At 46.2% G+C, this 140428-nt stretch overlaps 2 protein-coding genes and 1 long non-coding RNA gene across 5 annotated transcripts; 1 reads left to right on the top strand and 2 right to left on the bottom strand.

The window, feature by feature from the left end:
• Positions 1-86496: 86496 nt before the first annotated feature.
• Positions 86497-88163, bottom strand: LOC146202985 (histone deacetylase 8-like). Its single transcript, XM_084588478.1, has one exon. It carries the CDS (start codon positions 88019-88021, stop codon positions 86753-86755), a length of 1269 nt encoding a protein of 422 aa, XP_084444604.1. The 5' UTR covers positions 88022-88163; the 3' UTR covers positions 86497-86752.
• Positions 88164-89688: 1525 nt separating this feature from the next.
• On the top strand, positions 89689-139718 carry SPARC (secreted protein, acidic, cysteine-rich). Of its 3 annotated transcripts, none has more exons than XM_084588475.1 (8): positions 89689-89808; positions 117362-117432; positions 122118-122241; positions 123700-123827; positions 128006-128144; positions 130956-131166; positions 132848-132996; positions 139434-139718. In XM_084588475.1, exons 2-8 carry the CDS (start codon positions 117373-117375, stop codon positions 139469-139471), a joined length of 849 nt encoding a protein of 282 aa, XP_084444601.1. In that variant the 5' UTR covers positions 89689-89808; positions 117362-117372; the 3' UTR covers positions 139472-139718. The 3 variants fall into 3 exon arrangements, with proteins under 3 accessions (XP_084444601.1, XP_084444603.1, XP_084444602.1); XM_084588477.1 differs by having other exon boundaries at positions 89745-89814; XM_084588476.1 differs by lacking the exon at positions 89689-89808 and adding an exon at positions 116638-116792.
• On the bottom strand, positions 118944-119904 carry LOC146202984 (uncharacterized). Its single transcript, XR_014702326.1, has 2 exons — positions 119557-119904; positions 118944-119068 (listed from the first exon to the last, which is right to left on the bottom strand). It is a non-coding gene; the product is annotated as an uncharacterized LOC146202984 (long non-coding RNA).
• Positions 139719-140428: the final 710 nt, after the last annotated feature.

Here is a 140428-nt window from a genome sequence, read left to right as displayed (position 1 = left end):
CCCTCTCCTCCTATCTTCGGAGATAAGACCCTGGGCCGCAGCCTCCTTAGCCCACATCTTAATTCAGCGCTGCTTGGCCACCAGCTCATTAATGGCCAGAGATTAAGACCCGCAGTAGCAAGAAGTCCCTTTTAAATGAAAAAATATTGGGAAAGATGGTCAGCTTGATGAATGTAGCTCAGTTTGACATTATCAATATTTAAAACCATGCAAAAGTTGGAAAAAAAGTGTGTTCCAGAATGAGTAAAAAGCCCGACCTGCTCGGTCTCACTTTGTGCAAGAACTTTTTGGCAGTTTCTTGGAACAGGAGCTTGTGGGTAAATGCAACATTGAATGGAAGGAAGGAACAGCTCAAACGGACCGGACGTAGGAAGGCGAGACAGGCGCATGAGCAGCTCATGTGTCTGTCTCGCCTTCCTACACGTCCCGTCCGTTTGAGCTTTTCCTTCCTTCCATTCAACATGAACCAGCCAGCCCGACAAAGCTCTCTTCTTGAAATGCAACATTATGTATTTTGCTTGTCACCATACAGTGCAATAGCGCCTATGTGTGTGTCAATTTTTCTACTGGATTAAAATTTCAGAAATTGTTGAGCACTCTTTCTGTGAATGTAGCTTTGTTGCATATGTAAAAAATATATCTTTCATTACCTTTGAAATAATCCACAGAAGGAATTAAGGGTTGAGCAATGAATATGGGTTCTGCACACTATTCGAAGCACTGTTTTATGTGTTTAAAAAAGCTCGCGCGGTAATAGGTAGTGTAATGTCTGTGATATTGTTAGTGGCCCCGGGTCCACCAGGAGCCAGAGACAGCTTGAACACACATGGCAATGTAGTGGACCCACGGACGGCAACGAAAATGACAGGAAAACAATAAAACAAAAAGAGCATCCTACATGAATGGCATTGTTTAATGCCAATGGCTGGCAGCGAGGTGTGGGACAGCAGCGTGCGTTGCCTGCATGTGGCTTGGAGCGCTGAGTGCTTGCGTCAGATAACATACGGGCTGGCGGCTGGCAGGGTACCATGATGCATTGCCGAATGCCAGTCTCACGCGGCCACGTTACCTGACCGTTCCAGCTAACAACGGCATCACTGTTCGGATGCGCACGTGTGGCCAGTCCGCACGAGCTGTCATCCACATCTACATCATTACAATGCATTTTTATTTGCACAAGGTTTAATGATCATTAAATTTAGTCCCCAGTGTCCGTTTATTAAAATTGTACTTTTGACAAATTAAATACACATTTGCAGAAATACATTTTTAGTTCATTGCCAATATGCTACCCCAAATATGATTTTGAGCACTGATCTTTGAAGGCAGCTTGAAGTGTGCTTGAAATATATTTTCAAGGAATATCCATTTTCATAATTGAGGTATACTTTAGGCACATTGCTTTCACATTTACAAAAGTACATTTTAAATTCATTTTCAAGATGCTGCCCCAAATATAATTTTAAGCATGGTTTTTCTAAGGATGCTTGAAGGGTGCTGCAAATATATCTTCAAGGGCCACCCATTTACTATACCTGAAGTGTACTTCAGACAAATTTATTTCATATTTGCAAAAGTACATATTTAATTCATTTTAAGTATGTAAAAAATGCCTACATATTTTTTCACCTATTTGATCTATACTCGAAATGTACTTTCAGATACGATATTTTTGACACATTTTAAAAATACATTTTGAATATTCAGCAAGGAATTTGATGAACATATTTCAGACATATTTTGAGCACATTCGTGAATACGAATTACATTTAAAATGCATAAAAAATATGCCGCTGTGTATTCCAAACGTACTTCTTTTTGCTAAACCAGATGTATGCGATAAGGGACAAGGCGGGCAACGTCATCACTAATATGGACAAGGTAGTCAAAGTAGCCGAGGAGTTCTATACAGATCTCTACAGTAGCCAAAGTAGTCAGGACCGTAATGAGATTGGCGGTAGGGAAAAACAGTCCGACGTTCCACCAGTGACGAAGGACGAGGTCAAGAAAGCACTAGAAACTATGAAAAGGGGGAAATCAACCGGAGAGGATCAGATAACTACAGATTTGCTGAAGGACACGGGGGATATCGTGCTAGAAAAACTGTCCACCCTGTATACGCAGTGCTTGGTGCCATCGACGGTACCGGAACCATGGAAGAACGCAAACATTATCCTCATTCACAAGAAAGGGAACTCTAAGGACCTTAAAATTTACAGACCAATCAGCTTACTGTCTGTCACGTATAAGGTATTTACTAAGGTAATCACTAATAGAATCAGGACAACCTTAGACTGCAATCAAGCAAAGGATCAAGCAGGGATTCGGAAACGGTACTCTAGTATCGATCATATCCATACCATCAACCAGGTGATAGAAAAATGCTTGGAATATAACCAGCCCTTATACATAGCATTCATTGATTACGAAAAAGCATTTGACTCAGTTGAAACCTCGGCGGTGATGCAGGCATTGCGAAATCAGGGGGTAGACGAGCCGTACGTGAAAGTGCTGGAAGATATATATATAGTGGCTGTACAGCAACTATAGTTCTGCATAAAGAAAGTAACAAAATTCCCATAAAGAAAGGTGTTAGACAAGGAGACACAATCTCCCCAGTACTATTCACAGCTTGTTTAGAGGAAGTATTCAGAGACTTGGAATGGGAGCAGTTAGGGATAAGGGTAGATGGAGAATACCTCAGTAACCTGCGATTTGCTGATGACATTGCCTTGCTAAGCAACTCGGGGGATGAACTGCAAATAATGATTGATGACCTAGACAGAAAAAGTAGAAAGGTAGGCTTGAAAATCAATACGCAGAAGACTAAGGTAATGTTCAACAGCCTCGGGAAGGAACAGCAGTTTACATTAGGTAGCGAAATACTGGAAGTAGTAGGCGAATATGTCTACTTAGGACAGATAGTAACCGCAGATCCGGACCATGAAAAGGAAATAACAAGAAGAATAAGATTGGGATGGAGCGCATTTGGCAAGCACCGCAGATTATGACTAGCAGCTTACCGGTATCGCTCAAGAGGAAAGTATACAACAGTTGCATCTTGCCTGTACTCACCTATGGGGCTGAAACGTGGAGGCTAACCAAGAGAGTTCTACTTAAGTTGAGGACAACCCAGAGGGCTATGGAACGAAAAATGGTAGGGGTAACATTAAGAGATAGAAAGCGTGCAGAGTGGGTCAGAGAAATTACTCAAGTTACCGACATTCTAGTGGAAATTAAGAAGAAGAAATGGACATGGGCAGGACATGTAGTGCGGAGAGAGGATAACCGATGGTCGCTGAGGGTAACAAACTGGATTCCAAGGGAAGGAAAGCGCAGCAGGGGGCGGCAGAAAGTTAGGTTGGCGGATGAGATTAAGAAGTTCGCAGGGGTGAAGTGGAGACAGCTAGCACAGAACCGGGTTAAGTGGAGAAATATGGGAGAGGCCTTCGCCCTGCAGTGGGTATAGTCAGGCAGATGATGATGATGATGTTTCTGCTTCACCGCTTTCCAGTCTATCCTTATTTAATTCGCCTATGAACGTTTTATGTAAGCCAGATAGACTTAGTACCAATGACAGACTCACGAATACGATGCCCATTTCACTTCCTCCGCCGTAGTAGCCACGCACGCCGGGCAGGCCGTGCCTCCTGTAAGTCCTCCGCGCCAACGATACGGTGGATCTAAGAGCGTGCTAAAATCTTTTCGTCACTTAAGCAATAAGCCGACAGCAAAGAAAAATGTCTTTCTTGCGGATTTCTGACTCCTTACCGTGTTATTGATAATTGCAATACAAATAAGTTACGCAACACATTGCCGCTGGTGCGCCCCTCGGTTCATCGTCTGCACGCTGGCTCCGCTGCAAAGGCAGTAAGCAGTTCCATGAGAGACCATTTACTCTAGCGCTGAGAAATTAAAGCGTCGTCGGATGTGCCTTCGATGCGAAACAATTTAGGCCTAGCGACGACTAGGGAGTAGCGCTCGATGAGTCCACCGCGCCAGCAGGCGGTGCCGCTTTCGTAAGCGCTGCTGTATGTGCTGCGAATTTGTCGTCTTCTTTCATGGTGCAGCTGAGAGCGCACGTTTTTTGACGTTTTGCTCAACAATACGTCGTGCAAATGATGCTCGTTCGGGACGGGGGTATACGATGTTGTTGCGCCGCAGGGTGAACCACCAAGGCTTTATAAAAACTTCGACGGATGGTGCTTAAGACAATACTTCTTTTACGTGCTGGTCTTCAACCGTGGTTTTTAAAAGTATACATTGTTGAAGCCGGACAGCTCGATCCTATATCGAAATGTGTCGCACTTTATGTTAAATCAATGCGGCGATAACTGGAGAGCATCTTTCGTAGTATCTTCATTCCGCGTTCGGTAGCTGCCCGTACGGTTCATTCGCTGTGTGTTTGTGTGTACAGTTACCATTGCGATTATAAAATATAATTGAAAATACATGTATCGTGAAAGATATAACAGATACATTCTCACTGCGGAAGTGGAACGCAGTCCTTCGCAGTCACCCCGGCCGCTAGAGCTGTTTCCAACAGCTGCCGCTATGTCAAACGGATGGCATACGGTTTGCTGGCGCGCTCAAACAAAGAACAAGTAGCACCAAGGTGTCGAATAGCTTTCACGAGCACCGCGGAACAGCACTTTTACATTGCCGCACTGCAGCATCAACACGTATAGCACAGCCCAAGATGGCGTCAAGAGGAGCCAGAGCGTACGTTCCCAGTTGGGCTCATACGGGGCGCCGCCGTCAAACTAAGATGGCTGCACCCAGGCATCGAAACTGAAAAGGTCTATATAGACGGCGGCCAGGCGAACGGCCGCTCCTAGTAAGTAAGTAAGTAAGTGATAAGTCCTGATCCCTTTTGACCCAGGGCAGGCGTTTGTCAACGCCACGGGCGCGACCACCGTGAGATGGCAGCACTTGCTGCCGCTCCGCGCCGGCTGCAGCTCCGAGTAGTGCGCATCGACGATACGCAAAACTTTAGAAAAGTGTGCTAAAGTTTGTTGTTCCCGTAAATAATAAGCTGGCTGATATAGAAGCGACAGCTGCGATTCAAGCCAGGCACTGCTCACAACCAGCTGCCGCCGTTGTGGCACGGCTGCTCCGGTCCGCTTGCACGCCGCCTCCACTAAGTGAAGCCGAAGTTAATCATATTTTGCTTTTATTGTTAGAGAATGGGATTGAGAGTTAGGCAGTTCTATGAATAGACCATTTACTATAGCACGAAGAAATTTTATAGCTCCGTTTCATGTAGTACTGTACCAGCGATGCGAAACAAAATAGGCCTAGCGACGACTAGGGAGCAGCGCACGGCAGAGCACTGTCGGCCGCCGCGCGAGCGGGCGGCACTGCTTTGGTAAGGTCCTTCCATAAGGTGCTGTAAGCGTTGCGATTTTACCTACTCTGATGATACAGCTGAAGCGGGAGCTTTTTCGACGTTCCGCTCAACACTGGCCAAAACCCTGCTTCAGAGAGACGCGCTTGCAGTACGCTGTTGCTACGGCGTAGGACGTACACTCGGAGGCAGTATAAAAGCGCTGTCGGGCGCAGTTTGAGACGCTGCCTAGTTTATGTGTTGCTCTTGAAATGTCATTTAGTGTGAAAAGTGCGTTGTTGAATCGATTCCAGGTCGCGCGTTTTCTCACTCGGGCGCCGACGCTGCCGACGCCGTCAGTTTTTCGCTGCATGTAGTTCGGCACGGCGAGTGTGCGTCGGCGTTCCGTCGCGCCGCATGAAGTTCGCGAAGAAAGGTCGCTCCATGTGGTTGGCCCTTAAAGATACTGTTCTTCATACGAACCACCCTGTGAGCACTTGGTTACATACAATTAAATCTGAAACTTCTTTTACTGCTTTTCATTTCATATAGTGAGTGAAAAACGTTTATTTACTTATATACTACATGTTACTTACCCGATGGTCCTCTTCGTTTTCTTTGCTATAAAGCTAAGTGCTGCATGCGCTTGGGGACCTGAGCACGTATTCTGATATTAGTGTGATAGCAGACTTTTGAAGCTCGCATTCTGTGTTAAAAGCTAGAGGATAACAAAAATAAAATAGCTGAACGTTTTTATTAGTTTCGAAATAGCCCCGCGATGTGGGCGTTCTGTAAGCGAGGCAAATAAGAAAAGCCTCTATATATAATTCGACGAGCACGCCGCACTGTTACATTTGATAAAGGGGCCCTTTACCAGAAGGTAAAAGTGAAGTTTAGCCGCGTCGGCTCGAGGATCTTGAAGGTAATTAATTAAGTTGAGATTCACTAGAGTCTCTTGAGAACTTAGTCTTGTTTAGATAAAAGGAAGAATTGTTCTTTTTAAGAGAAAGTGGCTAATATGACGCAAATCAATTCGCATATTTCGAAAACATTTTAAAAGTTTTTGATTTATGAAACAAGGGTATCTTCACAAGTTTTATTCAAGTTTCGCTGTAATGTTTTTGGCAAAAAAAAATTCTTTGACCATGCATTTGGTATTCAAATTTATGTGCTGGAAAAGTGCAGCTACACATAATTTACGTCATGTATTTCTTAATATTTTAGACCTAATAGTTTTTACTGAAATAGCCTAGTGGAAGCCTCTTCCCGGCGCAATTACAAAAAAAGGTGTTCGTTTCGAATCAAACGCTGTAAACTAAGAGAACGGCGGTTACCCGACTGCATCGTTGCCGACTGAGGCTCTTGTTCTAGCCACCAAGCAAAGCCGACATGCGAAGCTCAAGGGTCTAGAGAGCTAGGGTCGTGCATAAGTTACTGCGTTCGTCAGCACACTGAGCATGTACGTTTTCTACATTTAGCACAGTGGCATTGGAATGAGCTCTTTCGCGATTTTAACACAAAGGACAGCGTCGGTTATTTCCGCTCGCTGGTCCAACTGCTTTCGCATCGAGGGATCTGCGGCGGCGCTCGCACCGCTTCGTCGTTCCATGCATTTTTATTCCTCCATGGTTCCATGTATCTCGAACTGAGCGTCGCGACGGCGCAGCAATTTTCCACGCCTGCCTGGCGTCGAGTGCGCGCATTCGAGCGAAAAACGCCGGCCTGACGCTGCAAAAACGTTCTATGTATTCCGGCCTTTCAGCGCGCGTAACTCGCGTGGTAATTACGCTCTGCCGTTATAATGGGAGCAGGGGATTCGTGTGAATCCCCACAATAAACAAGTGTAAACATACACACTCTCTCCTCGCGTGCAAAAAGAAATCAGCGCTCACTCAAGCAATAGCACAACAGGAAGCATGAGTTTATAGTACACTTCACACACTCTCATCCCCTTGCCAGTTCACTGAGAGGTGGAGGCCAAGGTGAAGGTCGGCCACCCAACGGCACTGTTGGCCGCACGTGATTGTCCACGCGGGTAGTCCGTGGGGGATCACCTGACAGCCTTGGGTAGGGCTGTAAAGTTTAATTCTGCGATTCTGGAGTTGATGCTGACGTGACCCTTGGTCCAGTGGTTGGCTGGGAGTCCATCCCTGTACACTGCACTCACCGCTGATTCTAGGGAAGACAAGGCACTGAGCACATGAAAAAAAAAAAAATGACACTTTGCATGCAGCACATCACTGCGCCTTGGCGAGAGTGTTGCACTTTCTGTCTGATCATCGGAAATGAAGGTTGGAGAGGACTGTTCCTGAGTAATGTAATTAGATAGTCATAAGGGAGTGCAAAAAAAAAAAAGCAGAACTGGGTGGATTTTCTTGCCTGAGAATATAGCTGGTTTCCTCGACATGCTGAGCAGTGTTCCGAGTTTCCAACGCTACCGATGCGTGCTGGGTAGATGCTTGGCATTGCCTCGCTTGCGTTTCAGACTGACTTAATAGCTGGGCGTTGGTCTCCTCCGTGCCCATCAGGAGTTTCCTGTCATTAAAAGGGGTAGGAAATGGCTAGAAAGGTCACTGATAAACGTTTTGAATGTGTAGAATGAATGCTTCTGAGTGTTCCCCCAAAGTACAACTCCTTGCAACAAAGGCAGTGATTTATTATTAATTTTTAAAAACTGCGTTGTTGTTTTTTTTTTTAATTTGCGGGCTGTTAGATTTTCGCGTGGCGATGAGATTTGGAACTATTCTGCCTTGAGTACCTACGTCACGAGTACCAAGAATAACAAGTCACGACAGGCTGCCATTGGCTGCAGCCGCGATGACCACTACGTCACGGACACACTTCCGGTAACTGCGAAAGTCGTCTGCTCGAGTGCTGCATGCATGCACTGCATGCGTGAACCCGAGCTTGGCGCTTCGGTTCGCGATGTTAACCGAGTTGGTGGTGGCGTCCGACTGAAAGTGCGCGTCGGTGATGGAGTGCGAAAAGAGCACCAGTTGGTCCGATTCAACACCGTACCGATTAAATAGGCATCATCAACCTTCATGTACCGACCGACGGCGCAGCAGCGTACTGTGTACTCCCGTGGCCCGTCTCGTCTTTGCAGCATCGACCATTTGTGCAGCGTGTTGATAATTAAAAGTGCGTCAAAAAATGTCTGCCCTCAGCTACATCGCGAAAGTACACAAATTCGCACCGCTCGCTTCGCTGTGTCTCTAGAGTAGCCGCTCGCATGCTTCTGTGCGCGATTCTTGCGTGTAGCTGCAGAAATTGCCGACAACCTGCGCGGTCGAACTGTGTGTGCCGAGCTGCTTTGCTGATGTTTTGCACCATCGATTCTGGCTCGGCTGATTCACATTAGATAAAACACGCGTGCACGTTACGCATTGGCACTTCCTAAACGATGTGCGTCCGACAGAAAGTGCGCGTCGGTGCAGGAGTGCGAAAAGAGCCCGAGCTGGTCCGATTCAACACCGTACCGATTAAATAGGCAGTATCAACCTTCATACCGACTGACGGCGCAGCAGCGTACTGTACTGCCGTCTCGTCTTTGCAGCATCGACCATTTGTGCAGCGTGTTGATAATTAAAAGTGCGTCAAAAAATGTCTGCCCTCAGCTACATCGCGAAAGTACACAAATTCGCACCGCTCGCTTCGCTGTGTCTCTAGAGTAGCCGCTCGCATGCTTCTGTGCGCGATTCTTGCGTGTAGCTGCAGAAATTGCCGACAACCTGCGCGGTCGAACTGTGTGTGCCGAGCTGCTTTGCTGATGTTTTGCACCATCGATTCTGGCTCGGCTGATTCACATTAGATAAAACACGCGTGCACGTTACGCATTGGCACTTCCTAAACGATGTGCGTCCGACAGAAAGTGCGCGTCGGTGCAGGAGTGCGAAAAGAGCCCGAGCTGGTCCGATTCAACACCGTACCGATTAAATAGGCAGTATCAACCTTCATACCGACTGACGGCGCAGCAGCGTACTGTACTGCCGTCTCGTCTTTGCAGCATCGACCATTGGTGCGGCGTGTTGATAATTAAATGGAAAGTGCGTCAAAAAAGGTCTACCCTCAGCTTCATCGCGAAAGTCCACAAATTCGCACCGCTTAAGTGCAGCACCGGATGCCGCCAGGTTACCGAAGAGATGCCGTCCGCGGGCGCTGCGGCCGACGGTACTCCGATCGTGCGCTGCTCCCTGGTTGTCCATGGGCCTTGTTTCTCTTGCATCGCAGCCACGGCGGACGGCGTTTTGGAATCGCCCGCTTCGCTGCGTCTCTAGCGTAGCCGCTCGCATGCTCCTGTGGGCGATTCTTGCGTGTAGCTGTGAAAAACGGTGACAACCTGTGCTGCCGAACTGAACTGCATGTGCCGAGCTGCTTTGCTGATGTTTTGCGCCGTCGATTCTGGCTCGGACGATGCTTACACATGGGATAAAACACGCGTGAACGTTCGAATTGGCATTTCCTAAACGATGTGCGAAAGGACTTAAAAAAAAAAAAAAGAAAAACACTACACTACTTTTTGTTAATCTCAACTCTTAAGATTCGCGGTTGAATAATTCGTGCTCATCTGTTATCCGATATCCAAACTCTGTAGCGATCATCAGTCCGTGCTCTTGCTGGTGATACGCGTATACATTCCATTCGTTATGCACAAGAGATGTCTCTCACCGACCATAATGAAATCAGCTACGGACTAAAAGCGACGACGACATATGTTCGCACGCATGCCACTCGCACGCTCGATCGTCTGCCAGCATCCACGCAGAGTCGATTTTTTTTTCCAGTAGCAAAAAAAAAACTTTATTTACATATATATTTACACACACACACACACACACACACACACACACACACACACACACACACACACACACACACACACACACACACACACACACACACACACACACACACACACACACACACACACACACACACACACACACACACACACACACACACACACACACACACACACACACACACACACACACACACACACACACACACACACACACACACACACGCACGCACGCACGCACGCACGCACGCACGCACGCACACACACACACACACACACACACACACACACACACACACACACACACACACACACATATATATATATATATATATATATATATATATATATATATATATATATATATATATATATATATATATATATATATTGTGAAAGAAGGCTAGGTTGAGACGGCAAGGTCGTGACGGCACGGCCAGCGATGCCTTGTCTAGCGTTTTTTAATCCGGTGACAAAAACCCAGGCGCGTGCCGGAGCCGGCGCCGCGGGACGATGATGATGGTATGTACAAATGAAAGAGGAAGATCATGGGCATGTACAAATTAAAGAACGTCCACGGAAGGCTCACACAATCTGCCCGGGGGGTCGGAAGCGGCCAGCCTGGCCGCTCCTACCTAACCGATGCATCGCGGCGCACGAACGGTTTCAGGCGAGACACATGAACAATTTCAGTTCCACGGTGGCGTCGATCAGCTGGGGGATCAACAGGCGTCACTTTGTAGTTCACTGGAGAAGTTTGGCTTATGACCTCATAGGGACCTACGTAGCGGTGGTGGAATTTGTCACTAAGGCCAGGGCTGCGCAATGGTGTGTAAAGCAGTACTTCGTCACCAGGACGAAAAGAGACCACTCGATGTGTAGAATCATAGCGAGTTTTGCGGACTTCCTGGCACGCTGCCGTGTTGAGGCGGGCAAGATGACGGCATCTGGCCACACGAGATAAAAAATGGGTAGGTACTGATGAGGAGTAGTCGGGCGTAGAGAAGAAGGAAGCGTCGAGAATTGTAGTGGGAGGACGGCCGTAAACAAGGAAAAATGGAGAGTAACCGGTAGTTCGCTGTACTGCTGTATTATAGGCGAATGTGACGAATGGTAGAATAGCGTCCCAATTTCGATGATCTGGTGTGATGTACATTGGTATCATGTCCGACAAGGTGCGATGAAATCGCTCAGTCAGACCGTTAGTCTGGGGATGGTAGCTTGAGGTTGTCTTATGAAGTGTGGATGAGGCGTGAAGAACTTCGGCAACGACTTTCGATAAGAAGGCTGTACCGCGGTCACTTAGGAGCACCCGAGGAGCGCCATGACGCAATACAATTGATCGCAAAAAGAAATTTGCTACTTCTTCAGCGGAACCAGTCGGTACAGGTGCTGTCTCAGCGTAGCGTGCGAGGTGGTCGACAGCTGTTATAATCCAATGGTTACCCCCATAGGAGAGAGGTAGGGGACCATATAAGTCGATGCCGACTACGTCGAATGGCGTGGTGGGACAAGGAAGAGGTTGTAGAAGGCCAGCGGGCGAAGAAGTCAGCCGTTTGCGACGTTGGCACAGAGGGCAGGATGCGACGTATTTGGCAACGGTGGAAGATAAGCCAGGCCAAAAGAATCGTTTTCTCACGCGGTCGTAGGTTTTGTCAAAACCAAGGTGACCTGCAGTAGCGTCATCGTGGAGAGCCGCCAGTATACGTGGGCGAAGCACACGCGGCGCGACTGGGATCCAGCGAGTTCCATCAGAGCAATACACGTAGCGGAGTAAGATGCCATCTTCGAGCTTGAAATTGCGAAGTTGTCGGCGAAGCCTAGCATTGGGAGGGTCCGAAGCGCCGATAAGGCGGTCGATGATAGGACGGCAGTAGGCATCGGCTAATTGCTGTGAGCGGAGAGCGTGCTTGTTCTCAGAGTCGTCAAAACAAACGGTTGTGATATAAGTCGGGCAAAGAGATGGTCGGCTCTGGTCAGAGGTGGAAATGAATTGGGAAGAAAAGCAGCAAGTGGATTCCGAAAGGGGACAACGAGAGAGAGCGTCGGCGTCTTGGTGTTGGCGACCAGATTTATAAGTGACGTCGAAATGGTATTCTTGCAGGCGTAGAATCCAGCGGCCAAGTCGGCCTGTCAAATTTTTGAGTGAAGACAACCAGCATGCAAAGAGCATGGTGGTCGGTCACAACTGTGAAGTGCCGACCGTATAGGTAAGGGCGAAATTTTTGGACAGCCCAGACGACAGCAAAACACTCCTGCTCGGTAATGGTGCAGTTTTTCTCAGCTGGAGTGAGAGTCCGACTGGCAAAGGCAATCACTTTCTCACGTGATGTTGCATCACGCTGCAGAAGTACAGCGCCAAGACCGTGACCACTGGCATCGGAGTGCAGGATAGTTGGAGCGCTGTCACTGAAGTGGCCAAGAACAGGATCTGATGTGAGGGCGTGCTTGAGGTCATTAAAAGCAGTTTCGCACTGCTCAGTTCACACGAAAGGGCTGCGTGCTTTTAGTAGCTCATGAAGTGGTGCAGCAATAGTTGCAAAATGCCTTATAAAACGCCGGAAATAGGACGCGAGGCCGAGGAAACTGCGCAAATCTGTAGTCCGTTGTGGACGAGCAAAGTTCAAGACCGCGATTATTTTTTCAGGATCTGGGCGAATGCCGTCATGACTGACCAGATGTCCCAATATTCTAATTTCCTTCTGTGCAAAGTGGCACTTCTTGGTGTTGAGCTGAAGGCCTGCCGAAGCGAGACAGGTGAGGACTTCATTCAGGCGCGTGAGATGGTCATTAAAGGTTGCCGAAAAGATAACAATATCATCCAAGTAACATAAACAGGTTCTCCATTTTAGGCCACGAAGCACAGTGTCGATCATTCTTTCAAATGTCGCTAGTGCGTTACAAAGTCCGAAAGGCATAACATTAAATTCATAAAGGCCATCGGGTGTTGCGAAAGCGGTTTTTTCTTTGTCGTCCTCGTGCATAGGTATTTGCCAATAACCTGAGCGAAGGTCCAAGGTCGAGAAATATTCGGAGCCTTGGAGGGAGTCAAGGGCGTCATCAATTCGCGGCATCGGATATACATCTTTGCGGGTAATTTTGTTGAGTGCGCGGTAATCAACACAAAAGCGTACCGAGCCGTCCTTTTTTTTAACTAGCACTACTGGGGAGGACCATGGGCTTGTTGAAGGACGAATTATATTGCGATGGAGCATGTCATTTACATTTTCTTCAATTACTTTTCGTTCAGAGACGGAAACCCGATAAGGCCGTCGGCGAATGATAGAGTTACCTTCAGTAATGATGCGATGGTGCGCAACACTAGTCCGTCCCAGAGGTGTGGAAGTGGCATCAAAAATGGCTTGGTGGTGTCGAAGCAATGTCAGCAGTTCTTGGCGTTGGTTCGGTGGGAGTTTAGGATTAATAGTCTTTGCGAGAACAGAAAGAGAGACGTCTGACGAAACACGTTGCTGAGGCGGAGGGGCGGTGAGCACCATCAGGGAAAAAGGTTGAACATCCACCATACAATTCAGAGAAGTTCCTTTTGGGAGCACGAGGGATTCACGTGAAGTGTTAGTGACCACTACTGTCGCTGAGCTGTTGTGAAACCGGACAAGACTTGACGGGAAGGCGATGCCGCGTGGAAGATGACCATATGATGGTGCAATGAGTACGTCCCCGTCAGTGATGTGGTCAGAAACAACAGTAAGCAGTTTTTCACACTGAGGCGGCAAAACAGTATCAGCGGCGGCAACGAGGGGATGATGTCGTTCAGAAAAGTCAGATGAGAAATCGCTGTCTGTCATATGGGTAACACGGTCACCACAAGACAATAACGCTGAAGCGGTTGACAAAAAATCCCATCCGAAAATCATGAGATGCGCACAAGGTGAGAGCACAGCAAACTGCACATGATGGCGGATACCGTCGATAACAACTCGTACGGTGCACTTCGCTGAAGGGCGCAAAGGGACGTCATTGGCTCCACGGAGTTCAGGCCCATCATATGGGGTTGTCACTTTTCGCAAACGGTAGCACAAATCAGCATGAATGACAGAAACTGCAGCCCCTGTATCAATCAAAGCTTCAACCGGTAAACCTTCAGCGATAACAGCAATCACGTTATACGGGCGATCAGGAGGACTTTTAGTAAGTTCGCAGAGTGCAGTTTGACCTCCGGAAACTACAACACTTAGTATTCCGGATGGCGGACAGGGAGAACGGTTGCGGGGCGGAGAGGGGAAACTGAGCGGCGGTATGGGGATGTGGACCGGCGTCGGGATACATGGTTCCCACGAGGCTCAGAGGAAGATACTGGAGGTGGGGAGGATCGTCGAGGTGGGCTTGGAATAGACCGGCGTTGATAATATGAGGTTGAAGGCATGTCGCATTCGAAGGTGTCGTAACCACGGCGCTCGTTCTGGAGGCGGCGACGACAGAAGCGGGATATATGTCCTCTAATACCACAGTAATAGCAGACTGGTCGGGGGGGGGGGGGGGGGGACGCCAAGGTGCGTAATTGGGTTGTGTAGGTTGAGCCATCGCCATTGCATTGACGTGATTGTATGTTGGTGCTGGTTGGGGCGGGGGAACCAAAGAAGGGGGGATGCAGCGACGTGCGCGTAGGTCGACGCTGGGCGGATTGCAGGAGGTTCGGATGTCATAGTGCGGCTTATGGTAGATAACTCTTCTTTAATCATGTTGCGGAGAACGGCGTCATTAGGAGGTGCGGAAGAATGATCGCAGCTATGTCGACAGAAAGGATTGAGGGCTTGAAGCTCCTCGCGGATGATTGCTCGAATCATTGCCCGCAGATCAAGGTCAGCAGAGGTCGGACCAGTTGCGAAGCCGGGCTGTTATCGAGAGGACTGCAGCTGGTCGAGGCGTTGACAGGTCGTAATAATTGAATCAACACTTGAAGGATTCTGGGCAACTAAGGTGTGATATGCCATAGCATTGATCCCTTTTAAGACGTGGTGCACACGTTCAGGTTCCGTCATGGTGGGACTAATGCGCCGACAAAGTGCAAGAACAGCCTCTATGTAAGACGCATATGATTCATCGGGACCTTGAAGGCGGGAAGCGAGCTTGTTTCTCGCGATTTCAGTCCGAACTGCCGGGTCGGCGAAGTATTGGCGGAATTGCTGTTTGAAGCGCTCGTGTGTGTTTCCTTCTCTTTTTGTCCTTGTCTTCTTTGCGCTACGTTTTCCTAAAATGCGAATGCACCAACTCGCCCAATTTAGCATTCTTGTGCAGACCTCAATTAGATAGAACGAAACGTTGAGGAATTTTAAAGCTTCGTCCCACCGGTTATAGGCACTGCAGCGTTCATATGTGTCAAGCCAGTCATCCACGTCTTCGTCCCGACGACCAGCGAACAGCGGTGGGTCGCGTTGACGTGTGGGCAGAGTCGGAGGCATCGGTGCAGCTGAGGTAGAGGGTCCGGCCGGGTCGGGATTGCTCTCGGTAGACATGATTATGGTGGTAGTTGCCAAACAGCGACCAGAACGTAGCTCCAGCGAGAGGCAGCAAGGGGGTCGAATTCGACCTCCACCACTTGTGAAAGAAGGCTAGGTTGAGACGGCAAGGTCGTGACGGCAAGGCCAGCGATGCCTTGTCTAGCGTTTTTTAATCCGGTGACAAAAACCCAGGCGCGTGCCGGAGCCTGCGCCGCGGGACGATGATGATGGTATTTAAAGAACGTCCACGGAAGGCTCACAATATATATATATATATATATATATATATAGCCGAGTGCATTGCTTGCTTCTCACGTTAGCGTTGGCCATAAGAAACATGAGGGGAGATTAATGCACAATAGAGAATTATATCGAGGGATCTGAAGAAGGGGTCAGAAAAAATGTAACATATAAGCCTGAAATGCGCCACTAAAAGACAAAGGGGTAAAACCAGAGGAGAAAAAAAAACACTTGGGCAACGCTGCGTGCAGCATCAGCGGCACCCAAACCGTTTGTACTGGCGTGTACTGGCGTGTTTGTACTGGCGAGGAACTACAGCGCGGCAGCCCCGCTGTAGTTCCTCCTGCAGGCTTTCGTTGGAGCCAGAGGACTCTAGTGCGCTCACTGTCGACTCTGTTTTGTCCACCAAGTGCCGCCACGCTGGTTTCGGCCAACGCACACACTCCACCACATCCACGCGCGCACGCCAGAGGGCATGCAACGCAAGCACTATCACAATGTCTCGAAGCTCTGTACAATCACAAGGCGCGTCGAGACACAAAAGCCCTGGCCATGTGACTTCCAAATCCGTGGCGAAAAATCCCCGTACTTCGAAGATGTGCGCCGTGTTGCATTTCATAAAGACAGGTTGGGCGGTCTCCCGCCGGCCACACAGAAGACAGTTTGCTCCCCATGGCAGGAAGAAACCCCGCTCTTACTGACGGGCTTTCACGGGCAAAACTCCTGTATGGAAACGGAAGAAGAAATCCTTGGAGCCTGTTGGAACGGGCAGCCTCCTGACTCGCTTGAGGACATCAGTCTTGCCCACCCCTATGAGTTGTTGCCTATATACTGGAGGTTGTAGAAATTGTGCCCGCAAGTCCCAGTAAAGCTTTCTCGGTTTTACTGCGAGCAGGTACTCCCAGGTAAAAAGCCCTTGCAGCAGCGCCAGGGACTGCGCTACCTCCTTGTAGAAAGCTGTGGCTCTCATGCTGTGACATATTGGCTTAGTTGTGGCCAACCATGGGGCCAAGTGCGCAGAGCCTAGATACTGAGTGGCCGCGCGAAGAAAATTATCATTTTGGTTTCGAAAGAATACGAGCCTTTGGACTACAAGTTTAAGTTCTATGTTCACTAAGCCCAGTCCGCCTCGCTCCATGCTCCAGAAGAGATTGCTTCGGCGCATGGGCTCTGCCGTAGAGCGCCAAATGAAGACTGCCCATGATCTGTGTAGCCTGCCCACGGAGCCCCTGTCGATTGTGGTCACTCTGGCTGAGTATAGTACCGCCGGGTAAACCACCTCGTTGCATACATAGGCTCTCGTGAACGTGGCTATGTGTCTCGGCCGCCATAGGTCTAGCTTCCTTTCAGCGGCAGCTAGTTTGGGTTGCCACCTGTTCATGATCGCTTTGCCAATGTCTAGATTAACGCCTAGGTATTTGTCAACTTTTTCGGTCCATTCTACTCCAAAGAGTTGGCGGGGCTTCCCTCTCCAATCGAATCACCTCCCCCACTTGTTGCTGGGATGTCCGCGTATGCGAGGACGCGCAGTTTTTGGCCGCCGAGATCTAGACCCTTGATGGTTTTAGACGCAAGTACCATGCGACATAGAGGTCCAGATACAAGGTGAAGAGCGCAGGCGATATCGGACACCCTTGTCGTACTGATCTATTCACCTGTATCGGCGCGCCTGGTATGCCGTTAAGGACGATTGAAGTACTAATTTCAGTGTAACAAATTTTGAGCCGATCTATTATGTCGTCACCTACTTCACACTGCTGAGGGAGAGAAAAGAGGAAAGCCCGGTCAACCTGGTCAAACGCCTTCCTCAAATCGATCTGGAGAACGGCCAAAGGAAGGAGCCCTACATCCGCCGCCTCGCGGACCGTCCTCATGCGGTGTAAGTTGGTGTTTATGGAGCGCCCTTTGAAGCCGCATGTTTGATGTTCTCCCACCACGGTGTTGAGGGCGGTCCCGAGTAGACGAGCGAGAGCTCTAGCCAGAATCTTATAGTCCATGGAAAGAAGACCGATTGGCCTGAAATTGGCTACGTCGGGGGTCGATTCAGGGGAAGGTTTCTTAGGAATTAGGACTAAATTGCTGCGCCGCATAGAAGGAGGAAGAAGTTTTCGTTTCCTTATATCATCGAACGCCTCAGCTAGTATTGGGCTGAGTTCATTTCTAAAGCATTGGTAAAATTTGGTTATTATGCCGTCCAGTCCGGGTGCTTTATTCTTAGGGAGTTTTGCAATTACGCGCTCTATTTCTTCAGCAGCCAATGAGGAGTTTGTTGCCTCCCTAATCTCCTGCGGAACTTCCTCCTCAGGACTTCGGATGGCACGGGATCCAGCGGTTTTTTGGCCTGGAAAAGCTTGCGGTAGTATTCATCGAAGGCCTGCGCCACTTCGCCGTGTCCTCGCGCAACGGTGCCGCTGTGAATAACCTCCCGTATACTAACCCGTGCAGCCTGCTCCCGTTCGAAGGCACAAAAGAGTTTTGATGGCTGCGCCTCGTACTGCAATCTTTGCTCCCGACTGTGGACGAGTGCGCGCCCCAATAACGCCGTTCCAGTTCCGATCGAAGTTCCTCTTTAACTTTCCTAATGTTATCACAAAATTCTCCCGGTATCTCTTCGTTGGCCTCGACAAGGCCCTGAAGGGTGCCTGTGAGGTGCCGGATTTTAGCTTTAGCGGACGCGGCAATTTTTGTTCCAATCTCTGTGGCAATGGTTTTGATTTTTGTTTTAAATAACTCCCACTCTACTGCATTAGCCGATCCAGACTTAAGCCTAGCAATCTCCTTATTTACTTTATCTAAGAACTCGTCGTTGCAAAGGATAGTCGAGTTCATTATCCACCGTCTTTCCACTGTTTTTCCTGTTCGACATGTTCCGGCACCCAGTACGCACGAGACCAGACCAGGTCGACCCCGTTCGTCCGAGCGCCACGTCCACCAGGTCAGAATCGCGCAGGACCTCTCTTAACACCCGCGCCGACGCATCCACACTGCCTCCCACGCCCGCTCTATCACTCGTGCTGAGTACGCAGTTAAAATCACCTCCGAAGTATACGATTCCGGGGACAAGAAGAAAAGGACGGAGAGATCGAAAGAGCTCGGACCGTGCCGTTGTCTCATTTGGGGCGTTGACACACACAAAGCGAGTCAGCTCCCTCCCCACAAGGGCATCAACGAGACAAAAGCGCCGGTCCGCTCGCAGCTCGCAGTCAACAATGGCGACGTTATCTTTTTTCCTAATGAGAATGGCGGTGCCTCCTGCTCTTGAAGTCGTGATTGTATGGAAACACCAGATTTGAGCTCCAAAGTAACGAACGAAGAATTTAGCATCATCCGCACTTGAAATTTTGGTCTCTTGTAAAAGAGCAACGTCGACGCTGTTTTCATTAATTAAATCGAGGAGCCATCTTTTTCTTTTTGTTTTGATAAGGCTCACCACGTTAATGGTGGCCACTTTAAGCCACAGCTGGGAGGGATCCATTGTATAGGGAAAGCTTACCGGACTGGTGGCATGCGACCCCCGCTCCCACCTACCAAAGTTCCCTTCTCCACCTCGCAAGGGTGGCTGGCGGCTGCAAGGGCTTTCCTCGTCACGCGGCGGCCTTCTCTCTTCCCCTCCTAGACATTGGCTGGGGCGCTGGGGCACGGCCGGTCTCGAGGGAGAGTGCGCTTCTCTTCTCTTACGGCCTCTCCAATGGGGTCTGTTTCCACCGCCCGCCGCGCCTCGGTGGGGTCGCCACCGCCCCACTGCTGCAACTGCTGCTACTGCTGCTCCTCCGCTACAGCCGTTCACGCGCAAGGGAAACGCGCGCTCGCTCTTAGCTCCGCCCGCGTACGTTGCAACCGGCAAGTCCTGACATTTCGCCCCTTATGGTTTATACAAAGGCCGTAATCAGCATCGAACATTTATCGTGTACGAGGAATAATATACAGTCAACAATCCACTCAGGCGCGCGCGAGCCTTTGTCAGTGCGGCCGTGCACGGTCAAATGAAGCTTCGGACCAAAAATAAATTTACCAGGCTATGCAACGTGCCTTTGAATGTTGTAAGCAGGTGTAGCGCGACCTGACGCGAGTGCATGGTGAACTGCTGGGTGGAGATTCTGTCAACCGCTACCGTTTTCGTTTAGATCAAAAGAGGCACCGGCGAAAATTCATGGTGCGTCTCAGATTCAGAGCAAAGAACAAAAATTTAGTCATATAGTTAAAATTTCACTTGTCTAGTGGAGTGGGCTGTTCTAGCTTCGTTCAAAACATATCAGTCGGTTGAAAGACCGAATATGTATATGTAGTCTCGCGACTACTTTTAATCGAGGAAATGGGCATAAACAGTAAAGCAGAATCGAAAAGAGCGGCAAACAATAAAAAATTATCCTTCGAAGTTACAAATTGCACTGCATATTCATCAATTCATCAAAATGCGACCTGTGTCTAGAAAATTCAGTCTCAAAATCTTCCTGCACGACTTATGCCCATAAGGAGTTGGCCTCTCGTTCTTCTCTGTCACTTTCCTGGTATAATTAATTGTTAAGAAGAATTCTGAGAAAATTTTAAAATATCAAAGAAGCGGACCTAATAACATGGCTGTTGTCAATTCCTTTCGGGCAACTCAGTGTTGAATTCTCAAGTGCTGATTGAATCAGGATCTTAAGTATTTAGACAACATTTGTGTGTAGTAGGTGCACGACAGCTTTTTCAAAAAAAAAGAAAAAGAGCTTGTCAAATAGGGCAACAAGCTCTGGTTTCGGATAATGCAGTCCACTAGAATATTGTCCTCGTAGAAGAGTGTACTAGTGCCCCCAAAAATAAAACGGCGCAGACATACTACCAAAATTTCATATCGTGGCGCGCCCTGCAAGCGGATGCGCATGTTTATGGTATATGGCTATGGATGCGTGTGGGTCACCCGGATGTTCAGCTTAGCGCATTTGGTGTTCGCCTTATCAGCAGCCCGGACGAAGGAGACCGCTTTTTCCCCAAACTGGCGCTTTGCTTTCTTTTCTGGCCACTAGTACATGGTGCTGCTTCTTTCGCTAGATTCAAGAAGAATAGGGTATGCGTCACACCCGAAGTTGATTAACTTAACAATATATCCATCGATCGAATCTGGGTCAATAATCAAGTATTTTCCGGGGTGGTGCAGTGATAAGACGCCCGACTACTGTGCCGGAGCTCCCGGGTTCGAACCCGACTTTGGCGGCTGCATTTCGATGGAGGCGAAACGAAGTGGCGTCCGTGTGCTGTGCAATGTCAGCGCACATTAAAGATCCCAAGGTGGTTGAAATTACTCCGTAGCCCTCCCCTACGGGCTCCCCTTTCTCTCTTTCCACTTTCACTCCCACCTTCCCTCACGGCGCGGTTCAGGTGTCCACAGAGCAAGTGTGACAAATACTGCGCCTTTCCCTTCCCGTGAACCAATTATTATTATCATTACTATCAATCCCGCATAGTATGTTCTTGTATTCCTGGCTGATTGGAATAATGACGGCACAATTTTTTTCAACACCTGATTCTCCTCAAGCCATTGCTGTGAGAGAGGCCCCGACTACGGCCGCTTTTATAGGGAACTAGTTCACTTATTCCTGCCCAGAATCAGTTTAATACATTTAGACAAGCGTGTGGGAGCTAAAGCGAAACAATTTATTGTTGTGCGCCTCCTCTTACAGTCACAGCGCCCTCTCTCCTGGCATCGCTGAAACGACCACCAGCTCGCTGGCGGCAGGCAGCTTCTGATAGTGGCTGCTGATAATGGGACGCCTCAGCCATCGATTACCGAGGACTTTAACCGAGGTAACACACTTTAAGTTTACCTCAGCCATCTGCCGCTACCGCGCACCGTCAGCACAGCACGCGTTGATTGGTCCCTGCGTGCAGAGTCCATCGGAATTTGAATGGAACGTGGTGCCATCTATCGCCCGCAGGGTGATCTGCGCATGCGTACTGGCGCTCGCGCGGTAGCGGTAGACAGTAGCGGTAGCGTTAAAACTAAAAGTCTCTTTGTACCGAGGCTACCACCGCACCCGACTTCCCACTCGCCGCATCAATGTATGCAACTGCTTGCTGTCCAGTGGCTCGAAGCGCTTTTTGTTACTTGCTTGTGACGAAATTTGTGTTTTGTGAAGAGTGACGGTGACGGTTCACGCTTCATTCTGACATGCCCCAAGTGTCCCAGGGACTATTAGACCGAAGTTCAGGCGCCGGCGTCGCTGGAGGTCAAGAAATCGTGATCAGCTGACGGACGTGTTAACGAAATCTACCGTGGAGAAAAGCGACGTGTTACTGTGTCGCCGATGCTTCTGAGAAACGGAAGCACGTTGGCACTGCACTGTGTTTGCATATTACTATAGATAAGGACTTCAACGATTTCGCAATTATTCAGCGTGAATGGAAAAGCGCCGCGTCCATCGTACGGGGCTCCTGTCGTCTCGTTTGTTGCCGCTGTTTGATAGCGATCAGCAGTATAACGTACTTTTTTGTCTGCGGTATGTTTTTGTTTCCGAGATTATGAAACTTTTCGTGAATATTATAAAGCTTTTGACGGAGACTTCCAACCCAATTACAGGGTTAAAAAAAAGACGCTAAGAAAATTGCTGAAAAGGCAGACAGGAAAGTAAACGATAAAGATGCGCTTTGTGTTGGCCTGCATAGTTCGTTAGTCTCAATTTCGTCTTGCTCCTTTGACGCTTGCACCAGCAACTGAAGTGAAAGTGAAATTCTGGCACCTCTGGATCCCCTACTGTGAACTCTACACAGTATAGCTATCAGTTGTGGCAAGGCACACGCCATGGATGTGTGTGCCTATCTCATTCGGATGCATAAATCGGCGTGCCCAAATCATTCGGACCATAACACGTGTTACATGATATCTCACCTATTACTTCGCCACTGGCCTGGTTTCAAGTTAAGAGAGCATGGTACCACTGGTATAGGATGGGCGGCAAGAAAGATTTTTTTTTTTTTTTTTTGCACCAGCTTCTGAGTTCGGAACTTTTCAGGTTAACCTCTCTGGGCGCCGCCATAATATACTCGCTGGACTGCATTTTGCGCAGAAAAACCGGTTCCGCTGCAGCAACAAGCGCAAAATGCAGTCCAGCGAGTACTATGGCGGCGCCCAGCAACCACTTGTTCGTTTTACCGAGAGCAAGCAGGAGAGGAGGAAAATACTCTCTTATCAGATTCCTTGCGCCGGCCCATTGTTGCCAATACCGAGTGGGCTGTGCATTCGCACGCTTCATGCATAGCAGAGCGGCCTTGCACCTCGGTATATTGTCGTTTGAGAGACTTAAATTGATTTATTAGCGCCCGTTTTAGTGGTATGTCATCGGGACAGCGTTGCGTGATCGTGGACTGCACAAACAATCAAAGAAATCGCAAGATGATTGCCGAGTGCGCATGCGGGAAGCATGCATCAACAGCCCGAGTTCGGCTGTGATATGTTTCTGCTTCACCGCTTTCCAGTCTATCCTAATTTAATTCGCCCATAAATGTTTTATGTAAGCCAGATAGACTTACTGCCAATTACGGACTCACGAATATGATGCCCATTTCATTTCCTCCGCCGTAGTAACCTCGCGCGCCGGGCAGGCCGTGCCTCCCGCAAGCCCTCCGCGCCAACGATATACGGTGGATCTCTTCCGCCTACGCAAGAAGAGTGTGCTAAAATCTGTTCTTCACTTAAAAGCTGAAGAAAAAAAAAATCTTTCTTGCGGATTTCTGACCCCTACCGTGTTATTGATAATCGCAATACGAATAAGTTACGCAACACATTGCCGCATGGTGCGGCGCGCGGCTCATCGTCTGCACGCTGAATCCGCTGCTAATGCGTCACCGAAATTTGCATCTTTCTTTTACTAATACAATGGGATCGGCAGTCAAAGAGACCATTTACTTTAGCGCTGAGCAATCACAAATTGCGCCTTCGGATGTGCCTTTAATGCGAAACAATTTGGGCCTAGCAACGACTAGGGAGTAGCGTTCGACGAGAGTGCCGTCGTCCGCGGCGCCGCTTTCGTAAGCGTTGCTGTATGTGCAGCTAATTTGTCGTCTTCGTTCATGGTGCAGCTGAGAGCGCACGTTTTTTGACGTTTTGCTCAACAATACGTCGTGCAAACGATGCTGCTACGACGTACGGGACGGGGGTATACGATGTTGCGCCGCGGGACGAACACCAAGGCTGCATAAAAACGTCGATGGATGGTACTTTAGACACTACTTCTTGAACCGTGGTTTAACTTGAAAGTATACATTGTTCAAGCAGGACAGCTCGATCGTATATCGAAATGGGTCGCACTTCACGTTAAATCAATGCGGAGATAACTGGAATTCATCTTTCGTAGTATCTGCATTCCGCGTTCGGTAGCTGCCCGTGCGGTTCATTCACGTTTGTGTGTACAGTTACCATTGCGATTATAAAATATAATTGAAAATAAATGTATCGTGAAAGATCCAACAGACACATCCTAACTGCGGAAGTGGAACGCAGTCCTTCGCAGTCACCCCGGCCACTAGTGCTGTTTCCAACAGCTGCCGCCATGTCAAACGGATGGTATACGGTTTGCTGGCGCGCTCAAACAAAGAACAAGTAGCACCAAGGTGTTGGATAGCTTTCACGAGCACCGCAAAACAGCATTTTTACACTGCCGCACTGTAGCATCAACACGCACAGCACAGCCCAAGATGGCTTCAAGAGGAGCCACAGCGGACTTTTCCAGTGTGGCTCATACGGGGCGCCACCATCAAACTAAGATGGCTGCGCCCAGGCATCGAAACTAAAAAGGTCTATAGACCAACACTGTAGGTCTACTCGATTTAGCTGCACTTTCTGCACCAGTTCTGGCAGGATCCACGGGGGGTGCCAAGAGCGTGCAGCGCTAGTTCAGGTTTGTTCAGGTGCAGCCAGGTGCAGCACGACGTGCCGCTGGCGCTGCGCATTTGCTGCACTTGCCAACCGGCCAGTTCAGAGGTTCGGTGAACTCGCGTTGAACTAGGCCTGCACCTTTTCAAAAGAAATAGCAAGGTGCAGGGGTCACGCGCTGCACTCAAAAACGATTACGAAGGTGCTGCACTCAATGAACTAGAGCAGCTAGTTCAGCCAATTCGAGTAAACTTCGTGTTTACAAACAAAGGGGCGCTCGCGACGCCGCAGCCGAAGCGTGACCTTGTGGTAGAGCACCCGCCTCGTGTTCGGGAGGTACTAGGTTCGATCCCTGGTGCCGCCCGGTACCCAACGGCTTTTCAATGGGTACTTAAGCTTTCCCTCGGCCTGGTGCTCAGCTCTTTGGGGTGAAATTTTTGGGAAAGGGGTCATAGGTCTCAAGTAGTTGCTCCGATGTGGGAGTGATCAGTTCCGCCATCGGACAATAAGTCCGCCTTGTGCGGCAAAAGTCCATTATGTGGCCCCTTTTTTTTTTCTGTCAACCCGACCTTTGCAGGTCATTAGTTTGTTGTCAGATGTCGAAGTATGAAAAGGATTAAGACAAGACTGTCCTCTATCACCGCTGCTGTCCATGCTTTATATGGTAAACCTGGAACGGAGGATACAAGAAAGTAATCTAGGTTTTAACCTGTCATATACATTAGGTGGAAAGGCGGTCTAGCAGCCACTCCCCGGTTTGATGTATGCAGACGATATTGTGCTGCTAGCTGAGAGTCTGGAAGAATTGCAAACTATAGTTAAGTATTGCGGAGACGAAGGGGACGCTCTAGGCTTCAGCCTTAGCGCAATTAAGTTGGGTCTGATGATTTCAACAGCTCCACTGATCAGGGTCTTAAAATACAAGGCCATGAAATACCCAGAGTGGCAGAATATAAATATCTCAGGGTATGGGTAAACGAAGGATTGGCATACATTGGAAAGCATGAGCAATCACTTAAGGCCAAAGGGCGAAGAAATGCCGGGATAATGAAGCATAGGGCATTGTGGGGATACAACAAGTATGAGGTTTTGAGGGGTATTTGAAAGGAATTATGGTGCCCGGACTTACTTCCGGAAATGCGGTTTTGTGCCTAAAATCGAAGGTACAGTCGTCATTAGAAATAAATCACAGAGCCGTTGGACGATTAGCACTAAGTACCCACGACAAAACCACAAATGAGGTGGTACAGGGAGATATGGGCTGGGCATCTTTCGAAGTAGGGGAACACGGGAAGCTCAGAGTAAAATATTATATGATAAACGCCTGAGGAAATTGGACAGTAACAGATGGGCAGCTAAAGTATTTAAATACCTATACCTAAAAAGCGTTGACTCACAGTGGATGAAAAGACCTAGGAAACTAACTAGTAAGTATGCTAGTCACAAGGACAGAGAAATAAAGAGCATTAAGCAACAGGTGAAAAACACAGAAGGTAAAAATTGGATAAATTCGATGGAGAAGAAACAGAGTGTGGAACTATACCGAAAGTGGAAAATGCAGATCAGGAAGGAAGATTTCTTTATCTCAAGAGGCAGTGCCCTACTTTTTGAAGCTTGATCAGGGTGCCTTAGAACACGCAGCTACAAAAAGAAATTTAACAATGAAAATGATGCAGGTGCTGTATGTGGTAACTCCACTGAAACAATTGACCATATTATACTCGAATGATGTCGAAACAAAAATTAAATGATAGAATGATGATAGTTAACCAATCTAAAACAATAATTAAGATATAGGAAAAAAATGAGCATGATAAGTACTGCTACCACCCCGTTTCAAAGGGGACGCTCCTACATCCCACCCAACCGTCCGTCCGTCCGTCCGTCCGTCCATCCGTCCATCCGACTGGGGGTGAAAAGTAGGGTTAGCACCCTTAGAAATACAAGGAACCCAAACATTCCAAAGCAGTTTTCTCATTTCACGGAGCGCCTATGATGTCGTTATTCGGTACAAAGCAACTAAGAGCACCCTAGAACTGATCGTGAAAATATGAAATCTCGTTACCTAGGCGAAGTATTTTTAAAACACCCCGAAACGTATGGGGGTGCGAATTGGGAGAGCGACCCGTAGAAACCCATGCAAACAAAACTTACCGTAACATTTTTCTCGTTTCGTGCAGAACACCAGAAGTGGTGGCCGGTCGTTAAACGTTGGCTAGCGCTTTGAATAAATTTGTGACAAAATATGCTTCGTCAATGCGGAGGCAATCTACTTCTAAATATACCCGAATAATCTGTGTTGTGAATCCGGACACCCCCAAAAAGCTCAATGCAAGCTGGGTGTAGCGAATCGCAGTTTTGTTTACAGTACTGATATGCTGCCGCAGTGGGTATGATTATACTGTCGCTCAAGTGATACATCCTAGACAGACTTACATTTAAAAAGCAGTTGTCAAACGCCATACGACGATATGGACCAAACGAGAATCGCTAATCGCAGCAGACGAAGGCGCAGCTGGCGATACCCACCGCGGCCGCCTCCAGCTCCGGATCGTCTCCTAGCGACGGCGCCGGTGATGCATGGTCGTCTGCAAGTATGCGCGGTCAGTTTATCGTGCTGTGAACAGTTCCGCAAATCGTCAGACTTGCATTACTTACAGGGGGCTGTAGTGTGCACTGTAACAACGTCGGACAACGTGAAAAGCTTGTCAGAATCGGATAAACAACACTACAAAGAAAAGCTGTTCATGGACAGCATTGTGCACCTGGACCGACACCTCAAACACATTAGTCCTCCGGACAAAACATTGTAGTGTATTTGATTTTTTCTCCAAGTCGCTTTACTGCAGATACCGTCCAGGCATACAAGTCCCTCGAGGCATACAATTATTTTGAATCAGGTGGCTGCACGCAAGCTCATCAACGGGAATAAATGCTAGTTAGCTATTTTTTTCGTTTATCTTCTTTTTCCCAGTGATATCGCTGTGCCTTGCATATATCGTTCTGCGCTTTCTGTGCGGTTTCCTTGTCTTTTTTTTTTCTTCTTTACGCATGGCGCAGATCATGCAGGGCGTCCACGGACGTTGGAATATAAAGCCTGTCAAAATCTTTGCTTACGACTTGCTCACCGCATGCATGTATCACGACGCAACTACATATTCTATTCATTTTAATATACCGCCTCTACTTAGCCACGATCGATGTTTTCAGAACGCAATGAGATCATGCCCGTTATGTTGCGTTTTATTCCTCTCAATTTACAAAATGAACTGTGTCTCGACGGCATCATTACAGCCTTACGCGGCTCGTGCGTGTCGCCAGCCCTTGCAATGTTTTTTTTTTTTCTCTTTTTTTTTTTTTTTTTTTTTTTAGCCAAGCAACATGTTGGGACGTGGTACATGACGTTCACCAAAAGAAGAAAAAAAAAGAAAGCCGCCTGGGCGACTCGCCTCCTAGACGTATGGGTTCGTCTGGAAACGCGCCGCACATATATTAATTGATAAATATGCTTTACAGAGATGTCAGACGCGAAATGTTGTTGCATGCACATATTCATGGTCTTGAAATAATGCACCAGCTCTTAACAAACGACTGCTTTCATAGGCGCAAATTCAGCTTCTTTGCGAACCGTTAATTAGAATTATTTTGTTTGTTCCGCTCTACCGCATATGCATTTCTAACTCATTATTCTAGGCAACGAGGGGTTTCAAATGTAAATTGCCTCCGCAATGACGCAGTACACTTTGTCACGCGTTTCTTCAAAGCGCTGGACAACGTTTAACGACCGGCCACCACTTTCTGGTGCTCTGCGAAACGAGAAAAACGTTGCGGTAAGCTGATGACTTTCTATGGGTCGCCCTGCCAATTCGCACCCTCATATATACATTTCGCGGTGTTTTAAAGATACTTCGCCTCGGTAATGAGATTTCATACCCTCAGGATCTGTGCTAGAATTTTCATGGTTGCTCTGTCCCGAATAAAAACATCCTAAGTGTCCCGTGAAATTAGAAAACTGCTTTGAAATCTTTCGGTTCCATGTATTCGTATGGGCGCTAAGCCTACTTTTCACTCCTAGTCAGTCCAGCTTGGCGACAGAAGCGCCATCACATCATGCTTACGTCACAGATCAGTGTTGGTCTATAGCACGGTGTAAGAATAATTTAGGTGAGAGGACGCCGCCGGTCTCCGCTCCGCAAGAAAGCTCTGCTTCTCAAGTTCTCCAACAGATGGTGACCGGGCCCGGTCGCTGTGTGGGCGAAGTCACGGTGCAAGAATAGGTGGGTCAAGTAAACAAGAAGCAAACTTGGTCTCGCAACGTCATCGTTGTGAGGCCAAAGTAAATCGTCCGGTAAAATAAATAGCATGACCTTACCGCCTTCATGTTAGCCCCTAACGTTCGGTTTTATCTGCAGCGAAGGCGAAACAGCTAGTTGAGGGCTAAGTCCCGATAGTCCGGTCGATGCCAGAGAATGCGTTAGATAGTTTCTCTGATACCGGTTATCGCACGAATAAACGTCTGCAATGTTTACGCTTACCCCAGTCACCCGTCGTAAGCGGTCAAGCGTACCTACAGTTATACACCGAGTTTATATTCCACCACTCACGAGCAGCACGTTGTAGCAATAACGCCGGAAATTGGTGATAAGCGTGAAAGGAAAGGGAATTCACAGGAAGCAGTCACAACATCCTAGCTCAGAAAACGGCTAATAAACTGTGATAACACTTGCAGCCTTATTCTTCTGTGTCTAACAAGTGTCGGCGTGTCATTGGCAACTACAGATTCGATACTGTCTGTATAAGTTTGTATTTCTACCTTAAGATACATACAGTTTATAGTCTTGTTCATGAGAAGAATGCATGCATTTGTATAGATGGCAATAAGGCATTGACCTCATAAATTTCATTTATTTACAAAAGAGAAAAACTACATTGGTAAGTATGACAGTGTACATCGCACCACACACACACAAAACAAAGTTTAGACATATATGCAGTACACATAAGCACACATTGCGCTCGTCCTGGACAAAGAAAATCATACAAGTTTAGACAATTTACGCAAGTCTTGGCTTTTCTTTACATGCTTGTTCTTCAACTGTCGGCAATACTGTCACATTCGCAGGCACACATAATAGTGTAAGAGCTTAGCAAGCATTTCTTCTTTATGAGCAACACATGGAAATGTGAAGTTGAAGTTTTCTAGCACAGCGTCAGTCGTGCGATCATATACATCCCTTTCGCCGGCATGTTTTGCGAAGTGCTCCTCGGCCTCTTTAAAAAGAAGAAACAGGTGCACATTCGGATGCATGAGCCCTCCTTTCGTTTTACAATTTACCAAGTCAGCTTCAGGTAACTTTGAAATACCCTTCTGTCCGACCAGAGCCTCCTTACAAACTGTACAGGATGTATGAGTATCAAGCTTTCGTGACACAAATCCTGTGACATAGTACACAATGCAGTCAATAACTGCAGCATTTGAATAGTCATGTTCAAACACATCATCGCACTCCCAGGTTTCCTCGCTGATAAGGCCATCCAGCTTCTGCTTGAGGTCATGCATTTTATCGGTGTGCTGAATAGCTCCGGATTTAAACACCTCTCTAAAGTCACTGAGCGTGAGAAAAGCAGATTGCTCTTTCTCGGAAGCTACACAGTTGCCGAACTGTGGTGGCCTCAATAATGAATAAAGAGAAAGCATGCGGTAAAGGTGTAGGAATGTCGGGAATGTGGGATGCTCATTTTGGCCACCCGCTTGTCCTATAATACCAGAAAAACACTCCAAGGGGTCCTGATTCATTTTCGCTGTCAGGACATACTTGAAGTCGCACTCCTTCAGAAGAAACACTGACAGTTCCTGAACACTTAACTGAACTGACTTAAGGGTAACACGTAAACCTTCGGCTGTAGATTGTGTTAGGAAAATATCTTTGTGAATATCATCCCTCACAACTTCCTGCTCCCAGCTATCTAGCCACTTAGACGCAGACTCGAGAACATGGAAATCTTTGCATCCAAGTGTGAGGCCTTCTGCGGGAAAGCGACGATTGAGGGCGTCAAAAAGGTCATTCATCAAGAGAGTAAACTCCACAGTTGGCGCGACATTTTCAAGCCGAGGTGCACCTCTCCGTGCATAGAAAGATATTCCCTTAGCAACTGAGTAGCTGAAAATTTGTGTGGCTAGCTTCACCCGCATTTTGAGCATATGTGAAGGATTGACATGACAATACGTCAGCTTTGGACACACCCTAAGTTCAGCGGCATTTTTGGTATCTGCACAAAAAGTACATCGTAGCACGACCATTTCACTAGCCGCCCATTTACTTTCAAAATCTTTTTGTCATAGAGACGATTCCTGATGCATTTGAATAAATGCGGTGTGTCTGCCACGACATAGACTTTCCTTGAGGCATCTAGTGGATGTTCAAAACAATTAACATGTCCTAGAGTGCCACTTACTCCGAGCTGCTTCCACATGGCCCTGTTAGTAGATGCACCATCGCAGACTACACCGTCAACAAATATTCCTGCCTGCTCTAAGTGCACAATGCACTGCAGCAACAGCTGGGCAAGGACTGTCCCCTTTTTGCTCCTTTCGAAGCAAATACTGCTACAAGTTGTAAATAACTGTCAGAAAAAGGTGCAAAGGCAAACACTAGACCATGGTCTGCCAGCTCATTGCTTTGCCCTCCTTGGTCTCCATAGTCAACAAGTCCAGAATAGGTCATGGTCTTCGAGTTTACAGCCATCTCTTTCCTGACCTGTATCTCGTCTAAAATCACCATCCCTCTGCGCTGAAAGGGCGTCTGCCTTGCCAGTTTGATTTTGAGAGCTTGTGAGAAGCTCAGTCACAACTTTAAATAGTTCTGAGATAAACATACGGGACGATGCGCCCACCAAGGAACAAAGAGCCCAAAATGATTGTGAGTCGCTGCCATGACTGGACCACTGCTGTGACCGAGAGTAATGCCGTTCCACGAGAGCCTGCAGTGCAAATAATTTTACACTTAAATTAACAGGTTTTAAAACAAAACTCCAGAAATATATTTTTTTAATTTCCCTGTGTGTAGAATATATTGTCGGATTACTTGTTTCTGCTGCATATCTGGTGTCAAGAGTACAGATTCGATTCACGATCGAATGCGAATGAGTTTATAGCGCCCGCCGACGCTATAAAGCGGAGGCGCTGAGATCAGTGTTAGAGGAAAATAAGGATGTACAGCACGTGCTCGGAGCGCAGGTACGGCCTAGGCTGTTCAGAATGAGAAGCCTGCCACGCTGGTCATCTTGCTCTGGTGCTCCATCGCAACAGTGGTGACTCCGGCCTAAGAAATGACAGACCCCAGCAACCTACTACCCTCAGGCGACCTTCCGCCTGACGCTACATTGCGCCAACGGGACGTCGCAGCTCTCCAGCTCCGCTTACCAGCATTCTGGCCCAAAAGTCCGCAGATCTGGTTCACCCAAGTGGAAGCCATCTTCCATCTGCACCACATCACCTCGGAGGCATCTCGGTTTCGTCATTTACTTTCCAGCCTGCCTCCTGAAGTGGCTCAAGAGGTGGCGGACATTATCACTGGACCCTTGGGCGATGCCCCGTATCAGCGACTAAAGCAGGGTCTTCTGGACCACACCACGGCGTCCGAGAGTGTGCACCTCCAGCAGCTGCTCACCTACGAAGAGCTTGGAGACCGCCGCCCCTCCCAGCTACTCACTAGCATGTGGCAGCTCCTGGGCGAAAGCAACGCCGACTTGAATGGCGCACTGTTGAGGCAGCTCTTCCTTCAATGCTTGCCGCAGTCCACCCGCCTCATCTTGGCTGCTGCGGGGGACTTGACCCTTGACCACCTCGCCCAGCTCGCTGATCGAGTCCACGACGTGACTTCTTCCGTCGCTGCCCTCTCTTCTCCACTGGAGACCTCCGTCATTTCACGGTTAGAGGCCCGGAGCTAGCCGAACATTAACACCGATGTTCGCCAGTGGGCCCGCTCGTGCCTTGCTTGCCAGTCCTCCAAAATGACACGCCATACCAAGACTCCCCCTCAATCTTTCCTGCCGCCTGGATCGCGCTTTGACCATATTCATCTTGACCTGGTTGGACCGCTTCCCCCTCTCAGGGCTACAAGTATATTCTGACAATGGTTGACCGCTTCACCCGTTGGCCCGAAACCGTGCCAATTCCGGACATTACTGCGCAAACAGTTGCCAGAGCTTTCGTTTCAGCGTGGGTTTCCCGCTTCGGCTGCCCCGGCATTGTTACCACGGATCGCGGCCGCCAGTTCGGATGTGCCCTCTTCACTTCCCTCACACGACTACTCGGTACTAAATACTGTCGGGAGGTACGGGGTTCGATCCCCAGTGCCGCCGGGTACCCACCGGTTTCCAATGGGTACATGATTTCCCCCGGCCTGTTGCTCGGCTGTTCTGGGGTGAAATGCTTGGGAAAAAGGGGCCACGAACCAAAATGTTGGTTTCAAGAAGAAAAAAGAATGGCCACATAATGGGCTTTTGCCGCGCGAGGCGGACTTATTGTCGTCCGATGCGGAACGGATCACTGCCACATCGGAGCAACTATTTGGGACCTATGACCCTTTTCCCAAACATTTCACCCCAAAGAGCCGAGCACCAGGCCGGGGGAAAGCTTGTACCCATTGAAAACCCGGTGGGTTCCTGGCGGCACCAGGGATCGAGTCTGTTACCTCCCGAACACGAGGCGGATGCGCTACCACAAGGCCACGCTTTTTTTTTCTCTCTATTGCATGAATTGGTACAAATACATCAGTAAAAGATCGTGGTTGCCATGCCCCTTGGCTGACAACCGTGTCTAATGGACTTTCATTACCACAAGTTCGCCCATCAGACTCAAGACCTCCTCCGCAGCGTCTTGCTGCTTCAAAATTTCTTTTAGTTTATACACTTGTTCAACAAAATAATCACATACAGATCGTGCATCGACATCGCAGTGTCTAAAGCCATCCTACTCCTCCAAATACTGTGAAGGCCCAATAGCATGATGAGGTCATACTGAAAATCATCAACAGTTGTCAAGTACCGAATTCCACGTGGCGTCAATTGCAGGTCTTTTTTAAGTGTCCTTTGTAACACATCCCAGTAAAACACCGCATCCCAACAATCCAGGAACACGTGCTCAACTGTTTCAGGTTTCCTACATAGTAGACAGTTTGAGCCCCAAGGTACAAAAAGGCCCTTTTCTTCCATCCATGTTTTGACTGGGAGGCTTCCTGTATGCAATTTAAAAAAGAATGTTTTTACTCCCGGTGCAACAGTCATGTTTTTAACTCGTTTGAGCACATCTTTCCCTGGGCCTTCACAGTATAAGGTTCTGTACAATGGAGCTGGGAACAATTGTGAAATAAGATCCTTGTACAGTCGCTTAGGTGGTACCGTCGCTAAATACTCTACAGAGTACCTTACGCGCAAAAACTTGAACGACCACACCACTTCTCGCAAGAAGCGTGACACAGTGTATCCCCGAGCAGAGCATGAAGAGACTATAAACTCTGGAATTGCACTGGATAGCATGATTTGCATAAAGGTTCTCAGGAATGCATCTTTTTGGTCACGTAGGAAACAAAGCCTTAAAACCATCTGCCGCACATATAGATGCATTAGAGACAACCCTCCGTATTTAACTCGCCGAAAGAGATTATCTCTGCTAATTCGTTCCCAGTTGGACGACCAAATGAAGACCGCAAATACACGATGGAACCTTTGTATATTGCTTCGAGCACAATACAATACTTGAAGTAAATACATTATTCTTGCCACCAAAAAGGTATTGCATACAGTCGCACGGGCGAAAATAGAGAGGTTGCCTCCCATCCATCCTTTCGTCCTTTCCCGTATTCCGCTTTTTCATTCCAATAATTCATATTTTCCCCGTATTTGTCCAATGGGACTCCCAAATAAACTCCGGGCTTTGTAGCCCATCTTACTCCACAGAAAATTTCCGGTTCCTGTTCCCATTCCCCGTGCCAGACTCCGAGACTTTTCTTTAAATTAACAGCACTACCAGTCTGCCTGCAATACCTTTGTGTTACTTTCAAAGCTTCCGAAACGCTTTCGCGATCTTCACAAAAAAGCGCCACATCATCAGCGTATGCCAATATTTTCACTTCACATACTCCCAGCTTAAAACCACGGATGTATTCGTTAGCAAATACCATTCTACACAATGGTTCCAAATATATAGCAAAGAGGAGAGGAGACAGTGGACATCCCTGCCGCACAGATGCTCTTACATCAATTCTTTCAGATAACACTTTGTTAATCATAATGCGTGTAGAACAACATGCATAAGCCATTTTAACTCCTTTCAATACAACGGCACCAACACCAATATGTTCCAACAAACAGTACAATATTTCATGAGACACACGAGCATTGAGAATGCCGAAAGTAAAGTTTATGAATTGATTGGTTTCTTCTTGGAACTGTTTGAATGGGGAATACTGATGAACAAAGCTTTCAGGCGAGTTCTGTGCTGCAGACACTTTTTAAGTCACATGATAAGGTGTTTTACTTTGTGCACCTAATCTAGTACTGCCTCTGACTTTGTGTTTGTTTTTTTAGAACGTGAAATCTGTCACCGCGGTAAAACGTCGGAAAACGATCCAGGCTGGTGCTTTGAACTTCAAGATCAGAGAAGGTCAAAGCAGGACTTAGTCTATTTCGCTACTGTCAAGCTATCTCTCTAAGCATAGTATATGTCACGTGATCAACCATGAGATTGGATTATTGGTTAATTGTACATGTATTTTGACCAATTACAGGGCCAAATTAATTGATATTGTAAATTGCAATTACAATCTAAATTTTAGCTGCAACATCGAACCGTATACCGATGGAAAGCTTAGGCCAAGTGTAATGGCACTGTGCTAGTTAGCGATCCGCGATAATCTGCGTTAATTAGTTAATTTTGTGTAAAACCAAATTTTGAGCTGTTCCTTGCCGCTTCGAGGCAAGGAACAGGTTTGCCACGGCAGTCTTGATATGATGCTGGTGGAGGAATTAAATAATTTTATGAGTACGCGGCCACTCACTGACTTCGCGTGTCGTTAAAAAACAGCAGGGTACACTGGGAGAAGTGGTGGGCCCTATTGCCGACACACTGAAGTTCTGGGGCAAGGCTGCTGTGGTCTCATGCGCTATGTAAAAGAGCGTGATTTCATTGAACGCAACAATAAAAAAAATTACAGGGTGCACATAGGTTTTCAACGTGCGGAAATGAGAAAGCATATAATTGCCAATTCATTAACTATCGCTATCCTATCTATCACTATATCTGCTAATGCCAGAGACCTATCGTAACTGTTACTATCCGCAACGAACACTATCACCTCACTATCCGGGCCTATTACTATCATTTACTATTATTATCCGTAATAGTCACCATCATTACCTATCACTATTCATAACCATCACTATTTAATCTGATGTCGTCCCATGACCCATTGATATACTTCAATTTTCATTGGCTTACGTTGTCAGTCATATCTCTATTATCTCATAACATCTGACGAGACAACTATACATTGACTTTTAATTCTTATACTTTCTTGTTTTCTCATAAATGGAGGTGGGAAAAGAGCAAGCCACAGAAATAACTTACTACTATCAGCGCGAGGTTCATGTCTCTGCCGAAGAGGCTTCCTTTCCTTCAGGACAGGTCGGTGAGAGAAAATTGATGGAACTGCGTTGGGCCTGTTTTTTTTCGAGCTCGTGTAACATTGGCGGCTCAAACTGGTCTTCAGTGAAATGTAGCTAGAACATAGAGCGATGATTTAATCACTCAGGCTAGGTGAAAAAAAAATCTTCTTGCATACAATTGAAATGAGTAATATGTTACAGTGCTAAGAATTGTTGCTCGCAAAATGTTCCCCTATTTTTACATCATAACTATAATCATTATTGATTGTTTAAGTTTCGTAAATACAGAAAATTGATGCAATGATTCCGGCTGATTTGACATCGATGTGAAAACTTTTCTCGCAGTAAATGAATACGCGGAATCGCGGTTTTAGAGCTCCAGCTTTCAAAGCGAAGGTAACCTGCCAACGCCTAGTAGTCATGGTCAAAGTGAAGCGTGTGTGATCATATGAACACCTCCTGCACATTGGCCGTATCCCTGATAAAACGAACGCATACTTTTTAACCCACGCGTGCGTCGAAGCATGGCAAGACACATTCAAGAATTGAAAAAAAAAAATGCCGTACGACCTAACTAGTGCAGATTACCCGCAATACCTAGGGTTTACTTGCCAAAGAGTTTTTCAGGGCCAGCATTCATTGCTCCCGAGTAACCGACGCACACTACAAGTACAAGCTGGAAAGGCTAGCTCCTCTACAATTCCGAATTTTAATTTTTAGTGAAGGAGGCCAGGGATTCTAGCATAATCGCGACAAATGCAAACGAGAGACTAATTTTCCAGTTATCTCTGACAGCAAAAAGTAGATAATAGCGCCCTATTTCTGACTGTACAAAAGTCGAAGCGTGTTAAATGATGGAGCCTTGGAGCCTCGCAGAATATTCAGCAGGCTGCAGAGGACAACCTTATTTTTATACAATGAACATGTTGCCGCCGAAAAAATATTGAGGAGCAAGCAGGAATAAAAATACCCAGCGTCAGGTGACGCGTTATTACGGGGAGTGAAAAAGGCACCTTACGTCGCAAACAACTCTGTTGTTTCTAGGAATAAACTTCTTTCGACTAATCTTGTGAATCCATGGACTCGTGCGCAAGCCGTCACGCTTTCCTTGAGATATCATGAATACCGCATAACCATCTTCAGGCCGCTTGCTGCAGTTGTACGCGTAACAGCACGGCATGGAGCTTGCACGCTGCAATAAAAGCACAGAGCGCAATATTCGCTCGCCGAGACTAGGAGAAAAATTGCGCGAAAGAAAAAGAAAACACAAGGAAAACGCCGGAAGCGCGTCGGTTTCCAAGGGCAACGGCAGGGAGACCAATCGTCGCTCAGGAAATCGGGCGGAGAGCCGGCCTTCAGCGAAGGGGCGCGCAAGGGGCGAGGAGGAGGCGAGGAGGTAGCGCGGCGGCGGCAAAGTTCAATCGTTGGCGTAACTTTCAAAGTATCAAGGGGTTTTAGTTGGGTCTAAAACCCCTTGATACTTTGAAAGTTACGCCAACGATTGAACTTTGCCGCCACCGCGCTACCTCCTCGCCCCTTGCGCGCCCCTTCGCTGAAGGCCGGCTCTCCGCCCGATTTCCTGAGCGACGATTGGTCTCCCTGCCGTTGCCATTGGAAACCGACGCGCGTCCGGCGTTTTCCTTGTGTTTTCTTTTTCCTTCGCGCCATTTTTCTCCTAGTCTCGGCGAGCGAATATTGCGCGCTGTGCTTTTATTGCAGCGTGCAAGCTCTATGCCGTGCTGTTGCGCGTACAACTGCAGCAAGCGGTCATAAGATGGTTATGCGGTATTCATGATATCTCAAGGCAAGCGTGACCGCTTGCGCACGAGTCAATGGATTCACAAGATTAGTCGAAAGACGTTTATTCCTAGAAACAACAGAGTTGTTGGCGACGTCGGGTGCCTTTCTCACTCACCGTAATAACGCGTCACCTGAAGCTGCGTTTTTTATTCCTGCTTGCTGCTCAATATTTTTGCGCCGGCAGCATGTTCATTGTATAAAAATAAGGTTGTCCTCTGCAGCATGCTGAATATTCTGCGAGGCTCCAAGGCTCCATCATTTAACACGCTTCGACTTCTGTACAGTCAGAAACAGGGCGCTATAATCTGCTTTTTCCTGTCAGAAATAACTGGAAAATTACAGTCTCTCGATTGCATTTGTCGCGATTATGCTAGGATCCCTGGCCTCCTTCACTAAAAATCAAAATTCGGGCTTGTAGAGGAGCTAGCCTTTCCAGCTTTTGCTTGTAGTGTGCGTCGGTTACTCGGGAGCAATGAATGCTGGCCCTGAAAAACTCTTTGGCAAGTAAAGCCGAGGTATTGCGGGTAATCTGCACTAGTTAGGTCGTACGGCATTTCTTTTTTCAATTCTTGAATGTGTCTTGCCATGCTTTGACGCACGCGTGGGTTAAAAAATATGCGTTCGTTTTATCAGGGATACGGCCAATGTGCAGGAGGTGTTCATATGATCACACACGCTTCACTTTGACCATGACTACTAGGCGTTGGCAGGTTACCTTCGCTTTGAAAGCTGGAGCTCTAAAAGCGCGATTCCGCGTATTCATTTATTGCGAGAAAAGTTATCCCATCGATGTCAAATCAGCCGGAATCATTGCATCAATTTTCTATATTTACGAAACTTAAACAATCAATAATGATTATAGTTATTATGTAAAAATAGGGGAACATTTTGCGAGCAACAATTCTTAACCCTGTAATATATTACTCATTTCAATTGTATGCAAGATTTTTTTTTTTCACCTAGCCTGAGTAATTATCTCATCGCTCTATGTTCTAGCTACATTTAACTGAAGACCAGTTTGAGCCGCCAATATTACACGAACCCGAAAAAAAAAACAGGCCAAACGCAGTTCCATCAATTTTCTCTCACCGATCTGTCCTGAAGTAAAGGAAGCCTCCTCGACAGAGACATGAACCTCGCGCTGATAGTAGTCAGTTATTTCTGTGGCTTGCTCTTTTCCCACCTTCATTTATGAGAAAACAAGAAAGTATAAGAATTAAAAGTCAATGTATAGTTGTCTCGTCAGATATTATGAGATAATAGAGATATGACTGACAACGTAAGTCAATGAAAATTGAAGTATATCCATGGGTCATGGGACGGCATCAGATTAAATAGTGATGGTTATGAATAGTGATAGGTAATGATGGTGACTGTTACGGATAATAATAGTAAATCATAGTAATAGGGCCGGATAGTGAGGTGATAGTGTTCGTTGCGGATAGTGACAGTTACGATAGGTCTCTAGCATTAGTAGATATAGTGATAGATAGGATAGCGATAGTTAATGAATTGGCAGTTATATGCTTTCTCATTTCCGCACGTTGAAGACCTATGTGCACCTTGTAATTTTTTTATTTGATTGTTGCGTTCAATTAAATCAAGCTCGTTTACACAGCGCATGAGACCACAGCATGCTTGCCCCAGAACTTCAGTGTATCGGCAATAGGGCCCACCACTTCTCCCAGTGTACCCTGCTGTCTTTTAACCACACGCGAAGTCAGTGAGGGACCGCGTACTCATAAAATTATTTAATTCCTCCATCAGCATCATATCAAGACTGCCGTGGCAAACCTGTTCCTTGCCTCGAAGCGGCAAGGAACAGCTCAAAATTTGGTTTTATACAAAATTAACTAATGAACGCAGATTATCGCGGATCGCTAACTAGCACAGTGCCATTACACTTGGCCTAAGCTTTCCAACGGTATACGGTGCGATGTTGCAGCTAAAATTTAGATTTTAATTGCAATTGACCAAATATCAATTAATTTGGCCCAGTAATTGATCGAAATACATGTACAATTAACCAATAATCCAATCTCATGGTTGATCACGTGACATATACTATGCTTAGAGAGATAGCTTGACAGTAGCGAAATAGACTAAGTCCTGCTTTAACCTTCTCTAATCTTGAAGTTCAAAGCACCAGCCTGGATCGTTTTCTGAAGTTTTACCGCGGTGACAGATTTCATGCTCTAAAAAAACAAACACAAAGTCAGAGGTGCACAAAGTAAAACCTTATCATGAGACTTAAAAAGTGTCTGTAGCACAGAACTCGCCTGAAAGCTTTGTTTATCAGTATTCCCCATTCAAACAGTTCTAAGAAGAAACCAATCAATTCATGAACTTTACTTTCGGCATTCTCAATGCTTTTCTCGCAATTTTTCAAAAGTTTTGTGCACTCCTGGAGCGCAGACCTGGCCCAAAAGCTCGCGCTTCACTCACTGCTGCGGCCGGCCGGCGGGCGTCAAGGGGAAAAAGCGTGTCGTGCGCAGCGCTCGCCGCCGCCGCGCGAGGAGAATCGAGGAGGAAAGCGCGGCGCGGAGGAGAGGGACTTTAGTTGGGTCTAGTTGGGTCTAGTGTTCCTGTTACAGGAACACTAGTTGGGTCTAAAGCCCCTTGATACTTTGAAAGTTACGCCAACGATTGAACTTTGCCGCCGCCGCGCCACCTCCTCGCATCCTCCTCGCCCCTTGCGCGCCCCTTCGCTGAAGGCCGGCTCTCCGCCCGATTTCCTGAGCGACGATTGGTCTCCCTGCCGTTGCCCTTGGAAACCGACGCGCGTCCGGCGTTTTCCTTGTGTTTTCTTTTTCCTTTGAACCATTTTTCTCCTAGTCTCGGCGAGCAAATATTGCGCGCTGTGCTTTTGTTGCAGCGTACAAGCTCCATGCCGTGCTGTTGCGCGTACAACTGCAGCAAGCAGCCTGAAGATGGTTATGCGGTATTCATGATATCTCAAGGAAAGCGTGACGGCTTGCGCACGAGTCAATGGGTTCACAAGATTAGTCGAAAGAAAATTATTCCTAGAAAGAACAGAGTTGTTTGCGACGTAAGGTGCCTTTTTCACTCCCCGTAATAACGCGTCACCTGACGCTGGGTTTTTTATTCCTGCTTGCTCCTCAATATTTTTGCGGCGGCAACATGTTCATTGTATAAAAATAAGGTTGTCCTCTGCAGCCTGCTGAATATTCTGCGAGGCTCCAAGGCTCCATCATTTAACACGCTTCGACTTTTGTACAGTCAGAAATAGGGCGCTATAATCTACTTTTTGCTGTCAGAGATAACTGGAAAATTACAGTCTCTCGATTGCATTTGTCGCGATTATGCTAGGATCCCTGGCCTCCTTCACTAAAAATCAAAATTCGGGCTTGTAGAGGAGCTAGCCTTTCCAGCTTGTACTTGTAGTGTGCGTCGGTTACTCGGGAGCAATGAATGCTGGCCCTGAAAAACTCTTTGGCAAGTAAACCCGAGGTATTGCGGGTAATCTGCACTAGTTAGGTCGTACGGCATTTCTTTTTCAATTCTTGAATGTGTCTTGCCATGCTTTGACGCACGCGTGGGTTAAGAAGTATGCGTTCGTTTTATCAGGGATACGGCCAATGTGCAGGAGGTGTTCATATGATCACACACGCTTCACTTTGACCATGACTACTAGGCGTTGGCAGGTTACCTTCGCTTTGAAAGCTGGAGCTCTAAAACCGCGATTCCGCGTATTCATTTACTGCGAGAAAAGTTTTCACATCGATGTCAAATCAGCCGGAATCATTGCATCAATTTTCTGTATTTACGAAACTTAAACAATCAATAATGACTATAGTTATGATGTAAAAATAGGGGAACATTTTGCGAGCAACAATTCTTAGCACTGTAACATATTACTCATTTCAATTGTATGCAAGAAGATTTTTTTTTCACCTATCCTGAGTGATTAACTCATCGCTCTATGTTCTAGCTACATTTCACTGAAGACCAGTTTGAGCCGCCAATGTTACACGAGCTCGAAAAAAAAAACAGGTCCAACGCAGTTCCATCAATTTTCTCTCACCGACCTGTACTGAAGTAAAGGAAGCCTCTTCGACAGAGACATGAACCTCGCGCTGATAGTAGTCAGTTTTTTCTGTGGCTTGCTCTTTTTCCCCCTCCCATTAAGAGAAAACAAGAAAGTATAACAATTAAAAGTCAATGTATAGTTGTCTCGTCAGATATTATGAGATAATTGAGATATGACTGACAACGCAAGTCAATGCAAATTGAAGTATATCAATGGGTCATGGGACGGCATCAGATTAAATAGTGATGGTTATGAATAGTAATAGGTAATGATGGTGACTGTTACGGATAATAATAGTAAATTATAGTAATAGGCCCGGATAGTGAGGTGATAGTGTTCGTTGCGGATAGTAACAGTTGCGATAGGTCTGTAGCATTAGTAGATATAGTGATAGACAGGATAGCGATAGTTAATGAATTGGCAGTTATATGCTTTCTCATTTCCGCACGTTCAAGACCTATGTGCACCCTGTAATTTTTTTTATTGTTGCGTTCAATGAAATCACGCTCTTTTACATAGCGCATGAGACCACAGCGTGCTTGCCCCAGACCTTCAGTGTGTCGGCAATAGGGCCCACCACTTCTCCCAGTGTACCCTGCTGTCTTTTAACGACACGCGAAGTCAGTGAGTGGCCGCGTACTCATAAAATTATTTAATTCCTCCATCAGCATCATATCAAGACTGCCGTGGCAAACCTGTTCCTTGCCTCGAAGCGGCAAGGAACAGCTGAAAATTTGGTTTTATACAAAATTAAGTAATTAACGCAGATTATCGCGGATTGCTAACTAGCATAGTGCCATTACACTTGGCCTAAGCTTTCCATCGGAATACGGTTCGATGTTGCAGCTAAAATTTAGATTTTAATTGCAATTTACTAAATATTAATTAATTTGGCCCAGTAATTGGTCAAAATACATGTACAATTAAACAATAATCCAATCTCATGGTTGATCACGTGACATATACTATGCTTAGAGAGATAGCTTGACAGTAGCGAAATAGACGAAGTCCTGCTTTGACCTTCTCTGATCTTGAAGTTCAAAGCATCAGCCTGAATCGTTTTCCGAAGTTTTACCGCGGTGACAGATTTCAAGCTCTAAAAAAAACAAACACAAAGTCAGATCTTGAAGTTCAAAGCATCAGCCTGAATCGTTTTCCGAAGTTTTACCGCGGTGACAGATTTCACGCTCTAAAAAAAACAAACACAAAGTCAGAGGCAGTACTAGATTAGGTGCACAAAGTAAAACTTAAAAAGTGTCTGCAGCACAGAACTCGCCTGAAAGCTTTGTTTTTCAGTATTCCCCATTCAAACAGTTGTAAGAAGAAACCAATCAATTCATGAACTTTACTTTCGGCATTCTCAATGCTTTTCTCGCAATTTTTCAAAAAATTTGTGCACTCCTGGAGCGCAGACCTGGCCCAAAAGCTCGCGCTTCACTCACTGCTGCGGCCGGCCGGCGGGCGTCAAGGAGAAAAAGCGTGTCGTGCGCAGAGCTCGCCGCCGCCGCGCGAGGAGAATCGAGGAGGAAAGCGCGGCGCGGAGGAGAGTGTCGCTACTTTCAAATTATCAAGGGACTTTAGTTGGGTCTAGGGTGCCTCGATGTAACGCGCCGCCGTACAGGGTGGAGACACCGCCTTCGACGGCGCCATGTTGGGGCAAGCTCAGATACGGCGGGATATGGAGCGTCGGCCCGATTTCTTGTTCAGCACGCGCTTGCGCTAGCAGGCTCAACTGTGTACCGTTTTTACACACATACTCGCAATCCTGGGCGCTTTTTTGCTCGAAAAAAAAATGTGAAAGCAACTACTGCTTGCTAGCATGCGTAGTTCTAAGAGGAAATTATCAAAGTGCAGATGGTAAGCATTTACTCTTTCGCCGTCACGGATGTTCAAATGCGGTATTTTGACGACTGGCTGTTTTATAAGGCAATGCATTTTGCACTGCCGGACGTGAATGAGTTTATGAGGTGCATATCATTCAATTGCGTCTATTGCTATAGATCAACAACCATGTGCACGTTTCAGGGAGCCGTATATCGAAAATAGTTTGTATCGCAATGGCCCATCGTAAGCCGTAAAAAAGACACAGCAAAAGACGATGCGTAAATCAACCTTTGACACGTGTCGCATGCTGATGCACACGGCCTTTTATTCCAAAACAATCCTCATTAAGACTTTGAAGCTGATTTTAGATGCACGCCTAGGAGACATCTTTTAATAAAAGTTGACGCCAGCTAGTTTTGCTGCCGTACCCATCATTCGAATTGTCTGGCTGACTTAGCCAACTGAAGTAAATGCGCAAGCGTATCGTCCCAAACCGCTCTAACAGTCTGTTCATAAGCTTTGGGTATTCCGCGCAAAAATTTTTACACGCAATCAAACAATGTCGGGACAGCTGTTGACTTGAGGAGCTACCGTCCATACACTGTGTTTGCCCTCGAACCGGCGCTGAAATGAGATAGGCGATGAAACAGTCATTTTGCGTATTTTGTAGTGTGCACGCAAATGAGTGAAATAATAAAAACATTATGGAAGCAATGCGATATTTACATGTACGATCGCAAAATTTTTCCATGGATGACAAACCAGCGACAGCACTAATTCGGGTGTCCGGCGGTCAAATTTAGCTTCACCTAAATTTGGCTTAACCTGAGACGAGTACATGCGGTGACAACAGGGTGTGAATATCGCCTCGCGATGCGTAATTATAATACAAGGAAGGAAAAGCTGCATCCGGGATGGACTGTTGTACTGCGCAAGAACCTTGCTTCCTCACGACCGCTTTCACAAGATGCTGCCGCTACACCTTCCAGCTCACGAGAGCAGTTTCTTTGAGACTTGTCGAGCTGCCAATCATATGCTTAAAACGACATAATTTTCGTGAGAACCCAACTTTTTATATTATTGCGAATCTCAAAAACCTCGCGTAAAACTGCTTCTGTGTATAATTAAAAAAGAACGGCTTCAGGGGACCTGTTATCTCGGTTTCGCGAAATGTTGTACTAACGATAAGCCCACTTGCCAAATTCCAGCGCGGCCAACTCACTGGGTGTTGTTTTTTTTTGCGACCAAAATAATTGTTACAAACTGCGTCTCACTTCCTACTCTGTCGCGAGATGACATGCCATCCGTCGCTCTCCAATGTATTATTTCCCGAGAAGGACAGAGGAAATGTAATCTGTGTGAATCTGAAGCCTCGGCGGTTGCCACCAGCTTTCAAGATCGAGTGTAAAGGGGAGCGATCGAAAGGGCACAATGGTGCATTCCTTTGACAAATACCAGGCTCGACCTACTCCACATGTTCTTGGTGCGGCTATGAACACAGAAAGGCAGATCCTCAACAACAGATATTATTGTGTGACACTACGCGTATGATACTAAAGTCGAGTGTCACTCACTGAAAGTTACACTAAACTTCCCCGAGAGACTACAACATAAGCAGACGCAATTGTCCATATATTTAGTTTATAAGCCCTCACGTACGCTGAAAATTTAAAATTTACACTTAAAAAAACACTGCGCTACTCCCGATGCCAGGATGCTTCGACCTGCTTCAACGTTGAAGAAGGCAGACCAAAATCTGTTGCGCACAATGCTAGATGGGGAAGCCAAAAAACCGCACAAAGCTCGTGATTACAAGCAGATGGGTGAAGCGGCGTGAGATTATGTCATTCCAAACAGAAATGCGTAACTGCGTTGGACGAGTACAAAAATATCTTTTAAAACTCTTTCGTATAAACAGATACAGGCCGCAAGAAAGACGACACGCGCATATACGCAAGCGCTTGTGTGTGTTTGTCATCTCTTGAGTGGTCTGTGTCTACGCTAGACCTTTTTACACGATTGAAATGCACCTATTCGCTCAAAAAAAATTATGAATGGGTAAAAGAAGCACAGGTATTGTGGCTTACTTCGCAGTCTTCAGGCTTCACTTTCGCGTCCCATACATTACTCAGTCTCTTATCCCATGAAGAACGAAAACATCTGGCTCCTTTTCTTTTCTTTTTTTTTTTTTTTACTGAGCCAGCACACAATGGAACACAACAGCCTGGCATGCTAGTTTTCGCGACTGAACACAGTTCAATCGCCCAGCACCCAGCGCACAGCGCAACCGCTTCGGACACTCCGCAGCTATACCGCAGCAACGGCCCGAAGCGACTTGCCCCAAGATGGCGAGCGCGGCGGCACGAGGCATGCCAAAGGGTGTCACCACCCTGTACGGCAGCGCTGGTATCGAGGCACCCTAGTTGGGTCCTCTGAGCAGCGTCACCTGGCGACAGATAGCGGAAATATTGTAAAAATGAATAAGAGCATATTTAAACCCTGCTGTACTTGTTGCCTCAGTGGCGCAAATGGATTAATGCTACTTTTCTGAGCACCTAGCGAATCAAATATATGTTCGAATCCTGTGTTTGTAACTTTTTTTCTGAATTTGTTTTTTAAATTGCAACATTACATTAAGCTACCAATATCTTTCCTGGAGGGTGTTCCCCTTTAGGTTGCATCATGTCATGTTTTTATTTCTTAATAGCCACCAAACCAACCGTGAACACAGCCGCGAGACGGCAGCATGACAACGCTAACACTATTTATTTTCAAAGTAATTATTTCCTGCATTTAGTGAGTGTATGTTACCTTTAGGTTGCGTTCAAACACATCTCTAGGTAACAATCGCCGCTTAACCCGCTGAGAGGCAACCAGTGACGAGAAAGAAGTTGCGGGACCCTACCGTTGAGGAGACGGAATTACGCGCCCACCGACGCTATAAAGCGGAGGCGCTGAGATCAGTGTTAGAGGAAAATAAAGATGTACAGCGCGTGCTCGGAGCCCAGGCACGGCCCGGGCTGATCAGAATGAGAAGCCTGCCACGCTGGTCATCTTGCTCTGGTGCTCCATCGCAACAAGTTCCCCAAACTCATTAGATGAAGAATGTCATTCGAACCTAACAACATCAAATTTTCTCAAGCAGCAGGGGAATAATGACATTAAATTTGCTCGTTTGACAGGGGTAACAGACATGTCAATAAGCGAGGACTTTAGTCCGGCAACATGCACGCTAGAAATTTAAGCTTCGCTACAATAAACTAGTCATTGTGGGGGTATGAGGGGACGGTCTTCCGCCCCGCTCACACTCCGCTAGTGCAACGTTCTCGCTAGTGACCCGCGGAGGGAACAAAGGGGCAAAGGACGGGGCCGACACATCGTTACTACTCGAATGCTATTTATTGCACTTGCAAATAATACAGAGCATGCCGGCTAGCTATACATCAGCAAGGTTTTCCTTGGAAGGGCGAGGCTACGTAAGAAGGGCTTTTGACTCACCGGCTGGGAAATGGGGGTGCGACTTCGGCGGCGGACATTTGCACGCGCCGTGAATATGGCGGCCGGGATCTCCCGTGCGCGCCGCATTCTTAGGACAAAGCCATACCACGGCGTTTGCCGCGGGAGGCGGCGAGAGCGTGCGGTATTTACCGGTCGCTTCGCCGTTGGGAACCAGAAGATGGGCGGTCGTGCACCACGGGTCCTCTCGTGTGCGCTGCGTACTCCGTGTCCGCTATCCCCCGGCATTTGCCGGGAGAGGCGGCGGGAGACGACCGCTCTCGCTGTCAGCTGGATCCAGAATCTCTCTCTCTTTGTCTCGCGGGAGCCCGCGTAGAATTCTTGGTGGCTCATCCATCCTTGATTCTCCTTCCCCCAAGGGGAGGTACCTCCTCTCCCAGCCGGCGCTGCCACGACGCTTGGCGGAGTGGTGGTGATTGGTCGCAGCGAAGGGGGAGGAAACTGGTTTTCCACATCATCGACGACAAGTGCTATTGCTTCAACACAGAAGATAACAGGGTTTATGAAACTGGCCCCTCAACAAGTGAAAATACAGCAAGAAGTCCTCCTTGATCCTTAAGGTGTGGTCGTACTCGCCAATAGGGCATAAAGAGGGGAAGGGAATCTAAGTGTGATGAAACTTCGCTTTTCATTATTTTCACAAACATTCGTGGCATTGTACCAAAGAGAGATGAATTGTCAAGTCTAGTAACCATCTGTGATGCCAATATAATAGCACTTAACTTGGCTATCATGCAAAATATCAAATTTCGAGCCATTTCACTGCAATAAGAAATACCATATTTTCTGCAATTACCATACTATTACAAGGACTGGTGATGTTTTGCTAGCCAGCCATTCACGAGTGTTTTGATGAGTTTCTGTTCCCAGCACCGCTACTGTATCAGTGTGCTGCTGCCTTATAGTGCATTTAAAAGAAAAGTTATCGTAGGTGTTCGTTACCACTCATCATCACGGCGAGTATCTTTCTGCAACAACTTACACGGCATGCTGAATGAAATAACTGTTCAGTTTCCTTCCACGCCAGTACTATTGATGGGAGATTTCATTTCTTGGTCCAACGCGTTCCCTTCTGCTAACCCTTCTACTAGCGAGTCAAATCTCTTGTATCAACACCTGCGCAGACTTTGGCTTATCCCAAATTGTAACATTGTCCACATGTGTTACAGATCATTCGTCATCCCTCTTAGATCTTATTTTATCTTCATCACCACAAATTGTATCAACAGTAACATATTTGCCTGGGTTGAGCGATCATGATGTATTACAATATAACCTACTGTTCCCGTTTTCTTCATCACATACCTGGTTCAAAACCATTAGGAAGGAATTATAGCAAAGGTAGCTTCATGAGCACCAACAAAACTCTGTCATTATTTATTGACACTTACATCCCAACATTTTATGAAAGAACAGTGCACAAAAACTGGGCCTTCTATAATAAAGTTGCTTACTTGATCAAAAAATATATCCCCATTTGCCGTGTTTTTCATAACCATATAATGCTTCATGGACAACCAGGCACCTGAATAGACTCTCAAACAAAAAGAAACAACTTTTTCAAGTAGCTAAGTGCAATCAAAACTCTGCCCATTGGTTAGCGTACAAAGCCGCATCCTCAAATTACACACCAGCACTCAAAACTGCCAAGTTTTCATTTTTTAACACTACCCTTCCAAATACGCTAAAACTAACCTCAAAAGTTTCTGGAACACAATTAAGCAACAAAAAACACAAATTATATCATTGAAATCAGCATCTGGTGATTCGGTGCACAGGCAGCAATGTGCCTCACTGCTCAATAATGCTTTCATTGAATCGTTTTCACAGAACTCGCCAAGCAATCAGTTTACTGCACACACACAGTATATCATGCAATGAACCCCATTGTATTTTATTCCGCTGGAATCAGATCTGTCATCACCAAACTAAAACTAAGCTCTTCCTGTGGAGTTGATCTTATCTATACGAAATTTAAAAAAAAATACTGTTGAGTACAGCTCCATAATTCTCCAGCATAATTTTACTCAATCTCACAATTCTGCATTATTACCTAAATACTGGAAGAATGGAAAGATAGTCCCCATCTATAAATCTGGTGTACCGCATGATCCATACAACTAAAGACAAATATCACTTGCCTCAGTGCCCGGCAAAATTATGGAGCATGTATTATTTACTCACCTTGTTAGCTTTCTAGAAGGTACGAAATTTTTTTCCCCATTTCAACATGGATTTCAAAAATCATTCTCATGTGATACACAACTTTTCTCATTTACCCATGATGTGCACTTGCTTCTGGATTCAGGTTTCCTAATTGACTGCGTCGTTCTCAATTTTTCTAAAGCATTTGACAGGGTTAACCACGGTCTTTTACTACACAAGCTTTGATGCCTTAACATTGACACAACTGTATATGAGTGGATCCATGCCTTTCTTTCTAACCGCATGCAATTTGTTACTGCTAACGACACTGATTCGCCTCTTGCATCCATCAAATCTGGGGTGCCTCAGGGATCAGTTCTCGGCCCTCTCTTGTTTTTAATCTACATTAACGACTTACTTGATGCAATTTCTTCCCAGTTATGTTTAATCGCAGATGACTGCGCAATATACCACAAAATAACCAACGGTCTTAACACGACAGAAACTGGTCTGCTTCAAACTGACCTGAATAATGATGGACAGTAATGTATAGTGCGCAAAAAGACGAGACAAAGAGAAGTGGACAACGACAACGCAGAACTGACAACTGAATTTATTCGAAGAACGGAAGAGTATATATAAGTACACACACTTGTTATACCCACATGCGCATAGTCAAAAATGTATAAAAATCTATATCAACACATGTAAAACTCCCCCCATCACATGCACGTGGTGAAAACTGCTGACGCACTATCGATTGTGCAGCATGGTCATCTCTTTTTCTGTCAATGCGACGGACGTTTTTACTAACACAAACATTTTGCTTTCGGTTAATATGGAAAGCCTCGGCGATTTCTCGAGTAGTCTGGTCTTTATGAAGAAACAATATATTAGTATCAACAAAGAAAGGTACACACTCACACGCGTTACAATGTTTTGCTAAGTTTGTTTCATTCTTTTTTAAGGACTGCGCATGCTCCATCAGCCTAATGTTGATGCAACGGCCTGTCTGCCCAATATACGTACGGCCACAGGACAATGGTATTTGGTATACTACACCCATCCTACAACTAATGAAACTCTTGGCGTGATTGACCTGGCATCTGTTCTTACTTCTTGTGCCCCCCAGCTTTCTTTGAACCGCTGCACCTACCTTGCCAATCTTATTAGGGGCTGAAAACAACACCTGTACGCCATATTTTGCGCCTACTTTTTTAAACCGATGTGATAATGCATGTATATAAGGCACAACTGCAATTTTATTTCTTTCATTTTTTCTTTCTATCTGTCCGGAACACTTCAGAGAACGCAGAACCTTATCAGCACTAGCTACAAGCACTGAGTCTGGATAACCAGCCTCCCTACATCTATTAGCTTGGATTTCAAGGCTATTATACATCTGATGTGCACAAGACTTATTGACAGCCATCCTAAAACAAGCTGTTACTATTCCAGATTTAACAAGTTTGGAGTGACATGACTTGTAGTTTAAAAGAGGCTTTACACTCCTAGGAGAGTACTGCCAACACACATGATTCATATTAAAAGTCAACTTTAAATCTAAAAATTGCAATACATTTTTCTGAGGAACCTCAAAGGTGAACTTCAGTCCCGTACCATTCCGAGCAAAAATGTCAAGGATTTGAGGCACATTTACAGCATCCAAGGATCTAACTAAAACAAGGAAATCATCTACGTATCGAAATATACGAATGATCTTTCCTGTTAGGTCGCTCTCTATTTTTCAGTCGACATAACTAAGATAAATGTTGCTGAGAACGGGGGCTACTTTAGCGCCTATGCACACGCCAGACTTCTGCATGAATAATTTATCGTCCCACATTACATAGGTGTTCTGAAGATAAAATGACAAAAGTTCCAGGAAGGATCCAACAGTTATACCGCACTCATTTCGAAACAAACACTCATCATTATCCTCTGTGATGCAATTCTTCACACATTGTAGAAGTTGATTATGGGGAAGAGAATAAAACAAGTCAACCACATCTATGCTAAAGCCAGAGCAAGAAGCCATATTCTCGTTCAAAAGATGCTTTACAACGGTCTCTGAGTTAGGCACAAGAAACGGGTCAATAACGGAAAGTGCTGACAAATGATTGTTAAGGTAAGACGATACGACTACTTGCCAAGTCTGGCGCTCAGAAACTATTGCCCGGAAAGGGATGCCAGGCTTATGCGTTTTTGCTGAAAAGAAAATTTCAAGAACTGGAAGTTCAGCTTTCTTTACTTTGCTTGCCAAATTCTCTAGCCCAAATTCACGCAATAACGCCACAGCCTCTTTCTTGCACTCAACCGGATCCTTTCTGCTCACTCTAAAATGCTTCCTTACTGACTCACATGCTTTTTGTGAAAACTGTTTCTCGGACAGTACAACAAAGTAGTCTTCTTTATCAGACTGCACAACGTGCAAACGATTCTCACACAGGTAATTGACCAACGAGCGAAACCTGTTACTACGCCGACCACTAGACTTGCTACTGGCTACCGCATCAACACACTCTGAAATACACCTAGACCTATCATCAAACTGAGCTTTGGACGATACACTGCGAGCAAAAGCCAACTTCTCAACCGTTAACATCCCAGGGTCAAGACAGAACTTTGGTCCGAGGCGTAAAGTCTTTTCATGCTTAGAATCCAAAACGACATCATCTAAGACCAAAAGCTTTCCTTCTGATGCCGGTCTTCTCGTACCTTTTGGGAGGGTTGGACGGACTGCGCTCCAAAGGAATTCCGTCAGCTGGTCGGTAGTCGTACACCACTCACGAAACACACGCTGATTACGGCGAGTGTTCTCAACCAGGCACTTAGTCCGAAGTAAGTCCTTGAACAGCCTCGCCTGCCGCCACCATTCACTCTTGAGAATTCTGCAAATTCTTCTGTAGTGCCCCGTAGAAAGTCGTAACCAGCCACAAAGTGCTTGCACATCCGGAGGGCAGGTATCGTATCGGCAATGCCACGACGCAGTGCGGGCTCGGCAGATACACACGGCGATGATGGGAGACAGTATTGCTGGGTTAGACAAATCGATGTTTCGACACAAAATAGAAGCCCATGTACAAGAAATGAACTGTAGAAGAACGGCTGATTGGGCGAGTTGGTGAACCATGATGGACAGTAATGTATAGTGCGCAAAAAGACGAGACAAAGAGGAGAAGTGGACAACGACAGCGCAGAACTGACAACTGAATTTATTCGAAGAACAGAAGAGTATATATAAGTACACACACTTGTTGCACCCACATGCGCATAGTCAAAAATGTATAAAAATCTATATCAACACATGTAAAACTCCCCCCATCACACGCACGTGGTGAAAACTGCCGACGCACTATTGATTGTGCAGCATGGTCATCTCTTTTTCTGTCAATGCGACGGACGTTTTACTAACACAAACATTTTGCTTTCGGTTAATATGGAAAGCCTCGGCAATTTCTCGAGTAGTCTGGTCTTTATAAAGAAACAATATATTAGTTTCAACAAAGAAAGGTATACACTCACACGCGTTACAATGTTTTGCTAAGTTTGTTTCATTCTTTTTTAAGGACTGCGCATGCTCCATCAGCCTAATGTTGATGCAACGGCCTCTCTGCCCAATATACGTACGGCCACAGGACAATGGTATTTGGTATACTACAACTATCCTACAACTAATGAAACTCTTGGCGTGATTGACCTGGCATCTGTTCTTACTTCTTGTGCCCCCCAGCTTTCTTTGAACCGCTGCACCTACCTTGCCAATCTTATTAGGGGCTGAAAACAACACCTGTACGCCATATTTTGCGCCTACTTTTTTAAACCGATGTGATAATGCATGTATATAAGGCACAACTGCAATTTTATTTCTTTCATTTTTTCTTTCTATCTGTCCGGAACACTTCAGAGAACGCAGAACCATATCAGCACTAGCTACAAGCACTGAGTCTGGATAACCAGCCTCCCTACATCTATTAGCTTGGATTTCAAGGCTATTATACATTTGATGTGCACAAGACTTATTGACAGCCATCCTAAAACAAGCTGTTACTATTCCAGATTTAACAAGTTTGGAGTGACATGACTTGTAGTTTAAAAGAGGCTTTACACTCCTAGGAGAGCACTGCCAACACACATGATTCATATTAAAAGTCAACTTTAAATCTAAAAATTGCAATACATTTTTCTGAGGAACCTCAAAGGTGAACTTCATTCCCGTACCATTCCGAGCAAAAATGTTCAAAGAAAGCTGGGGGGCACAAGAAGTAAGAACAGATGCCAGGTCAATCACGCCAAGAGTTTCATTAGTTGTAGGATGGGTGTAGTATACCAAATACCATTGTCCTGTGGCCGTACGTATATTGGGCAGACAGGCCGTTGCATCAACATTAGGCTGATGGAGCATGCGCAGTCCTTAAAAAAGAATGAAACAAACTTAGCAAACCATTGTAACGCGTGTGAGTGTGTAGTACCTTTCTTTGTTGATACTAATATATTGTTTCTTCATAAAGACCAGACTACTCGAGAAATCGCCGAGGCTTTCCATATTAACCGAAAGCAAAATGTTTGTGTTAGTAAAACGTCCGTCGCATTGACAGAAAAAGAGATGACCATGCTGCACAATCGATAGTGCGTCGGCAGTTTTCACCCCGTGCGTGTGATGGGGGGAGTTTTACATGTGTCGATATAGATTTTTATACATTTTTGACTATGCGCATGTGGGTACAACAAGTGTGTGTACTTATATATACTCTTCCGTTCTTCAAATAAATTCAGTTGTCAGTTCTGCACTGTCGTTGTCCACTTCTCCTCTTTGTCTCGTCTTTTTGCGCACTATACATTACTGTCCATCATGGTTCACCAACTCGCCCAATCAGCCGTTCTTCTACTGACCTGAATAATGTGATTAACTGGAGCTGTACATGGCAAATGGAACATAACATTAAAAAATGTAAATCAATGCATATTTCCCACTCTAACACTCGTGTCCAACATACATACTAAACAATTTAACTTTAGAATTTGTAAAATCATACCGCTACCTTGATGTTCACATAACTAACACAATGTCCTGGAAACCACACATAGAAGCCATCACATCCAAAGCCAATAAAGCTCTAGGGTACCTGAAACAAAATTTTATCCTACCACCATTTTCGCTTAAAATTGAACTTTACAAAACATTTGTTCGACCAATTAGAATATGCTTCATCAATATGGGACCCACATCACACTACATTAACTGAAGAATTAGAAGCTATACAAAATCGATTAGTCCATTTCATACTCGCCAACTATAACCGCACTACCAGTGTCACACAAATGAAAGCAGCTGTAAACATTCAACCTTTTGTAATCCGAAGGAAGATAGCACGCATCTGTCTCTTTCACAAAATTTATTATCGCAATACGACACTCCGATCATCTTGAATTCACCCACCTTAATTTTTCTCTGCTCGCCATGACCACCAACACAAAGTTCTCATTTCGTCTTGCTAAACGATTACTTTTGCCAATTCATTTCTGCCAAAAACTTAATCTGAATGGAATAATTTGCCTGCATCACTAGTTAGTATTAAAGACCCCGCCCTTTTTAAAGATACATTAAATAACTCGGTAAGCTGCTCCTGAATGACGTCATTGCTGTTCACATTCTTGTTGTACTCAGCCCCATTTACCTGCCCTTGTTTTGTTATCATTGTTCCTCTAGGTTTTGCGTTTTCTTTCTATCATTTGTTCATACAATGTTTTAGACTTTTAGTTTGGTACGTTTGCCAAACTCATTCAAATTGTATTTCTGGTATTCTATACCTTTTTGATTTTGTTCTTTCTTCAATGCTTCTGTTCGGCCCTCCCCTTGGTGATGTATTTTTACTCTGAGGATACGGTAAATAAATAAATATCTTGGCATAGCTGAGCTATGCTACTGTCAATTTTTTTTAGCCTTTTATCAGGTGTGGTGTTGGAGTATTTGAATGCGTGCGGTTTTGAAAATCTCTTGCTTTGTGCGGACGATGCCATCAGCTTATATTAGGGACTACCGCCCTACTGCTATGGCAACAGGAGCAACGATGAAAAGGTGTCTCTTTCTTTCCCCGACGCGCGCGAGCTACGATAGAAATGGAGATGTGCCATCCCCTAGAAAGAAGTTGGTGGCTTCGCATTTGATTTCTCTAAAGTAAACATTTTTAAGACACATTTTGACACATTGAACATTGCCGATACGATGTGTTCTAGTCAAGGGGCAATGTGTGTCTGCAGAATGCGAAATGCTCAACTGGAATCGGAACATAATTAGCCGGCAACCACCTTCGTTACTTTGCAACGCGAGCCTGCACGAAGAGTTTTGCATGTATACGTGCATGTAGCTAATTGCTACGCCGTTCATATGTGGCACGGATCCGCTGAAATAAAATTTCGCTGATCGCACAGAAGTGCACATGCAATTGACCAATCAAACTTTCGCTGGCCGTTTCGAGTTAGTGACATAGCTGCTCCCGATTTCTGTCTTCGCCTGAACAAGCGCGCTGTCTTGACAATCACCACCACTGCAGCAATGCTGCTGTAGAGAATTTGCATTAGCTGTGAGGCAGTCGCAGTATTGTAAAACATTTCCGAGATCACTGCAGAATCTGTACTAGAGAAATGCGTAAGCCTGAGTGTTGCTGTGTTGTAAGCGAGATGTGTCAGTGGGAGTCCACAAATGACAGATACTGCACCTTTCCTTTCCTGTACACCAATTATAGAATGACGGTGAATTTTGATATGTTCAACGGAACGCTGGTTGTGTTTGACAAGGGGAGCGTAATGTACTGTGTGCAGCAGCAACATGCCTACACCACCCCCTTGGATGCTGACATTACGTCTCCCGGCTATTTGACCTCTGACGGACTTAACTGGCTGTAATTTTTTAACTAATCAAGTCACATCGACCATATTGTCACTTGCGCAACTTTCCTTGATGCTCTATCCGATGGTACCATTCTTTTCTGTTATACCAACTAGTTCCTCTTTTACAGCGTCATTACGAGTCTTGCGAGCGAGATAAGATCCCGGGATTGAGAGTGTCAAACCATGCTAGATGCAAACAAAAAATTAAAGGTCCACAGAAATGGTCACCAAGAAGGGTAAACAATGCTAAACACTGATAGATATTGAACCACCCATCATTCTCCCACAAAACTTTTCGATCTAGCTTCTCCAACACCTGAGATATCGGCGATAAAAAATGACCCTTCCAATTTTCCCTCTCAACTCGTACGCCAAAAGGATTCATAAAAAAATAAAGAATACAAGCAAGTTCAAAGCTCCACACAGAAATACGTCACTTCGACAAACTTCCAGTTGCCCTGCGCTCGCTCGCTGGTGTACTCGCGTCAACCTGTGGTTAGCCCATGTCAGAAAGGGGATATACGGCTCTAGCCCACGGCGGACCAAGCCATGGTTACACCACTAACCGGGGTTATCGCAAACCGCGCTTGGCAACCTCGGTTTGCGTCGTTAACCAAGGTTATGGCGGCGTCTGTTGACGAAGGCTACTCGTTGGCGCCAGAGTGCGCGAAATGTACGAACGGGTCTGCTTCACAAAGTTATTCATTTGCCCACTGTATCACGTTTAAAGATCGATGTATAGAATATGCAGTGTCTACTGTACCGCCCGATGTCTTCAATTACGGCCGACAGCGCTGCGACTGCATACTGAAGCCTTGTCCTGCCTGCAGTATCATTTGAACAGCTTGTTGCTGAGCAGAATGTAAAAAAAGCGCGGCTTTAGCTGCAATAAAAGTACACGAGTTTGCAACGCTTGCAGCACGGGATGCCACGAGCAGGCTGAGGTACGTTACACTTTACCGCGGGGGTGGGGCGCGCGAGCGCGGCGAACGACAGTGCCGTACGTAACCGATCTAGACCTAAATTGTTTCGCTTCGAAGCCGCAGCGGTCAGCACTTTGGAATTGATCAACGCTGTCGTAAATCGTCTACTTATGAAACTGCCTTATTGTGAATGCTATCCTGCCATAGTAAAAAAAATCATAGGATTAACTCTGGCGACGCATTAATTGCAGAGCTAGTACGAGCAGATCGGATGAGCCGAAATGCACCAGCAGCAGCTGGCTTGAGCAGAAACTTGCTTGTATCACGGCTATCGCTCTTACCAGCAATTTGCTGCTGGTCAGCGATTCTCACGAGGGCTTCATACTTGATACTTGGCTCAGTATTCCAGATGGCAACAAATTTTAGCATGCTTTATTTCGGACATCGACGCTAACGATCCGCTGTCTCGTTCACGTATGGTATACCGTATGAGGGAGGAGAGGCCCCAGCAGCGGTGTTTGCGGCGGTTGAGGAGGTGCTGCCATTGTGCGGTGCTTGACCGTGCTGTTGACGCCTCGTCGGACGACACTCCAGTACTCCTAAAACCACGTTATATAAATAAGATATTTGTAAATGCAGCTTCGTTCTGCCGATCATTGCGTCGCATCGGTTGTATTTGATCGGCAATGGCCGCCTAACCGAGAAGGGCAGCGAGCTGTGTAACAACAGCGAACTGCGATTAGCAGTCAACCGTGGTTAAGTTTGGTAACCTCGATTAAGCGTAACCGTGGTTAAGCCGGCCGTGTAACAGGGGTATTATGTGTGCCTGTACGTGAAGGCACTGACCTTGCTCGCACATGCCTGAGGCACCTGAGGAGTTTGCGCAGCGCACAAGCAGATGACTTTCGCAGCTACCAGAAGTGTGTCCGTGACGTCATGGCTGCAGTGGCCGCAGCAAATGGCAGCTTCTAGCAAGCCTTGCCAGTCAACTCACCCGTGACGTCACGGGTTAAGGAAAAGTTCCATGCGACACCGCCAAGCGACAACCTCTCTGCCCGCGAATTTACGCTGTTTTTTAAAAATTATTAATAAATCGCTGCCTTTGTTCCAAGGAGTTATAATTTGGGTTAATGCTCAAAAGGATTCGTTCTATACACTGAACACGTTTATCAGTGGCTTGGTGACCATTTCTGTGGACTTTTAAATGTATATTTTCTCGCTTTTCCAGTTTTTTTTTTCTACGAAGTTTCGTAAGTTATTGCATTTATTCTTACAAAGAAATTCAATACGTGAATTAAAATCTTTAGTTATCACGTTGCAGCGCCCCAACCTCACTCAATGCACAAGGAAAGACCAATGTTGTAGTGCGTGTCAAATGCCAACAGGTACAAGACTGCATGATACAGTTCCTTACAATGAATGAAACTGACTCCAATAACTGTTGCTCATGCTCATGTCCACACGAAACCCGCCTACATAGCCAATGCTCACGCATTAACAAAAGGAACAATTTGACAGTAACGGCAGGCTGAAGATTTAGCGAGGGCTACGAGCGCACTAGGGCGGTATACGAGTCAAAGCAGTACGGGTGCTCGATTCCCATACTCCCCCCCCCCCAGCTGTAGGTACGAAACCACTTCAGGTGCATATGCTTGGCTTGCATGCATAGTTTTCTATATCACGACTATACCAAGGAACAGTTAAGGGGTGTATTAACTAAGCTGGAGGGTTCTGCCAGTATACACATAGTGTACTTTCCCGCGAATCCATGATCTGTCCAAAACTTTCTAAAAATATTAGGGCTGTGCTTGCATTCTACGGCGAGCATCATCTCAAAGCTCAAGTTGCAGAGGGTTATTGAATAAACATGGCTACTGGAAGAAGAAGGCAAAAGTACTGGGAAGTATTTGAAATATATATGTTATAGTGCTTTATAGTCACGATTCAAATACTGCCATAATGTTTAGAAGGAAATATTGAAACAACCAATCAAATAGAATCAGGGCGACTTTAGACTGCAACCAAGCAAAAAAGATCAAGCAGGTTTTCAGAAAGAATACTCTACCGATCATATCCATGCCATCAACCAGGTGATAGAAAAATGCTCGGAATATAACCAGCCCTTATATATAGCATCCATTGATTACGAAAAAGCATCTGACTCAGTAGAAACCTCGGCAGTCATACAGGCATTGCGAAATCAGGGTGTAGACAAGCCGTTCACGAAAGTGCTGGAAGATATATATAGAGGGTGCACAGCGACCATAGTTCTACATAAAGAAAGTAACAAAATTTTTATAAAGAAAGGTGTTAGGCAAGGAGACATGATCTCCCTAGTACTATTCACAGCTTGCTTAGAAGAAATATTCAGACTTGGAATGGGAGCAGTTAGGGATAAGAGTAGATGGAGAATATCTCAGTAATCTGTGATTTGCTGATGACATTGCCTTGCTAAGTAACGTAGGGGATGAATTGCAAAGAATGATTGACGACCTAGACAGGAAAAGTAAAAAGGTAGGCTTGAAAATCAATATGCAGAAGACTAAGGTGATGCTCAGTAGTCTAGGGAAAGAACAGCAGTTTACGTTAGGTAGCGAAGCACTGAAAGTAGTAGGTGAATATGTCTATTTAGGACAGGTAGTAGCCGCAGATCCGGACCATGAAAGAAAAATAACAAGGAGAATAAGACTGGCATGGAGCGCATTTTGTAAGCACTCCCAGATTATGATTAGCAGCTTACCGGTATCGTTCAAGAGGAAAGTATACAACAGTTGCATCTTACCTGTACTTACCTATGGGGCTGAAACGTGGAAGCTAACAACGAGGGTTCTACTTAAGTTGAGGACAATGCAGAGGACTATGGAAAGAAAAATGGTAGGGATAACGTTAAGAGATGGGAAACATGCAGAGTGGGTCAGAGAAATAACTCAAGTCATTGACATTCTAGTGGAAATCAAGAAGAAATGGGCATGGGCACGACATGTAGCACAGAGAAAGGATAACCGATGGCCGCTTAGGGCAACAAACTGGATTCCAAAGGAAGGAAAGCATAGCAGGGGGTAGCAGAAAATTAGGTGGGCGGATGTGGTTAAGAAGTTCGCAGGGGTCAAGTGGATGCAGCTCGCACAGGACCGGGTTAACTGGTGGAGGAATATAGGAGCGGCCTTAGCCCTGCATTGGGTATAGTCAGGCTGAGGATGACGATGATGATTGAAATAAAATTTGTAACATTAAAATAATGTTTATGGTGCAACATTGAATGTTATATAACATTAAAGTATCATTTCAATGTTAGCACTAGTAAAATGTTTCTTTTGAATATTCTACTAATATTTTTTGTGACAAAATGTTAGGCAACTTACAGGCAACTTACAATTTTATAACATTATCTAAAGCTCAGCGCATCCTTCATTTAAACGGCAAGCAGATTACAGTTGCAGATCTACAGTGGATAGATTACATAGGCTTCAAATTTGCATAAAATATAACAAATCTGAATTTATGCCTGGCGCATGATAGCCACCGGTGCTTATGCGCCATAAAACTCCATATAACTAACTAAATCTGAAATAGTAACACGGGCATGAAAGCACAAGTGCAGCCTTACCATATGCCACAGCAGCGGCCCACCGTTCATGGTCCCTCGATCGGTGGTGGCGACTCTAGCAGCTGTTTTTGTCAAAGTATCAAACTTTGGCAAGAGTTTCAGCGTCTTCAAGACCCTTAGGTGTATTGTGATAGCTTATACCTCGCTTGGTTGAAAGGCTGTTGGCATCACAGTGGTAGTTGTAGTAGTAGCTACGTAAAAAAATCGTATCATGGTAATTTGTGGTTTTAGTGACGGACGGTTGATTGGAGTGTGATAGGTGATAGCGAGGTGATAAAATAATTGTAATTATTGAATGAAAGAAATTTTAAAAATTGGGGAAAGGGGATTCAAAGGTGACAAAATGGTCACATGAAAAGCTTATGCTCGATGATGCCGATCAAAAAATTAGAGTGCATAATTGATGAATTGAAATAATTGAAGAAAGATGAAAATTTGAAAAAAGGGGGCTTTAAAGGTGTCAAATTGCTCAGAATGAAAAGCCACTGCTTGCTTATGCTAATTAAAGAAATGTATGTAATTGATCAATTCATGAATTGAAAAATAAAAAATTGGAAAAAGGGGGATAAAAGAGTCAAAATGCTCAGAATAAAACTCAATGCTTGATAATCCTGATCAATAAATTTTAAAATGTGCAATTCCATGGTGGCCACTTTTCAATGGAGGTGAAAACTAAGATGCCCGTGTGCTGTGCAATGTCAGTGCACTTAAAAAATCCCAGGTGGTCGAAATTTTCGGAGCTCTCCACTACGACGTCTCTCATAACCTGAGTCGCTTTGTGACGTTAAACCTCGTAAACCATAAATAGTGCAATTGGTGAATTAATTGCAATAATTGAGAAAAAAATGAAACATTGGAAAAAGTGGGGTGCAAGTGTCAGAATGCTCAGAACGGAAAGGCAATCTTTTCTGATGCTAAGTATCGGTGTATAAAAAATTAAAGCATAAGGAATGAAAATAAAAACATCGTCACTGTGTCAAGTTTCGGCACATGAAGGTAGAGTCATTGGGAAATTTCAGAGTACCGCATTCTTTTTCCGCGTGCTGCTGGCCCGCCTACTGGCTGATACGGGTCACATGACTTCGCGTTGCAATATCTCATGGAGGAAGGAAAGAACTTAGGAGAGGCCCTGACGTCATTTTTTTTTAAGCCGGCGCGGGTGCGCCATGACCGGACGCTGCAAAATCTCTCCTCCTCCTTTACCCTCCGCATTTTCTTTCTCCGCGACGCTCACATTCTTAGGGCCCTTAGCAATGCTGTTGCTAGTGGCCCGAGTTTTCATAGCAACAGCGTCGCCGTTGCTAATGGCCCGACTTGGCTAACCCTAAATTTTGACGTAACTTCTGCCACAATTTCTCCAATGCATTGGGAATGGCAAGAGCCTCTCCTAAGTTGTTTCCTTCCTCCATGCAATATCTCTTCCAAGCGAGCGCGCCGAAGACGTGTCTTGTGTGGGAGTTCCTCTTTTTCCGATTGTTTGCCCAAGTGGATGGAAATTTTTTGGCATGCATAGGCAAAAGCAGTATGCCTGGCTGCAATGCCTTTGGGTTTGACAACAAAAATAAGCGAGAAAATGCCTTTTCTCTGTTCCAGAAGAAAAACTTTATCTGCAACGGCAGTCACTATGGGTTCACAAAATCGGCCCAGAAAAATTTTATGGTTTTTGTTTGCTTAGCCGCAAAACAAGTGTAGGATCACATGTAAAGTGCACGTGATCGAAACAGGTGTTACATTCTAAAGCAGTGTGCCACGTGCACATATGAATAAGCTGTGCCCATTTTGACTGGAATTTCGCAAAAGCTGCCATCACCTTAGTGAAATATCTAGCCGGCAAGTAAATCATTTGCGCATAAATCTCACTTTGCTCTTGAATGCATCCGGTCGCATGCTCGTGTGTGGATCGATGTGCGTCCACATCTCTCCCACTTATTTTAAGGGAAAGCCTTTCTAGAATCATAGAGCGGAAATCTGCCTGCGGGAGCTGTGCACTGATGCATCATTCGCAAATTGCGGCCGAGTGAGGAAGGAGATTAGAATGAAAACGATTGACGGTGACAGGTAATGAAATAAAGTTGTAAACAGACATTGATAAAGTAGATGACTAATGCTAATGACTAAAATAATGACACAATGACTTGTAATGAACAATATGTCAGACTACGACTTTTAATGGCCACAACTGATTGGAAATTAGTAAAAATGCTTAGCTCCAAGTGGTAATGACTACGACTAGATATGACTCATCATGACTACAAAACGAACAATATGTCAAACGATGAAATAACCAACTGATTGGAAATAATTAAAAATTATTAGCAATGAGTAATAATGACTAGGTATGACTCATCATGACTACGAAATGACCAACATGTCAAATGGCGACTTCAAATGAACACAATTCTGATTGGAAATTAATAACATGACTACACATGACTCATCATGGCTAGTAATGATTACAAAATGACAGTATGTCAAACAATTACTTGTAAGTGACCACAACTGAATAGAAATGAGTAAAATGCTTGGCTATGAGTGGTAATGACCACAATGGCTAGGCATGACTCATCATGACTACAAAACGACAGTATGTCAAACGATGACTTGCAAATGACCACAACTGATTGGAAATTAGTAAAATGCTTGGCTATGAGTGGTAATGACTACAATGGCTAGGCATGACTCATCATGGCTATGAAATGACAGTATGTCAAACGACTTGTAAATGACAACTGATTGGAAACGAGTAACTGCTTGGCTATGAGTGGTAATGACTACAATGACTAGGTATGACTTCATGACTACGAAATGACCAATATGTCAAACGACTTGAAATGACCACAACTGATTGGAAATGAATTAAATGACTATGCATGACTCATCATGACTACTAATGAGTACAAAAGGACAATGTCAAATGATGACTTGTAAATGACCACAACTAGTGGAAATGAGTTAATATGCTTGGCTATGAGTGATAATGATAACAATTGCTAGGCATGGCTCATCATGACTACAAAATGACCATATGTCAAACGACAACTTGAAATGACTGCAATTGATTGGAAATAACTAAAAATACTTAGCTATGAGTGGTAATGAGACAATGACTAGACATGACTCGTTATGGCTACGAAACCATTAATATTCCAAACGACGACTTGGATGACCGCAGCTGACTGGAAACGAGAGAAATAGGTAAACAGTAGGAAAGGAAGGGTAGCCTTTTGCCATTCTCATCAGAGATATCCAAGAGACCCTCTATTTTTGTTGTTAATATGATGTATTTGAAATATATCTGCACAGATTTATCAGCTATTTATTTCTAGTTCAATGCCACTGCGACTCCCAACAGACTGGCAAATTAGTATATAATGTTAAATTGATTACAATAGCTGGTGCAATAAATTTGTTGTGTATTCCCAATTGGTAACTTTGGCCAGTGTGTTTGAACCCCACATGAAAGCAACATATTATATCGTCCCGATTTCTGACTCCAAATAGTGAGCCAGGTTCCAGCAAAAGGCCGGCACAAGGAAAATGACGTAATTACATCAGTGGTACCATCTAGCAAACGAAAAATGCAATATCATTGAAACAGCATGAAGAAAGATGATATAGCGAACCTTTTTTTTTCACAATGAAAATGGGCGAGACCAGCGCGTTACCACCGCTTTCCCTTCACTTAATGACGTAGGTCAGACAAGGCAGCCCACTCGGCGTTCTTGAAGCAGCGAAAGCAACATACCAGATATGTTTAATGACAATACTACTATACATATATATTTATATATATAAATATATATATATATATATATACAGCTTTGTTTATGCTGTCTCGGCGAAGCTGCTGCTTGAGTGTGGTGCTTATACAAAGTGGGTCATCGTTTCAGGACTTATCAAGTAATTAAATTTAGCGCCCCATCCTTGTCTAGCGCAGTGGCATGGATATGCGGCATTCTCCATCACTTAATATACACATGTCCCAGAGATATTCGCAGACACGTTCCTTTGCACACAATCATTTTATAATATAACGTCACTGTGCTGTGTATATAAGATGAGGTAATCTAGGCAGCCGAGGATTTGCGAGTGCAGGCGACTTGCAGTTTTCGCCGATCCACCCACACACTTATTTTTTCCCATCGATTGCTGACTATGGTATTAAAGTAATAACTGTTGACACTGTTCTGTATAAACGCGCCAGAACCTTCCTGTTTTGCTAACCACAAAAACATGTTACAAGCCTATGAAAGCAGTTACTCTCCATACAGACAGCAGCTGCGTACAGCGGTCTGGAAACGAAATGGCGCCCGTTGGCACCTTTGCGGTACTCTGAAAATTTTCCAATGATTCTACACGAAGCCAGCATTGTGCCTCCCCTGGTGACAAGCCGCCGAGGCTGCTGGGGAGAAGCGCGGCAGACGCTGCCAGCCAGACAACGGCGGTAGCACCAGTCCAGTAGCACGCACGCATACACGCTTTGTCTGAGTGGAAAGGGAGCGTTGTGCCGAGCACGTGCGCGCTCAGTGGATGCCTTTGTACGAAAGTATATAAAGACTTGATTCAGTATGTTTTTGTTTAAGAATGCTGTCTCTGCCTGTTATGAAGGATGAGATGAGAGGTTAACAGGCTAACGGTTCCTTTAAAAAGTGGAAGCTGCCCATTAAATTAAAAATTAGTTGCTCGCCAAAAAGCATTTCTCGTGGGTTCAAAATAGATCGATTGATTTTATCGAAGTACTGCATTAGCATGAATGCTTTTCCAAATAGCGGGTGAAGAGGTCGAAACGTTGGCATTGCCCAGTGATGCATGAGTCTACTTCGTAATAATTTACATGAAGGCCACCGCAGCTTCATTTTACAGTGAGTGTAAGTTCCAGCTTTGCAAGCACATCTACCATCTCGAAAGAAAAGAAAAAAAAGTGTTTCATTGGGATGACCAGGATGATCACACCTCCTATGAATAATAAATGTGAGCTAGCGTTAACTTTTACCACTGTACTAAAAGTGATTTTAGCTGTCCAACCTTTCCTCAGCAAATGCTAACCTTGTTACCATCCCTGTACAATAATCGGGAGCAGATACAAAGAAACAATAAATCTGTAAAATTTGCTTTGGGGGTTATTAATACTGTTTCGCATGTGTTTGCGCTCTAGTAATATACACGCCGCATGCACTACTTTGACACCACTGGCACTGAACACATTGTTTGCACAGCCAGTTGAGGCACACGTAAGGCCCGTATTTTCACAAAACTAGAGTCCAAACATGGCGTGAAAATCGAAATACATGAGACAAGCTTCTTCAGGCTAGCTTCTAGCCTAGCCTGCTTTTCAGATCCTAAATGTCCCGCTGCCTCACGAACAATTCATTGGGTTACTTCAATGGATGGACAATGCATGTCCTTTACCTTCCAAGGCTTTTCAGTGGACAGGCACCACTGTCAAAAAAAAAAAAAAAAAAAAAAAAGGATGTTCCTCGCACGCCATTAGCTTTCATCCCTAAAAGACACGGTTACATAGAGAAGAAAGTCACATGAAAACAAATAAAGCATACTCTTCATATTAGACATCGCAGCATATCCATTGAGTGCACCATTGAGAGCTTCAATTCGTAGTTCCATATTCCGAGCATGTACCAAAAATTAAGAGAACTAAGCTCTATTGTTGAGGATATGATGCGGTAACGTTTCACACACACAGATGATGTTTTTCACTCTTTAATTTCTTATTTTATTTTTCGTTTTAGTCTGGTTTATGTGGCTAAATGTCCCAAGCAACTCAGGCTTTGAGAGAGGCCGTATAGTGGATTGCTACGGAGATTTCGACCACCTGGTTGTTTTTTAACGTGCACTGACAACATATAGTACACGGACTGCTTGCTATTTTATTGTAATTTATGTTTATTCTTAATTTTAAAATCTTAAAATTATATTATACACTGATAATTAGCATCATCAAGCATTGGCTTTTCCTTCTCAGCACTTTGACACCTTTAAACACCATTTATCTTTTTTTTTCATCTTTAATTCATCAATTATTCAACTATATTGATTTCACTAACTCGTCATCGCCTGTTACACACTAATCAATAACCAATTATTAGAAACAAAACTACAATGCTACTATTTTTTTTTTACGCAGCCACCGATTATTTCCGACACGCGGTGCCGATTACTACTAATGATGGAGGCTTTTCGGCCGAACGAGCTGTACAAACGAGCCACCTGCTATGGTTTCAACTAGAGAGTGGCAGTATTGCAAATAAGCGATCGCTCAAAATAACTAATACACAGGACTCTGCGTAAGTGGTGGGATCGCTGACTTCCGAAGAGCACTTCGCGTCCAGTAGTGTATCGTAGTTGTCAACCGTCTGCTTCAGAGAGTATACATTATCAAAGAACTTTGCTCAAGTTTTGTATTTCTCTAGCTATTCTTTGCAATTCCGTATCATGTGAATAATGTCAGAGACTTCTCTGCACGCGGTGCATGTGTTGCTTTCAACTATTTCGGTCCAGATTTTGTGGTACTTTGCTAGGTTCAGGAAGGTCTTAGCCTGTGTGTTCCTCTACTGCCTCCTGTTTGCCGAGTTCTTTGTGCGGTTCCGCATATCGTTTCCTTCCTGATTTGAAGTATTCATTAGTTCTTCATACATGGCAGGGGCTGACAGTTCTGGGACAGTTGGCACAATTTGCCCGGAAAGTAGGCCCTCGGGCTATCCTGTCGGCCGCCTCGTTGTCGTCAATTCCCTCGGGTGCTGGTATCCACAAAATTGTGTTTCAAGCTGCCAATATTCTTTTCCTCCTTCATTTTATTTCGTGAGCCTGTTCACTTGCCCGTCCCAGGTGGAGGCTCAACAGGCCTTTTGGGAATCATAGATTATTATTGTTTAGTTGCAAAGGAGATTCTAATTTTCTCAGCATCTTCTACGTAGTTATTGCTCTCGACTGATGAGCTGGTCCCCTTTCTTCCATTGTGGTCAACAGCCAGGAGACCCACGGTTTCGATTCCAACAGTGGCGGCCGCGTTTTGATGGAGGGGAAATGCAAAGTGCCTCACGGGGTCCTTATAATATGACGTTCATCATAGCATGGATTCGCTTTGGAGGTTACACCCCCTAAGCCAAAGGGGGCCAATTTCATGGGCATATACAGCATGCATTTATTTATTGATAACACTGACCTCGGGCAAAGTCATACGAAAGTGCCGAGGCTGTCTTTTCTCCTTGTGTTTCTCGACCATTTGTTTCCTTCTTTTTTTATGATTTAAAAGTTGTAGCATGGCCGCTCAGTGGAAGTGCGCCTCCATTGAGTGGCACTTCCTCCGAGTTTGAGAATCGAAGCCATTTATTGGATCCGAAGAATCGGGCGATCACGAGGGAGCGCTTCGTGCGTTAGTGAGCTTATTCCCCGGGGGCTCTGGCAGCCGCTTGCTCTGCCTGCAAGCAGCAGGTGACAGCTCCAACCAGCGAGTGTGGGCCCTGAGCTGTAGCGGTCGCTGGCATTGTATGACATCACTGTCCTGCGACCGCCCGAGTGAGGTTGTGTGTGTGAGTGTGTGTGTGTGTGTGCGTGCATTGGTGCATGTGTTTGTTCACGCATGCGGTCTCAGCTGGCATTCGCACGCATCGTTTACAAGGTCAATGCCAATGGTCACGTTACTTAGAAGAAAACACTTGCATCTGCCTATTGCAAGTGGCATCAACTCGCTGATGATGATGAACAGTGCAAATGGCCCCTGTGAACTGTGTGGCAAAATATTAAAGCACAAAAATAAGACTACTGCAAAGGACTGGAGAGTAAATATAATAGTCACGCGCAGAAATGAATGTAGTTTTTGTTTCTTGCGTAAGAAAAAAACGTGTCATATGTATGCTGGACGCTGATGAAGAAGAAGCAGTTGTGGAACTGCCATCGTGCAGATCGTATTGGTCTTGATCACACCGCTTCCTTGCCAACCTTGACGCCGTCCTCGACGTCCTTCTTCTACATTTGGTGGAGGTGCGGCCTGATATCCTTGCCTCACGCTGGAGCTTCACACCCGCACGCTCCTGGTAACTTGTATGGCAGACGACAAACACCCACTGGCCACCCCGATGACTTCGCCGGTTGTCTGCTCTGGCTCCTTACGCCAGCGAGACCCTACACTCTTCAACGGGACTGACGACACTGACTGATGACTGGCTTCCAGTAATATGCGTTGTGGGGCTAGTTGGTTCATATTCCTGTCCTGTCTCCCTTGTCTTTTTGTGTCGTCTTTTTGTGCGCATAAAACCTATCTGAGGATGACTGGCTTGCTTCGTACGAGCGAGTTCATACAATAAGTGGGAAGACGCCATGAAATTAACAAACGTCATCTTTCATTTGACCGGTGTTGCCAACTTGTGGTATCGTAACCACGAAGCCGATATCATGACTTGGGACTCATTCAGGCTAATCTTACAACCATCTTTGGTCATCCTGCTGTACGCAAACTCCGCGCGCGCCGAACAACACCTGCACGATCGATCACGGCAGCTTGGGGAAACATTTATAAGTTACATTGAAGATGTGGTCCATCTGTGCAGTCGCGTCAATGCAAAGATGTCTGAGAAAGACAAGATAAAACACATCCTGAAAGGCATCAAACATGACGCCTTTCAAATGTTAACATCCCGCGATTTGACTACTCTTGCCCAAGTTGTCAACCTTTGCCAGAGCTACGATGAGTTGCGCAAGCAGCACCTCATCACTCGACCCCCTCCCGCGCCTGTTGAATCACTTTCTGGTCTCTCCTCTACATCTGGGAGCCCCACGCTACTCATCATCATCATCAGCCTGATTATACCTACTGCAGGGTGAAGGCCTCTCCCATATTTCTCCACTTAACCCGGTTCTGTGCTAGCTGCATCCACTTGACCCCTGCGAACTTCTTAATCTCATCCGCCCACCTAACTTTCTGCCGCCCCCTGCTACGCTTTCCTTCCCTTGGAATCCAGTTTGTTACCCTCAGCGACCATCGGTTATCCTCTCTTCGCACTACATGTCCTGCCCATGTCCATTTCTTCTTCTTAATTTCTACGCTACTGTAGTAGCTCAAAGATTTCATCCAGAAGGAAGTGGCTCGCCAGGTATCACTACTGCCCATGAACTGTAAGCTGTTCGAAATTTGGCGCCCCTTCGACAGGTCATCACCGACCGCGTGGCGGAGGCCCTTCCCTCTGCCCCTCCGCCAGCACCCATGCCTCAGCCCGCACCAGCCATTGAGCCCCTTGCATATGCCGACGTCCCTGTCGCTCCACCAATGACATGCGCCCCCGCTCCTGTCGCACCGCTGACGTATGCTGCCGTCGCTGCCCGACCATGGCCACCTAGCTACCCTGTGGTGTACGCTACGCATCCAGGGCTTGTACAGGAATTTCTTCAGGCACCACAGCCTTTGGTTCCACCTCGTCCGTAATCCATGGCGAACAAGTGATAACCATCCAATCTGTTACTCCTGCGGATTTGCTGGCCATATTGCCCGGCACTGCCAAAATTGCACTCCCGGCGATTTTCTACCGCACCGAGTGTCAGCTTCCTGGCAGCCGCCCCGAAATCAGTATGTGGCCACCGATCCATCTGCAAGTTCCGTCGTGAATGACCGTGCTACCTTTTCTCCTCGACGCGTCGCCGCTCTTTATCTCCTCTGCGACGGCGTCCCAATCTTGCGCAAGAGAAAAACTGAATGCCGCAGTTCCTGAGGCAAGAACTGCGCAACAAGTGAACTGTCAAAGGCCTCACGTATCTCCCGCAAAGCTGCTTGAAGTTTCTGTTGAGGGCGTTGTAGTACTGGCTCTGGTCGACACCAGCGCTGCTGTTTCTGCTATGGCTGCAAGTCATTGCCGTTAATTGTGCAAAGTGACACCTACTTCAGGATTCTTGCTATGCACAGCAAATGCCCAGTCTGTAGAGCCTATAGCGGTGTGCATAGCACGAGTCATCATTCAGGAAGTTGTGTACGCAATAAAGTTCGTCATTTTGCCTTCCTGCTAGCATGATCTTGGGCTGGGATTTTCTGTTGCGTCATAATGCGGTGATAAACTGTGCCCATGCCAAACTGGAGTTTTTTGCGCTTGACGAACCGTCACCAGAAGTCCCTTTTCCCAACGTCGTCATTGCCGAACATATTGACCTCTCTGCGTGCTCTTTCATTCTTGTGCCCACCGGCTAGTGCTTTTTCCCGCAGTACTGATGTCCTTTTCACGCCATAGCCCATCTTCCTAAGCTGCAAAAGGCTTCCCCTGCCTTATGCCGTACTTCCTATATCAGCTGGTCTCACCGCGCTCTGGATTTCTAATTCATTCTCATTTCCCGTGCCCCTGCGTCATAGTGAATGCCTCGGCACCATCCAGCTCATTGGTTCTATTCTCACCAGTCACGCAGCAACCGCTTCGCAACCCACTGTCTTGGCAGCACTCACACCGTCTGTTCTTGCACTGGACCAGTCTTCTATCGACGTCTTCCTCTGCTTCATCGATGCCCCTTGCTGGGCCTCAACGCTCTGAACTTCTCGCACTGCTTCACCAGTTCCATTCATTCGACTCTCATCAGCCTGCTTTGAGCCGCACATCAACTGTCATCCACCATTTGACACCGGTTCCCATGCTCTTCTGCGCCAGCGCCCCTATCTAGCGTCTGCCACCAAGTGCTGAGTTATTGAAGCCCAAGTTCATACTATGCTTCAGAATGCCGTGATTGAGCCTTCTAAAGGCCGACCCACATGGAGCGATTTTTTCGTGCCAAACCTTGCGAACTGCCGCCCGGCAGCTGTTCGCGGCCGCCGGCGGCCGTTCGCTGGCTATCAAGCCGGGCCAGATATTTTCGCCAGCGGCCGGGCGAACGGCCGCTCCTGGGCACGACCACCGTGAGATGGCAGCATTTGCTGCCGCTCCGAGTCGTGCGCACCGACAATATGCAAAACTTTAGAAAAGTGTGCTAAATTTTGTTGTTGCCATAAATAATATGCGAAATGTCAATACTGAATCCTTCCTGAGGATCGCTGAGCCATACCGAGTGGCTGATACAGAAGCAACAGCTGCAATGCAAGCAAGGTTCTGCTCACAACCGGCTGCCGCCGTTGCGGCAAAGCTGCTCTGGTCCGCTTGCACGCCACCTCCGCTAAAACGTGGAGCCGAAGTTAATCATATTTTGCTTTTATTGTTAGAGAATAAGATTGCGATTTAGGCAGTTCTATGAGTAGACCATTTACTATAGGCAACCTGCAGTGGCCAGGCGGCGCTAGTGGAGCGCAGCGTTCAGCGCCGCCAACGGCGGCGCCGAGTAATCTGAGTAGGCCGGCGCGGTCGGGTTGCGTTCGCGTTGCACGGCTGGAGGCATCTCGGCTCTCATTTTTTGCGGTTTTAAGGCAAACGAATGTCTTCAGAGCTACTTCCGAAAACCAATACTGACGAAAGGACACCGCCTCTTCGAGGATGCTCATGTTTAAAACGTGAATGGTGCCGACGTCACCGCGAAGTGCGCGCCGCTCGCGATGGAACACGCGCGCACAGCTTTGAATTTCGCGTGAGTAGACGGAATTTTTTTTTACGAAATTTATTCTCTCAGGGCATTAGTCGGATATGTGATGATGAATTAAGAAATAATTAAATGAATGAAAAATGTTGTAAACGTAGCTTTTCATTTACCTATTGCGTTCACACATCATGCCCAAACATTGAAAGTGCAGAGAGAACCTGAGAAGAGATTGATCGCCGTTTCTTCTTTTTTTTTTTTGTTCTTGCTGTTTGATTACAGCAGCATAATAATTTCCTCGCGGTTTTGCTTTACAGTTTAATACCATGACGAACACTTTTGTTCGTGGTGCACCTCTCGACAGTGCCGCGAAAGTTACAAGAGGCATGGTGCGGTACCCGCTACGGATGTCGTGGCGATTGCAAGCACTGTGCGGTTGTAGCGTGCGTCATCAACGAAAACTGTGCGTGCTGGGGGCGGGGAGTAGGGGGCCTCCTACACCGTTGGAAAAATAAATCTCTTAACAACAACTGGCATGCATTTTATACCTCCGTACCTCAATCTTGGGGAAAGCCGGCGGGTAATGCTGGCACTCAATGGCAAAGCTTTCGTAAAGGAGGTCGTTAAGAGTTAGAATTTTTTACTGTTGCTGCTAATGATGAAATAGTCTATCGTCTGGGACAAGAGACTCTTGAGTAGCTTGAACAGTCGGTGAAAGAAATGTTTGGCGCGGAACGATAGAACGAAGTTCCATTATCAGCGTAAACAGTATCACGGGCCTCTACACTCCGCCACTTCGACTTTTTCAGCACCTTGAGAACTAATTTACAGATAAACATGCTTATTGAAATCTGTAATTGGAAGTTTTGAAGATATTTTGGCTTTGTGGTTCCGAATAGACACCGCATTAGAAATCCGGTTCACAGATCCACGAACATTTTTTTTTTTTTTTTTATTTCGCCTCCGTTAAAATGCGGCTGGAATACGATGCTGAGGCTGCAAGGCTTTGTTGGTTGGTTGGTTCGTCTGTGGGGTTTAAATTCCCAAAGCGACTCAGGCTATGAGAGACGCCGTAATGGAGGACACCGGAAATTTCGACCACCTGGGGTTCTTTAACCTGCACTGACATCGCACAGCACACGGACGCCTTGCTTTTGGCCTCCATCGAAAAGCGCCCGCCGAGGCTTTTCTGGGCGTATGCCACTCGATCTTGCACAGCATATACCAGTACACGGCAAATTTTATAGCGCGTACTGAGTAGTGTGCCCCAACTAGCGTGCGACTCCCCGAGTCAGTAGTTTGTACCGTTTCCTCCGCTCACGTGCAATCATCTTATTTTAGCTTCTTGGCGTCTGTACGCCAATGGCCCCATAACAAAACGAATTTCAGTTACATTACTTTCTCGCAGCCAATATCTCCTCTCATCATTCTCCCCAGGTTCTCCCAGCAAGCGGTACGCTTAGGTTTCCTTCGTGATTGTGGCAGTCTTTCTCGCCGCCCTTGCGCTTATTTTTATTCTTGTTCACATCCGTAGTAGTCGAAGCATCGCACGTGACCACTGAAGTCACTAAATGAGTAAATCACACTCACTGGGATAACAAAACGCGAACGCAAAAGGAACACAGCGGCCGCAACATATACGGCGTCAGCTTCTGCGCCGCCTCAGTATTAGCTCCCGTCGGCCGCCAGGTGGCGCCACATGTCTCAGCAAACTCCATTGCAGGTTGCCTATAACATGAAGGAATTTCACAGTGCCGTTTTATGTACTGTACCATCGATGCGAAACAAAATAGGCCTAGCGACGACTAGGGAGCAGCGCACGGCAGAGCACTGTTGTCCGCCGCGCCAGCGGGCGGTACTGCTTTGGTAGGGTCCCGCCATAAGGTGCTGTAAGCGTTGCAATTTTGCCTACTTTGATAATACAGCTGAAGCGGAAGCTTTTTCGACGTTCCGTTCAGCACTGGCTCAAACCCTGCTTCAGAGACGCGCCTGCAGTATGCTGTTGCTACGGCGTCGGACGTACACTCGGAGGCAGTATACAAGCTCTGTGAGGCGTAATTTGAGACGCTGCCTATTTTATGTGTTGCTCTTGAAATGTCATTTAGTGTGAAAAGTGCGCTGTTGAATCGGACCCAGGTCGTGCGTTTTCTCACTCGGGTGCCGACGCTGCCAGTGTTTCGCTGCATGTGGTTCGGCCCGGTGACGGTGCGTCGGCGTTCCGCTTCGCCGCATGAAGTTGGCAGAGAAAGTTCGCTCCATGTGGTTGGCCGTTAACAGTCTGTGGTCCTCCCGTTGTCCTGGTGAGGAAGAAAGACGGTTCTATTCGCTTCTGCATCGACTACCATCGTCTAAACAAAATCAAAAGCAAAGACGTCTACCCTCTCCCGCGTATAGATAATGCATTGGACTGCTTACACGGTGCTGAACTCTTCACTCAATTTACAATCCGGCTACTGGCAGGTGCCCATGGCTGCGGAAGATCGACCTAAAACTACATTTGCCACCTCGATGGCCTCTCTTAATTTACCGTCATGCCTTTCGGTCTCTGTAATGCCCCTGCTACATTCGAGCGTATGATGGATACAATTCTGCATGGCCTGAAGTGGAAGACTTGCCTCTGTTACCTTGACGACATCTTGGTGTTCTCACCGCTGCTACATTTGAGCATATGATTCTGCATGGACTGAAGTAGAAGACTTGCCTCTGTTACCTTGACGACACCTTGGTATTCTCGCCGGACTTTCTGACCCACCTCTCTCGCCTAAAGCAAGTCTTGACATGTCTTGCGAACGCCGATCTGCACCTCAACTTGAAGAAGTGTCGCTTCGCTGCTTGTGAGCTGACTATTTTAGACTATGTTGTGTCCAAGGAGGGCATCCGTCCTGATCCCGCCAAACTTTAAGTGTGACTGCTTTCCAAAACCTACTACCATTAAGCAACTAAAGAGTTTCTTGGGCCTGTGCTCATACTTTAGACATTTTATGTGGAACTTTGCTTTCATTGTCGCCCCGCTGACTCAGCTTTTCGGCAGTACCTCAGGTATTTCGCTGTGGTCACCAGCATGCGACGACTTCTACAACACACTGCGCCGCCTCCTCACAGCCCTGCCCATCCTGCGCCATTTTGACCCTGAGGCGCCTACCAAAGTGCATGCAGATGCCAGTGGTGTCGGTGTCGATGCCGTGCTTGCTCAGCACCCCTCTGGCTTCGGTGAATATGTAGTCGCTTATGCCAACTGTACTCTCACGAAAGCCGAAGCGAACTACTCTGTAACGAAAAAGGAGTGCTAAGCCATCGTCTGTGCCCTCACAAAGTTTTGCCCTTACCTTTACGGCCGTTCATTTGATGCAGTCACGGACCATCATGCCCTCTGCTGGCTTTCATCGCTCAAGGACCCCTCCGGACGCTTGGCACGGTGGGCTCTTTGTCTACAAGAATACGACATCCGTATTATTTACCGATCTGATCGCAAGCATAAAGACGCCGACGCTCTGTCTCGCTCCCTGCTGCAAGCTGCCTTTCCAGCCTCTCCATCTTGGACTCCATGGCATCTTCGCTTGACATCAATGACATGCCCGCCGAACGACGAAAGGATCCATGAATCGCATCTCTTATTGACTACCTCTCCAAACATTCGGCGATTAGCCCTTCTCGCGCCCTTCGCTGTCAAGCTTCCTACTATGAAATTCGGGATAACCTCCTTTACAGGCGCAACTACAACTCAAGTGGACAGAAAGGGCTCCTCGTGATTCCGTGCCATCTGCGGACTCAAATGTATACAGCTTTTCCCGCCGATCTGCAGTGCAGTCACGCCGGAGTTTTCAAGACATACACTCGAATCCGTCTTCGCTAATATTGGCGCGGTATGTACAACGTGGTACTTAGATACGTTCAATCGTGCCTAGCTTGCCAACATCGCAAACCTGCCTGTCACCATTCGACTGGTGAGTTACAGCCTCTCATATGTCCGTTTAGACCCTTCGACCGCATTGGCATTGACATCTATGGCCCTCTTCCGTACACAGCAGATGGCAATCGCTGGGTCATTGTCGCCGTCGACCACCTGACACGATATGCCGAAACTGCCGCGCTCCCAGCTGCAGCAGTCCGAAATGTGGCCGGTTTCTTATTGAGAACTTCATTCTCCGTCACGGTGCTCCTCATGAATTGCTCAGCGACAGAGGCCGTGCTTTCTTTTCTGATGTCGTTCAAGCACTGCTCGCTCAGTGCAAGATCATTCCCCGGACTTGCACTGCCTACCACCCGCAAACAAATGGCCTTGCTGAACGATTTAATTGCACCCTCCGTGATATGCTCGTGAAGTACATCGAATCCAACCACACAAACTGCGACATTGTCCTTCCTTATATCACCTATGCGTACAACAGTGCTACGCAATCCAGTATGGGTTTCTCTCCATTCTTTTTGAAGCAAAAAGCTTCACTACGATAGTCAACACCGCGCTTCACATGAGCCGGCGTATGTCGGAGCATGAGTGATGTCACGCATGGGGTAATAGGTTCATAACAAAGGAAATGTGCAGTATCTGTCACACTTGCTCTGTGGATACCTGAACCGCGCCGCAAGGGAGTTAAATTGGAAGGAGAAAGAGACGCCCTATTGGAGGTGTTCGGAGTAATTTCGACCACCGGGGGATTTTTAAAGTGCGCTGACCGAGGGGTGGCTGCTCATGGCCCTACCAGGCTGGGACTGGTAGGTCACTGCCGCTTGCGGCGGGGGCTAGCCTGCCACCATATTTTGAAACAAAATCTTCACTATGCTGATCAACACCACACTTTGTTTGCCAGAGAATAACCGCTTGCCAGAGAATAGGCGTGCGCATTCAACATGGAAGGAGAAGAGAGTGATACTACCTATACAGAAGTGCTACCAAGGGAGTAGGCTGAAAGCTCAGCGAGCGTCCTAGACACCCGAACAACGAGAAGAACCTATTGCTGAACGACACAGCAAAGCAGAGTCTGAAACGACAGAAGTATGAGAGGCGCGTCTCGCTAAGCGGCGCGAAAAGGAAGCTGAACAGCGACGTTTGGCCATGATAGCTGAGAGTATCCCAGATGGTGAAAGTTCGGAAGGAATAATAAAAAGACCAGAGCCAAACGAGCTAGTGAAACACCCGAGCAACAAGAGGAGCGTCTCGCTAAACGAAGACAAGATGCTCAAAAGCGGCTTCTAGCCACCAGTGCCAGCAGCATCACCGAAGCTTTTCACTTTGAGATATCCAGGCTTAACCTTAGCTAAGCCCCAGCCAATTTTTTTTTTACGGTCAGCATCCATCTGCTCCCCTTGATAATGTCCTCCCCTACAACTCTAACGGAGTTGCACAGCACGCCGAAGAATGCTGCCAGATTGCACGAACATTCATGACCGATTCTCAGTGGCGCCAAAAAGATGGTCATGGCACCGATCAGAAGAATGCACCACACTTCGAGCACAGCTCACTCGTGTGGCTATGGGTTCCATCCGGCAGCCCTGGCCTTTCAACGAAACTGATCTCCAAGTATCAGTGGCTCTACCGTGTCATCGAGCGCACTTCACCAGTGAACTATATTGTTGAGCCACTTACGCCATCTTCCGATTTGCGATGCCGTGGCCGTGAGACTGTTCATGTGCAGTGCCTTAAGCCGTTCTACGACCCTATAGTATCTTCGTCCCCTTAAGTTGCCAGGATGGCTCCTTTTTCCCTGGGGGGCATTGTGAAGAAGATAGACCCCTTCGCTGGACACTGACGAAGAAGAAGCAGTTATGGAATTGCCATCGCATAGATCGCGTTGGCCTTGATCACACCGCTACCTTGCCGACCTTGACACCGTCCTCGACATCCTTCTACAATAATGATATTTTAGCTGGTTTTACCGACCTCTATCGGCCATTTAATATCTGCTGCATAGTTGCCCAAAGCTCAGATATAGCTCAGACCGAAGCTTTTTCACCTGCGGGGTGGCTGAGTCATTCAACGGTTCAACATTCAACGTTGCGTGCTGCGTGTAAAGTGGGTTATCTGTGTCAAACAGTCAGTACTTTGCTCTACTGGTTGTAGTAGAGCTTTACAGCAAGGCGAAGACTGTGCGTACTCAATGAGAAACTGAATGCCGCTGCATGTGCGCATTTTCAGACGATGGGACAATGCTGCATCACAGCTCGGCGGCTTGGCCAGCTCGGCCTCCCAGGCACGTCGCAAAAGAGGCGGTTGTTTTACAGATACACGTCTGCAAGAGTGGAGTCTCACTGCTTCTATTTTAATTGAATGGTGAAGGTGAGATTTTATTGACCCCAAGACGTGTGTCGCATTGCGCAAAGCCTTCCGTTCCGCTCCATTTGCTGCGTGTTTCGCTTACTGCGTTGCATCACCGCACCAACGTTCGCTGAATGCGCTTTAGCTGATATTAGAGAATTTCCTATTGTTAGTGGGGTCTTTCTCGTGTATATCAATGCTGAAGTTGTAAATTTGTAGCCTCAAAATTGACTCCTCTCAGCAACAGATGAAACGCGAGTAAAAGGATCCCGAACAGGGCGAAATTTTAGTTGTAGGAAGCGAAGCTGTATCGCAGTTATTTTCACTTCTCAGACGCATTAACTTCTAAATAGTAACAATTTGCATTTGAATTTCTTACCTAAGCTCTTACAGCTGGGTGTTCTAACGCTAGCATTACAGTTATCCCGTTAGTTTTTCTTTGTTCTTTGACACTGATATGTACTTTGTTATTCGCAAAATCTCTCACCCTTTTATAATGTCAGCGCGTCTCGTTTAGAGACTTACGCTCAGGTCATTTTGTTATCATGAGGATTTTATGAAAACCATGACAGACGAATGAACGGTGGTCGCTTTCCTACAGTTCAAGATTTTCGTTGTCGTGACGTTTCTATGTAAGTAATCATGAATTAATAAAGCCTGGCTTTCGATACAGCACAGCTTCACTCATTTATGACCTTAGTGAAGTCCCTCAAGCCATGCGATTCTTATCCAATTCACTTGAAAGCCCCTTATGTTCAGAAATGTGGCTGAAGAAATAAGCCCCAGAATGCGTTTACATGACAAGCGACGAAAGACTAGGCTAACGACGACGGAGCCAGAACTATGCTATGATAAGGTGGTTGAAGATGCCGCAACATTTCAGTTAACGTAAAACTTGAGAGTAGAGATCTATGTCAAGTAATGTTGGCTGAACAGTTACGTTGTCCAATTTTCCACCTTATGCAAGCATTGTTCTGCCTCCGTCATCGTTGACCTTGTTTTTCGTCCAAAAGTAAACAAAAAATCCAAGCTCCCCACCAAAGGTACGTCACTGTGACGTCACAACGTCACGTGTTTGCTTTGCCGCACAGTTCGCAGGGGGCACCAAAAGACTAAAGCCTCGCTCAGAGTCGACACGCAGGCTTCTATAAAAGTTACGAGTTCCGCTACCATTTGATCTTTCTACCATGCCGTTTACGTTGGAGCCCTCGAGGAAGCCTCCTCGATGATAAATCGTGCCCCCCCCCCCCCCCCCCTCTTTTCCCGCACAGCCCGTGCTCCCAATGCCGACATGTCCGAAGAGGGACTGTGGCCACAGTGCCATGTTCAAAAAAAGTATTTCTCTCTATCTCTTCCCCTCTCTCTCTCTGCGGAAGCTTTGTGCGGACGAAGTTTGTTCTAGTAACGTTAGTGCTGACAGCGGATGCTTATTGCGGAAGTGCGCAGTGTCGGACCCAACAACCGCGGATGGGCATTGGATTGAGCATTGTCCTTCTTTTACATTTTTTTTACAACTTTAACCTTCCCTTCCTCACTGTCGCTCATTTCTTTGATACCCCCCCCCCCCCCCCCCTTCTTTTCTCTCCCTGTATCCGCCGCCACACTTCAGGTACTTCCGCTGTATGTGATAGCAGATACCGCGGCCGACACAAATCTTTTTACTCCGTTTTTTTTTTTAATAAAACAATATATTATTACACTTACAAAAGTGCCACCTGCATTAAATACTGCTGTGCTCCTATAAGTTTGCAGCTAGTCATCTATGTGAAATATGCTAAATAGGATCGCAAAAAAAAAAAAACAAAACTGGCACCCATCGCTGCCAGCCAGCCCGTAGCAATGACACCAAATCTTCACAACACAACCCAGCGGTGGACACCGCGGTCACCATATGCGTCTGCATCAAAGATTTCATGCTCGGCGGGACTCATAGAGTTCGTAAAGAAAAATTTTTGCGACCATGCCAATTGCCTGACTGGCAGTAATCTTCTCTCGTGTGCCGTCGCCGAAAGCTGTTAGTGTAAAGCACGCGGTGAGGATTTGCATTTGGTTGAAGACTCTGTATGATAAGCAGTTGCTTGCGCGTTCACCCAGCAATGTGTAAAGTGGTCCTCAGCATACCAGGTCGAGACATCTAAATGGCGAACATCGAGCAGCATGTCATTCGGAATTTCTGAAAGGTGGTTCACAGTCCACTGGTTATGCAAAGCTCACTGACGGCAACTATACTTCATGCAGAGGGCTACATGACAGGTCACTAAGGAGGTTCGTAGGGCAAGGCAGCTAGCACAGGAAAGAAGCATTGATAATGGAGGTGACTAACAGGCTGGTGGCTATTAAAAACAATTATCAGAATGTACTTCTAGAGTGCTATATTTTAATAAAGCTATTTCTTTAACTTCAAAGCCATTTATCTCAAAACATTAAATTTTGCTGCGTTTGACTACTTTTTGCCCTCATGTGTAGCCTGTGACGTCAATAAACTCACTTTCAGACCAAATATCAGGGCTTTAGAATTCGGTAATTAGGACTATAGTGAACTAGAATACTCACCTAGTTCACTATAATCAGGACACAAACCATGACAAACGTGTTCCGCAAATGTCCCAATCACCATATCACCTTTGGAAGGAAACCGGGAGCGAGGTGTTCCTTTTCCTAAACCGCGCAACTGTAACATGACTTAGCCTAGCAAATACCAAAGAAACACTCAACGAACAGCATAACAAGACCTTGCCAGGCTAAACCATCATGAAGCTACCGCTTCTCACTTGGTTTCTAAACCACCGTTAATTTTTTACCGAGCAAAGGATCGAATGAACACGTGCTCATCCCATCTGCTTAAAAGATCTTTATAACACGATTACAGCTTTTCGTCGCTAAACGATGAAGACGCAGTAAGCATCGATTGGGCACATGTGATGCAGAATTCGCATATTTTGACCGCAATTAGCGCTAATTAGCACAAAACATCACACTCCCTAGGGAGCCTATGTTGCACCGCGGCGCCTGGCTGGCTCCTGAGCACTGCCGTGCACCACCTGTAGGGGCTAGGCTGGACGGATGGATGTTGTGGCCTTCCCCTTTATAACGGGTGGATATTACATTAGAACAATATCCTGACCTGGCTTAGTTTTACCCTTTTACCTACTGCACACGAACACATACAAGCACATAGATACACGTTAACATTTTCAGCTATTATTTTCGTGTGGATGGGCAATGCCACCCGGTGTCGCCCAGGCAAAGCCTGGACCTGGATGCCTTGTTCACAGGTGGCGGCACACGTCAGACGTAGCCACAGTGACGTAGCGTAGGCGTAGCTGTTCCAGTGATCTGAGTTAAAGCCCCTTGATAATTTGAAAGTAGCGGCACTCTCCTCCGCGCCGCGCTTTCTTCCTCGATTCTCCTCGCGCGGCGGCGGCGAGCGCTGCGCATGACACACTTTTTCTCCCTGGCGCCCGCTGGCCGGCCGCAGCAGTGAGTGAAGCGCGAGCTTTTGGGCCAGGTCTGCGCTCCATGAGTGCACAAAATTTTTGAAAAATTAAGAAAGAAGCATTGAGAATGCCGAAAGTAACGTTCATGAATTGATTGGTTTCTTCTTAGAACTGTTTGAATGGGGAATACTGATAAACAAAGCAGTCAGGCGAGTTCTGTGCTGCAGAAACTTTTTAAATCGCTTGATAACATGTTTTACATTGTGTACTTAATCTAGTACTGCCTCTGACTTTGTCTGTGTTTGTTTTTTTAGAGCGTGAAATCTGTAACCGCGGTAAAACTTCGGTAAACGATCCAGGCTGGTGCTTTGAACTTCAAGATCAGAGAAGGTCAAAGCAGGACTTAGTCTATTTCGCTACTGTCAAGCTATCTGTCTCAGCATAGTATATGTCATGTGATCAACCATGAGATTGGATTATTGGTTAATTGTACATGTATTTTGATCAATTACTGTGCTAAATTAATTAATATTTAGTAAATTGCAATTAAAATCTAAATTTTAGCTGCAGCATCGAACCGTATATCAATGGAAAGCTTAGGCCAAGTGTAATGGCACTGTGCTAGTTCCGCAATAATCTGCGTTAATTAGTTAATTTTGCATAAAACCAAACTTTGAGCTATTCCTTGCTGCTTCGGGGCAATGAACAGGTTTGCCACAGCAGTCTTGATATGATGCTGATGGAGGAATTAAATAATTTTTTCAGTACGTGGCCACTCACTGACTTTGCGTGTGGTTAAAAGACAGCGTGGTGGGCCCTATTGCCGACACACTGAAGTTCTGGGGCAAGCATGCTATGGCCTCATGCGCTATGTAAAAGAGTGTAATTTCATTGAACGCAACAATCAAATGAAAAAATTACAGGGTGCACATAAGTCTTCAACGTGCGGAAATGCGAAAGCATATAACTGCCAATTCATTAACTATCGCTATCCTATCTATCACTATATCTACTAATGCCAGAGACCTATCGTAACTGTCACTATCCGCAACGAACACTATCACCTCACTATCCGGGCCTATTACTATAATTTACTATTAATATCCGTAACAGTCACCATCATTAGCTATCACTATTCATAACCATCACTATTTAATCTGATGCCGTCCCATGACCCATTGATATACCTCAATTTTCATTGACTTACGTTGTCAGTCATATCTCTATTATCTCATAATATCTGACGAGACAACTATACATTGACTTTTAATTCTTATACTTTCTTGAGTTTTCTCATAAATGGAGGTGGGAAAAGAGCAAGCCACAGAAATAACTGACTACTATCAGCGCGAGGTTCATGTCTCTGTCGAAGAGGCTTCCTTTGCTTCAGGACAGGTCGGTGCGAGAACATTGATGGAACTGCGTTGGGCCTCATTTCTTTTTTTTTTCCGAGTTCGTGTAACATTGGCGGCTCTAACTGGTCTTCAGTGAAATGTAGCTAGAACTAGAGCGATGAGTTATTCACTCAGGCTAAGTGAAAAAAGAAATGTTGCATACAATTGAAATGAGTAATATGTTACAGTGCTAAGAATTGTTGCTCGCAAAATGTTCCCCTATTTTTACATCACAACTATAATCATTACTGATTGTTTAAGTTTCATAAATACAGATAATTGATGCAATGATTCCGGTTGATTTGACATCGATGGGAAAACTTTTCTCGCAGTAAATGAATACGCGAAATTGCGGTTTTAGAGCTTCAGCTTTCAAAGCGAAGGTAACCTGCCAACGCCTAGTAGTCATGGTCAAAGTGAAGCGTGTGTGATCATGTGAACACCCCCTGCACATTGGCCGTATCCCCGATAAAACGAAGGCATACTTTTTAACCCACGCATGCGTCGAAGCATGGCAAGACACATTCAAGAATTGAAAAAAAAAGATGCAGTACGACCTAACTAGTGCAGAATGCAATACCGCGGGTTTACTTGCCAAAGTTTTTTAGGGCCAGCATTCATAGCTCCTGAGTAACCGACGCACACTACAAGTACAAGCTGGAAAGACTAGCTCCTCTACAAAAACCAATTTTGATTTTTAGTGAAGGAGGCCAGGGATCCTAGCATAATCACGACAAATGCAATCGAGAGACTGTACTTTTCCAGTTATCACTGACAGCAAAAAGCAGATTATAGTGCTGTATTTCTGACTATACAGAAGTCGACAGCATGTGAAATGATGGAGCCTCGCAGAATATTCAGCATGCTGCAGAGGACAACCTTATTTTTATACAATGAACATGTTGTTGCCGCAAAAATATTGAGGAGCAAGCAGGAATAGAAAACGCAGTCAGGTGACGCGTTATTACGGGGAATGAGAAAGGCACCTTACGTCGCAAACAACTCTGGCCTTTCTAGGAATAAACTTCTTTCGACCAATCTTGTGAATCCATTGACTCTTGCAAGCCGTCACGCTTGCCTTGAGGTATCATGAATATTGCATAACCATCTTCAGGCCGCTTGCTGCAGTTGTACGCGCAAACAGCATGGCATAGAGCTTGCACGTTGCAATAAAAGCACAGTGTGCAATATTCGCTCGCCGAGCCTAGGAGAAAAATGGCGGGAAGGAAAACGAAAAACACAAGGAAAACGCCGGAAGCGCGTTGGTTTCCAAGGGCAACAGCAGGGAGACCAATCGTCACTCAGGGAATCGGGCGGAGAACCGGCATTCAGCAAAGGGGCGCGCAAGGGGCGAGGAGATAACGCGGTGGCGGCAAAGTTCAATCGTTGGCGTAACTTTCAAAGTATCAAGGGGCTTTAATCTGAGTGCAGAGCGTGCGCTCTCTCTCGAGACTGGCCGTGCCGAAACAAGACACCTGGGTAAAGTGAGCTAGCCTGGGATCGGAGCAAGCGGCTAAACCGCGCGCGCCGATGCAGGCATCCGTGGCTTAAAAGTCACAATAAGTGGACAAAAACTAGTACCGGCATATTTTGACGTTATATGAATAACTCATACTTTTGCTTCTCTCTCTCTCCATCTCTATACTGTGTGCGATGCTGCCAAGAAAAGCTCCAGCTCCGCCGGGGTGGTGCAGTGGTAAGACGCCCGACTACTGTGCCGGAGTACCCGGGTTCGAGCCCGACCTCGGCAGCTGCGTTTCGATGGAGGCTAAACGGAGAGGCGTCCGTGTGTTGTGCAATGTCAGCGCACGTTAAAGATCCCCAGGTGGTCGAAATTACTCCGTAGCTCTCCACTACGGCTCCTCTTTCTCTTTCCACTTTCACTCCCACCTTCCTCCCTTCCCTTACGGCGCAGTTGAGGTGTCCACAGAAAACAAGTGAGACAGTTACCGCGCCTTTCCCTTTCTATAAATCAATCAATCAGAAAAGCTCCAAGAATATTTGGCGACTCTTAAGGGCTATCAACATCAAAATATCGAAAGTCGCATGAACGTTTGAAGTCCGGCTCGTCAGCAGTCGCACGAACATTTGTTGTAGACACAGTTCTATCTATTAAGTACAGCTTACGATGGTGTGAAACACATTTTTTTTTTTTTTGTGCATACACCACATCCAAGATTCGCTGTTGACGAGTTGTTTTATGCACCGATGACAGATAACGAATTACTGCATGCGTCACCAATGCGTCACCCCGTCGGGGTGGCGCAGTGGTTACGGCGCTCGACTACTGTTCCCGAGGATGCGGGATGGAATCCCGGCCTCGGCGGCCGCTTTTCGGTGGAGGCGAAAAGCAAGGCGTCCGTGTGCTGTGCGATGTCAGCGCACGTTAAAGAACCCCAGGTGGTCGAAATTTCCGGAGCCCTCCACTACGGCGTGTCTCATAGCCTGAGTTGCTTTGGGACGTTAAACCCCACAAACCAACCAACCAACCGATCATTTTGCTAAGGTGTTGCGCAAGGCACACAGCTGACGCGATGTTGATTGAAATGCGCTTTATGTAAACATCTTACAGCAAAACTTTAATAATGGTAAAACGGGAAAGTAACGCGTTTTTTTTTTATTAGCGCCACGATCAAAGCTTTTGTAATGAGACATTAACGCAAACAACACATTTTCTTTTTTTTTTTTTTAACTTCAGAACTCATAGCAGCAAACAGCCGGTGTAGGGGCGGCAGATGTGCTAAACAGCGCGAAACATCAGTCATTAAAACATGCTCGCACGTTGCTAGTACATTGCCGCGACGCTATGCTGATTGAAATGCGCTTTATGTAAACGTTTTATAGTGAACTTTTATTAATTTCAGAACAAGAAGGTAACGCATCTTCTTTTTTTCTTCTTCTTCAGAGCCACGATCAAGGCTTATGCAATGAGACATTAACGTAAACAATAACACGTGCACTTTTTTTTTTTTTTTTAACTGCAGCTCTCATAGCAGAAAACAGGCGGTGTAGGAGCGGCAGATGTTTCACGCGGCGCGAAATATCAGTCATTAAAACACGCTTGCACGTTGTACGTACATTCAGGACTCTTCAATCAGACACACGTGCTCCATTACTTCTTTCAGTAGACAGTCGACGTAACTGGCGTCATTCAGGTCGCGACGAAAGCCAGGCTCCATGCTTAGCTCGTAGCCAGGTCCGTACATCATAAGGTAGCGGTGTTCCGGTATGTCATCGTCCAATTCCTGGTCCAAGAGCGCCGCAGTCACCGCGGTCCAACAGCGGGCTGTGTTGGCAGCCGCGTATCCACCTCCGCCGAGCAGAAGCAGCGGCAGTCCCCAGCTTTGAACAACGCGTACACACTGCACGAATGCAGCTGGGGTCAGATTCCACGCGCCAAGCGGATCGCCAGACAGACCGTCCGCACCGCACTGGCAAACAACTGCTTCAGGTGCGTACCGTTGCTTGACTTCGTTTATCACCGGCAATACCACGCGCAGGAAAGTTGAATTGCAAGCACCACTCCGAAGCGGCAAGTTTATCGAATAGCCACGGCCCAAGCCGAAACCAACGTCGTCCACTGCCCCAGTGCCAGGGTAGAAACCTGGCTCGTGCTGGTGAACAGACACAGTGAGCACCTTGTCCGTGCCTTCGAAGGCTTCCTGAACACCGTCGCCGTGATGAACGTCCAGGTCAATGTACAAAACTCGGCCGAACTTGCGACGCAGCTCCAGTATTCCAAGCACGACGTCATTAACGTAGCAAAAGCCGGCAGCCTCACTTCTGTGCGCGTGGTGCCAACCGCCTTCCCAGTGAACAGCAACATCGCAAGTCCGCTCAATTAGTGCTCGTGCCGCCGCTAAGGTGCCGCCAGCAACGCATTTCACAAGCGTCAGGAGTCGCTCTGTCGGTGCACAGTCATCGACGAGGTTGTAAGCTTGAGCACGACTTACGATATCTTCCTCATCAAGGTCTTTTGCTGCTTCGCAAGCCTCAAGAAAGTCCACATAGTCTGTAGAGTGAAAGAGGCACAAGTCATCGCGGCTAGCCAAGAGAGGACGAATTGGGTGCAGATTCTTGACCAGGTTGTAGCCCTTTAGAAGCCCGTGGACCAGAAGACAGCGACGACGAATACGAGGGAGCCTTTCACATTCGAAGAGGTGACCCGGACTATGGACGTAGCCGACTCGAGATTTTTCTGAAGTTCCTGAAGCACAGTGTCCATAGCCAAAGTTAGCAACACCTAAAGACGAGGCTGATTCTGACAATTTACTAGAGGAGACGTTCGCCTGACTCGTCCGGTTATCATCGTCATCTTTGAAAGGAGTGGAATACGCAGATTCATACATTCTGATGGCGCTAAACGCTGTTAGTTGAACAAAATTTCAACTGACACTTATGAGTGCTAACACACGCCCGCACCAAGGTAGATATCCCGCTCTTCGCACGCTGAGTCAAGGGCTGAGTCGCAGAGTCGAATGCGCGCTCAAATTTAATATTGACTTGACTTGACTAGCGCTGGATTTGAAGCATATCCTATTTAGTTCCTGTTCTGCTTTCGGTTCCGCTCGCCACTATCTTTTACAAGGACCTTGCATTTTACGCATATTCTAACCAATGCTGTTGTATGTATAAGAACCTCTCCATTGATCTCATTACTTCAGACTGATCACACTGTAGACTACTTTACTTGTTGAATGTTTAATATTCATTAAGTACGGGCTTTTTTTCTGCTGCTTTCTCTTTCTAGCAGTGTTCGTTGTATTTTATGTACTTATTTCGTTAGCTTCGTCTCCTTCAAAAGAATATTACTTTTGCTAATATTTTGAGGTGAGAAATATTCCGTTCGTAAACGCATGGGACGTCCGCGTCACCTCTTTTCAAGCGCTGCTAGTAGTGGGAGCTGAAAGTAAGCTATTGTATAGCTGTTGAGCGAATTTGTCGCAAGGCTCAAATGTTGTCCTTAACAATTTGAGCACACTTACAATAGTCTTGCCTCTAAATGTTACATCTCTTATGTTAAAACTAGAATGTTTCTGCTTTGCCCATCACGGTCAGTTTTTACAAACGTCTCACGTACAGCAAAAATAAATAGTTCATTACTTTCAATAACTCTCCCCCCTCCCTCCTCCCAAATAACTTGTGTATAGATCATCAACCATATCCCATAGCCTCATTACATCGACTATAAATGATATCTGCTACTTTTGAAAATCAATATACTCACATTTCAGAAGTTCTTTTCGACAAAACTTGATATTGGTTAAAGAGTAAAGAATGAACGGCCCCACCCATACACTGCTCAGCAGACAAGACAAGCAAGTAAAAATAAATGCGGGACAAAGAATCTCGGTTCAGTAAATCTAACACTGAGATGAAAAAGCATCAAGGGAAGATCGAAATACCGACTATAAATGTCAGTCAGCATTTATAAACTACTGTGTAATTTTCCATTCACCATAAAAAGAGCAAATGTGGTGTTCATTGCACTGAGTGCAAACTAATTGAGATAATAAATATATGAGAGCAACTAAATTCACGAATAACAGGTTCATTATATATCATGGGAGCAAGATTCAGACCCCAGCCGGGTATCGCTCGCGACACACCCTTAGCCTTCGTCATTCGACTCGTGTTTCTGAGTTAGGCCTTCCCCCAAATCCCACTCGGTCGCTCCAGCTCTGCTTCGCCGGTTGCCATCTGCTATGGCCTTCTGTCAGGACCACGCGTGTTAAGTATCAGCATATTTCTTTGCTTAGTTCTGCCCCCCCCCCCCCCCCATTTACCCTCCTTTCTCTCACTCTCTATTTTCCTTTCCTTATCTTCCTTCCTTTCTTCTTTTAACATAGCGACTGCGAGAGAGGCAGAGAAAAGGATGCCTTTCCTTGAGAGAATGAAGAGTTGGAGAATGATGGGAGAGGGTGAAGTCGGTAACTTGGGCGACGGGACGGACGAGACGTTGAACGTCACGTCTGGCAACGCCAGCAGACTTGTCGCAGCCAATCGGAGACGAGAGCGCTTGTTATGGCGCGGTCCTTCCAGTTGGCTTCACTCTTCCAATTCAGCGTGTGATCAGTTGTGCGACTTCGCTTGGTGCGGCAAGTTCGGTGAGGCTGCAGCGGCGGAGCGCTTGAAGGTAAGTGTAAGTGGTTTTTGCTCTGCAGAAACTTTCAAACTAGTTGTTACCACAACCTTTTGGGGGATATTCGAAATTTCACTAACTTTACAAGCTCAAATCCTACGGCGCTGTCCTTCGGTTAATATTCATGACACAGTGCTGAACTTGACGCTAAAGCAATACCTCATTTCATGCAGGGGATGACAGACGTACACAAACGCTTGACATCGCAGCAGCCTGGACGGCTGTCTTGCGGATAAAGGCTTTACATGAACACGATGACATTAATACGGACCATACCTATCAAATGATTTGTGTGCTAAGTGATGACGCTCTTAGATCACGCTCGATTTTCAGTTTTGCCAAGTTTTCATAGTGTGTTGTCTGAGCGTTCGTATTCTATGTATTCTACTGCGTGGAGCGCCCAGTCGCGATCACATTCATCTGAAGAAGCTGCCTTACCAACGCGAACGTTTAACGACCGCGACTTGAGCAAGGGTTCCGCGATTCGAGTTCACGGAAGTTGGTCCTGTCGGAGACCGGCACAAAATTCAAGTTCGCGCTCTCGTCGGTCGCCGCGGCCAATCGACCGGCCGCGCCACCGCTTCCTGTGGTGCTGGGATGCTGGGCCATGGAGTGAAATGAATGGCGCTGAAAGCTGTGTCCAAAAAATATGTGCTGCACAATCACTTCTCGGACTGTGCACAAGCTGCGAACAGCATTGCTTGTCCACAGCTTGTGCAGAGATCTCTCATCGTGCACGCGACTGTCTCGGAAGGATGCGTTCTTTCTCCGTGAACTTTCTTGACTCGGCGGAAAGGGGCGCGTTGCGTCCATCCAGTTTCCCGAGCGGGGCCCGTGATAACTTCCTGCGCCCCGTCTGGGTTGTGTCAAAACTTTTGTGCATGCGGGTGAGGGAGAACTGACGAGTCGGTCCGGAGGAAAATGAACAGAAAGAAAGTGCGGAATGGAGTGAGCAGTCTCGAGTTTCGGCAGTGTCGAAAAGCGCAGCTTGCCGTTTAGCCAGATAATGGGCGACGACAGATTGCTCTCGGGTCATGATTTTATGAGAGGGAGCGGACTCAACCGGCTGGTGAATAAGTGCTGTTCGCAGTTCCTTTTTTTTTCTTTTTTTTTTTTGTGTGTGTCTGGAAGCCGAGTAGGTTTGTTTATTGTACTGAGGTACGTACAGAGCATAATCCAATACGGCGCCGGGAAGGAGCAATTCTGCAGGCTGGTGAAGGAGGGAGTGAAGCAGTAAAGGCCTTTGTAGTGTCGTTGCCTCGTTTGTCAGCAGGGAATAAAAGAGATCAGATACAGACTGTCCTGGTTCGCACTAGTGAATGCAGTATCTTTAACGTTGCGAGGGCGACTTCGGCTCTCCTGTTTTCCTGCCGTTTTCATTCTATGCTTACGGACTTTCGACTGTAAGCACACTGCGCCGATTTGAAAATATTGTTTCGCGGAGTCGACCACAATCTATCTGCTGGAGTGTTCTAGGCAATTTTTTGACAGACTCCAACGTAGCTAGGGCTGTCACTTTATTTTATTTTTTTTTTCGGAACTGCATTCGGTCTCGTTCGTATCTGATCGAAAGCGCTCCCGTTATCTACAACGTCACATAATTCGAACTAATTATTGGCTTCTTTCTAGTCAGAATTATCAACTGTAGATTGACGTAAGCGCAATCATAGACGGGGAGTAGTAGTAGTAATGCACTTTATTCAGGACTCAAATTAAGCGTCCAACAGGTCGGCTGCCTGTTGTACATCTGTTCTATATATGTGCGTATATCTAAACATTTTACCTTATACTGCGACTGCGTGGTGTAAATAAACTTTAAATGGCGCAGTTGATGCAAATTAAAGGATGATAGAAGCGTTAAGAAAAGCTCAAACTCCAGGTAGAAAGAAAAGGGCGCCTAATAAAGCCGGCGCGGTCGGTCAAAGATAACGGAAGGTGGAAGGAAAACTAATCGCTATAGCTTGTTTGCGCTCATATTCGCAGAGGTAGCACTTGGTGGGATATATTCCCCCTCCCCCCCCCCCCCCTTTTTTTTTAGTGCGTTCTGGTCGGTGAAATTAATCGGAAGTCTGCATCGTATATATGTGCGATGGATCCCGGATGTGGCGGCCGCTTTTCGATGGAGGCTAAAGCAAAGCGCCCGTGTGTTGTTTAATGGCAGTTAGAAAACCTCAGGCGGGCGAAACAAAGCCGTATATGTGACGGTATGCCGGACCAAGAAAGACGGTTCTGCAGCAGCTGTGCAGGAGGCAGCGCCAATTATTTTTGGTCGTAGAATGACAAAAGCAGACGAACGCGGACCCAAACGTACACAAAACAAAACCTTGCGCCAAATACCAGCCCTATGCGAAATTTGAGGCTGAAAAAGCGAGCGGTTAAGTAGAAATAATTTATTTCTACTTTCTCTGCCCTACGTAACTCTCAGTATGCCTTATACTTGCAAATTAAGGTTTCCGTGGTGCGGCCGTTCAGCGCGAAATGCTGACGCCGAGTCAGACTGTCTACCGTTCCCTACGTATATCCGTAGAGGAAAATCCAGACCCAAGATGAATCTGTCGAGGCTTATCAGTGGTGTAGGAAAAGAACACTGCGGGATGCAGACGTAAGCAGGAGGGTGATCGTGAGCCTTCCTTCTGGTTGTGGCTTCCCAAGTTTACAGGAGGCCTCGAGGCAGCGCTAGTTGTCGGTGCTGTGCAGTTTCTGCCTCTGCGGCATTCTCTCACCTCTTTCATTTGCTAGCGTATGCGTTTCTTTTGTCTTCTATGAAGATACGGCCCGCTTTGCTGGGCTCTCTTTTGTGGTTCTACTGTGTTCTGCAACATCGTACCAGGAAAGCGCAGAAATGAATTTCAATGCCTCAAAATTATCCGTTCTGAGGGTAACACATGACTAGAAGAATGGAACGGAAGAATGCGCGATCAGCCTTGGCTCGTTGTTGACTTCTAGGGTTACGTATAGAGCTCAGATGCAGTCCGCATATTGCGCGGTAGAGGAGGTTGAGGTTACATTTTTGACCAACTTTCAAATCCCATAGGAAGACTATAAAAAAAAAAAAAATCCATGAAGGAAGTTCTATGATTCACTATGAAGATAAAACTACTTGCCCGTCCTTCACAGGGTAGAAAGGCTTGTAAAATCTATTCTTTGACCCCACTTCGTGAACACCAAAAATCGTTTAGTCGTGACGCCCTGTGAAAAAATTAAAAAAAAAAAAAATGTCTGAATTGCCGAACTTTAAGGAGTTAAAAGCTATGCGTAGAAAGCCCACTTTTAAACAAGCATGCTACTCGAAATTATGACGGCAGGTCTCTGATCAGGTTCACATTTTTTAACGCGCTTTTTCAGGGCAGCATGGGCTTAAACTTGAAAACTGGCGGTGCAGAGGAAATTGGCTGGGCATGACTAGAAAATACACATAATAGAAGTGTTAGTGCGTTTACTCCTAATAGTTATGGAAGTACCTGCTGAGGGGCTAGTTGGTTCATAATAACCAATTTTAGACGGTTACACTGAGAATGTCATTTTACCGTTTTTTTTTTATTATTACCACGTTATAATTTTGTTGATAATGTGCGGTGCCCCGCCGGGGTGGTGCAGCGCACATTATCAACAAAATTATAACGTGGTAATAATAAAAAAAAAAAAAAACGGTAAAATGACATTCTCAGTGTAACCGTCTAAAATCGGCTAGTATGAACCAACTAGCCCCTCAGCAAGTACTTCCATAACTACCGCCGGGGTGGTGCAGTGGTAAGACGCCCGACCACTGTGCCGGAGTACCCGGGTTCGAACCCGACCTCGGCGGCTGCGTTTCGATGGAGGCGAAACGAAGAGGCGTCCGTGTGCTGTGCGATGGCAGCGCACGTTAAATATCCCCAGGTGGTCGAAATTACTCCGTAGCCCTCCACTACGGCTCCTCTCTCTCCCCTTCTACTTTCGCTCCCATCTTCCTCCTTTCCCTTACGGCGCGGTTGCGGTGTCCACAGAAAACAAGTGAGACAGTTACCGCGTCTTTCCCTTCCTATAAAATAAATCAGATAATGTGCGGTTCTTGACAGTGAGCCCCCCCCCCCCCCCCCCCTTTTTTTTTATCGTGATTCGGTTTTTTGCATCTTTTTTTGCCTGCGATTTACATTTGCTTAACACACTATGTCTCTGATTTTTGTTTTGGTTTTTCGCAATATTCAATTTTAATTATATATTTTCATGCGATGGGTTTTATCTGATGTACACTGGCGTATAAAAAGGTGGTGTCTTCTGCAATAAACTCAGTTGGTAGTAGCCGCTCTTTCTATTCCTCTTCTTTTCCTGTGTTCGTCTACTTGCGCCGTTGTAAACAGACACGAGTGATGACATCCAGTCATCCACATAACAGAAATCAGCATGCTTATGTTGGGCGATCCCCAGCTGGGTTTCGTGCGCGCTGAGTATCAGCGCTTGTACGCTATTGTGTGTCAGGCGAATATTATGTCACTACTTAAAATACATTGACATCACTTCCATCATTCGAACAATGCAATAGTTGATGTATTTGTGTGCTGCGTGATGACACGAGCCATGAGGTTTGTTGGCGTGTCAGTTTTTTTCTTCTAATGTTCTGAGGGCACCGCAGAGAGCTTGGACGTCGTTAGAAAAGAAAGAATTGGGCAGAGATGAACACAGTGGGGAAACCTCGACCGGCGCTCCCTGCACCGGAAGCCGCAGGGCAGCCGAGGCTGATCACACGTCGGGGCTTTGTGCGAAATGACGGGCTGCCGAGGTGCAGCTCACCGCTCCGTATGGTGGCTAGAAGAGGGAGGTGACGCCAACGGCGGACGGAAGCCGCTCCTCCATTTCAAGCCGGGTGTAGGTGGCGCTGTTGGCCGTAGTGCGATAAAGCCCCTTGATACTTTGAAAGTTACGCCAACGATTGAACTTTGCCGCCGCCGCGCTACCTCCTCGCCTCCTCCTCGCCCCTTGCGCGCCCCTTCGCTGAAGGCCGGCTCTCCGCCCGATTTCCTGAGCGACGATTGGTCTCCCTGCCGTTGCCATTGGAAACCGACGCGCGTCCGGCGTTTTCCTTGTGTTTTCTTTTTCCTTCGCGCCATTTTTCCCCCAGTCTGGGCGAGCGAATATTGCGCGCTGTGCTTTTATTGCAGCGTGCAAGCTCTATGCCGTGCTGTTGCGCGTACAACTGCAGCAAGCGACCTGAAGATGGTTATGCGGTATTCATGATATCTCAAGGCAAGCGTGACGGCTCGCGCACGAGTCAATGGATTCACAAGATTAGTCGAAAGACGTTTATTCCTAGAAACAACAGAGTTGTTTGCGACGTCGAGTGCCTTTCTCACTCCCCGTAATAACGCGTCACCTGACGCTGCGTTTTTTATTCCTGCTTGCTGCTCAATATTTTTGCGGCGGCAGCATGTTCATTGTATAAAAATAAGGTTGTCCTCTGCAGCATGCTGAATATTCTGCGAGGCTCCAAGGCTCCATCATTTAACACGCTTCGTCTTCTGTACAGTGAGAAACAGGGCGCTATAATCTGCTTTTTGCAGTCAGAAATAACTGGAAAATTACAGTCTCTCGATTGCATTTGTCGCGATTATGCTAGGATCCCTGGCCTCCTTCACTAAAAATCAAAATTCGGGCTTGTAGAGGAGCTAGCCTTTCCAGCTTTTACTTGTAGTGTGCGTCGGTTACTCGGGAGCATTGAATGCTGGCCCTGAAAAACTGTTTGGCAAGTAAACCCGAGGTATTGCGGGTAATCTGCACTAGTTAGGTCGTATGGCATTTTTTTTTTTTCAATTCTTGAATGTGTCTTGCCATGCTTCGACGCACGCGTGGGTTAAAAAATATGCGTTCGTTTTATCAGGGATACGGCCAATGTGCAGGAGGTGTTCATATGATCACACACGCTTCACTTTGACCATGACTACAAGGCGTTGGCAGGTTACCTTCGCTTTGAAAGCTGGAGCTCTAAAAGCGCGATTCCGCGTATTCATTTATTGCGAGAAAAGTTATCCCATCGATGTCAAATCAGCCGGAATCATTGCATCAATTTTCTGTATTTACGAAACTTAAACAATCAATGATCATTATAGTTATTATGTAAAAATAGGGGAACATTTTGCGAGCAACAATTCTTAACACTGTAACATATTACTCATTTCAATTGTATGCAAGATTTTTTTTTTTCACCTAGCCTGAGTAATTATCTCATCGCTCTATGTTCTAGCTACATTTCACTGAAGACCAGTTTGAGCCGCCAATATTACACGAACTCGAAAAAAAAAACAGACCAAACGCAGTTCCATCAATTTTCTCTCGCCGACCTGTCCTGAAGTAAAGGAAGCCTCCTCGACAGAGACATGAACCTCGCGCTGATAGTAGTCAGTTATTTCTGTGGCTTGCTCTTTTCCCACCTCCATTTATGAGAAAACAAGAAAGTATACGAATTAAAAGTCAATGTATAGTTGTCTCGTCAGATATTATGAGATAATAGAGATATGACTGACAACGTAAGTCAATGAAAATTGAAGTATATCAATGGGTCATGGGACGGCATCAGATTAAATAGTGATGGTTATGAATAGTGATAAGTAATGATGGTGACTGTTACGGATAATAATAGTAAATTATAGTAATAGGCCCGGATAGTGAGGTGATAGTGTTCGTTGCGGATAGTGACAGTTACGATAGGTCTCTGGCATTAGTAGATATAGTGATAGATAGGATAGCGATAGTTAATGAATTGGCAGTTATATGCTTTCTCATTTCCGCACGTTGAAGACCTATGTGCACCTTGTAATTTTTTTATTTGATTGTTGCGTTCAATGAAATCAAGCTCTTTTACACAGCGCATGAGACCACAGCATGCTTGCCCCAGAACTTCAGTGTATCGGCAATAGGGCCCACCACTTCTCCCAGTGTACCCTGCTGTCTTTTAACCACACGCGAAGTCAGTGAGTGGCCGCGTACTCATAAAATTATTTAATCCCTCCATCAGCATCATATCAAGACTGCCGTGGCTAACCTGTTCCTTGCCTCGAAGCAGCAAGGAACAGCTCAAAATTTCGTTTTATACGAAATTAACTAATGAACGCAGATTATCGCGGATCGCTAACTAGCACAGTGCCATTACACTTGGCCTAAGCTTTCCAACGGTATACGGTTCGGTGTTGCAGCTAAAATTTAGATTTTAATTGCAATTTACTAACTATCAATTAATTTGGCCCAGTAATTGATTGAAATACATGTACAATTAACCAATAATCCAATCTCATGGTTGATCACGAGACATATACTATGCTTAGAGAGATAGCTTGACAGTAGCGAAATAGACTAAGTCCTGCTTTAACCTTCTCTAATCTTGAAGCTCAAAGCACCAGCCTGGATCGTTTTCTGAAGTTTTACCGCGGTGACAGATTTCACGCTCTAAAAAAAAAAAACATAAAGTCAGAGGCAGTACTAGATTAAGTGCACAAAGTAAAACCTTATCATGAGACTTAAAAAGTGTCTGTAGCACAGAACTCGCCTGAAAGCTTTGTTTATCAGTATTCCCCATTCAAACAGTTCTAAGAAGAAAGCAATCAATTCATGAACTTTACTATAGGCATTCTCAATGCTTTTCTCGCAATTTTTCAAAAATTTTGTGCACTCCTGGAGCGCAGACCTGGCCCGAAAGCTCGCGCTTCACTCACTGCTGCGGCCGGCCGGCGGGCGTCAGGGGGAAAAAGCGTGTCGTGCGCAGCGCTCGCCGCCGCCGCGCGAGGAGAATCGAGGAGGAAAGCGCGGCGCGGAGGAGAGTGTCGCTACTTTCAAATTATCAAGGGACTTTATAGTGCGATAGTGCGATGCATGGTACTCGCCGCTCGCCTTCAGCCGCGGTACTTGAACATACATATGCCCGCCGTGCGTGCAACGCATCGGCCTTTCAGTGATGTTGTTGCAGGTAATCGTTTAGCTCATTAAACTCTAGTCGAACCTGATTACGGCTGACAGAATTCAATTTTAAGCCGTGGTGGTGCAGTGGTTAGGGCGTTCGACTGTTGGGCCCAAGGATCTTGGAAAGCAAAATAGCGCACTTCAAAACACAGACACAGGAAGACACAGACTTCCTGTGTCCGTGTTTTGAAGTGCGCTATTTTGCTTTCCAAGATGATTTACCAACTAGCCCGTTCTTCCACCCTTGCAGGGCCCAAGGATGAGGGATCGCATCCCGGCCGCGGCGACCACTTTTCACTGGAGGCGAAAAGCAAGGCGCTCGTGTGCTGTGCGATGTTAGTACAAGTTAAAGAACTCCAGGTGGTCGAAATTCCGGAGTCCTCCCCTACGGTGTCTCTCATAGCCCGAGTAATTTTGGTACATGCTGCCCAACAAACAAAACAATTAAAATCGATCGGTTGGTACTCCAATACTTCTGGTGCGTAGAATACGCGTGCGTATCTATCCTTTCAGTTTCAGGAATTGAAGGGTCTTGAATGAGTCCCGTCGGGTCGAGATAGTGCATGTTGAAAGTAGAAGACAGACCAAGAGAATGAGTCTTCAAGGTATACTGCGCACACAAAACACAAGGATGAGAAAGGTACACAACAAGCGCAGGTGTTGCGCTTGTTGCGTACCTTTCTCCTCCTTGTTTTGTGTGCGCGCAGTATACCTTGAAGATATGTCTGACCGACTCGCCCAACAACGCACAATTTCAAGAGAATGAGGATGGAAGGATGTTTCGGCTCCGTGCGGTCGCATTTTTTTTCCACAACGTTGTTTGCCCCAAGGCATAAAATAATATGTAAGAAGAAAATTAAAAGGCGCAATAAATGAAAGAAAAAAGGTTGGCTGTTCTTTGGTCGATGTTTTCCACCTCCTTCAGTTTCAAGAATACGAAGCATCAGCATTACTCCTAAAAAATGTGATTGGGGATCCAAACAAGCAAAACAAAGCATAGCAAAAATTTATTGCACATCGTAGTAATAGCAATGTACTGCACATCATGACATTCAGGGTAATTCAAAATAACAGATACATTTACACATGCTTCTGTGTATTAGAAAGAAAAAAAACATTAAACATTGATTATCAACACTGCATCCATCGCTTGGCACTAACAAATGGGGAAGCAAGGATATCACTTCCCGCTAAATAAAAAAAAATATTACATTCGACTTTGAATAAATATGCAACTTAGAGCACCCTCCCAAGTTTCAGCACTTTCATTCTTCCCTGCTTAGCGTTGCGCTTACAGTTCTGGGCCTTAACATAGAAGTGCTGCCTGGTAAGAACATAAAATTGGATAATTTTGCTTGGGAGGGACATACTGTGATTTTTTTTTTTTTTGCGCTGGAGTTCATCTGGTCGGCGAAGTTAGGCCCTCACATTAACATGTCAGCAGCGCAACACATCTGGTCATAAACGAGAGATCACGCTGGCAGCCGCGAACAGACAGGAACGCTGCCGCACCGTCCATACACCGCGCGCGAATCTGCACACGCGCGCGATCGCGTGACACTGCATCGCCAAGCTGACCGCAGCGCCACCGCGGCCTTCGCGGCAGCGCTTGAACCAGAGGATCGCGCTTTCTCGGCGGATACGCCGGCGCTGGCGCCACCTCCCCCTTCTAGCCACCATACCGCTCCGGTCGCGAACATCGCTAGAGGCTGCGCGTTCACGGCTGCCCGTTTGGCGTCGCCGGAATCCCAGGCGTCTCTCGCCTAGATCGCCAGGGGTTCTTCAGGCGACACCGGCCCGGCTGACCGCTGAGCGTCGGCCTTCCTATTTTCTCTTTCAGGCGCGCAACGGGGAATTCACAACCGATCGGTGGGCAATATTAATGCACTCAGACAAGCGAGCTATAAACCATGAAATTACTGAAGGAACCGAGGACACGAAATGCTGTCCTGGCTTCATTTCACGTGACTTGGTGTTTCGTTAAAGCCGATTTGCCCCTGTCGCTAATTTAATAACAATGAAAATAGTGTGCGTGCCGCGACAGCGATTTAAATAGCTCCCGTCTGCGGGCTCTCATTGCGGAATCTCGTTCACGTAAGGGAACTGAGAGGTTGGAGTCAAAGAAGAAAGAGAGAAAGTGGTGCTGTAGTGGAGGGCTGTGGAATAATTTCGACCACAAGGGGCATCTTTAACGTGCACTGACATCGCACAGCACACGGATGTCTTTGCGCTTCGCCTCCATTGAAACGCGGCCGCCGCGGTAGTGATCGAATCGGGGTACTCCGTTTCAGTAGCCGAGTGCCTTAACCACTGAGCCATCATGGCGAGTATGGCTGGCCAACCAGTTAGCAGCAGGATGAGTAGGGTGGTACAAAACGAATCGCCGTTACGCGATCAGCATGTTGATACCCGAATTTGGAACCTGGGAGTGGAATTCAAACTTGCCTACCACTCAGTGGGGAACCGCTTTGGACAGTTAATGCTCTTCAATCAAACGCCATCGGTGGTGCACTCAAATTTCTATATTAATATAAATATGCCATTACGCTAAAATTGTGACCCTACGGATGGGAGTAGAGAGAACGAATTGGTGTCTAAGGATTAGTTGGGTTCGTACGCGTAAAGTTGCAATTCAAAATCTACTCTCATTTCGACGGGGGAGTCGCACCATCGACCTTATGGGGCTAAAATTCGCGTTTCCAGGGGGATACTTATCTGGCGAACCACTGATCGCAGTCACATGCGGGTGGTATCAAACGATTCGTCTCTGCGAGATCTATGCGAAATGAGATTGCGGTGGCTATCATGTTTACGCTCTTGCATTTCAAGGCCTATCGGCGGTGGCTGCATTTCTTTTCTTTTTTTATTTATTATTATTATTATTATTATTATTATTATTATTATTATTATTATTATTATTATTATTATTATTATTATTATTATTATTTTTGATGTCCAGGCGCGGCTGAAATCCTCCTTTGTCGAAGCGGGTGAAGGAAAGGGGTAAAGCGCCTTATTTTCGCGTATACCCTGAGCGTGTCTGATCTGCAAGAGAGCGGGAAGTTTTCCTCCGGCAGGTGCACAGCGCGGACTCCGTGTGGATCCCTTAAAAAACGTGCTCTTGCTCCGGTAAATCTGGTACAATATGTAAGTGCTCCGACTAGGGAGGATTTCTGCCGCGCCTGGACATAAAAAAAAAAATAATAATAATAAAATAAATGCAGCCATCGCCGATAGCGTTGAAATGCAGCCTGGGCCATGGACTGTCTGGAAACTGTCATGAGAACTTGTTACAGAACAAAACTTTAATTTAAGCCCAGTTTACGTGCCTCTATTTTTCGGTCTCGCCTTTACGCGCTCGCTGACTTGGCGTGCTGCAGTAGCTCCGACGTTCGAGCTCTGGGCATTGCTCGGCGTCGGCCATTTTCCGCCGCAACGTACAGAAACGGAAACGACAGCGACAGCGCCCCGCCGAGAAACGAGCTGCGTCGAGCTTCGATACGCGTGGGAAATATGCGCGCCGGTGAGCTCGCACGGATGACGCCTACGGCCGCCTGAGAGCTGGGAAGGGACACGTCACGGAGCCAGGGGCGGCTAGGCCACAGGAGACAGCGCGTGATGGCGCGACGTCGTTTTACCGTGTCCGCTCAGTCCGCAAAAACGCAAACGGTTTAACGAAAAGCTTGCGTCATAGTATATATATTTCTTTTTTACCTACCCAGTCCTTTCTCCCTGTCGCGGACCTCTTTGATTTCCTCTTCCTTAGTATCATTTTATTTCCGCCGCCCCAGTTCAGGTGCTTCATGTAGCAGATACCGGGGCTGGCAAGCATTTTTCTTCCTTTTGGATATCATAATAAATTAACCACATACTACTACTTAGAGAAAAGCCGTCGCCATACCCCAGTTTCGGCTCGGGAGTTGTCGGATGTGCTCGCAGAATGGCGGGGGAAAAAATGGAGGCCTTTAGTTTATCTATAAGTGCTACGTAATGGATCAGAAGTGTTGGTTGTTTGATTTATGGGGCTTTAACATCCCAAAGCGACAGAGACGCAGTAGCGGAGGGCTCCGGAAATTTCGACCGCCTGGAATTCTTTAACGTGCACTGATATCGCACAGTAACTTACAGGTGCCTTGCTTTTCGCTTCAGTCGTAAAGTGGCCGCCGGGGCGCGATTCTATCCCGCATCCTTGGGAACAGTAGTCGAATGCCCAAACCGCTGAGCCGCCGCGGCGGGGATGAGCAGTGTGATGGATGATTGGTGGCTGATATTAACCGTAATTGATTAAATTATTATCGACAATTAAAAATAAACGATTGAAAATCTTGTAACTGAGAAGGGAACAATAACATAATAAAAAAAATGAAAAAGTAAAAATAAGACGATGTTAAAGATAATGAGATAAGGGCAAACATTTTTGAGTCATTACATTGTAGTTCGTGATTGATTAAAAAAAAAAAAAGAAAATTGAAAATGGTGACTAGTGGATCGCAGTCCGTGAGGACTCAAATTTTAAATGGTTAGTCATTGTGCCGCAGTCAGTCGTAGCTAAAAAGTAGAATAAAACGAACGCACGCTGTCGCGTCCATGAGGGAGGGAAAAGCGCCAACTGTCTGTCTTCTCGGTGGACTCCTCAACCACGCTGCGAGGTGTAAGGATATAACTAACAAGCGGAAGTGAAAGAGGCGAGAGAAATGGACACCGGTGTTGTAGGAGTCCAAATTAATTGCGACCACCTGGCTATCGTTAGTGCAGTGATTACCCTCTAAGAGGGTGTACAGTGTACAAACCACCTTGTTGTTTTGAAGGCACCCACTTGATTCGCGCTAAAAAAAAAAGAAAAGAAAAAAAACGCTTTTGGCTACGAAACTTATTAGCGCTTTTACTTTGCCCTCAGTCCCCCTACCCTACCCTAGAGTTACTATACTATAGCATATATATAGCAGAAAATTGAAGGGGAAATGACGCTCCTTTAATTATATACCATTCTCCATCCCGCCCCCTAGAAATCGCGTACCAAGTCCCTGCATTAGCTTACGTTGACATCGAACAGCACGCTGGAGTCTTGCATTTCGCCCTCATCCCTACGTGCGGGCCGACCAAGTTTTGACACGGATGTTTTGAGACTCGACGTCTGCATCGAAGTTGGCATGCGTACGCAGATGTGATCGGTCACTCGGAGATCAGCGCCGCATGGTGTAATGCGTGTGGCTCCGTGGTATAAACAGAATGCGACTGAATGTATCGCTAACGTAGGCGACGACGTTGGACGAGTGCGTGAGTGCGCAGGGGCTCGAGAGCACACATGAAGGCATCGTCGCGAGATAAGTGCGCGTCGCGCAAGAACGCGGAATGAGTTCGCGATATGTATACCAGCGTGATGCATTTGTTTAAATTGCTGTTTTATCTGTGTTCATATAGCTGTGTAATCTGCCGCAGAAAACCACTTTATTGCGAATTCGTACGCTTAGGCCAAAGAATACCCCTGGCTCCCCGAGGGCTGCTCCGAAATGACCTGGGGGTAATCTTATCACTGCGTTGGTCAATCTGGCGTCGACTCTGGCATGGTTTAATCAGGTTCAACAACGACGGCAACAACACCAGATGGAATAACATGATATGACCCTCAGTTACCATCCTAGCATAGTATGGAGCGCCCTGCATTGATCTCGAACGCAGAAAAAAAGAAAAGAAAGCGAGACCCGACCTCGGATTGCAGGACAGTCATGTTAAGGTTAGGCTTGATTTCTTAACATGGAGCACACCGAGCGCCAGTACGAAGACCATTGCTCAGTGTTTCTTCATTCGCTCTGTGTGTCATTGTGGCTGTCAGGAAGTCGAACCCGCGACGTCGCGCGCCTAGCTTGTAATGCGTTCTCGTTCCGGTGAACGGTGCGGCCCTGCGTGTGGGCCAAACTATATAGCACGACTCGCCTCGTGGCGAACTGCGCGAGACCCACGCGGTGGTGCGATGAAGCCTTGGCTGCCCGTGGCTGGGAGAGCGCGCACGAAGGCTGTCCCATCTGGCGGGCTCCCAGAAAGTGTCCGCACCCGGAAGTGCTCGGCGACGAGGTCCCTCTCCGCGCCCACGTGCCTCTCCAGGCATCCCTGCGCACATTCGGGCTCCGCGCCTTTCGAGGATCGCAGTCTTTCATGCGCCTTCGATTCTTTATCAGTAACTTGGAATGATCATCGACGGCAGAGTGCCTTTCTTTTCATAAGTTGTCGCCTACCGTGTTTGGGGTGGGGCCGGATAGCGTCTCTGACAGCTCTAAGCTTTAAATGGGGTTGTGGAAAGGGTTCGTTTTAACCCTCCGGATGATCGGAACATACTGCAAGGTCCGCAACGCAAACTCTTTCGTGGACATTGGGAACCTGTGTCATTTAAGCATGTGCATGCGTGCACAGGAAGATGATGAAAAACGACCTGTATATGCTGTCATGAAGCATTTATGACTGTCCGCTTTTCTCTGGGTAAACCCTTGCGAACTGAACGCAGCGGCGAATGGTGGTGGCAGGAGCGCGAGCAGCAATCGGAGAACTAGAGGTGTGCACGGGCCGGTCCGAAAGCCCGTACCCGGCCTGGCCCGCGGGCCGGGCTCGGCCCGCTCTGAAGCCCTCGGGCCGGGACCGGGCTAGGCTATATTCGTATCGGGAGGGCCGTGCCGGGCCAGACACACCGATCATTGTACTGTAACTTTTGCGAAAACGCAATATGGCCATGTGCGCTAGGCGTCTTGAATGAAAAAAAAAAAAAAAAAAAAATCCCCCGCATCTTCCCAATCCAAGAGCATCTGAGTTCTCACCCTACGTCGATCTCCCTGTCCACCACGGCCCCCGCTGTTAATAGGCGTTTTACTATCAGTTTCGAGGTTAGCGCCATGCTGTCGCCTCTCTCGTCTCTTTTGTGGCTTGCTCCTGGCCTCGACATAGCCGCGTTGGAAGCGGGGCATAACTCCTACAGTAAAAGCATCCACTTGCTAACGTCGCCTTGTGATTGCTCAGCCCAGACAATGCAGTTGCGGCTCGCCTTTCCGGTACCGTGAAAGGCGCACGGTGAGCGAGACGAGCTCACCGAGTACTCGGACACAAAATTAACCCTTTGCACATAGATCCTGCGCGCTTTTAGAGAAGCAAGGAAGCTATGTACAAAAAACTTGTTCTTGCTGAGAACGCATTAGTTATTCCAGTCACAAGTGAGGGCAACGGAAGAAACTTCACCGCTGCCGGATTCATGATCCGCATTCAATCCGGGCCGGGCCGGCCCGGGCCTTTAATCTGAGCGCAGGGCCGGGCTGGGTTCGGGCCTGTAGCGTCGGGCCCAGAGAGAAAGGGGGGAGGGGGGGGGGGGGGGGGGCAAGGAGCGCGCGCTGCCCTGCCTGCGGAGCTGGTTACGAGGGGCAACAACCACAACAACGACGGCGACGACGACGCGAAACGTAGGAACGGGCGCCAAAGAGCTGCGCTCTAAAACATGGCCTCCGAGCAGGTCCACTCTCGCGCGGCGTTCGCTTCTCAGACTGCCAAGTATCCGTACGCACAGCGCCATCACGCAGAACAACTTCCTTCCTCCAACATGCGCCACTCTTGTGCTGAGGCAGTGCCGCCCGCAGGACGGATCGAGACCGTGCACGCAGCCTCCAACGACCGTGGAATGCTGTCGCGCCGAGCCATCCTTCTTCTTCCGACCCAGCGTGCCGTTGCCCGCGGAAACAATGTGATGCTGGTGCACGCGCGAACCCTTGAAACCGGTCTCCCTGCTACTGCACTGCCGGCGCTGCGGCCTGTCGAGCTCCAGCTGTTGCGCCCCTCGGATGCGCTCCCCCAAACAGGGGCAATTCATAGCGCCCACCGGATGACGGACTGCGCGCTATTCTTCTTTCTGTGCACTGCTTCCCCTTCTTTTTCGGTTACCGCGCTGCTGCTGTTCGCGCCCTTATGGAGAAAGTTCCGCGCAGTGTCCCGTGAAAGTTGTACGTGTTTCCAGAAACCAGCTGGTCCAAGTTCAAGAATAGTAAATGTAGTTAGTCGTTACTTGTTGAGAGAAGAGGTGGATGGTGGAAGGATGTGTTTCGCTGTAGTCCGTCCTATGCACAGACGGTTAGTAGAAAGAGGAGAAGAAGCTGGCTACACAGTATAATAAAAGAGAATCGGCCAAATGTTGAGGGGCAACCTCAGTTCGCAAGACAAGGCAACGTTCCGACGTTGGTTCCGACAAGGAGACTTGTCTTCGTCTGGGCAAGACGAATGCAAGTTCTCGTGTCGAAATATTGGCTTGGCTTGCGGACTGTTGCAACAATCTTTCAAAGCATTATAACGCGCCACACAACGTGGCTGCACAACATTACTGTCTTATCATAGCAGGTCGAGAAAGATAACAAGCGGCTGGTGGCAGGTTTCACTGTGCGACAAAAACCTATCACTTCGCCGATATCGCGAGTGGTTATCGGCAAGCCCTCTGCATCAGCCTCTGCTTGAGCCACAGTCACCAGGCATTGCCGTTGGGGGACATTTGCTCAAGGCGACCTTGAGCAGAATGTTAATCGTCCTGTCCGCTTTCACAATTTTACTTACTTGCATATTTGTTGAGATGTACAGTCAGGGACAAGAAAGACTTCGTGGGATGCGGATTTGGGGGCAATTATTTCTGCGCGGTCAGGTCGGCAAGTTCACTGAGAAGCGTGAAAGCATAAAGTTCCCTGGAACGAGTGTCTGTTGACTGGGTAGCGAGGCAACGCCGGAATACTCGACTGCACTTTTGGTAGTTAGCGGCTCGCGTTTGACGCTGATCGCCGCTTAGTTCCAGAGCCCTCATCTCGGGGTACGAACGCCCGCCGGAACGTTCTTTCTCCTCCGGTGTCTCACTCTCGTCACAAACAAGCGGGCACGCTAAAAGGAAATGAACATCACCGGCAAAATTGGCACATAAAGGTGAGGTGGCGCAGGGAGCCCTATCCATCCATTACGGCGTATAGGCGGAGTTCGTGCCTTGAAGGTTTTACAGAACACTGTCCTTATGGAAAGTCATAGACACGCAATCTCCAAAATAAGTGAAATTAATGAGTCAGGCGAAGCAATTCCCGACAGGCCACTGCAAGGTTAATCTCGACACCACCCACCACAAGATTGCGTTTCAGTGAGCCATATCCACTGGACCAAATTATTATTTTTTTTTCAGCAGTATTTGTGCTATGTCTCCCCATGTAATAGAAATGGAATGTAACGCACGCGCGTATAACAAAAATAAAAAAGAAATGCGAATAAAACTTGCGGAATCTTCCAAGTTCCATAGAAATGCGACACCGAACTTCGGAATTTCAGGTCCCTAATTTTAGCTCAGACGGTTGGCCAGCTGATCGACCAACATGAAAGCGTTTGGCTATAGTTTCGGATATATTGTTTCTATTTATCTAATTTTGTTAGCTCTATGTTTGCGCACTACGCCTTGAGCAGAATTTGCTACACTGCAACAAAACGCATTGACTACCCCTGGAAACTTATATGCCTGGTGGTCATGACCCCCCTCCCCCTCTCCTCTTAAACCCGCCCTGATTCATGAATGCAGTATTCATTAATGTAACAGTCCGAGGGCTGTTGGAGCGTGCACGGGGATAAGCTCTTTTGCGTCCTTGTCGTCATTGCAGGGCTTAGCGGTCTGTCTGCATTAGAATGCGTAATATAATCATTTCGTGCATTCACAACGCCACTAGTGTAAACCCGTGAATGCAACAGCTAGGGAGCGTATGTGACCGTGCAGGCGAAAACTACCGGAGGCGGCACATCGGGAAGGGAGGACGCATGTGCGAGGCACTTCACTACAACTGTTCCGGCAATCTGTCTCCGGCGCCGTTTTTCCACTTTGTTGCAGCGTGAACGACGAGCGGTGAAATCAAGCTAAATTGTAGTAATAAGAGAATGCCGTCGCTTCACAGTCGCGGCATTATTGTGGGCGTATCAGAACAGCGTCCTTCGAGCATGAGGCCTCTTGGCGGCGCGTAGAGACGCTCCCTGAAGGGGTTCTGTTCACGGCGGCATGGCGTGAGTTACGACCGCAGATGACAGGCGACCGGCGGCAGAGCAGGAACCGCTTTGCATCGCCGACTGCCCGGGGTGCGGCTGTCGTCCGCGACGCATCTGGTCCCCATTGGATGGCCGCTTCCGGGCCGCCATCATGCGCCAGTGCCCACTGCGCCAGCTGCTGTTCCCCCGTGGCAGCGGTTGAAGGGTGCGGTTCGCGCTCAGCCGCCGCTGCTATGGACGCGTTAAAAATCACTCGAAAGTCGAAAGGTGGTTGTTGATCGTCGCCTAGTTTTAGACTTTTTTTTTTTTCTTTTTTTTACTCTGATGACTACCAAAAGCGACTACCACTTTTCAACTACTCTCAATTCACTCCCCCGTCCTTATAGTAATTTAGGTCCCCCTCTGCCCCCACTTCCTCATTTCAGCTCACGAGGAAGCCTTTGCGTAAGTCCTTGTCAATTACATTGACTGCAAAGCCAGCACAGTTGCCATAGTATTTCACTGAGACAACGTTTTCATGGTATCGCTGAATTTACCGAATAACGCAGGAAACGCAAACATTGTAGCTTCTTTTTTCTAATCCCCTTCAAAGACGACTACAGTGTCTCTGGTGATGCACTGCGGTGCAGTCGGACCATCTGCGCGGCTGCACTGCACAAGGCCGCTGTCGCAATGATAATTGGGCGAATGGGGTGGCACGGGCAGGCTTAAGAGCGGGGATGCGCTGAGTGATGAGTAAGCGTGGCTGGGACAGCGATACGGGAGCACTTTGAGAAAGTCAGCACTGCGCAGGAAGAGCTGTCCATCCTAATGTATATGGACCCAGAGGCGTATCTCTGGGCCAAATGCGGCGCAAGGCCGCGCCATACTGATGAAGCTTTCTCGGTTGACTCGCGCTGGAAGCGATCTGTGCCGCGGCAGCATCTATCGCTGCTGTGGCGTGGGCGTTGTTGTGGGGCCAAGTGAAGAGAAAAAGAAAATATAAAAGCGGCCCACTTCAAGGACTCGTCGTCGCGCCCCGAGCGTCCTTGGACAATCGTTAGGCGCTGCGCGAATATGAAGCCCAGTTACATCACAACACCGTGGGACGCGTGGGCCTACGGAGACGAGGGGCGTTGAGGCGCACGCGCCCTTTCAGGCTCTCGCGCTGGCGAAGTCGTGGCTGCGCCCGGAGACCGCTAACTCGACGCAACTTCACGCTATCAACGTTTCGACAGATTGCTGTTGTATCCCCCCTCCCCCCCCCCCCCCCCCACACACACACACACACACACACACCTCCTCCCCCGCCTCGCGCGTTGAGCAGTGCGTATATGTGGACCTGACGCAGCAGAAAGGTTATATTACTGCTGACGTACTTTTGCACCGCTGCAGAATTTTAGAGCGATAAGGAAAAAGACATTTAGCAATTTTTTGGCTTGCAGCTGAGCCAAGTGCTCGCTTAGGGTGTGAAAGGTGTGGGGTGGCGTTGTCTGGCGCTCTACGGCCTCGTGTGGAGATATCATTTACAGGCACAGACGCTTTCGCGCGATCTTGTTCGGTTAGGCGTGACACCAGTTATCACACCGCTATCAATCCTCTGCTTCGTAAAGTCATGCATGAACCCTGGCAGTGTTCTTCACTTCTGTATGAATTTCATTTCACCGAGAGAAGAAAGGACAGATTGCTTGCGTGCATACGTGCTTAAATGATTACCGATTCACTCTACTGCATAATAAAAGTAAGCTACAGTAGTAATATTTCCTACCCTTTCGTCGTATTCAGACAGACTTTTTTTTTTTTTATTGCCTACGGCTTCTTCTCTCCTATATATTCCATGAATCCTATCTGCTTATATTTCTCTTCGAGGCGCATAAGCTTTGGGCCACGGTATTTCTTGCACCTTGCTTTGGGCATGCACGCAGTCGCACTTTCGTCTTCGGCCTGGCGTTCCTGTGAATGTCCCCGATGTATACCATTGCAGTGCACAGGAGCACGAAGAAGGTTCGTGTGACTTCATTAGCCTCGAGTACGACCAGGTGGGGATGGCGACGAATGTGCGAATGTTTTCTTTCTGTCGTGAAATAAACGTCTACGCTAATGACATACACCTCTCAAGGCGGACGCATACATTGTAAATGAATGCACGTACGTTTATTTGACCACTGAGAGAGAAAAGGGTGTAAAACTGAAGCAAAGCCCGGGGAAACATTACTACTTGCTTATCATTTTATTGCTTATCCGCTCTCGCGCTTTCGTCTCGTCATTATTATACGATCCAGCTGCCAACGCAGTTCCGCGGTCGTTTTGGAGCAGTTTGTACACCACTTCGCTCGCACGCGATTCACATCGTTTTCAAACTGGCGGCCCATGACAAGTAGCGCGTCTTACCAGCGTCTGCCACCCGAGTTGCACCTTTAGTGCAGTCTCGACGCTGGAAGGGCATTTTCGCGCAAAGCGATATTCGTGCGGGATGTTTAATCATTCGCTGATACGTCTCGATAATAACACCCTGAGCATCAACAACGGCACCTTTGCCAGTCGGGGTGCAAACGCATTTCGAAAGAGCATGGGGCCGTGCATTCCCTTTCGCGATTCGTTCTTCTCCGTGATCAGCCCTATACCTCCGGTGCCGGAGCCGGCCAATGACACTATATAGTATACATTTTTAAAAGCAAGAAGAGCGAATGGTTGGTAATTGTCATTGCATAATGATAATTAGGCAACTGTCAATCATGACATCATAAGCGGAAACTACCAATGGGAAATGAAAAATATGAGGCCTGAAGTTTGTTAGTTGTGATCCTTTTGCACGCCACACCATGGCCGCGATACCGTTCTACTTTTGCGGGAAGTTATCTGCGCCGCGGTCAACTATATACAACTTAGCGCGCTGTCTTCTGAATCACGCGTGGCACTCCGCCCAGCGCAAGCGGCCATTGAAATATCAAATGATTTCTCGCGAGATTCGACTAAGACAGCCGAAGTGGTGACCATCTCTTGATCTGCAGGCCCGTGAACTTACTCAATCCGTCGTCCTTCTACATAATGACAATGCTGCAAATTTGGCTGCGCTTATCTTTTTATATCCTTTCATCCTTTCTCTAGCAGCATGATTCATGCGTCTATCGAATACTTCGGTTATACACTTGGCTTGCTAGATTTAACCAGAGCTCTTTTAATGTTTCCTGGTACGATCAAAGAGCTCTGAGTTTAACGCTCTGAAGCGACATCGGACACGGCGGATGCTTTTATAGTAAAGGACTCCGGCAACTTTGAACGCTTCTGGTTCTTTAACGTGCGCTGACATCGCACAGAACACGAATGCGCCTCTTTCCGTCGAAAAGTGGCCGCAGCGACAGGTGTCGAATCCGCGTCCTCAGGATCAGCACTCGAGCGCCCTAAACACTACCACGGCGGAGCGAATTGTCAGACGCACCTTAAGAAAACAGCAGTTGGCAACAGTGGCCTATTGTCTGTGCGATCATATATCACTCAGCTAGTCCGACCTTGCAATAAATAAAATCAACATTTTTACGCTCCACTTCAATAAAAAACCCAGAGGGATATAAAAAATGTTGCATTGGTAATTTTTAGTCTTGGATTTATTAGCATTTTCTTCAGGTTACCAGAGAACCATTCACTACGGACTTTTTTTTTTTTTTTTTCACCTTGATGCTATAAAGCGCTCAGCTGCTGTTCGGTGGAGGCGAAAAGCAAGGTGCCCGTGTGCTGTGCGATATCAGTGCACGCTGAAGAATCCCAAGTGGTCGAAATACCCGGAGCCCTCCACTGCGGCGTCTCTCATACCCTGAGTCGATTTTGGGCGTTGAACTCAATAAACCAAACCAATCAGTATGTACCGGCCAAGAATGTGGGCGGAGCTCATCACCGAGACAAGATCTCGTGCTCACGGTGGAGCCTGACAGCAGACTGTCACTGTACTCGACAGAGAGGCGGTCACCGAACGGCCTCCGCATCTGGTCTCGCAAAATTATTGCCCTGTCATACAACGATTCTGATATCCAAGTGCTACGGACCTTCTGACGTATGTCTAAATTAACCGTAAAGACGCATTCCGATGTTGTCGCGTAATTGCTGCTTAGCTTTCTCTATTAACGTGCCTAAAATAATGGCAATTAAAAAGTATCGTTCGTGGTTACCTGATGGGCCTCACCGACACATTCCGGTAGTGCGCGCGAAAACACAGCCTGTTTTATTCGTGTTTTTACAGACCTCATCACGATGACTGTGAATCATAGTGGTGCAGGCTGTTTTCGGTCAGTTGTAGCCCCCCCCCCCCCCCCCCCCCTCCATTTTTACTTTGTGTCTTGCTGCATACATGCACGATTTCGCTAACCGGTTATCAGTGCTGTCGTTTTAATAGTTGAAGGTACAGCTGACCAAAAGGTGCCATGAAATTGTCGTGAAAATGAAAGAATCTGCGTCATGCTGTGTAGACTGAGCATTCAAATGCCCCCCCCCCCCCCCCCCCCCCAAAAAAAAAAAAAATATATATATATATATATATATATATATATATATATATATATATATATATATATATATATATATATATATATATATAGAAAACGAGGATTTTTAATTTTAATTTGGCATTGATAATCGCATAAAACAAAAGAAGTGCCGTATTATCGGTGCGACCCACCGTGTGACCACATTAGTTTTGTCATAGTTTACGCTCTGTCCAGTATGTCTTTCAATCAAAAGAAGTGGCGGGGGTTTAACTGTTTCTGCACAACGGGTAAAACGACCGTTTTTTCTAGGCCGCGCGCGGTAGTCTTTTGTTTTCCCGCAAAATGTACTAGGTTTAATATTTTACGTAGCACAAAATGGTGTCACCGGATGGTTTATTCCTGCAACTTACGACCCGGCTCTCCCGGAATCGCCGCGGCACGAGGGAGCGTGTACGTTGTGAACTGCGCGAAAAGCACGACGCCCGCTCCGTTCGTCCCCGCGTCGCCATTACGTTTCGGCTTCCCTCAGACTCTGGCTGAGTTATGTGCCTCGAACTCTACACGCTTCGCAGAACAACACGAAGGTTCGACTCCTCGGAGTGCGGCGATCGGAGCGTGGGCGAAAGGAGACGCGATAGTTATACACCAACCCCTGCGACTCTGCAGATCCTTCATAACCTGACCAACTCTTAATAAACAGTTTGCTTTTAAATTCGTTTGTCTGGCCTCACTGCTATAAAATGGAAGCTAATTAATCGTGCTTTTTCGGTATATAAGTTTTAACAACGAAATATGCGTTGCAACGGAAAATTTTGTGTTGCATAACCTAGTTTTCCGAAAAAGTTAACAAAAATTGCAAAAATACACTTGCACCTGAAAATAGAAAAAAGTTTAAATTTTTCTGGAATATATAAAATTTTTGGCCTCTTATTAGCAGTATGTCGAAAAAAAAATTTGAACATCGAAGTTAATATTCTTCGTCGAAAATAACTGGACACGCAAAACGAAGCCGACGATGAAAACGAAACTATAACCGGCGCGTGGACGCCGATGTCCCAGGTTGATTTGCGTCGTCGTCGGTATCATAACGGAATTGTGACAGCAAAGGCAGCCTGTTCAGACTCACCGTTGCTCGGATTGTCGATAAAATCAACCGCGGGCTATACTCCGTTTCATACATCAAGTGCAACACTGCCAAAGCTACAGCTCTTGTTTGCGCTCTCCGCATCCGCGATGAGAAATAGTGCCTGCTCTTGACGAGAGGAAATGATAGTTGCTTTGTCTGCAAGCTTAATGCATCTTACATTTGCCATCAAATTCATGAAAAGCACCTTTTTTAGGAAGAAAGGGTCGCATTCGGTGAATTTGTATGTTTTTTATGTCGTTTTCGTTCGTGCCGCGTTTTCGCTGCCCCGCAACCTTGCCAGCTGTGCCACTAGATGGCGCTGGCTGTGCCCTCCACGTCGCGCATCTCTTTTTGAGAAAATGGTTCTTCGGTGCGCATTTTTTCTACAAGATCCGCACTGCGAAGATGTCTAGGCATGCGAAGCAAGTTATTGCAAACGTGTATGCTCGGAATAGAGCCCGTTTCCGCAGGAACCACTCGGCCACAGAACGAGCGCGTAGTGATACGCCTCCTGTTTTTTTTTTTTTTTTTTTCTTGCGGACTATTTGCGTAGCTTTCGCTGCGTTGCACCTGATGTATGAAACGGAGTATAGGTGAAGTCACGAAATTTGCAGAGTTTTCGAGCTGGCCATTCTTGTTTCGACCTTCACGCTACCGCGCCTTCGGAACGCCTTAAAAATGGCGTATCGAGAGAGAAAAAAAGAGAACATTGAAAACAAAACATCAGTTGTCTGATTGCATGTCAAATGGTGTAGCGTGTGCGTCAGCAACGCGGAAGACTCAGAAATCGGCGTACGAAGTCATTGTTAGCGGACTAATAGCTGTATACTGCGTCGTCGGGGAAGTTAAGATATGAAGTCTCCGAAATCGTCTCGCGAAATTATCGCTAATGGGCTGAAGATGTTCAGTGGGCGAGGTAAGGGAAGGGTTAAGCATATGGCTCGCACCTATATTTATACGAGAGAAAGCTGTCGTACGTATGGTTTAGCAAGATTGTACATGGTTTGACGGGTTGAGTTAGGGGAACGCTCGAGCTTGCCCTTAAGAGGATCACGCCGTCTTTTGATTCCGCATATTTTTATAACCGCTCGTATTTTCGGCAGAAAGTTAGGTGGGCGGATGAGGTTAAGAAGTTCGCAGGGGTCAAGTGGATGCAGCTAGCACAGAACCGGGTTAAGTGGAGAAATATGGGAGAGGCCTTCGCCCTGCAGTGGGTATAGTCAGACTGATGATGATTTTTATATATTTTGTTTATGTTGGTCTTGGGGGAAAGGAAGACGCAGTATATGTCTTACTTTTCGGCTGATGCCTACACTTAATTTATAGATTGGTTTACAGGAAAGAAAGGCGCTGTATCTCTCACAGTTCTCGGTGGACACCTGAACTGCGTCGCAAGGAAAGGAAAGGGGTTAGGCCAAAGATCAAGGTCGTTGTGCAACGGTACGTCAGCAAAATCCGAAGTTGCACCCAATTAGTATAGAGCTCACGGTCAACAAGCAGCGCTTGCTTCGTATTGGATCGGAAAAAATTTATTGATCGAAAAGGTCAATGGGATGGGACTAGTGACCCTTTAACGGAGGGCGACCTCTCTCCCCAGCCCGCGAGCTTGGCTTATGTGCTCTTGTTCGGCTTCCTCAGGAGCCTAGGGCAGGCCGTCTGATAGGGTGCTTGTGGGAGGTTTTGGGTGGCGGAGTTTCCTAACAGTCCCATAGAAACTGCGACCGCGATGAAAGCAGTTGAGATCGATGGGTTGTTTAGTAATTTTGACCGAGGAATCGCTGGCAACGTAATTTAAGCTTTTGTTACTGTATGGCTGCAGTGTTTTGAATTCCTTGGATGAAGCGGCAACCACGGCCCATTAAAACTAATTGGCGAGTCATGCGGTACTGTGCGGTAAAAGCATTGGGCATGAAAACTGCAGTGGTCGTTATTCTCTACTAAAATATCTGGTTACTGTATGCGGGGAATGGGGTAGATTTGTATTTGCTTTCGTTACGTCCCTTTAGCCGACGTGAAATCGCCATCATGCTGGCTAATCTTGGTTCCGAGCATCAGTCTATTGGCTGTTTCCGCGAAGGCGAATCAGAATTCTTTAATATGGGCGTTTTGAGATGTGAAGACGGCTTCTGTGGCACAATCGTACCAGTGATGGCGGACATCAGAAAGCAGGTGGATAACGGAATTAGCAAGCTGGTTAACAGATTTATAATTATTTCAATTATTGCAGTTAGGCGTCTCATTGCAGTTAGATATTTCTGGCCGGCCATTATAGTAATAGCCATATCAGATCCTAAACCTTTGCAACGATATTACCTTCGGAGCAGTGGCTCAGCAATCTTTGGTTATCTCGGGTTAAACGGTATTTATGTAACGCGCTACTTGATCTTCATTTACCGTTCAACACCACGCAATGCCCCGCCGCGGTGGCTCATTCATAGGGCACTCGACTTCTGAGTCCGAGGACGCTGGTTGGATCGCGTTTCGTTGGAGGGAAACTCAGGACGCCTGTGTACTGCGCGATCTCTGCGCATGTTAACCATCACGTGTGGTCTAAGTTATTCCGGAGCCTACAACTCGGCGCCCCTCACAACCCATGCCGCTTTGGGACTTCAACACGCGCAGGTGGACGAGTTATTCGCTGAACTTTCTAGTTAAAACGACAGCGTGCTCTCAATTCGGCCTGCTCCGTCAATACAGCAGGGACTCCAATCTGCTTTTCCGCAGCACGAGACAGTGGGCTCTTCACCATGGATGCGGCGCATCGGAGCGAAAAGGAAGGGGTTGTTGTCCGCGGACACACAAGGGGGCGACGGCTGAAACCACGCATCGCGTTTATCAACACCGGAATCGGTCGCGTGACTCCGCGCGGACAAGTTCTAAAATGACGGGGCGCTCAAATACCGACAAGCTCAGCGGCTGCGTCGCAGGCGTGGTTTCGGATGGCCAGTTCCAGACCGTGCGTGGACGGCGGCCCAAGGCAACCGGGCGCGTTGCGCGGGCGTCGCAAGCGCACGGCCTGGTTTCTTTTTTTTTTCTTTCTTTCTTAGTGCGCGATACGCAGCGGCCGAATCTGCGAATCTGAATCTGCGTTCGCTCAGCGCTTGAAGGGCGAATGCTGCTTTCGCTGGACTCCCGGGGCTGTATCATGTAGCAGGACAGATGCCCTTGTGCGCCCGGATGTGCCGGTGGAAGATGCCGAGCTTCCCCGACGGGAGGGGCGCGGGGAAGCGCCGACGTGTAAAGGAGGAGAGGGGGCGGCGCTGATGGCGCATCGAAACCGTGGGACGCCCCGCTCGAACCGACGCACCATACGCTCCAGAGCTCGTGCGGCGGTCCTCCGCCTAAATATAGAGACGCGCCAGAGCCGCTCAGCTGTGCTCTGGATTCAGCTGCCTGTCGGCTGAGCAAAATTTCCGCTCTGCCCTCCCTCGGCCGCTGCTCTCGCTGAGGCACGCACTTTTTCTGGGCCAGTTTGTTTTTCGTGAGCGCACAATGTAAACGCGCAGCGAAGGCGGCTTCCGCCGATCTGCCCGGCCGCCGAAAATCGCCAAAACGCAAAGACCGGGGCAAACAAACCGGAGCCTGTCCTCGAGCTATAAAGGATCGGGCAGCGGCCGCTTGCAGATAGTCTAGGTTGCTTCCTGTGTATGTGCGTATTCCCCTGCTTAAAGGCAAGGTTGGCCACCGCTGTTGGCGGAGGAACCCACATCTTTGGAACAAGTGGCATCTTTTCAGAGTTCAAGCGCCGTTTGTGCCTAAGGAAATTTATTTCAGTGTTCATTCAGTTTGTATTTAAAATCACTCGACTGAACCGGCATTTTGCATATCAAATGAACAGTGTTTGTATGTTTGTTCTTTTTATTGTTTTGCACGTTCCCATCATCGCCGTTGTAAACCAATAATGTAATGCCTTCGGGCCTTTAAGGGATCAATAAATGAAATGAAATATATCGCGCCGCTTTTCCTCGAGCGCTTGATATTTGCTGATCGCTGAGAATGAGTTACATTTCTTTTGCAGGAACGAACAAGATGAAGACCTTCGTTGTCCTGTTGCTTGTGGGACTTGTCCTGGCAGCGGAGGCAAAAAAGGTACGTGGTGTTTCTTGCGCGCAATTACACCTTTGCATGTGTACAGTCGCCTAGCGGAGCAAAAAAAATAAAAAATAAAAGGCGAAATTTTGGCTTACTGACTCTATAACAGCTACAATTTAGTTGTCAGGGAAAATTGCACATCTACGTGCCTTCGATCTAGCACCATCATTATCGCTACAAAACAGAGGGCATGCTTGAAAATTTCTCTTTCTTTGTGCGACAGGGCGGTGTGTACTGACGATTACGTGTGGTGAAGCCGCTTCGTGCGCATAGAGAATTATTTTGATTGGTTTGCTTTACGAGGCTTAACGCCCCAAAGCGACTCAGGCTATGAGAGATGCTTTAGTGGAAGGCTCCCGAAATTTCGATCACGTGGCTTCTTTAACGTGCAATGACATCGTATAGCGCACCCTGTTTTTCGCCTCCAGCGGAAAGCGGCCGCCGTGGCCAGGATTCGATCCCGCTGGCTCAGCAGTGGAGCGCCTTAACCGCCGAGTCACGACGGTCTTGTCTGCATTTGAGGTGACTCGTGCGCGGACGGCGGTTTTTCGCCAAGTGCTTTACTTCACGCATACTGCCGGGAACGTTAAAGACGTGCCCCAATATCGTAAAGGCCTTGTACCGTAATCGATATCGTAAAACAGTATCATAAAAGCAGCCCTGTGGCGTTTTTCGGACGCTTCACCGCACAGTTCACGCGGTGAAGTGCGGTGGAACTGCGCGTGTCCAGCGTGCAGTTTCAGCGTACCAGAAGTAGCATATGTGGATTCACGCGACGGATGTACCCTTACAAAAATGCATGTAGGGTTTCTATAGAAATTCGAAAGCGTTGTGTCAATACACGCTGTTGAAAGTCTGTTGATAATCGGCAACATCTTGGATGATGCAGTGTTGACCTCTTGTTGAGCGCTTATGAAATAGTGGCCCATGTGTTTCTTAAGAGCGCTTTTGGAATTCGCGCAACTGAAATTCTGTTGATTTCAGGCTCAAATGCTTCAGAAACTCTGCAAGTGACGCTTTTTGATTTTCTGCTACCTTTCCACTCCTGAACAACAGAAAATAGTACACGACCATCGGTTTGCCAGGAGCAGACACGGGGTGATTTTCATTAATGCAAAAGTAGTACAGTACATCTCCTAGCTGCGATAAGTCACCACATTCTATGTTCTGCCCGACCAATCAACAATCCTGTCTGATCAGTGCTGGTTAATGATAAGCATAGTGAGGCATAAAAGAACAAAACAGATCTTGATCTTTTAAGCCCCATTATACTTACTCACTCATTAACCTACACTAAACTGACTAAATTGTTGATTGATCGAGCAGAACATAGAATGTGTTGACTGACCGCAGCAAGGATATGTGCTGTTCTACTTTTGCATTAATGTAAACCACCTCGTGCCTGCTCCCGGCTAACCGTTGATCACGCAGCATTTTCTGTTAATCCGCAGCGGAAAGGGAACACAGAATAAAAAATGCGCGTTAATGAGAAAGAAAAAATATGCATCTTTGGTGAACCCATAACATGAGCTGGGCTGTTTATTTGCTTTATTTCAATTCATATGCAAGGTATGACGCCAGGCTATTCTTTGCGTAAAACGCTGATACGTCCGGGAACTCCTCGCATGTGATGCTGAAATAAACAATATAAATCATAATTAAGTTGCGGTATATACTAACTTAAAAATAGAGGAAAGGCATTTGTGCGCTGCTCCACGTCATAGCTCAAGAAATTTCTTGTCTAAAATGAGTTGTCACTGTCTTTCACTGCTTAGACGGCATCGACCGCCGCTTCCACAGCTCGGCAGCACTGCCACATCGTTCATTTCTCCCTGATAAACAATATATGCTGCCGTCAAAGATCCCATTGTGAATATAAATAGCAAAGTGCAAGTCACAAGCATTACTACCCAGAAAACTTGAAGCAGAATTACCAACTATAGGCACCAAAATGAGTGGAAACAAAAACAAACACTGCAAAAATGGTGGAGCTGCACAGATTCAATAATCCACAATGTGTGACAGAGGCATATTATGATCTCGATAATGTGTCCGTCTCAGCGCGAGTAGCGTATCGAAAGAGTACAGCACTGTGCCGAACAATCCGTCAAAAACGGTCACCTTGTAAAAGAAAGAAAATGTCGCCATCCCAACTGGCGTTCCATCGGCCCCAGCGTCCGCGTTAGAGACAAGCCTGGTTCTCTCTCTCTCCCTCCTTTTTTTCCGACGAGGCTGGCTTGCCTGCTAGAAATATTTACATGCTCGCTTCCCCTTGTAGCACACACTGTACAAGACTGGCACAAACACGAATAGGAAAAAGTAAAACTCTCACCAAAGTGCAGACGCTCCCTCCGCCCGTGCCGGCTTTTCGCCCAGAATCCAAAACGCCTGCGACTGTTGAACTTCTTAAACACGTCCTCCTTGCGCAGAAGCTGCCACCCAAGAGCGGATTCCTCCGAAGACTTAAATGCGTACGTTCGCGCTCAAATTTGAACAAAACGATCTTCGTGATAATCACCAGCGAAAAACCTACATACGGTGCTTCGCTCACAGTGCAAGATGCGACCACGGTGGCGGGAAAACGCCAACTGAACTGGCACATCGCCGCACTCAGCGTACCCGCGTCCGCGTGCAAAGAAAACAGGGCGCGGAAGAACAGCTTCGGTGAAAAGGGGGAGCCGCCGCCCCCGCTGCGCGAGCTATGCTGCAGCCAAGGTCATCTCCGTGAAGACAGACCACGGAGAAGGCAGAGAGCAGAGACCCAGAGGGAGCAACCCCTCCCCCCCTCCCCCTTTTTCCCCCCAGCCGACAGGAAGTAACTCTCGACCCTCCGGACATGCTGGCGCCGTTCGCGGCACGGGGGAAAGATGGGTGTGGACAGTAGCAAGGCAGTGGCCGAATGCTTCTTTGAAAAGACGAGTCGCGGATAGAAGACGCGTGTAATCCTATTTTTGAAAAGACGAGTCGCGGATAGAAGACGCGTGTAATCCTATTTTTTTTTTCTTTTTATTTCATAAGCGAATGCTTTTGCTATGCGTGTTAACTCTATAGTATGCGTGGGATCAATCCGTCATTATTAGAACCCCTCAATGTTTAAAGTGACTTCATTTTAGCATGGTGTCCACTTTAAGAAAGGAAGGAAAAGAAAAAAATAACAGTTAAATTCTCCAAAGACATACAGGATTCCAATACAGACTGCACCTCATTTTGCGGCAAAAGCTACGGGCAAAAATACCTAGGCTTGGGCAGAATGTCAGACCCTGAAGCATATATATAGTGAACTTTGCAACTGGTTTAAAAAAGCTTTGTCCTGCCCTACATGGTAGGTTCAATCTAGGATCCTGTTTGTTAGTATGATGACTCACTGAACTTGTTTTATGATAAATATAAAATATGTCCTACCACTAAAGTTACCTTCTGCGACATACAGAAGCTGATTCATTACGGATTCTGACTGACATTCAACGATGTATTTGCATTATTAGTGGAGGCTTTGCCATCATGAAGTTTTTAGGGCATATTTTCACTGTGTTGCGAAGCTTGAGCTAAGTGTGCACCGTTAATATGTACTTTTATATAACATGAACGAGCACGCAACTGCATGCTGCTCTTATATTTCCCTTTGCAGAATGTGGCCAATAGTTGATTACAAGTGAGACCAAAAATTCATAACGAAATTGTCACATCATGTTCTTATCATTTGTGCCTAAAACTACTTAAAAACATGGGTCAGCTTGAACAGTACACGCTAATTGTTCGTGAACGTTGAAAACTGACAACAAAAAGCACATAGAAAAAATAGCACAAAAAGTCTATTGGGTAGAACACAATGAAAATTCTGTGGGCCCTGTAAAGATTGCACTCAGCTGGGGTTGAATGTCTATCGAAATTCAATAAATTCAAAAGGCGGTCAATAGTCCAACAATAGAGTTTCAAAACTCATTTTTGTAAGGGTATGCGTAAGCGTTAGAATAGTTCGACGCCATCCCGGAGTAAAAATAAAAGAACAGTGACGCGCCATGCAGCATCCGAAACTGCACGACTGGCTGATGCGCACGTCCGATCGCAGCCACGGAATGGCGTGAAGTTAGTAAAAGTTAAACCGAAACTCTGCGATTGAGCTATATTTCGGAAATGAAATGTGAAGCTTCCGTTCATCATCACGCCTGCCATAGAGCACACGAAGTGTACGAGCACCATTTTTTCATGCAAATCGGATTCTGAGAGGTCTGTTTCGGTGATCACTGCTTGCCCGGGTCATACCTCGACGTGATCGCCCGTCCGAATTAACCGCAGCGAGCCCGCCCATGTCCCAATTAACGAGCGCCTGCCGTAGACTTGCACGGAGGCCGACCGGGGTCGCGCTACTGTTTCGAATTATCCAAATATCTAAATTAACGAGGGTCAAATTAACGAAAATTGACTCTAGTTGACGCGATCAGCATTCTTCTCACTGTTCCACTGGTAGCCAATATACGGTATATATGGCAATTTGATCCTGTTGCACCAGTTGAGCATTTTGGATTGGGCCTGTGGTAGGGCCAGAGCACTGCATCTCTTTCTCAGTGCTTTTTCTTTTTTAAAAATTGGGGAACTCAACGTGCATGTAGAATCAGCTCTGGAAGTCAACGTGTATGCAAAAAAAAAAAAAAAAAAAAAAAAAATGTATTTCTTCTTTGCAGCACCATGGATCTAAGCATGGGAAGAAGCACCATACAAAGAAGCCCAAGGATGCTATTGATATTGCTGCTGAAGATGAGAATGTCAGCATCTTGAAAGACAAGAGCGCAGAACTGGATGCGGAACGTAAAAACATCTTTACTTTTTTTGCTGGTTGCTTGATGAAAAATTTATTGTTCACCAAGACACTGTGCCGCAACAGATGAAATTTGAAAAAATAATTTTTCTTTAATTATCAACATTTATTTCGTTCATTCTGCTCTTATATGTAGCAAACTTTGCCTATACCTAATTTTGTTCTTGTGCGCGTTGTATGTCTGCATCTTAGACATCATAAGTTAGTGAAGTCAGGCATTTACCTTGACTGACAGCCACTTCATGGCATTTTGTTATATGGAAAAAAAAAAAAAAAAGTACACTATCATTATGCAGGTTGCAGATCCGAACAAATTTCAGCTGAAATTCGCAGTTCCGGCCTCGTTATTTATTAACGCTATCAGCATCAGGCTTCCAGCTAGAGGAAGCGGTATCTGGCGGTGGTGTCGGATGACTGTTTCGGTGGTTTCGGTTTCACTAGTTTCACCTTGCTGACGCCGCGATCCTCGCGACCGCGGGGCCCGCGGACGCACACTCGACTGAAAGGCGGTCGGTGGCACCTCGCACAATGTAGAGAGAATCATTAAGCACTTTGCATGCATTGCAAGAGTCTCGCCAGCCATGCTGGCTCGCCACGCCCTACAGCCGATTCGCAAACGTTAGCACTTCGGTCGCGCTTTCGAGAAATGCGGGATACCGAACCCGTTTCGAGGTACAGAAAAATAGTTTCTACTGAAAGATGCCTCCAGCAAGGGACTCTTTGCAGACGATACACATACCGGACGACGACAATCGCGAAAACCCCGACTCTGAGTTCCTCGGCGCACACGCCGCGCGCCTGCGGTGCTGATGCGAACTGGCCCGAGCGCGGTGCATGATCGTCAGCAGCCCCTGCGCTGCCTTCCCGCGTCCGAGCTGGAAGCGGCCTAGTGGTTTTAGAACAACTGGAGGGCTATGTATGTGACTTCCGCGATTGCCGGGGCGATTGTGCTCTTCTCACGATGCATGAAATTCTCCGACCCAGCGCGTCGTCGTGCGTAGGGGAGTAACCGCTCAGCCGCGAAATGTAGTGCAAATCAATATTTGGTGATCTTTTTTCGTTCGCATTATACGCGGATGAAAGCTTTTCTTTTTTTATGTTATGCTATCCCGAAATTGCACCTCATATTATATGCGGGTTCTTCTGGAGGTACTTAATCCAACAGTGATTCAAAGAAAGTTTTGCGACAGTGTCAGATGTAGTAATATTAGTAATATCAGATGTAGTAATATCCAGCAAAGAACTTTTTTATAAATTTATACATAGCAAAGCTGCAGGTGGCTGTGTATGTCAAGGCAAAGGACATCTTTGAAAATTGAAAAGTGTAATCCTACAGAAATAAAACGAGCGTGCTGACAGTCCTTGAGCCTTTGCATTCTGATGGTATGTGTGCTAGGTGCTTGCTTGTTTATTTTCATATTGTGGTGCCTTCATATTAATTGTTGCAGGTGTACTGAAGGATCCCTGCAGCAAGGTTCGGTGTGGCCCAGGCAGGGAGTGCGTCATTAACGAGGACTTGACAGCTACATGCGAATGTGTCTCAAAGTGCCAACCTGAGTCCGATCCTAGGAGAAAGGCAAGTGAAACGTGTTGTGCTTGGCACTTTGTTTTATGCCACTGTGTGCATTCATGGTTCAGGGCAACTTTGAGCTTAATCACGAACCATGCTCCTTATTTGCCCTGGCACCATTGACGTGTCAGTGTTTGTGCAAGTTTGCTGTCTGTTTGTGGAATGAAGCTGTGATAACGCATGTACATATACTGATGGATAGATAGATTTTGATGCCACGTTAGGGCGGCATCGCGCCTTGCATGAAAACTAAAACTGCATAAAATTTGGCACGCTGCTGGTTATACTTATTCAACAAAAATATTTTTGAACATAGCTACGTTTATTGATCTGCAGTCCAGCCTTACTAAGGATGGCAGCAACCCATACAGAACAGAAGCTTTTTTTTTGAGCAAGTTATATCCATAATTGCTTTGCGTAAATGCATCACAAGAGGCGCCTGCACACATGGACTTCACCGGACGGTCTGTACAGGAATCAGATCGATTATATTCTTTGCCGGCAGAGATGGAGAAGCGCTATACAAGCAGTAAAAACAAGGCCTGGGGCCGATTGTGGCACCGATCATCAGCTTCTTGTTGCCAAAATTAAGCTTCGATTGAGGAAAACGCAGAAAACTAGAAGGCCTTTCAGGTATGATCTGGATCAAATTCCATTAGAATATGCTGTGGAAGTGAGGAATCGATTTCAAGAATTAGATCTAGAAGACAGAGAACCCGAAGAGATGTGGACTGATGTTCGTGATATAATACAAGAAGTTGCTACTAAGGTAGTTCCAAAGCAAAAGAAATGCAAGAAAGCAAACTGTTTATCTGAAGAGGCTTTGCAAATAGCTGAGGAAAGGAGGATGGCAAAAGTTACGGGAGAAAGAGAAAGATACAAGGTTCTCAATGCGGATTTTCAGAAAATATCAAGGAGAGATAAGAATGCCTTCCTGAACATACAGTGGCAAGCAGTTGAGGACAACAGCCAATTGAGGAACACAAGAGCTCTGTATAAGACAATCAAAGATATCAAAGGAAGCTTCTGTGCTAAGCTGGGAATGATAAAGGACAAACGAGGCAAGGACCTCACTGAAGCCTCAGAGATAAAGAAGAGGTGGCAGGAATACACAGAAGAACAGTACAAGAAGGACCCGAATGTGCAAACCCAACATAAGACGGTTGTGATTACTGATCTCGAGCCGGGCATCCTGAAGAGTGAAGTTGAATGGGCCTTAGCCAGCCTTGCTAAGAACAAAGCTAGCGGAATTGATGGCATTCCAGCTGAGTTGCTTCAAAACCTCAACCATGACGCTGTTAACATTCTGCATACATTATGTCAGAAGATTTGGACAACCCTGCAGTGGCCACAGGATTGGAGGAGGTCAGTTTACATCCCCATTCCAAAGAAAGGCAGTGCCAAAGATTGTTCCAACTACCGCACGATCGCGCTTATTTCGCATGCTAGCAAGGCGATGTTGAAAATCCTCCAAGGTAGGCTGCAGCAGTATGTGGATCAGGAGCTTCCGGACGTGCAAGCTGGGTTTCGCAAGGGCAGAGGAACTAGAGACCAAATTGCCAACCTTCGCTGGATCATGGAAAAAGCAAGAGAGTTCCAGAAACCCATCTACTTCTGCTTTATTGATTATGCGAAAGCATTTGACTGCGTAGATCACAGCAGATTGTGGCAAGCTCTCAAAGAGATGGGAGTTCCAATTCACCTCATCTGTCTCCTCAGGAACCTGTATGAAGGGCAAGAGGCCACAGTCAGAACTGGGCATGGTCTTACCGATTGGTTTCCGATCGAGAAAGGAGTGAGGCAAGGCTGCATACTGTCACCCTGCCTATTTAACCTATATGCAGAGTGCATCATGAGGAAGGCCGGTCTGGACGAGTCTTCAGCTGGAGTGAAGATTGCTGGAAAACGTATCAACAACCTTAGATATGCGGATGATACCACTTTAATGGCAGAAAGTGAAGTGGAACTCAAGAGACTTCTGATGGGCGTACAAGAAGAGAGTGAGAAGTTTGGGCTTAAACTGAACATTAAAAAGACAAAGATCATAGCGTCCTGCCCTATCAAGTCCTGGAGCATCAAGGGACAAGAAGTGGAAGCGGTGACAGATTTTCTCTTCTTGGGCTCCAAGATTACCTCGGAAGGAGACTGTAGCCATGAAATTAGAAGACGCCTGCTTCTGGGAAAGAGAGCAATGGTTAGCCTTGACCGCCTAGTAAAGAGCAGAGACATTAGTCTGCCAACCAAGATCCGTATAACTCGTGCTATGGTCTTTCCAGTTGTGATGTATGGATGCGAGAGTTGGACTGTGAAAAAGGCTGACCGCCGAAGAATTGACGCGTTTGAATTGTGGTGCTGGCGAAGACTCTTGAGAGTTCCTTGGACTGCCAGAAGACCAAATCAGTCGATATTGTCGACCATAAACCCTGACTGCCCATTGGAGGGTCAAATTCTAAAGTTAAAGCTCAGCTACTTTGGTCATCTGATGAGAAGAGAGGAGTCGCTGGAGAAAGATTTGATGGGAAAGGTTGAGGGTCGGCGGAGAAGGGGTAGGCAGCGAACGCGATGGTTAGATGGCATCCTCGAGGCACTGCAGATGAAGTTATGTGATGTTAGGAAGATAGTGAGAGACCGGAAAGCGTGGCGTGACATGGTCCATAGGGTCACGAAGAGTCGGACACGACTGAACGACTGAACTGAACTGAAATGCATGGTATACATTGGTGCAAACAACTCGATCAGTTGTTTTCGAGACAATGTCCAACTTCTGCATTGAAACTTTGTTCCTGGATCCAAATTCTAAAGGTTTACTAATTAGCCTTTACTACTTAAGTTTGGCAAACAAAGATCACTGCAGACCAGGCCACGTGATTTTCAAGAGTGCTTGGCTGGTTTCATAGGACACGTCTTTTTTAAAACCTTGTTTGCATTAGCTAGGTCACTAATATATGTTGCATACAACTAATCTATATTGAATACTGTGACATTTTAGTTTACAGTAGTACAGTTTGTACTGAAATTTTGATGCGTCTGCCTGTTCCAAAAATGCGGCAAAATTTTGTGGACAGATGAGAAATAGAAGTAGCTATTAAAGACATAATGCCAGAGAAATTTGACGTGAAACATTCTGCAGCAAGGCAGTGCAGATAGGTGAGAGTTACAGTTCCTATGGAAAACTCTTTATAGCTACATTTGCTGAAGCTTCAGCAGTCAGACTGTAATAAACTAAAATAAATTGCGACATAATAAACTGTGACAGTCACATCAGCAGTTCAGAAGTATTCTAGCACATGCCACTGGGCTTGGTGTTCATTTTTGACACCTCCACTGCAATTAACACCTTCACCAACATCTTTAGTGTCAGTTGAAATTGAAATTTAATGCCCAAGTGAAATCATTTATAGTATTTGTGGCCAAACAAATGCGCAGCAAAGTACAGTTAGCGTAACCTGAACTCTCTGAAAAGCTGGATAACTCAGGTATTGCTCTTTACTTTCCAACAAACAATATAGAGCCTTGTGAAATGTATTCAACTTGTGCACACTGGTTAATGTGTACACTTTTTTTTTTTTTTTGAGAGCATAACCGAAAGGATTTGTTCGTGCAAGGGTTTGTCCAGCTTTGCAATGTAATGACGTAGATGGCCTCATGTGTTTGACTAAGCAATTTCTGCTCATTAGGAGATTTTTTTTTTAAGTTATTAGGGTTGTGAGCTAGCTTAAGCAAACATTGGACTCATGTCATTGAGTAAAACAGCAACTGCCACAGGAAATGCCTACATGGCTGTAAATGCTTTGCGAGTTTTAAAAATATTTTTGCTCAGTGCTTGATATTTTTTTTTGCCAAGTTCTCCTCATTTATGTTGTCTTATTGCTGATTTACTAACAGTGTCCATACACTATACACTACACTCATATTTGGGTCAGTCCTAGACTGAAGAGTACAAGCTGGGGTGTGTAAAAGCAGCTAACTTATGCAGTTTTATTACGTTATTACTGCTTCATATATAGCCATTTATTTAGTTTTGGGCACATATTTTACTCTTAGCTGCAGAATCATTCTCTTGCGCTTGGTGTGGTGTATGCTGGTGGTTTCATCTAGCTAATCGCTCTCTTGCCAGGAACCAGTTGACAAAAGGTAACAGGATTTGCGAAGATGAAACAAGTCGTTCAATTTCTTTATTACAGGTGTGCAGCAACCACAATCAGACGTGGGAGAGTGACTGTGAGCTGTACCAAATGCGTTGCCTGTGTGAGGATGAAAAAGAAGGCTGTAAGGGTGAAAAGTACGAGCATGTCCACATCGATTATTACGGGGCCTGCCGAGGTATGGACTGCTTGTGTCAGCAAAGCTTGTGTTGTGCTTGTAGGTTAGTGAATATGTGTTCTGAAGCATAATATTCGAATCGTGTTTGCATTGTTTGTGATGTAGCGCATGTACCGTCGCCGCTGCTCGTAAGTCGGTGGCAGGCGATTAAAGAAGGGCATGCTGCTACAAATACTGCATAATTTTCATCACAAGAAAGTGTGAAAATATGTCTGATCATGAAAACAACAACATCTTTTGATAAACATTCAATATATTGCACCTGTTTACCAACAGAAGGAGTTGTCTTCTGATAGTGTGCCTTTAGCCTAAATGTCTACAGAGTTCAGATATCGCCAGCTGATCTTAATATATATATATATGCAGGGTGTTTCACATAATTTGAACCAAAAACTTCAAAAAAGCAGTACAGTGAAGCTTGATGAAACAAACGGCATATCGTTTGCCTTCATGTAACATTCCTCAGATTATTTTTACGTTTTACTCAATTATTTAATTAATCTCTCGAAAACATGGCCCAAATAAAGACAAGGATCACACAGAAGTGCCTGTCCTGTCTACTTCTGTGTCGTCCTTGTCTTTATTTGCGCTATGTTCTTGAGAAATTGCTACCAACTATCCCAGACCAAACACCTGTACTTAATTAACCAAGATGAATTCTGCAAAATCTTTATTATTCATTTTGGGCCAAGCGTGTTTCATCATGTTGTGGAGGGGGTTCAGATTCTTTTCTACCAACATACCTACGACAAGGCCGCTTTTTCTGGCATTTTAAGAAAGGCTGCAAAATATGAAAAAAGTTCATGTGACTGCCTTCGTGTGTTATAATATTGTAGAGCTCCAAGCAGCGTTTGGGCGAACGAAACAAATGCGGTGACCATGCTCAAGTGAGTGGCCATCACTCATTTCGACAGGCAGTACCATGACACAAATAAAAAAAAACGAGCCTGCCTTGAATTAGGCGACTTCAGTTCTCTTCATTTTTTGTTTGGTCACTGTGATACCTCGATAAAAGCTCTGTGCAAGTCTGCTGTTGGTGGCCTGCCCATCACTTATCGCTGATTGTGGCTTGGGCTTCCTGTGCTCCGGCAGAATGTGCTGACGCTGTTTCGATGCTGACAGTGGCGTCAGCCGCTCAATTCGGAACAGCGAGTGTGCACGCTGTGTTTATTCAAAATATGTTTGGCAGCACTGCAATACAGTAGCGCAAGACTGCGATCACGTGGTATTTTTTCATATTTACTGGAAAAAAAAATGATCACATAGATATGTTAGTAGAAAAAAACTTTGTCAGTTGTATCTTGACCCTCTCTACAACTTAATGTATGGGGCCACTGGGCCCTAAAGCCAATAATAATGATTCCCATAATTAATATTAGTTAATTAGCTAGTTGAGGGGAATATAAAATATACTCCAAGGAGTGCTACACAACGGCGAACAATATGACATTGGTTTCAGCTAACTGCAGTGATCAGATTTTTTTAAATCCTTGGTTCAAGTTACGTGAAACACTCTGTATATATATATATATATATATTAGTGAATTTTAACAGTGAACATTAAGAGAAATGTGCACGTGCATTCTTCATATTGCTAGTCAAGTGTTATTACCAATTGAAGATTTTCTTTACGTTTTGTTTTTGTTCTTGCGTATGGCTGTGCATTTTGCTAAGTACAAATGCAGAAGGTTATGGTTCGCAGGATATTCTTTTAATTCTGAAAGGCTGTAGTAGGCAAAGACATCCTACTGCGCACAATGCCAAAGAACAGAGTCATGCCTTCATATAACTGGCTTTCAGTATAGCTCAACTTTAACAGGGTCATCTGATTGATTGCATTAGCAGAATTATTAAAATAAAGAAGGAATGAAAGGATCCACTGATGTGTATCACGGTTTCATATAATGTCTATACATTAACGTATAGACATTATATGAAACCGTGATACACATCAGTGGATTGAATTTTTGTCAGTATACCGTGTATCCATATGAAAAGCCAGTTTCATTAACAGGTGCAGGAAGGCTATAAATCATTATGGCCCTTGGGTAATATATTCTCTGCACTGGCCATAGGAACACTGTAGGCCATGCTGCCTTGGAAAGCTCTACATCAGCTTTGGTCATGTCAACTGAAATTTCATTATATGGGCATTTTTTATACCTCTATTTAAATTCAGCTAGGGCAGCTGAAGTGCTGCTTATTAGCCAGATATTGCTCAGCTCTAAGCCACTCTGGCAGATTCAAATAAATTTGGTTTAACAATAATACTTTTGCAGCCACACAGCAGAATAGAGTATCTGTAGTGCTATAGTGCGAAGGAAAAAGGTCCATTTTTTTTTAATGTCATTCTGGTTTTGCAAAAGCACATACTGTGAAGTCCAGTTAGGTGCCATATGTATAGCAGAAGAATCTCCTTATGGTAACAAAGAGAATATCCCATGCAAACATTTAATCTTTAGATGCTGATCAAGTAAGTGTCATTTAAGGAATGTGGAATTAAATGCTGTTTAACATGCACAGCCAGCTCTGTATATAATATGAAACGAGAGAAATGGCAACTGCATTGTGCTTACTGGTTTTCAGTACGCCGATTTTGTATATAATATGAAACGAGAGAAATGGCAACTGCATTGTGCTTACTGGTTTTCAGTACGCCGATAAACATACGAGTGAAGCGCATCTGCAACAGCTGTCTACAATAGCTGCAAGGTCACTTTTCTGCAGTACTACTGAGCAGTCGTGAGCTTATAAAACGTGCGCTAGTGTGGTTTCATGGTGGCAGCTAATGCATTTGCCTGCTGTCTGCAGACCTTCCCAAGTGCTTGGATGAGGAAATGGAAGACTTTCCACGCCGCATGCGCGAGTGGCTCTTCAATGTGATGCAAGATCTGGCCAGGAGGCATGAGCTGAACGAGCCTTACAAGAAACTCGAGGAGGAAGCCGAGAGCCTGCAGAGCCGCCAGTGGGTGAACGCTGTCATCTGGAAGTTCTGTGAACTTGACAGCCACCCGCATGACCGGTGAGATGTGAATGCACTTTTGCAGTGCATATGATTATTAGATGCATAGTAAAGTCCGTCGGTATGTACTACTAGTACTACTAGTACTACAATAAGTGTGAATGGAGAACCCTCTATAAACCTGAGGAAGAGTTGCCAACACAGCTGCCACTGAGGAAAGCAAATGTGATTTTGTAACCATTTTCTTCTAGCAACAGAGCTACATTTACATCTTATTGTGAATATTCAGATAGTGCGCGCCCCACAAAAATATACTGTGCTTTCCACTTTTCAGACCAACAGAAAGAAAAACCTGGGATTGTGTATTTTTCTTTAAAATTGGGAAATAATTTGGCCCTGCACTTTTTTGCTGGAAATTGGATACAAATCAGGTTTTTGCAGAAGCCATTTTACAATCCCAGATTTTTCTTTCTGTTGGTCTGAGAAGTGGAAAGCGCAGTATGTTTTTGTGGGGCGCGCACGATATTGAATATTCACAATAAGCTGTAAATGTAGCTCTGTTGCTAGAAAAAAATGGTTACAAAATCACATTTGCTTTCCACAGTGGCAGCTGTGTCAGCAACTCTTCCTTTGGTTTATGGAGGGTTCTCCATTCACACTTTTTGTGGTACTAGTAGTATGTAGCAACCAGAAACTTCTACGTTCACCTGGAGGGCCAATGAGAAAGTGATGTAGGTGGACCTTGGCCCATATGGGCTAGGGAGCAGCGAAGAACATTTGCTACTGCTTTCAAGACTGTGCCATCTGCAATCATATATATAATTCAAGTCGGAAGTTCAGTGCTACTTCTTTCACCTTTTTCTGGTAGTGGTCTGTTAGTCTATTTTTACTGGTCATCCTTTACACATTTTACCACCTGGATACACAGCATTCCTCCACCGCCAGATATGTCTACCCTTGCATGTAGTAGACTGCAAAAATGTCCTTTTAGTGTTGCTACTTTCATTGGAATGCACAGCAGTGTTAAAGCAAAGAGCTCTTAGCATGAGACAACCTAATAGTACAGAGATGTCAATTAGAAGCCAAGACATTGTGTATGCGCCTTGGGGGCTGATTCTGACAGGTAGTTTCGAACTGCTTCCTGAAGTGAAGCCATTCATATCCTCCCTGAAGTGGGCATGACAGATCTGATAGCCTTCATACTGTACCTTTACCAGTTTACTCTGGCAGATTGCACTTCTCAGTAAACCCCACTGCAGTGGTGCAGTGGTCAGGGCGCTCGACTACTGTGCCCAAAGATGCGGGATCAAATCCCGGCCGCAGTGGCTACTTTTCGATGGGGGCTAAAAGCTAGGCGCTCGTGTACTGTGCGATGTCAGTGGAAGGTGAAGAGGGTAAAGAGCACCAGGTGTTCCAAATTTCCAGAGCGCTCCACTATGGCGTCTCTTATAGCCTGAGTCGCTTTGGGACGTAAAACCTCATAAACAAACCATTTCAGAGTAAGGCATGTTGGTTGCAGCTTAGTTTTATGAAGTGTTGGAAAATTGAGGTTTTGACTGGAAAACAAGGATGTTATATGTGTGTGCCCCCCCCCCCCCCCCCCCTTCCTTTCTTTTTTTCTTCTTGTCCAGTAAAAACACATAAAAAGTGTCCATTAGACGGTAGACGCATTAAGAGGTGTGCTCATAAATGTTGAAGGGATGTAGTGGTCTCTGCTTCATGCTTATTTCTTGTGTTGCAGGGCTGTTTCGAGGCACGAACTGTTCCCGCTGCGTGCCCCTCTCCTGTCAATGGAACACTGCATAGCTCCATTCCTGAATGCCTGCGACAAGGATGACGATCACACGATCACTCTCAAGGAGTGGGGAGAGTGCCTGGGCCTTGAGGATGGTGAGGAGAAAACGAGAATTCATTTTTGTGCTAGAGTCAGAGCAATGCTGTGTGGCATGAGCTGTGCATCAATTTCAACACTGAGGTTTCTTTGCGGGTGGGCTTTTGGCAAATTTACTAGTAAACTAACCGTGGTCAGTTTCTTGATGCAAAGCACCACCACTTTCACGTGCCTTTTGCTTCGGTCGACAATTAAAGCTTTCACCATGGCATCAAGAAGACGCAAGACATACGTTTTCCAGAAGCTCACACGAGTGCTCTTGCAATCTGCCGCTATCAAAATGTGGCTGCTGTGGTTGGGGCCGAGCCCGTGAAATTGTGCTCCAAGTATAATGCTATATCCACTAAGCTGCTGTGCCAGGCAAGAGGCCTCGATTTTTTGCAAATGCAGCAAGGTAACAAACAAAAATGTGTGCAACCCTGCAGTGCTACTGGCACCATTAGTGAATGTCTGCATCTTGCTTTCTTAAAAAGTGAAAATGGTCAGAAAGGCATATGACATCATAACAGTAAGATAAAGCTGGATTTTTAATAAAGAAAAGTGTTATGAAAGGAAAGCTGCAGGCATAACCATAATTGTCACTCGTCAGAGCGCATCAATGAACGTTATGACTAAGGCACAATTAAAACTTTCAATTTATCGCAAGATCAGTAGACGTAGCTGCGACACTTTTCTTTAAAATTCGATGCTTTGCATATAGTGTATGCTGCAGCTTCCTATACTGTTATACTACTGCAGTCAGGTTTCATACAGTTTTGGTTTAACAATTCGAAATGAAAGGAAATCAAGGTGCTTGGTTACGTGTACAGTCAAACCCGGATATATGGAACTCGAAGGGGATCGCGAAATATTTCGATATACAGAAATCGGCTTGAGACGCCACTTGCGATCATGAAAAATGATACGGTATTTGTCGCGTAGTCAACCCACTCGCATAATGAAACCACTCCCCATTTTTGCCCCCGAGAATTTGAAAAAGAAAAAAAAAAGCGCGTTTTCCTGTTCGACCGTCGCATCCACAGCTCATTTATTGGCAGCACGCCAAGATGCTGCGCAGCGTGAACTTGGCAGAGTGCCCGCGTGATGGCTTCATTGCACAAGCCTGGTTCGATTTATCGTGCCGTGCTTGGGGTGGGGCGGGCGTAGTCCACTGCTACAAAATCACTGGCAAGCGTGATAGCTGCAAGTGCCGTTTGGAGCGAACAATGCTAAAAGCCGGTGGCATGACCGCATGCATTCGTTGATTCATAGATGCAAGAATGAACGACTCTCGCAAAAAAAAAAAAAAAAAAAAAAAAAAAAAAAAAAAAAAAACAAATAAAAGAAGAAAACTGCCGCTTCTTAACGTCCACAGCCGCGACGTTAAGGCGACCCCACAAAAGCATAGAACTTCAAATAACAGCTGTACTGCGTTTCTCACTCCTAACTCTCTCGAGCTCCTAACCTTAACCATAATTGCCAAGGTATAATCAAATCCATTATGCTCTTCACCTTTGTAGACTATATATAGATGTCGACAATGAAGAAATTGCTTTATGATTGATTGAGTTAAGGAGTTCGCTTACTTTAAAATTCCCGACACTCCTGTTGGTAATATCTAGGAGTCCTCCATTTATCAACTTTTTCTTTTTTTTTCAGGTAAGTTTCCTTGGCATGCAAGTACACAGCTAGCTGTAAAGAGCACTGCATGCGAAAATCGTAACTGGCCTAAATGGTTGATTCCCAGTTGATACCAGTTAGATGCTAGTTAAATTCCAGTTGGATCCAACTCTCCATAGCTTTAGTATCTACTTTAGTATCTCTAGCTTGCGAGTAACACAGCGAGTTGATCTTAATTTTAAAGCAGGGGAATATCATGCTAATGAATAGGTCGCTTGGTGAAAATGCCTCAATCACGTACATCGATAATCAGACACCCAGCTGTAATTATATCCGTGAGCGCTGATCAAGCTTTCCTGGATTTATCAGTCTTTCAACCTCTGTTTGCGGCTATCGAGAGACCGGTTCTTTATTAACAAAGACATTTCCATTGGAGGAAACCTTCGCCAGACTAGAAAATGACACACTTTGCTGATTTAATTCGGGAAATGTAACTGAGTGACCACTTCTCCCGAATATTTGTTTGCTTTACAGAACAACTCTTCTAATCGAGGTAAAAGGGGACTTATTGCGACATAACAAGCGTAACGCGGCGCCCTGCTTGTGTTGTAAATACTACACGCTGTCAAAAATCTGTCTTCCTTCACCGCTTGACGAGGCTGAGCGATTCTTGCTGTTGTTTCTGGCAGAGATGTATGCTGACATAACCAGACGCAGAACAATAAGTTTGACAATTGAAACGTTTCTCCGTTGTCGCCCATGTGTTCAGTACATATTATATGTAAAAAGGGCACCGGAATAAAGAAAAAGCTGACTGCTAAAAACACAACCCGAGCAGCACAAACATGCGTGCCTGCAGCATTGAAGCACGCTTGCCGGTGGCCGAGACCAGCGCCTGCCAAGACACATCTAAGTATAAAGCCCCTGCATCCTTCGAAAAGTACTGCCATTATTAGATCTTTCCGCCACCACGCTCTCCCCGGAGTTTCCTCCTTGCCGCTTTCTGCCTCCCCAGCCTCCTCCGCTCTCCCATTGGCCAGTGCGTGTCACGTGTAATCGCGCGTTGCACTTTTGTATATTTTTTTCTTTTCCGGCGCACACTGGTCGCAATTTTCGAACCAGCGCGACGAAACTGCTGCACGTGAAAGCTTCATCGCGATGCCGTGCATCTGCGCATTTCATTTGCTGCAACCGGCAAGGTGAAGGCAAAGGGTCTTTTTTGTTTCGCATCCGGCCAGTGCAACGCAAAAAGAAAAAAAAAGTTTGACCGTACAGGATCGGGCGGGCGGACTTAAGGAAATAGAAAAAAAAAAAAAAAAAAAAAAGCACGGCTTTGTGAAGCAAGTTCTATGGTTCATTAGTTTTGTTTTTTTTTTTTGTTTTTTTAACCTTGTTGACCCCTGCCCCTTTAAAAAAAGCGTTTGCATGTGCCTATGCTGTGCTCGGGTTTTAGTGCATTTGAGCTTACCTCTCTCTCAAGAGAGCTGTGACATAAGAGAGGCTTTATTCAGGGAATGATTTCAGCTCCATTATCGACACGATTGCAAGGCTCGGTTTATGAATACACTCTGTTAGCTTCCGCGTACGCTCACGCATATTAATTTGGTTTGTGGTCCCGAAGCAACTTAAGCTATGAGGGAGGCTGTAGTGGACAGCTCCAGATTATTTAGGTGAGCTGGGGTATTTCACGGGCACTTTGATCGTATATAGTACGTAGGCATATTGCATTTCGTTCCATCACACTACTTCGTGACGCGACCTTGAATCTGAGGGATAAGCAGCTGCTCGCACGTTTTGTGTGGGTTTATCATAACAGAGAAATGCTGTTAACTACCACAGGCCCCTGGTATAAATTAATACCTTTGCTGTAATCTAATACTTCTGCAGCCTTCCTTTCACTCTCTTTTTTTTTTTTTTTTTACAGACACATTACTTTCGAATGCGCCTGATTAAGCAAATGGGTTTCGTATACCAATATGCGCTTATGTTGTCTTGCATCATGGGGTGAATTTTCTCACCGTGATAGCTTGCCACAGTAAATTTATCGTTTTTTATTATGATTTGTGGATGGAGTCGCTGTGGAAGCTGCGTGCACAGCAGTCATGTACGTCGTTTTTTCAATGTGGTATTCATTTTTTTTTCCTTCTGTTTTCATTTCCTGGGTCCTTTGCTGTTCAGGTAGCTATTTTGGCAGTCAAGTTTACTGCTTGCAGGGCAAAGCACTCTGCGCCTTATGTAAATTTGAGCATCTACTCTAGTCTGCGTTATTAAAAACAATCTTTTAATAACTCGCTGCGATTTCTCATTTGCCTTTTTTACAAACAATAAATAATGATACATCCATTAGTTAGCTCTGGTTTATTGTTATCGCATGCCTATCATCAGTTCTTCACATTCACTGCTACTTGTTTTGAGTCGTCGTACATTTTAGATGGCAGTGTTTCGAACGCACACTGCATTTCCAGGTGCATGGTGGTTAGCGCGATAAATATTGAGCGCGTTATTTTTCCTTTCATTAAAACAATTCTTTGTCTTTGTTATTTCCAAAATGGTGTTTTAAATATGGAGACGCTGCTTCTCGGTGAAAATTTACATTGGGAAAGAATGCAAGAGCACGTGATATATAGATGTAGAATTAGCACTTCAACAAAGCGTTACTGGAGCTGATAGGGAGATCATGTTTTTTTAACTTCCATTTTTTTTTTTTTTTTCATCAAGATTGTATTTGTTATCAAATTCTAATCACTTGCAATGTAAATAAATAAGCAATATCTTGTGCTGCGATAACAGCCTGTGTATTGTACGCATTATCGACACCCCGTCCATGAGTGAAAATGTTCTCATGGTCGCCAGAGCTCACGCATCAACTTCACATCTGTAAATGTCACAGAGCAGCAGCGGTCCAGCTGCTGTAGGCATTGCTGACCCAGGAAAGTTAACCTTTCACGTGCAGGGCGAGCAAAATTCTGCTTGTACAAATGGTGCGCAAATAAGCCTTCCCAACCACATTTACCTACTGCCATGCAGTCAAAACTTGAAACTCTGATAATTTTGCAACATTAAGTGCGTGTTTGAGCATACCGCGGGCATGTGTCGTGCTGCAACAATGCGCACTCTGAATTTGCGAACGCTTTACACTTTAAATGATGGTCCTTTTCACAAGTTTTCTTGTGTAATTCTTATAAGGCATCATTAAGGCCAGAGGAATAAAATTTTGCTTCAAAAATATCGGCGCAGGGCTTCAACAAAGTTTTCCACGGTTTCCCTCCAGTAGTATGTCAGCCGTCGTCTCCTTCGGGAGGTCCACAATAGATGGCACCACCATTGAGGCCGCGCCGCGAGGGAGAGTGGAACGGAGGAGAAGGGAAGTGGTTGGTGCTACTTTCCTTAGAGGGACTTTAAGTATCGACGCGCGTGCCACCTCTTAGCAGCATGAATGACTGCGACACATGCTTGCATGGGCGGCCCGCTGTGATGCTCTCACCTCCCATTCTAGCCATCGTAGCTTTTCTCTATCGCGTTTTTCCCCTCCCCCGAACACCACGGCTGCATCGGTTCCCTCTCATTCCTTCACACCCATGACTTGCAAACGTCACGTGCTAGCACGGCAGCGATCACCGCAGATGCGCGCGCCTTTAGGGGAAGGGTGCGACGCTGCTCTAGACCAGCCATCGCCAAGCTGTGTCTTCTCATTCCCTCCGCGCGTGGCTTGAAAACGTCACGCGGCAAATGGCCGAGGTGATGCGACTGTCTTTGGGGGAGGCACACCGTCCAATGCGTGGTGCAGAGTTCGATATATCGAACGACTAGTGAAATTGAATTCGATATATGACGCAGCTTTCCTACACTTTTACATGGGATCTTCAAGGGGATAGTCCGCGAGTTCGATATAACCAAAATTCAAAATATCCGGGTTCAACTGTATACACTCCGAAAGCTTACATCGTTAGACTGCGGATAGAAGATACAACTATTACATCCTCGAATACAGTGCAGCTTCGTACTGTTGCCAAAATCAGATGCCTCAGGCCCCTAATTTTCTGCAGCAGAAAATTTGAAATTCTCAGACAGTAAGGAAGGAGTCTGCAGTATCCCATTGGAAGCCCTCGTGCATTTAAGCATGTGGCCTTTCGCACAGTAGTGGCCTACATGCCGGACAGTTCTGGGCCCGTTCGGGCATTTAAAAAGCAATTCGTTCCCATCAGTGCAGAGCGCACGCGCCTCAATGGCGCAAGGTTGTCGAGATGTTGGCTTTTCATCATAACTTTCGAGCTTGGTAGGTGGGTTTGTGGGTATTTTGAACAACAAAAAAAAAATCGTGCTCTATTCTTGTCTTGGTTCAAATATAACATGAGGTGCTTGCTAAAGCAGATGTTTGAGAGGAAAACTTGCTCTGTATTCATGCAAATATGGTAATATTGTGCGAGAAGCACCAGTATTCTGACTTAACCCACAAGTATGCGACGGTACTGGCAGAACTTCATTCTTCTCCTGGTTCTACTTTCCACAAGAAATGAGACTATTAAAATGATGAGGCTGCCATATAATACTAATATTTCTATACTGATGTTCACAAATGCAATATTAAAAAAAAGAGAGAATGTGGCTCCTAACGCACAATTCCGCAACTTTGCGCAGGATCACCAAAAAACCAGGTCCCTTACCTAAGCCTTATTCCTCAAGTGTGGTGCCAGGTGTTGGCGATTAATGATTATACACCCGCAGTCCACATTCACTGAAGTAACGTGGATATTGTATCTTAATTGTAGGAAATTTAAATGGAAAATTTGCCTCGCATCTGATGGCTAATGGATTGTATGCAATGTTTCATTCGCAGGTGAGGTCCAGGACAGGTGCGCTCAGATCATTGCCTAGTGCCTTCATTGTGCCCGAACAAGCAATGCTGCACAGTGCCTTCCCTGGATCACAACGCATTTTCACAACTTTACACTGCCATTTTATATATTCTTCTGTGGACGCACTGCTGTCAGCATGACATGCTTTACCAGCTGTACCCTGGCAAAGGATTTTTTACTCTTGTTGTTGTTGCTGCCTCATGCTGCCTGTAGCAAGACTCGTGTAGTATGTGCTATTTGCAGAAAATAAAGGTACTTAAAAAATACCTCAAGCATTGTTGCCTGCATACCCAAGGCCTCTTTGATTTGGCTGCAGATGCGCTGTGCAAGTTCTGCGCTGCTGCGCTAGCCTCCTTGCAAGTTCAACTCGTGCAAGTAGCAGGGGCTGCTTGGTGTGCTCTGTAGCGATGACTCTGAGGCCATGCTTGTTTCAGTAAACAATGTTTCCTGCGTTCGCCGCATTTCCTGCTTGCTAGAATACTACAGTGGTCATACGTAGCACAGCGGAGTGCATTTGTGTAATAGACAGAAGATGGTGCTGTTGTTCTTTTAATATGCGAGCGGTCATAATGTTTGCGTGCAATGACTCACAGCGACACGATTCCTTTTGCCTAGTTGGCCTTCACATCAAAATTCAACATTTGGCAGCATTAGCGGCATCTCTGCTATCAATAACGGCTTGTTTTGAGGCCGAAAGTTAGCCCGCGTCTGCAGTTGTTAGTCTGCCCAAACCTCAGTCTGTGACAATCATGGCCACGGCTCGTCAACACTGAGCACGAATTGTGAAGTTCAAGAATGGCGTCAGCCTGAACAACGTGCACAAACTAAGGTTTTATGAGACAGTCTTAATAAATAAACCTCGAATTCTAAGTCCAGTGCTCCATGACATTCGGCCTGTGTCACCTTTGACATTCATCAGTTTTGGAATCATCAAGTTTCATACAGTCGCTGCCAACTGAGATGCAACACTTTGAAG

This window comes from Amblyomma maculatum, chromosome 1 (assembly GCF_055883805.1).
Source record: "Amblyomma maculatum isolate TAMU_Amacu chromosome 1, ASM5588380v1, whole genome shotgun sequence".
Lineage (NCBI taxonomy): Eukaryota > Metazoa > Arthropoda > Arachnida > Ixodida > Ixodidae > Amblyomma > Amblyomma maculatum.
Note: the sequence above shows the minus strand (reverse complement) of the source record. Positions and strands in the feature narration are given on the sequence as shown.

Excerpts from the sequence above, each read along its gene's own strand:
- SPARC (XM_084588475.1), top strand. The coding sequence starts at position 117,373 with ATGAAGACCTTCGTTGTCCTGTTGCTTGTGGGACTTGTCCTGGCAGCG. Across the intron at positions 128,145-130,955 it reads TTATTACGGGGCCTGCCGAG|ACCTTCCCAAGTGCTTGGAT; the intron begins GTATGGACTGCT and ends TGCTGTCTGCAG. Across the intron at positions 132,997-139,433 it reads GTGCCTGGGCCTTGAGGATG|GTGAGGTCCAGGACAGGTGC; the intron begins GTGAGGAGAAAA and ends TTTCATTCGCAG.
- LOC146202985 (XM_084588478.1), bottom strand. The coding sequence starts at position 88,021 with ATGTATGAATCTGCGTATTCCACTCCTTTCAAAGATGACGATGATAAC.